This window comes from Glycine soja, chromosome 3, assembly GCF_004193775.1.
Source record: "Glycine soja cultivar W05 chromosome 3, ASM419377v2, whole genome shotgun sequence".
NCBI lineage: Eukaryota > Viridiplantae > Streptophyta > Magnoliopsida > Fabales > Fabaceae > Glycine > Glycine soja.
Genome location: NC_041004.1, coordinates 43,705,742 through 43,845,163, shown reverse-complemented (window position 1 = coordinate 43,845,163; position 139,422 = coordinate 43,705,742). Strand labels below are relative to the sequence as shown.

The 139,422-nt window shown below is 32.5% G+C and overlaps 20 protein-coding genes and 3 pseudogenes across 26 annotated transcripts in view; 12 read left to right on the top strand and 11 right to left on the bottom strand.

The window, feature by feature from the left end:
* Window positions 1-6,345, bottom strand: part of LOC114407387 (histone-lysine N-methyltransferase ATX3-like) — an 8,302-nt gene extending 1,957 nt beyond the window's left edge. The window contains exons 1-16 of one of the 2 annotated variants that reach the window (XM_028370467.1): window positions 5,360-6,345; window positions 4,986-5,041; window positions 4,743-4,911; window positions 3,513-3,620; window positions 3,349-3,417; window positions 3,184-3,252; window positions 2,971-3,062; window positions 2,775-2,867; window positions 2,437-2,572; window positions 2,093-2,165; window positions 1,846-1,945; window positions 1,587-1,711; window positions 1,035-1,180; window positions 478-582; window positions 234-298; window positions 1-147 (exon numbers count right to left, since the gene is read on the bottom strand). The exon at window positions 1-147 is cut by the window's left edge and continues 67 nt beyond it. In XM_028370467.1, the coding sequence (XP_028226268.1) occupies window positions 1-147; window positions 234-298; window positions 478-582; window positions 1,035-1,180; window positions 1,587-1,711; window positions 1,846-1,945; window positions 2,093-2,165; window positions 2,437-2,572; window positions 2,775-2,867; window positions 2,971-3,062; window positions 3,184-3,252; window positions 3,349-3,417; window positions 3,513-3,620; window positions 4,743-4,911; window positions 4,986-5,041; window positions 5,360-6,118 (2,312 nt within the window). In that variant the 5' untranslated portion in view covers window positions 6,119-6,345. The remainder of the gene's footprint in view (window positions 148-233; window positions 299-477; window positions 583-1,034; window positions 1,181-1,586; window positions 1,712-1,845; window positions 1,946-2,092; window positions 2,166-2,436; window positions 2,573-2,774; window positions 2,868-2,970; window positions 3,063-3,183; window positions 3,253-3,348; window positions 3,418-3,512; window positions 3,621-4,742; window positions 4,912-4,985; window positions 5,042-5,359) is intronic. The other variant, XM_028370466.1, reaches the window with a different exon arrangement.
* Window positions 6,346-7,486: 1,141 nt separating this feature from the next.
* On the bottom strand, window positions 7,487-8,591 carry LOC114407386 (RING-H2 finger protein ATL5-like). Its single transcript, XM_028370465.1, has one exon. It carries the CDS (start codon window positions 8,467-8,469, stop codon window positions 7,837-7,839), a length of 633 nt encoding a protein of 210 aa, XP_028226266.1. The 5' UTR covers window positions 8,470-8,591; the 3' UTR covers window positions 7,487-7,836.
* Window positions 8,592-13,033: 4,442 nt separating this feature from the next.
* On the top strand, window positions 13,034-15,388 carry LOC114407384 (annotated as a pseudogene).
* A 752-nt stretch (window positions 15,389-16,140) lies between these two features.
* On the bottom strand, window positions 16,141-18,041 carry LOC114407385 (60S ribosomal protein L18-like). The gene is made up of 5 exons (XM_028370464.1): window positions 17,887-18,041; window positions 17,717-17,806; window positions 17,507-17,635; window positions 17,222-17,404; window positions 16,141-16,513 (listed from the first exon to the last, which is right to left on the bottom strand). Exons 1-5 carry the CDS (start codon window positions 17,887-17,889, stop codon window positions 16,355-16,357), a joined length of 564 nt encoding a protein of 187 aa, XP_028226265.1. The 5' UTR covers window positions 17,890-18,041; the 3' UTR covers window positions 16,141-16,354.
* A 2,501-nt stretch (window positions 18,042-20,542) lies between these two features.
* Window positions 20,543-23,310, top strand: LOC114407383 (exocyst complex component SEC15B-like). The gene has a single exon (XM_028370463.1). The coding sequence runs from the start codon at window positions 20,672-20,674 to the stop codon at window positions 23,066-23,068; it is 2,397 nt and encodes a 798-aa protein (XP_028226264.1). The 5' UTR covers window positions 20,543-20,671; the 3' UTR covers window positions 23,069-23,310.
* Window positions 23,311-28,061: 4,751 nt separating this feature from the next.
* Window positions 28,062-28,978, top strand: LOC114407382 (uncharacterized protein At5g01610-like). Its single transcript, XM_028370462.1, has one exon. It carries the CDS (start codon window positions 28,292-28,294, stop codon window positions 28,775-28,777), a length of 486 nt encoding a protein of 161 aa, XP_028226263.1. The 5' UTR covers window positions 28,062-28,291; the 3' UTR covers window positions 28,778-28,978.
* A 5,248-nt stretch (window positions 28,979-34,226) lies between these two features.
* On the bottom strand, window positions 34,227-35,145 carry LOC114407381 (indole-3-acetic acid-induced protein ARG2-like). Its single transcript, XM_028370461.1, has 3 exons — window positions 34,951-35,145; window positions 34,476-34,711; window positions 34,227-34,440 (listed from the first exon to the last, which is right to left on the bottom strand). Exons 1-2 carry the CDS (start codon window positions 35,022-35,024, stop codon window positions 34,489-34,491), a joined length of 297 nt encoding a protein of 98 aa, XP_028226262.1. The 5' UTR covers window positions 35,025-35,145; the 3' UTR covers window positions 34,227-34,440; window positions 34,476-34,488.
* A 2,902-nt stretch (window positions 35,146-38,047) lies between these two features.
* On the top strand, window positions 38,048-43,960 carry LOC114407379 (uncharacterized protein C57A7.06-like). Of its 2 annotated transcripts, none has more exons than XM_028370460.1 (11): window positions 38,048-38,522; window positions 38,731-38,890; window positions 39,547-40,034; window positions 40,449-40,670; window positions 40,811-41,137; window positions 41,378-41,728; window positions 41,820-41,900; window positions 42,021-42,095; window positions 42,175-42,558; window positions 43,045-43,176; window positions 43,409-43,960. In XM_028370460.1, the coding sequence occupies exons 1-11, from the start codon at window positions 38,241-38,243 to the stop codon at window positions 43,568-43,570; spliced, it is 2,664 nt and encodes an 887-aa protein (XP_028226261.1). In that variant the 5' UTR covers window positions 38,048-38,240; the 3' UTR covers window positions 43,571-43,960. The 2 variants fall into 2 exon arrangements, with proteins under 2 accessions (XP_028226261.1, XP_028226260.1); XM_028370459.1 differs by having other exon boundaries at window positions 42,018-42,095.
* Window positions 43,961-53,841: 9,881 nt separating this feature from the next.
* LOC114407378 (caffeoylshikimate esterase-like) lies at window positions 53,842-58,400 on the top strand. 2 transcript variants are annotated; one of them, XM_028370457.1, is made up of 8 exons: window positions 53,843-54,079; window positions 54,210-54,300; window positions 54,413-54,445; window positions 56,684-56,830; window positions 56,924-57,054; window positions 57,232-57,369; window positions 57,482-57,580; window positions 57,695-58,400. In XM_028370457.1, exons 1-8 carry the CDS (start codon window positions 54,053-54,055, stop codon window positions 58,067-58,069), a joined length of 1,041 nt encoding a protein of 346 aa, XP_028226258.1. In that variant the 5' UTR covers window positions 53,843-54,052; the 3' UTR covers window positions 58,070-58,400. The 2 variants fall into 2 exon arrangements, with proteins under 2 accessions (XP_028226259.1, XP_028226258.1); XM_028370458.1 differs by lacking the exon at window positions 57,232-57,369 and having other exon boundaries at window positions 53,842-54,079.
* Window positions 58,401-58,498: 98 nt separating this feature from the next.
* LOC114407377 (UDP-glucuronic acid decarboxylase 2-like) lies at window positions 58,499-62,677 on the bottom strand. The gene is made up of 7 exons (XM_028370456.1): window positions 61,952-62,677; window positions 61,704-61,851; window positions 60,534-60,613; window positions 60,328-60,411; window positions 60,166-60,240; window positions 59,444-59,536; window positions 58,499-59,015 (listed from the first exon to the last, which is right to left on the bottom strand). Exons 1-7 carry the CDS (start codon window positions 62,543-62,545, stop codon window positions 58,803-58,805), a joined length of 1,287 nt encoding a protein of 428 aa, XP_028226257.1. The 5' UTR covers window positions 62,546-62,677; the 3' UTR covers window positions 58,499-58,802.
* A 3,921-nt stretch (window positions 62,678-66,598) lies between these two features.
* Window positions 66,599-67,721, bottom strand: LOC114407376 (pectinesterase inhibitor 6-like). The gene has a single exon (XM_028370455.1). The coding sequence runs from the start codon at window positions 67,476-67,478 to the stop codon at window positions 66,885-66,887; it is 594 nt and encodes a 197-aa protein (XP_028226256.1). The 5' UTR covers window positions 67,479-67,721; the 3' UTR covers window positions 66,599-66,884.
* A 5,492-nt stretch (window positions 67,722-73,213) lies between these two features.
* LOC114407375 (NADH dehydrogenase [ubiquinone] iron-sulfur protein 5-B) lies at window positions 73,214-76,343 on the top strand. The gene is made up of 2 exons (XM_028370454.1): window positions 73,214-73,438; window positions 76,022-76,343. Exons 1-2 carry the CDS (start codon window positions 73,289-73,291, stop codon window positions 76,118-76,120), a joined length of 249 nt encoding a protein of 82 aa, XP_028226255.1. The 5' UTR covers window positions 73,214-73,288; the 3' UTR covers window positions 76,121-76,343.
* Window positions 76,344-78,944: 2,601 nt separating this feature from the next.
* LOC114407374 (serine/arginine-rich-splicing factor SR34-like) lies at window positions 78,945-84,724 on the top strand. 2 transcript variants are annotated; one of them, XR_003665645.1, is made up of 15 exons: window positions 78,945-79,104; window positions 79,347-79,441; window positions 80,280-80,345; window positions 80,424-80,498; window positions 81,429-81,537; window positions 81,620-81,666; window positions 81,769-81,826; window positions 82,064-82,113; window positions 82,230-82,286; window positions 82,356-82,483; window positions 82,588-82,683; window positions 83,351-83,438; window positions 83,529-83,998; window positions 84,189-84,265; window positions 84,399-84,709. XR_003665645.1 is itself a non-coding variant. In XM_028370453.1 (14 exons), exons 2-14 carry the CDS (start codon window positions 79,355-79,357, stop codon window positions 84,400-84,402), a joined length of 888 nt encoding a protein of 295 aa, XP_028226254.1. In that variant the 5' UTR covers window positions 78,947-79,104; window positions 79,347-79,354; the 3' UTR covers window positions 84,403-84,724. The 2 variants fall into 2 exon arrangements, 1 of the variants encoding a protein (XP_028226254.1); XM_028370453.1 differs by lacking the exon at window positions 83,351-83,438 and having other exon boundaries at window positions 78,947-79,104; window positions 83,965-83,998; window positions 84,399-84,724.
* Window positions 84,725-87,983: 3,259 nt separating this feature from the next.
* On the top strand, window positions 87,984-89,311 carry LOC114407373 (phytochrome A-associated F-box protein). The gene has a single exon (XM_028370451.1). It carries the CDS (start codon window positions 88,076-88,078, stop codon window positions 89,057-89,059), a length of 984 nt encoding a protein of 327 aa, XP_028226252.1. The 5' UTR covers window positions 87,984-88,075; the 3' UTR covers window positions 89,060-89,311.
* Window positions 89,312-91,946: 2,635 nt separating this feature from the next.
* LOC114407372 lies at window positions 91,947-101,750 on the bottom strand (annotated as a pseudogene).
* Window positions 94,622-98,277, bottom strand: LOC114407371 (V-type proton ATPase subunit a3-like). The gene is made up of 5 exons (XM_028370450.1): window positions 97,443-98,277; window positions 97,216-97,325; window positions 96,948-97,121; window positions 96,128-96,257; window positions 94,622-95,746 (listed from the first exon to the last, which is right to left on the bottom strand). Exons 1-4 carry the CDS (start codon window positions 97,447-97,449, stop codon window positions 96,156-96,158), a joined length of 393 nt encoding a protein of 130 aa, XP_028226251.1. The 5' UTR covers window positions 97,450-98,277; the 3' UTR covers window positions 94,622-95,746; window positions 96,128-96,155.
* Window positions 101,751-107,547: 5,797 nt separating the features above from the next.
* On the top strand, window positions 107,548-111,563 carry LOC114407370 (E3 ubiquitin-protein ligase BAH1-like). Of its 2 annotated transcripts, XM_028370449.1 has the most exons (7): window positions 107,548-107,992; window positions 108,303-108,547; window positions 108,858-109,112; window positions 109,542-109,679; window positions 110,237-110,295; window positions 110,437-110,584; window positions 110,841-111,563. In XM_028370449.1, exons 1-6 carry the CDS (start codon window positions 107,821-107,823, stop codon window positions 110,540-110,542), a joined length of 975 nt encoding a protein of 324 aa, XP_028226250.1. In that variant the 5' UTR covers window positions 107,548-107,820; the 3' UTR covers window positions 110,543-110,584; window positions 110,841-111,563. The 2 variants fall into 2 exon arrangements, with proteins under 2 accessions (XP_028226250.1, XP_028226249.1); XM_028370448.1 differs by lacking the exon at window positions 110,841-111,563 and having other exon boundaries at window positions 107,549-107,992; window positions 110,437-110,774.
* Window positions 111,266-112,182, bottom strand: LOC114405314 (ABC transporter C family member 4-like). Its single transcript, XM_028367904.1, has 5 exons — window positions 112,060-112,182; window positions 111,808-111,876; window positions 111,569-111,646; window positions 111,422-111,485; window positions 111,266-111,339 (listed from the first exon to the last, which is right to left on the bottom strand). The coding sequence occupies exons 1-5, from the start codon at window positions 112,180-112,182 to the stop codon at window positions 111,266-111,268; spliced, it is 408 nt and encodes a 135-aa protein (XP_028223705.1).
* A 5,023-nt stretch (window positions 112,183-117,205) lies between these two features.
* Window positions 117,206-120,567, top strand: LOC114407364 (uncharacterized protein OsI_027940-like). Of its 2 annotated transcripts, XM_028370441.1 has the most exons (7): window positions 117,206-117,363; window positions 118,056-118,242; window positions 118,462-118,624; window positions 118,721-118,752; window positions 118,837-118,911; window positions 118,988-119,042; window positions 120,194-120,561. In XM_028370441.1, the coding sequence occupies exons 1-7, from the start codon at window positions 117,359-117,361 to the stop codon at window positions 120,271-120,273; spliced, it is 597 nt and encodes a 198-aa protein (XP_028226242.1). In that variant the 5' UTR covers window positions 117,206-117,358; the 3' UTR covers window positions 120,274-120,561. The 2 variants fall into 2 exon arrangements, with proteins under 2 accessions (XP_028226242.1, XP_028226243.1); XM_028370442.1 differs by lacking the exon at window positions 118,837-118,911 and having other exon boundaries at window positions 120,194-120,567.
* A 1,997-nt stretch (window positions 120,568-122,564) lies between these two features.
* Window positions 122,565-126,492, top strand: LOC114407358 (WD repeat-containing protein GTS1-like). The gene is made up of 8 exons (XM_028370430.1): window positions 122,565-122,795; window positions 122,925-123,132; window positions 123,327-123,422; window positions 123,510-123,584; window positions 124,341-124,451; window positions 124,847-124,938; window positions 125,283-125,367; window positions 125,913-126,492. Exons 1-8 carry the CDS (start codon window positions 122,608-122,610, stop codon window positions 126,282-126,284), a joined length of 1,227 nt encoding a protein of 408 aa, XP_028226231.1. The 5' UTR covers window positions 122,565-122,607; the 3' UTR covers window positions 126,285-126,492.
* Window positions 126,493-126,859: 367 nt separating this feature from the next.
* Window positions 126,860-129,562, bottom strand: LOC114407367 (sm-like protein LSM4). The gene is made up of 7 exons (XM_028370444.1): window positions 129,394-129,562; window positions 129,161-129,202; window positions 128,977-129,075; window positions 128,807-128,884; window positions 128,275-128,314; window positions 127,596-127,763; window positions 126,860-127,232 (listed from the first exon to the last, which is right to left on the bottom strand). The coding sequence occupies exons 1-7, from the start codon at window positions 129,394-129,396 to the stop codon at window positions 127,216-127,218; spliced, it is 447 nt and encodes a 148-aa protein (XP_028226245.1). The 5' UTR covers window positions 129,397-129,562; the 3' UTR covers window positions 126,860-127,215.
* Window positions 129,563-130,289: 727 nt separating this feature from the next.
* LOC114407361 (thiamine pyrophosphokinase 2-like) lies at window positions 130,290-133,704 on the bottom strand. The gene is made up of 6 exons (XM_028370434.1): window positions 133,490-133,704; window positions 133,306-133,402; window positions 132,164-132,236; window positions 131,857-131,958; window positions 131,345-131,594; window positions 130,290-130,960 (listed from the first exon to the last, which is right to left on the bottom strand). The coding sequence occupies exons 1-6, from the start codon at window positions 133,626-133,628 to the stop codon at window positions 130,824-130,826; spliced, it is 798 nt and encodes a 265-aa protein (XP_028226235.1). The 5' UTR covers window positions 133,629-133,704; the 3' UTR covers window positions 130,290-130,823.
* A 3,553-nt stretch (window positions 133,705-137,257) lies between these two features.
* LOC114407353 lies at window positions 137,258-139,209 on the top strand (annotated as a pseudogene).
* The last annotated feature ends 213 nt before the right edge of the window (window positions 139,210-139,422 follow it).

The window sequence follows — 139,422 nt, the reverse complement described above, 5'->3', positions numbered from 1 at the left end:
GAGTTTACAGTTTTGGGAAGTTCCATAATCTCTGATGAAACCAGCCTTGATCCCCTGATGCTCCCTAGGTGATTTCGAAGTGAAGTTGTCGGTGAGAATACCTCCTGGGGTGTATGTACAACCAGTCCTGATTCTGGGTTTGGGACCCTAAAATGATATTAACTTAGATCTAAAAATTCTAAAAAATTCACATGGAAAATAAGTTATTGTAATTTAGTGACCAGAGCTCAAACCTGTGACGTGCACAATATATTAGCTTCTCCGTTATTAGAGTCCCATTCTTTTCTGTCGAATGCAACTGTAAATTTAAACAATATCAACATATTTCCCCAGCAGTAGAAATCATCATACAATTAAATGCCAACTTTCTTACAAAACAATTTATTATGGAAAGGTTAACGAAGCAAGTTAAGAAGAAAAAAGAAAGCAGTTTTAGAACATTGATTTGTTCATATTCAAGAGGACCATTAAACTTACTTCCATGCTATATCCCTTTCTTGACGCGCACATTACATGAAAATATGTAGCACACTTGCAACAACTTGTACAGGAACCGTGGCTTTGTTTACAGATCACGCAAGTCTGCCGTCAAAATAAACTAAACATTAAATAATTTCAAGCCAACAAGAAAAGGGAGAGCCAAGAAAATTAAATAACAAGCTAATCACTATCTTACCGATCAATGTGAATAAAATCATGGGACGGAGTGTTGAATTCAAGGTAGAAGATTATATCATGCATGTTCAGGCTATTAGTGTGTTGTTATTATATAATTTCTGTTGCGTAAAAATTGTTTTGGAAAAGTAATTTTTTAAAGAATGAGTTCTTTGTTGGGATAAGAAATTATCAAAATAAAACATTACATTGTATGATTGTAATTTTTTTTAATAACACTGAATGCATGTATTCAGCATGGTTATCAAAACAAGCACGTAAGTTCTTAGGGTACTTTTAGGAAGAATATTGTGTAGGCTTGCAGCTGAAATCATCTGACAGTAAGTTTCATGTATAGACCTTTTAGCCCTATGCTATACCTTTGAAAAGGAATTAGGAGGAATCTTGAATATTCCAGAGGCTGGTTCCATTGCCTTGTCATTTTGGAAAAGAACTTCAGGCTGAAACCAAGCGCACGTGACATGAACCCACAACATCTCAACATCAGTTGGCTTCAGAGCCCCACCTGCAAAGCATTTTCCCATATTGTAAAAGTATATTAGCAATGGATGACAGAATTGACCATGGCCGGCATTGAGGGAAAAAAGTCATTCAAATGATAAGTGGATTCCCCAATTTTAAAACTTATAAGAGGATTCTCCTCATCATTCCAATTTTACTGGATTTCCCCAAAGAGAATTCTCCTTGACTGTAAAAATCGGCTAACTTAATTGCATGCATAAATTGGTGTAGAGATTGATGATCCAACAAATTCAAGCCAATCTTGATATGCATGAAAACTAGTCCATTTCTTGGTGAAGAATTAGAGTATTGGCTCCATCACTTACTACTGTCATAAAAAATTTAACATAACAGCTTATGATACAACAAAAATGGTCGGACTGCAAAAATACTATATGTAAATGACATGCCTTTTACTGGGCAGAGGCAACACTCTCTCTCAACATCAGGAGTTTCACAGGCTCTACAAACCCAGGAAGTAAAGTCCTGAACATTCTTTGCCCCGTAGCATTCTTGGTGGACAGCAATTTGGCACCTGTCCAATAAACAAGTGCACATAACGTAATTGACAGTTAATCATTTGAAGCCCTGTAAGTTAGAAATGAAACTTGACATATCCATCATAACTATACAGCTTGAGCCAAAGATCATGAATAATGATGAGAGCACCTGTTACAGATGATAATTTTGTTATCTTCCCAATCTTCAACCCATCTGCAAATGGCACATCTTTCTGTTGTCCAGTTTGCATAAACTGGCTCATATTTCTCTGAAAAAAGGTAAAAGGAAAATAAGTTACTCCCTTTCGAAGATATATTCAACAGAAAACATGTGACTTCAACGTGCCATAAGACTTAATCGCATAAGAGATATTGAGGCTTCAATATGAAAAAGTTTATATGAAATACGCATTCACCTTGCAAAAAGGAGAGTATTTGTTGCTGATCTAACTGCAGGGAAGTTCCAGCTCCGGAATTGTGTTCATCGATCTGAAGAAATTTTTATTGTTAGTTAAAAATATAAGAAACGCGTTATATGGAAAAATAAAGGCACAATATACACACATTACGGCATTGTAAATGCATAGTTGAAAATTGGGAGATGTTTGAAATACAAGAGATACAGACACTAGACAACACTGAAGTAATCCAAGTGAGTAAAATTCTTCACAACTGTTAATACAAAAAATAAAAAATAAAACACATATAATTCACCAGAAAGATTTGTCATGCATCTAATATAACAAGGACTGGTACAAACCCATTCTTTGAGCGGTTGCATTGTGCTTTCTACTTTCACACTATATCTCCATTTTCTGGCTTTGGAACCTGCATGTCTTTCCCAGTCAGTAAGTGTATGCGTCCTTGAACCACACAAGCAACACTTGCACATAATCCTGCAAGAAAATTTAATAAAAGAAGCTATATGAAATTTCTCTAGAATGACATAATAGGTTTAATCACCAAAAGTTATTCACTAGTTCCCATATCAAACATTGTTTTGCTTGTGAACCTATCCAGGTAGGTTAACAAATCTAGAATCTACATTGAGGGTAGTTTCATCCCCATAATATAAAAAAAAATGTTGTGAAGGCTTACATATGATCATTTGGAATATAGATTCCTTTCATGCCATTGCATACCACCCCTAGATTCTCAGGTAATGCAGGTTTTGGGCCAGTCTCCAATGATCTATCTCAAAAAATATCACATTATAAGATTCAAAGAATAAAGTCAAAATGCTCAATGCCCTTAAAAGAATAAGAAAAAGAAGCAATAGATAATTTCTACACACATATTTTTTGACTTGTATGTTTGTGATGTTGATGATTCACAGTTGAATTTTCCCTTGCAATCGGGGCAATAGTAATCCGTATTTTCCAGATCCTGCATTAAGAAACTAATCAGTCATCTTAACATTACTTTTATCAAAGGAAATCAAAAAAGAATGAGATGAAGAGAATAATGAAAAGTGGAATGGATCACCATGCTAACCATAATATGATACCTTGAAATGTTTGCTGGAAATTTTATCACACTCAGCATGCACCCAAACATTACAACCATCACAGCATACCTGTCAGGGTTTAGCCCCACAACCAAAAATTATTTTTTTTGTTGAAATAAAATAAATTAAAACAAACAGATACCTTGAGAAAGTAGACAATCTCACCCAATTCCCACCATCTGAATGGTGCCAAATCTTTTTGCAAATGCCACAGTATTGTTTCGATTTTATTAACTGTTATAACAGAACCCCAAAAAAGTAATTAGATGTCGGCCATGAATATATCCAGTCAAGAAATTGAAGACATCTGGAGTGAGTCAAGGCAGAACCTTTGCACAAGGCTTGCAATAGTGCTGAGGATCACAACTTGAATCCTTAATCTTCTTCATGGTTTTGCATGGCAACATCAAACCACAGCCAGCACAAGATAGTGTATCCTACATAATTTATTCACCGGATAAAAATCTAGAATTAACCAGACTCTATAAGATTTAAAAGATAAATTCACTAGAAACTACCCTTATCTTTAATACAGATATATTGAAAGAGATGAAAGACTTGAAAGGGTTTTCACCAAAACAAGGAGTGAAAAAAGGTTTACCCAAACCGGCCAACTGATCCCAAGTTGACACAAAAATATTGAACAATCTGGTTCAGTTTCCAAAACCATGATAATCTATATGATTTTAGTATAGGGCAATTATTAAGGAAACAACAAATAAAAGGTTTTTATTGAAAATCACGATAGGAATGTATTAATAACCTTAAATGCTACACTTTGTGATGAAAACTTTCCATTTTTTATTTATTAACAGTTGCCTTAATGTATGTACTAAACTTTGAATAAGAATTATGCTTTGAAACAGTGACATAATGCTATAACAGTATGCGTATGTCACTATATCAAAGGCAGGCCTCTGAAGTCTATATGAGAAACTTGAACAGATTAAAAACTATATATATGATACTATGTTACTAAGATATCAGCCAAGCAAACTATCCTATGGAACACGACAAGAAAATATTTTAAAGCAAACTGCGTGATCAGTTTCACTTCACATGCTGCTGATACCATTTGAAAAATCATAATACTATTAGTCCCTCTTATTTTGCATTTTTGGCTATTAAAAAAAGTACTCACTGATAGTATAACATACATAATTTGAATTCTTGAAGTAGGCAATAACTACAAAAGAGGCTAGAACGTATATATCATTAGGCACTCCTTAGTCCTTAGCCCTTCCTACTAAGATTAATATCAGCTAATGCAGTACAGCCTCTGTCATCTATATTACAAGTGCACAACATAACTAGGCCTCTTTCTTAAGCTAAATTGCTTCAACTCAAAAATCAATTTGGGACCGAAAATCAATTCTAAAATCTTTTCTGACGTGAAACCAAACATATTAAAATTTATCTAAAATCAATTCTGAGCTTGAAATCAATTCTCTACAATGAAACCAAACACACACTAAATGAAGCTTAAAGATGCTCTTGTTATCAGTATCAGCCATGATTATAAGCAACATAAAGTGAAAGGCTGAAAGCTATAAAATTACCTGGTCTTGATCGGCATATTCCTGGTCAACACAGGAACCTTCACCTTCCATATCTTGCTCAGCTCCCAATTGTACGTCCAAAATGCCATTTTCCACCAAGTATGCCTCATCCAATGCACCGTTAAAGTCACTTGCTTTACATTTGTGCAATTGGGACTGCCCGGGGAATCTGAACAAAGACATTTAATAAGTAAATATCAAACAATAAACATTCTAGCAGAAACAACTGCAGCCAATACACACCTGTCCATGAATTCCAAGAACGGGAATATCATCCCCTGCTTTACCCACGCATAGTCCTGCCCATTATCATTGGTTTAGAAATATTTAAGCACTAAAAAACTCAAGCCTACGAACACACACAGGTAAGAAATTTAGAACATGTTTGACACCCTTGTCATTTTTCAGTTTTTAAAACTGTTTTCTAAATCTATTCTACATTACTCAACCAAAAATTATTAGGTTTTGAAAATTATTTTCAAAATATGAGTTTTAAAAAACCAAAAAGTAGAAACAGCCCGAACATATTTCCTTGAATTTGTCTAAGCAACCTTGTTTAGTTGTGTTTTAAAAACTAATAGACAGTTTTTAAAAATAGAAATCAATCAAACTCTTACCCTTTGTTTTCCATTTTTGGAATAGCCAAAAAACATAACGCAAAGTGCACCAGGAACACAACAGCTCAAGACGGATTTGGGAGCTTGCAAGAGGGGATCAATGACTATAGCAGGCCAAGCAGGATGCTTCTTCCCACATTTTGCCCAAACTATATCACCCAAAATAAAATCATCTAATTTGAAAATGTCTTTCTTTTTACCATTTCCTTCCACACCCACAGCATTTGAACTAGGTCCAGCCGCATCATTACTCTTTTCTTTAACCAACAACTTACGACCCCCGTTCACCGTCATCTTAACGGTCTTAACCAAGTACTTGAAATCACCGGACTCAGCAGAATTTGAAGAACAAGGAGAATCTCTTTCATTTCCATTGGCAGCAACGTCTTGCAAAGTATTCTTATCCTCGCCATCGAGCCCGAAGCGTTCGTAAACAAAAGAATCACTGAACCTGCTGGGAAGCTTCTTAGCCCGACCTCTGGAAGGACGAGGTTGAATAATCCTTTCTTCTGATTGTGGGGCCAAGTCTTGAATTGTGCCATTCGAGTCCACGGAATTTGAATTGGACTGCACCTCACAGGATCCAGAGGCTCCTCCTTCAGCAGAAGAAACCTCGTTTACTCTCTGCTTCTTCTGAACCGCGGATTTATCGCGGTTCTCTGGCTTCCGCTTCTTCTGAATCGCGGAATTATCGCAGTTCTCTGGCTTACACTGTTTCCACTTCTGTATTCCAGTTTTCAAACTCCGCTTAATTATCATCTTTGAAACCCTAACTCCACCCAACCAAATCTGGCAATGTACGCCTTTGAATTAGAGAGAGGAAGCTCTGTCTGTGACTGTGGGTCTGAAAAATAGATCTGTCTAAAAAAAGAAACCTGAGAAAGGAGCAAAGTCAATTCATGTATTGCTATAAACAAATGTTCTTATTCCAATTTGATTTGAATATTTGAACATATAGATGTTTTTATTGTGGTTGTCTTGTGTGACATTTGAAGAAAGTAAGGAGGGCGACGCCGAAATTCGCAAATTTGAGGAAAGCGCGAATTCTCAAATTTCTTTTTTTTGGCGCCATGGCGCCAACATTTGGGGGTTACCATTTACGACTCAGAGCACAGTACTGCTTTAGTTTTTTCAGTTAGACAACTTACTCCTCCGTTTTTTTTAGTTAAAATATTTTGTAACTAATAATCAGATATAAGTTATCTTCTTCCTCTTTTTAAAAAGAAAAATAAAACCTAAACAAGATCTCGTGAAAAGAAAAAACTAAACAAGATTATTCAATTGTATTTACTGAAAAATAATCATTATAAAATTTAATAAAAAAATATGTTTATTCTAATAATATAACACCACAGATATATAATTTCAAGACTTGGTATTCTATTAAAAAAAAAAAGGGTATAACTAGAAAGTGTATACTTCCTCCCACCGGATCCGCTTGTGTTTTTTGGATAAATAATATGTTCATTGTCATTTTATATCTAAGTTGAAAATTGAACGAACAAAAATCTTTGTAGCAACGCATCAAATATTAATAGTATAATCAAGATAAAGTTGCAATATGCCACATGCAATCCATGGAAGAAACAAGTTAACATTCAATGACTTATTTAGGGTGTGTTTGATTTTACTTTAACGAATTAATTCTGACTTAACATATAAATTATATTTAATGGTTATAAAAAATTAAAATTTACTTATTCATATAGTCCACATATAGAAATTATTCATTTTAATCCTATGTGTATGTCTTTTAATCTATTTTATTTTTCCTACATATATTTATTAAGAATGACATTCTCTCTTAAATATTTTATGATTTGTTAAAATTTATTAAAAATCATTAATATAAATCAAGAGAAAAAAATATTAATTAAGAAATTAAATTTATCAAAATTAATGATTTTCAATAAATTATAATCATAGAAAGAAAATAAAAAAAAAAGAGTGTTGTTAGCATTCTTTACTTATTAATCCATTTTAGTGCCTACAATTTTATTCCATTGTAGAACTAAAATGAGTTTTAGATATAAGAATTAAAATGTAAAAAAATTGTGTAAATATAAGATCAAATGAGTAATAAAATTAAAATGAAAAAGTGAAAAATTACCATTGTAACACCTGAACTTGCGTCCAAACATACACAGATTAAAACTAAATACACCAATCCAATGGTTAAGGTGAAACACAATTGAGATTGAGATTTGAGATTTGAGATTTGAGATTCTATAGATAGAGTAACACCGTACCAAAAGTGATAACTCTTGCAAGCAATAGATGTTCTGTTTATCATACAATCCTATGGTTTGGGGAGTTATAAGTTTAGTTGGGTAAGAAGAAGATAGGGAGAAAAAAGTTACAAGTTTGATTTCCTTCCTTAATAAAAAACTAATAACATTTGCCTGTAAAACGAAAATGTCGTCCATTCATGAGTTGCTATGCCTTGTTTGTGATTCGTTGCAAAAGCACTCACTCACTTAAACGTTGCAAAACCTCTTCAATGACCATCTGAACCCTTGATCTCCGGTTACAGAATCAGACCCTCTTTCCACCTCTGGAATCTCTATGATTATATTTATATCCAATGGCTTTCTCGGACACCCAATCGGCGGAGGCAAAGACGATGAGGAGCAACCCTCACCCGCTTCGGAAACCGAACCCGGTTCAGTGTCAGCTGAACCCGTGGCCGGTAGGACCGGGGTTCGGCAGAGAGGACACTTGGAGTGAGACCCGAACCACGTGTCGATGCAATGGGCGTGGAAAGCGTGCTTACAATTCGGGAGCACGCGGCCCTCGTCGCCGTCGGCGAACTCCGACAGGCAAACGGCGCAGTCCTGGAGAGAGCGGTGGGTGGCGGCGGAGAAAGTAAAAGTGGGAAGGGACTTGATGACGGAAGGGTCGAGGCAGGGGTCGTCGAGAGAGGCGGCGGCGGAGGAATTGGTCGGAAGCGAACGAGAGAAGGGGCGACGGCGGCGACGGCGGCAGAAGCGGACGAAGGTGTGGAAGAAAATAATGATTATTATAAGAATGAAGAGGAGAATGGCGGTGCCCACCATGACCTTGCCGTTGTGGGCATACTTGGATTCAACGTCTGGCTCCATAGTAGTCATGATGATGGAGAAAGAGTGAAGAGAGTAACGTCAATTTCACAATTTGTAATTTTAGTGGGAGCACTGCTGAAGGTGTGGATGGAGGAATTGCCGAATTCCAAGGGTTTTTATTTCGATCAGATCCATGTATATATATATATATATAATACGTAGAATCACTGATTGCTCACTACTACCTTTTATCTTTACATTCTTATCACTTTATTCGGTAAGTGGGTAACGTGTTAAATTAAATTTGAATTATTTGAGTATTATTTAAGTTTAATTTTTTTTATTAAATTTTGTTTTTTTTTTCAAAATTTGAATTAATTAGATTTATTTTTCTAATGAATACCAGGATTATGAAAAAATAATTTAAATTTCAATGTTTATTTGGCTTGCTTTAGTATCGTTTAGACAAGAATAAAGATTCTAAAAAGAAAAAAAAAATGATAAACTTGATAAATAATGTGATAAAAAGAAAAGTGTGTGTGGAAAATAGAAAATGTAAAATATAAAAAACAAAAAGAAATACTTCTTTTTAGTTTTTCCACGTGATCATACACTAATTGGTTGACTGTTTCTCTCGGCATATCTGGATAGAGAAATCGAAAGAGACATGGTTACATATTAGGATTCTCGTGATGGTGCATGTCTTAAGTCCCACTAACAATCCTTGCCAAAGATAATTAATTAAATGTACCGTGTTCCACTAAAATATGCTAACTCTTTCTAAAAATTGAGGTGTCGCCCGTGACTTAGCATTAGCGATTAAAAATTTGGACTGTTCATTTAAATAATTTTTGTTTCTTGTAAATCAAAACCCTTTTTTTCAATAGGCAAATCAAAACCCTTAATTACTGCTATAAACATGTTTTAATTTATGCATATTTTGGGATACTTATTATTATTATTCATTTCTCTGTTTTTTCTGGATAGTGGATATCAAATTTTCTCAACTAGTGATCTATAACAGGCATTAGCAATTGTTCTGAAAAAGTTAAACAGGTCACCCAAAAATATGGTCACAAAATTTAATCATTACTTATCTATGACACGCAATTGTAAGCATGGTCTCAACTCAAATCTGAATATTGGTAGAAAGGGATGCAATAAGTCAGTTTCATTGGTACGTATTTCGATGGTTGAATTTACCCTACGTGTTCCCTTCCTAGTGGCTGCAAAACCATGCTCTTTGTTTTCCTCTTTCTGGCTTCTGCAACATAAATACACAGAAAAAATGTAAAATCAAAATCATAACTCGGGAGTCTCAGATCAGCTTCGTTGGACTTATAGTTGTCAAATGTTTTTATCTTTAAAACATTAAAGTTAAATAAAATTCATTATTTATATGTTTATAGATAATCTTAAATCCATTCAAGATGTTTCTGTGGCCTCCTGGATGTAAGGCATTCGCTATCTCTTTCATTAGTTGCTTTCACTTTCTAATTTTAATTTTAAAAGTTATATGCTGCAAAGATAAGGAACCATTTTTATTGTCACTAAGCATGTTGAGATTGATCATTGATTAAATGGCATCTCACATAAATCACAATCTATGCATCCCACGCATGCTAACTAAAAATAAAAATAGACGTTCCTACTTGTCTTATTAGGGGAAAAAGATCTGCAAAACTATATGGAGTGTGCTTATTTGGCTGATATACCACTGATCCACTTGAAAGTTGAAAGTTAAAACAGTGTACTAATCCACTTGGAGCTTTAATCCAAAAAGTACCATATTGACATTTTTCATTTTCTCGCCCTCTCTCTAGTCATGTTTGATTGGATCTTTTCCGGCAAAAAAAAACACATGCCATAGGATTGCAATTGCTGCAAGAGAGCCTAATTAAACAGGTGTGAAAACTGAGAAAGGTTTACATTATTTAATGTTTATCTGTTATATTGTTATCATTCGGATAGAATTTTGGACCTTTCTCCATGCACTTTAGTCATAAAAAGAGAAGAAAATAGAAAAACAAATCAAGGCTTTGGGAAAAGAGTAAAAAAGCAGAAAAAGAAAGGAGCTCAACTTGTTGGAATGTTGGATGGCGTATTTGCTAGGAAACCGCAAATGAGTGGGCAGTTTCCAAAAGTCTTCCAACAACTTGATTGTTTTCAAACAACATGTAGTTAACTATGGATAACGAAGCATGAGAGTAGTGTTAATCCAACTGTTCATTCCAAACCCAGCAATAATGCTGCACCACAAGTCTATTTTCAAAATATCGATGTGCGTGTGCTAATCCTTGTCAAATATACTGTGTGACGCAGTGAAGTTAAGTAGTGGTGTGAGATAAGGCACTTCTCCCTATTCAATTCAAGTGGGTTTGATTGAAAATGAATTACCTACAATCCCTGTACATTTTGCAACGAAATAGGTTACACATTGTCCAATATTAATTAACTGTGTTACATGTGGATTTAGCTTTAATAAAACTCCTGTCCTTTTTTTTTTCATACATATTTTCTTTCCAAAAGGCGATTATGTTAGACTCTCACGATGAGATCTATGGTAAAATAACAAATGTAGATATTTCTAAGTGGAGATTCAAACCTTAATTTACCATGTTCTAGAAGAATAGTTCATTTTACTAGACCAAATCGTCTTAGTACTCTCACCCTTTTTAATATACGAGAATAGTTCATTTCATGAGAATTATAAAGTTTTTGGTTGGGCTTCAACAAGAAACTTCTCTACTTTCCGCCGTATAGAGTTTCTTTAGTGGAAATTTTTAAAACCCCACTCAGTACAAAAATGGGATTTGGTGCAGGTAAAATTCAGTGCAATCAGTGAATGAATGCTTGTAAATGAAGACAGATAACTCGAGAATTTGAAACAAGATAGTGGTTCCAAATTATAAAGCCAAATTCTAGAAAATTATCTGCCAGTTGTAAATACTCCTCGACTTAGCAACAATAAAATATAGACAACAGGATCATCCAATCCAATGGGATCAGATCGGAATCTTTGGAAATATAACAGTGGAGTACATTTTCACTATATACAAACATAAAAATACATCGTTGCCACTCAAGTTGGCCTGGCTACATTTTTCTTTATGATTCAGTGCACCGTTTGGTTGAAAAGTCCTAATTTACGGCAAAAAAAACTTTCAAGTCATTATAATTTATAATTTTGAGATTCCAGACAGGAACCAAACTTATATAATCAGTTTCGTTTAACAAAAATAAACATGCATTAAAATTTGAATGAGAAAGTGCAAAAAAGCACAATGTAAAGTAAAAAAAAGCAACGGAGCAAATGTCAAGTGAGACTGTGAGACGCTTTATGGATTCTGATTCTCCAAAATAATTTAATTTAAGATGCTGCACTTATCGGAATCGTGGTCTCCACGAATGTGTTTGTAACACGACTCATTATTAATGCAGAGAGATCCTCCACCCCACCTGATTGCTTGTGTTTAGGTGGCTTATTCGGAATAGAAACATCTTCTAACTGAAAAAAAAGCCATTTCAATTATTCCATTTCCACTATAGTTTTAGTATATATGAACTATTATAAAGCTCGGAATTAGAACGTACTGTATTAGATAATACTTGTAGAAAGTACTTGCAATATTGCACGTCTTATTAGAGGGATCAGGGAACTGATAATCTTATCCCACTAATTCAGCTTAATCCGAATTTATTGTGTTTAAACACTCACCCAATCATAATTTATTGTTGATATAATTTATAAGATAGTTATCATAAAAAAAAAACTATCATATATAATACATAACTTTTACATTCTCAATACATAATTATTATTATTATTTAAAAAAAAAAGACATTTTACATTATAAAACCAGTCTAAGACTATTTTATATTTTCGATACGTTATTTAAAAAAATTAACAATCACTAATAAAGTAATAATATGATTATGAGATTGAAAGAATATTTTATATAGATACGCCTCTTTTACTAGGCTGCATTGTCATTGGGCCTGTTAATTCGGGCCTCCATATCCAAAATGCTATCGAACTTGTCAATGGGATCTTACCCGAAACACTATCGAACATGTCAATGGGCTACACAAGTAATTATTCGAATCTTAAGAAATACTCTCCCGATATCCCAAAAAAAAAAATAATAATACTCTCCCTGGTGGCGTGGTCTCATATATAAGAGAGAAAAATACATTTTTTTGTCTCAAATATAATTCTTAAAACTTACTTTATTTTATTAATGTTTTTATTTAATGTTATTATCTATAAAATATCATTTATTTAATTAAGATTTTAACTTTAGTGACTCTTTTTATATAAAATTTTAATAAAGAATAGATTCAAGAATTATTTTTTTAATTGAGATTATGATTAATTAGCATAAATTATTTTTTCTTCTTATATTTGAAACTTAAATAATAGACTTCTATACAATATGTGGTTTCACTTTCAGGCCGGCCTAAAAAAAAAAGGTGTAAAGACAATTTTTGAATCAGATTTTTTTTTTAAAAAAAAGAATCGGATCATCTAAGATTAAATCATTTAAAAAATGAAGAAGAAAAAATCTCTCCCCACTAAATCAATTCGTTTGGCAATTCATTTCCTCACTTGCCTAAATTCCTTGTAACAGCAGATTCTACTTATGAATAAAACGACACAGGAAAGGTGAAGCGGAACCACGTTGTTTAAAGGTCCAGTAGGGATATTCGCGTCATCAAAGCTGAGAGTGAAAGAAAGTAAAGAAAAGAAAAAAGAAAAAAAGATGGAGAAAATAGAGCACAAAACGGTGAGTACGAATGGAATAAACATGCACGTGGCATCCATTGGGTCAGGCCCAGTGGTACTGTTCCTCCACGGCTTCCCGGAGCTCTGGTACACGTGGCGCCACCAGCTTCTGTCCCTCTCCGCTGCGGGCTACCGGGCCATCGCCCCTGACCTCCGCGGCTACGGCGACACCGACGCCCCGCCCGACGCTTCCTCACACTCCATCCTCCACATCGTCGCCGACCTCGTCGGGCTTCTCGACGCTTTGGGAATCGAGTAAGTTTTTTTGGTGGGTCATGACTGGGGAGCCTCCATAGCCTGGCATTTCTGCTTGCTGAGGCCCGATCGTGTGAAGGCCCTCGTCAATTTGAGCGTCGTGTTCCGTCCCAGAAACCCTAAGCGAAAGCCCATTCAGAGCCTCAGGGCCATCATGGGCGACAATTACTTATATGTGCAGGTTTCAGGTAAATAATAATTCAACTCCTCTATCGATATTAATGGTTAATTCGTTAGTTTTTGTTAGCAGGATCGAATTCACTACATTTTTTCTTTTTTCTTAACCACCAAACCAATCTTATATCTCTGACTACTCTTATATCTCTGACTACTCTTTTGATATGGGTCAAGTTAATAACTAATACTTTGTTATTTGGATGTCTTGTAGAAACCTGGGGAGGTTGAAGAGGAGTTTGCACGTGCTGGTGCTGCAAGAATTATAAAGACATTTCTTGCATCCCGCGATCCACAACCACCTCTTGTGCCTAAGGAGATAGGATTTGGAGGTTCACCTAACCTTGTATTGATCTACCGTCGTGGCTGACTGAAGAACATGTCAATTATTATGAGAAAGGCTTCACTGGCGGCCTAAACTACTATCGTGACATGGACCTGTAAGTTCCTTCTACTTCCTTCTAGGAAACATTCCTATAAGCAAGTCTGATTTTGTACAGGTGACTTTAAAATTTTTAGTATGAATTGAGTTTTTCTTTGAAGTAAAACATGACCTTGAATCAATCCTTTTAACATGTAGTTTTACTCTGGCTCTTAAATTCCTTTTGCATGAACTGCTCATTAATAAATTGCTCCCAGTGATTAATAGGTTTTGTGAGGTTAAGTTAAACTTTAGGTCTAAATTCTAAGATGGTACAAGAGTCTTCTACATTGGGCACCCATATTTGTCGATGCTCTAGAGTCTAGATGTTTATTCCTAGGTGTGAGAGGTTGTTACTGTGCCACCCGCATTTTTCCACACTCCTAATATCCAATCCTAGGCCTGGGAGATGTTAAGATCCCACATCTACTAGATGGTATAAGGCTTAGACAGTCTTTACCTTATCAGTTGATTTTTTTAGGGTTGAGTTACACCCTAAATCTAAATTCTAAAAGTGAGGAAGTAACGGATGTCATATGTGATGCGAATTTGCGATGGAAAATAAAGAGAGATAAGAAGAAAATGAGGTAATATAGAAGAACAAGTTATTTTTGTAATGTTCAACAGCAATTTATAAGTTATTTTTGTAATGCTCAACAGCAATTTAGCTTGAAATAAATGGGGCATGTTTTGGAATAGCTTTCATAAAGTTAATTTTGATGCAGTAACTGAACCTGACTTGTAGTACCCTATGTATGTACCAAGAAAATAAGTTCAGAATATAATTGTTTTTTTTTTCAAATAGATTATATTTGCTATTAAGTTTTTGCTTATTTACTTTGTTGAAGGATGTGAAAGTATTCAGGTAAGTTCTGTTTTTTATTTTTTTCTGCAGAACCTGGGAGCTCACAGCAGCATGGACTGGAGTACAGATCAAGGTACCGGTCAAGTTTATTGTGGGAGACCTTGACATTACATATAACACTTCAGGTGTTAAGGAGTATATACATAATGGTGGCTTTAAGAGAGACGTACGGTTCTTGCAAGAATTGATTGTGATGGAAGGAGTAGCTCACTTCATAAATCAGGAAAGGCCAGAAGAGATCAGCGCGCATATATACGATTTCATCAAGAAATTTTAACCTACATTATCCTTCAGAACTCAGAAGTATACCGTGCACAAGTCATTAATAATTCCTGTAACCCAGATTTGGATGCACTGTTTCACAAGCTTGTATCAATGTCAAATCTGCACAATTTCTGGCGTAACGCGAAGGTTTCTTTTCTTAATCTGGCTTGTATAAAAATAATATTATTTAATGCATTTAACTAAGTATTAAAACTTACCCCCACACCCCCCTCCTTCCATGATGCCACGGATGAATCAATTCCAACTCCCTGGTGGTAGATTTCTTCCTGTCTCTCTATCGTCGTCAGTATTCGTTAATGTGTAGCGATTCGCAGTAATAATTTGGTAAGATGAATGAGCTTAAAATGACAACAATGCAGAAGAAAACGATAGGAATTAGTTGGGGTTGATAATCTCATAATTTCAATTTGACGAACAGAAACAAACCAAACGAAAACTGACTTGATTGACTATGCTATGTTTTGTAGACATAACAAGCAGGTAAATAAATAAACTTGCCACCTTAATGGGAAAAAAATGAATATTTTTTTATTTATTTTTGGAAGGCAAATATGTATTACATACATAAAAAGTTAGACATGAACTTGTGCAAGTTGTACAGTTACTATGTACATGCAACCCCAAAAAACCTTCCAAAGCCATCACTATACCAACGCTTTTCCACCCTCATAGCCCACTAAATACTACTTAAAGATACCCAAAAAGTGTACTCTTATAAAATTTTACCTTATTCTTATTTCTTATTTCATTTCTACAAATATCGTTCTTAAGCAGCAACCATGCTTAACTGAATCAGACAATAAATTTTTAAATATCAATAGGTTTTAGGTTCCTTTATTCCATCCATTAACATTTAATGAGAATATAATGTACCAGTTTGAGGTTTGTAATGGAAAGCCATAGCAAAACAGACCAATATCTAGGCATTAAAAATGAAAAAAAATAGAAGAAAACTTGTCAAAATCACGACTTAAGTAGAGCAATAGCTACTCATTAATCCTCTGAAAAGTGTGCAAGAACAAAATTGTTCGGGGACAGCGTTTCAATTTTTTCCCTTAGATAAGGAAAAATAAAAACCAAAATTAACAAATTGTTCCAAAACACAAGAAAACAATACATAATGATCATGAGGTAAAACGAAAACTCCTTCATGTTTGAGCTCCAGAACTCAAACTCTAAAGCCTCTGCTATTCCTTTTTCCTCTAGCCCGCTCAAATTTCCTTCCCTTTGCACGGACATAGGGCTTGGTGTGGCTATGGGGCACACCAGGAGCTGGTCCAAAGTGCTTGACAGCCTCACGGGCATTCTTGGGACCTCTAAGAAGAACCTGAAGCATCATTCCAAAACAAAGGTCATGCTTTAGAGACACATCATTTTTTAACACTTCCCCTACAGCAGGTAAAAAGCAGACCATGCATTATTATTTTTTTCTTCCTCCCACAACAATAGAGAATAGCAAGACAACTAGACCCACAAACAACAATTAAGTAAGTTGATCTACACTTACAACACTAGATTGGCATGGAAGTGGATGAACCAAATTGCAAGTTTGAAACAGAAGATAGAACAGTTTTGGCATGAAAATATACAAGAGCATTCACTGGCACGAAATTATGCATCATCCTTGTCCTCCACACGAACAAGATGAAAACAAATAAATTCTAGATTCCATATGATTTTCACTTTCACAAAGATAATTGGCCATTAAGTCAGCGCAATCAACTTGATTATCCAGAAAGTATGAACAAAGTAACTCATCACAAGGGTGAAAGTGCACACTGGGTTATACCGAGGAAGAATAACTTGTTGGAGACAATAAAACGCACAATTTGCTACTTGATCAGACAAAAAAACAACCAAAGCTAAAGGCCAATAACCTTTACAGCAAGATTATAACATATAGTAACATAAAGTTCGATAATCAGAACCACTGTTATGTTTTATTCACAAGAGCAGAGTATCCCAACTACAAAAAGCAGCGCAATTTTTGACAAAACAATAATAACTCATAAGTTAAGCAGCATTAAAAACATACCGTATTCTGGCCGAGTGGAGCTCTAAGAGCCAGTTGATCAAAGGTGAGGCATTCGCCACCAGCCTTCTCAATTCTAGCTCTGGCAGTTTCAGTGAACCTCAGGGCAGTTACCTTCAGAGCAGGGACTTCATACACCCTAATGTCATCGGTCACGGCCCCGACTACCACAGCTATCTTATCCTCCTAATGAATTAAATCCAAAGCAAACACATCAATGATTATTTTCATTATCATTTCAAAAGCCAAAAATTAATGATATTGAAGTAAAGAGATGGGGGTAGGTACCTTTCCCTTGGTGTAACGAATCAATCTAGAGAGGGATAGCGGGGGCTTGTTGACCTTGCTCATGAAAAGGCGTTTGAGGATGACGGCATTGAAGTTACTACCAGTCCTCCGAACAAGAAAACGGTACAGCTGAAAATAAAACGAATATGTCAAATACAAATCCCTCAATCATTCATTGACAGTGATGCGCGAGAGTAGAAGAAAAGGCACCTTGACGAGGAGCTTGAGGTAAATATCATTGGATTTGGGGGCTGTACGTTTGGTCTTCTTGGACTTACCTCCTGCCTTCAAATCGATTCCCTGCAATTCAGTTCAAAACACAGTCAGATCAACATAAACAACTCTTGAAGGATGAGTGACGCCGTTGAATCGAAACATACCATTGCGGATGGAGTTGCTTGCCGCTGCTGCTGAAGCTGCAACCAAGCGAGAATAAAGTATGCTAAGGTTTTGTTTAGGGTTAGATCAATTTATTTGACAATCTTTCCCACAATTAAAAACCGGACTCGGGTCACATCCACGGCCCGTTTAGTGAAACGAACCCAACAGTGCTTATGAAGAGTATTTTTTGTTTTTTTTTGGTACAGTTATGAAAGGCATTTTTTTGAGAAATGCCATTTATACAATTAAATTCAATTTTATACTATTGTTTATACATTTATGTTTTATCGTCTTTTTTATCATATTAGTTATTACTTATTTCATTTTACACTTTTCTATTCTTTAAATTGTTAAAAAAATTATGAAAAATCAATTATCAAATATTTAATTATCAATAATATATGTGTGTATATAATACAATTTTGTCATATGTAGACAGATTTTGTGGCAACACTTCATCTTTCTTATCGAATATAAATGTTTTATAAATATTTTTTTTTTCCTTCAAGCATATAATTAAACCTAAACCTAATAGGTACTCATAAAAAAATAGTCGTGATGACAAGCAGAATCATCCACTAAATACATTTTAGTATAATTATTAATTCATTTGTATTTATTTGAAAATTTGTATAAAATAGGAGTTAGTGACTTAGTGTGGTTAATCACCGACCAACAGGTGTCGTATCCTTACTTGTTTAATATATTATTAAATAAACAATATTAAACTTATATATCTATAACTTTAAAATAAAATAAAATAAAAAAACACAAATTCTTTATTGTTGATGGCTTGATGCCTAAGATTTTTATTTCCATGGCTATGGTCTCCTTTGTGGATTGTAAGAGAGAGATGAGAAGATGGAATCACAGATTTGATGAGTTCAAGTGCCACCTTCGAATCAGATTCACAGATGACATTATGCAATCCTTTGTGCCACGCCAGGTTGATCCCATGGTAAATAGCCATCGTCTCTGCAAAAAGCCAGGTTCTGCGCATTCCGGGCTTTCCACAAAATCCAGCAAGTGACCGCGAACTATTTCATTGAGGAAGAGAAAATAGGATACAAGAGGTTATTCATCTCTTCTAAAAAGCAACCTTCGGAGAAATTTTCATCTTCCATAGCCTGGCAAACCCCTCATTCTGTTGGGACCCCCACTTATACTCATGTTGCGAATTTACAGAGAAGATATCTTTATAATCTCACCTTCAAACCAAAGTATTCTTAAACTCTATGAACTATTATGCTTACCAACTTATTCTCAAAATCTTCAACCATAGATTGATAGATCTTTCTCACTCAAACCATTTTCTTCTCCATTAAAAGTCCCAATGCCACACATCTCTTTCCCACATTCCATATTTACTAACACTCCTTATTGTTGCTTATAATTTTAAAATAACAAAGGGTATGAAGTAACTAAGTTTGCCTCCTCCAACCACCCATCAATCTAAAATCCAAAATTCTCCCACTCCCTTCCTTTCACTCTACCATTTTGTGTTGTTCAAATCCTCACATACTAATCAAGCATTTCTCCACCATGTTGAGACATTAGCCTGCAGTTGCTCACCAATAATTCCACCTCACACCTCCAAATTTATTTTCAAAGAATTCACTTTTAGTTCAAAGGAAAGTTTAAAGTATCTAAGAATGCTCTTCATGACCACAATATTACTCAATACTCACCAATGAAAACTGGGTCATCAACATATCATAATAGATTGACATCCACCTTGTAACAATACCTGGAACATCCACCAGTGCATCTAGCATTTTTTTTAATCAAAATGAGTATAAAAACAATACTAATTTTTTTTCAAAGCAAATATTTGTTACCCAAACTCCCACAGATTTCTTTTCATTGCATCGGAAGGGTAAGGGCGTTGATCAAATACGTTGTTAGCTCACTAAGCTGGCTCATGAACCATCATCACTCATGAGTCATGACACGCTGTATTCAATCATCTGTCATTGATACATTTGATTATTACTTTGAGAAACGTCACGTGCGTATCAACTCAACAATGATGTGATTGGTGTGATTTGAAAATGAGAAATAAGGAGAGTAAAAATATAATAATAAATACCACGAAAGAAGAAAAAAAACAACAAACAAACTGTATATTCATAATTGTTATTCTTTAATTTCATAATAAGACTATTTTTTATACTATAATAAGACTATTAATAAAATGGTTTATTAATTAATTTTAACAAATAAATTTAACTATGCACAGCATTCAGACAAGACGTTCATTGGATTCTAAACATTATCTTATTCCGGAAAGTAATTTTTTTTGTCTGAGATCTTAAATGGAAAAAATCGAAGCTATGTTTATCTTTCGTTGGTCCAGCTTTTATGACTGGGTCAATCATTTGTCAAGTTATTCAACATAATTATCACATACAAAGAATACCAAAACAGAGGCAAGTTAGTTTCCTCCCAACACCAAAAAAAAAGATAGGCAAGTTAGAATTATATATTTAAGTTGTTATAGTTGATGCACCCACCACAGGTAGTTCTACAACGTGTAACAATGTGTAAAGCGACTTTTTATTATTCAATAATCATTCGTATACTCTGTCAAAAAAAAAAAAACATTCATATATGATGTCTGTTATCAAGATTTTTCGTTTTTATATTAAATTACCAAAATACCCCGAGAAGATTATGCAATACCCAAAACCAAAACTATAGACTTCCGACGACTCTGATGGCGTGTTTGAATATTTTCTGAATCCCTACATTTCCTCCTCCAGCCACGGGCGCGTATCGACGACGATGCTCTCATCCAAACCTCCGCGCCGGAAAGTTGTTCCGGCGAACGGCGATGACTCCGCCGACAAACTCGACCAGCTCCTCCTCTCCTCTGCCATCTCCAACAACGAGGACCTAGGCCCGTTCATCCGCAAGGCCTTCACCTCCGGCAAGCCGGAAACGCTCCACCACCACCTCCGCCACTTCGCGCGGTCGAAGGAGTCAGAGATCGAAGAGGTGTGCAAGGCTCACTACCAGGACTTCATCCTCGCCGTCGACGACCTCCGATCCCTCCTCTCCGACGTCGATTCACTCAAGTCCTCCCTCTCCGACTCCAACTCGCGCCTCCAGCACGTCGCGCGCCCTCTCCTCTCCTCGCTCGATGCCTTCGTCGAGACGCGCAACGTCTCCAAGAACGTCAACCTCGCCATCGACTCCGTCCGCACGTGCGTCAAGCTCATGGAGGTCTGCACACGCGCCAACCGCCACCTTGCCGACGACAACTTCTACATGGCGCTCAAGTGCGTCGACGCGATCGAGCGCGAGTACTTGGACCAAACGGCGTCGTCCACGCTGAGGCGGATGCTGGAAAAGAAGATTCCGGAGATTCGGTCCTACATCGAGAGGAAGGTGAACAAGGAGTTCGGTGACTGGTTGGTGGAGATCCGTGTCGTGAGTCGCAATTTAGGTCAATTAGCGATAGGTCAAGCCTCGGCGGCGAGGCAGAGAGAAGAAGACCTAAGAATTAAGCAGCGCCAAGCGGAGGAACAGAGTAGGCTCAGCGTGAGGGACTGTATTTATGCATTGGAGGAAGAGGATGAAGACGGAATCATCGCCGGCGGGATCGGAGAAGACGGCGGTGGAGCCGCCGGGTTTGATTTGACTTCTCTGTGTAGAGCGTATCATATTCACCAGACTTTAGGGTTAGAGGATCGGTTTAAGCAGTATTATTTTGAGAACAGGAAGCTTCAGTTGACTTCGGATTTTCAGGTTTCGTCGATGACTCCTTTTCTGGAGTCTCATCAAACGTTCTTTGCGCAGATTGCAGGGTTCTTCGTGGTGGAGGATCGTGTTTTGAGGGCCGGGGGTGGGTTGATTTCGAAAATGGAAGTTGAGAACCTTTGGGATATTGCTGTTAGTAAAATGTGTTCTGTGTTGGAGGATCAGTTCTCTAGAATGCAAACTGCCAATCATTTATTGCTTATTAAGGATTATGTGAGTCTGTTAGGAGTGACGCTGCGGAGATATGGGTATCCCATTGATGCGTTGCTTGATGTTTTGAGCAAACATAGGGATAAGTACCATGAGTTGCTTTTGTCTGACTGTAGGAAGCTGATTGCGGAGGCAGTTGCGGCTGATAAATTTGAGCAGATGTTGATGAAGAAGGAGTATGAGTATTCCATGAATGTGCTTTCTTTCCAGATACAGACTTCGGATATCATACCTGCTTTTCCCTATGTGGCGCCATTTTCGTCCACTGTGCCAGATTGTTGTAGGATTGTGCGGTCCTTCATTGAGGATTCTGTGAGTTTCATGTCATATGGAGGGCAGCTTGAGTTCTATGAAGTTGTTAAGAAGTATTTAGACAGGCTTTTGAGTGAGGTTTTGGATGAAGCTTTAGTGAAGCTTATCAATACATCAATTAATGGGGTTTCCCAGGCAATGCAGATGGCAGCGAATATGGCTGTCTTGGAGCGTGCTTGTGATTTCTTCTTTCGCCATGCTGCACAGCTTTCAGGTGTTCCCTTGAGAATGGTGGAGAGAAGCAGAAGGAACTTCCCTCTAAGAAAAGCTCGTGATGCTGCTGAAGAGATGCTCTCTGGGCTACTCAAAGCCAAAGTTGATGGATTTATGACATTGATCGAGAATGTAAATTGGATGGGTGACGAGGCACCTCAGAGTGGAAATGAATATGTAAACGAGGTCATAATTTATTTGGAAATTTTGGTTTCAACTGCTCAACAGATATTGCCTTCTCAAGTCCTTAAGAGAGTATTACAGGAAGTTTTTGCTCACATATCGGAGAAGATAGTTGGGACTTTAGTTAGTGATTCTGTTAAGAGGTTTAATGTAAATGCTATTACTGGAATTGAAGTTGACATCCGGCTCTTAGAATCATTTGCTGATAATCAGGCCTCCCTTTTCTCTGATGGGGATGTTGATGTTCTGAGAGCATCACTTGCCAGCTCAAAGCAACTGATTAATTTGCTGTTAAGCAATCATCCAGAGAACTTCTTGAATCCAGTGATCAGGGAGAGGAGTTACAATACTTTGGACCACAAGAAAGTGGTGATTGTTTCAGAAAAGTTGAGGGATCCTTCCGATCGGCTCTTTGGAACCTTTGGTAGTCGTGGGGCGAGGCAGAATCCCAAAAGGAAATCATTGGATACATTGATAAAAAGACTTAGGGATGTTAGCTGATTAAGCTTATAGCTGTATGTAAGGTATTTTCTCTTGTTTTATTTTCTTGTTTTGTCTCTAGTTCCATTTTGATGATGAATTATTTAATAGTGAGTTGTCGATAAAATTATTTGCTTTAGGCCAGGCTGTCACTGTGTTCCAAATGCATTTTAAGATTTTCCAAGATATTTGTTTGAAATGTATAATTCTTATGCTCTTGTTTTTTGGATTTGATTTAAATACTTTCATATCATTTTATTGTATCTGTTTTGAACTGAATCCCTCCTGTTTGCTAAAATGTCTTTAATGTGTAACATGATGCTTGCTTTTCCTGAGTAGCTGCTGGTATTCATTCAATTTTCATGGTGGTCCAGAAGGCTAGAACTCCTGTTTAATTACCTCAGATTTATCGAAATATCATAATCATTTCCTTGACATTTGTGTCTTAGATAATCAGCCTTAGCCGTGTATTGTACCCCATTGTTTACTGGTAAACCTTTTTTATCAGAAAAATGAAAAATTTATCATGTTCTAACCTATTGCTACTTCAAATTTGACCAATGATAGATGAGGGTTGAGATTATTAAAGAGACATTGATCCACACTCAGAGCTTTATAAAAACATGATTGATAGCCTTAGTCCTTAAGTTGTGAAAAGAAAACAATAAACACAACGCATAATATAAATATTATATAGAAATCCTTGGAATTAGAGAAGCTCGTGAGCTGTTGAACAAAATCAATCCCAAGCCAAATTGAAACCCAATTTGCGATTGAGGTTGTAATGCGATGCAAACAGAAATTGCTTGCATAGTATCTATTAATTAAACCATTGCATATAGTATTAAATATTATCTGCACGAGACACGATTGAATATACAGGACAGCAATTGCTAGCCGAGCCATATTGAAGCATGCAGCTCACCATATTTCACCGAGCCCTTAAACATCCAATAAACCATAAAATTTCTCATAAAGATGGCAGCACCTTGACGTTACTCCTCTAGTCAAAATTGAAGCATACACTAATTGCACACTAGGGGGGCAACTGTTTCCACATTTTCTCTGTTATCTTGTCTTTGTTGTTGAGTTAGTTGCACTCCCGTGTCCTTGCTGTGTTCAAGGCCATTTTTAAGCAAAGTGGCACCTCTAATGATTTTGATTTACCATCTGTCTTTTCATTATGTGTTCAACTGCCATCTTGTTGTGCTGCTGCGTAATTTATAAAGAGATTAAAAATGATGGATTTGATATAAATGTCTACAGTTAAGCTTAAATTAGATATATAAAATCTAATGATACAATAAATTATTTTAAATTGGCTAAAACTATAAATTGTGTCAAAAGTAGACCCTATCGAATAAATGTTAAAACTTGAGTTGATATAGCCAAGTACAGGTTGCTCATACCATACTTCTCGATGGTTGGCTTTTTAAATGATACAATAAACCACCAATTTTATCATTTAAGTATTGCTCTCTCCTAAATAATCTCTAAAGTATTTTTTTTATACTATAAGTAATTCTTTAAGTATTAGAAACTATGCTACATAGTTTCTTGATTATCGAGAAATCCTTAAAACTAGTCTCTCAATATTACTAAAATTATCAATTTAGAGATTAAATTGATGGATATTTCATACTTTAAAGATCACTTTTTTAATTATTACTTCAAGGACTATTTAGGAAAAAAGATAATACTCTCGGCACCAAATTGATGATTTATTCAAAATTATTATCAAACGGCTGTGAGGGCATTTCCCTATTGAAGGAAACAATTTCACTGTCTTCATGCTATAATTCACCATAAGTATCTTAATTTCTCCTAGAGACTAAGTTGAACGGGAAAGTTTATTTTTAGTAGCAATTCTTCGTCTAGAACCGTTCTATCTATAACCATTTTTTCCCTTTTAAACGAAAAAATTAAATTGGTTGTTCAATGTTTGTTTTGCTAGTAAAATTTGGAGAGTATGCTTCCTAGAGGTATTTTTCATATCTTCTGATGTAATTTGCTTGATGAATTCAGTTTCAATTTGCACGATTGATGGCCATTTCTTCATAGGTTGCACTTTGTTACGGATTTCCTTTCGGCACCTCATCTCAAACAGAAACAGATTATATAAAGAAAAATAAATAATTCCCGTCTTGAAAATTTTCTAACAAAATACGATATTTTTATTCAAAACCTCTTCTGCCATCGAAATAGCATTTCATATCTAAACTTTTAATTTCAAACAAACTTTTGGTTAAACCTTTTTCCAGTCTACTTCAAATCTTCAATTGAATGCTGTATACACTTCAGGAAATCAAGCCTCGAAACTTTCACTCGGTAGTCGGTACAGTGCTTAACAAGCTAAGCCTATGGTTGAAAAAGATAAGGCCGTTGCATTCAAGCACTCAATTGCTTCTTGCACCCTTTTTTTTGGCTTTCGGACTAGCCTAATACATTCTGGATTAGCTACACCTTTCAACTTCCCAAATGGTCAATCCGAAAGATAAAATTAAACATGGGTAAATAGTCATTTTTGTTCCTAAATATGTAATTCATTGAAAAATGCGTCCCTGAAAGATAAAAATACAAAATTTAGTCCCCAAAAGTGTAAAAAGTGCGACAAATATATTCGATCGTTAACTTTTGTTCGTCACCGTTAATAAAATAACCTACGTGACATAGAGGGACAAATTTGTCACTGAAATAATTGTCAACATGACCATCTCTAATTGTCAGCATAAGGACATATTTGTCATATAATATTTTTTTGAATTTTTGCTTTCCTATCCGTTGATAAATGCGTCCCTGAAAGATGAAAATATAAAATTTAGTCCCCAAAAGTATAAAAAATTTGACAAATATATCCGAACGTTAATAATAGACTGTGACTAATTATTATAAAAAACTTCGTACCCCATTGCCCAGAGGCTCTTCGCTATGCGAAGGTATGGGGGAGGGATGACTAATTATTATAATTTTGAAAAATTTATAATGATTGCGACAAAATTTTGGGAGTTATATTACACCGGTAAGTGTTTGTTTTCATTATATAATTTTTAAACTTTATCAACGGTTGAGACATGCATGAAATATTACTAATGGAAGTGAATTTTTATTGTTTTGGTGAATTCTTCTTACTTTTCTTTAACTACAAAAAAAATCAATCATTTGATTGTTAACTCTTGAACAAATGCTATCAACACAGAAAAAAAAGAAAAAAAATCATTGTAAAACGATAAGAAAGTCATTGTTTCTGTTTAATCAAACATTATTTATTTAATTATTTTTTTAATAATTTTTTTCTAATAAAATATGAATGTCTATTAGTATATGCAATAACATCAAATTACAAATTAATTTTTATTTTTTTTAAAATCATACATAATTATTTTTTATTGACTAATCATTTAAAAAATTATAACTTTAAAAAAATCATTCCAAGGAAAGTGGGTGTTTTTTTACAAATTAAAAATGTCATTGTAATTGCAATTTTTTCTAAAAATTATTCATGAATCTAATTTAACTATAATTCTTTATAATAAGCATTTTTTTTACTTGAACCTTTCATCAAGCATGAGAATGTAAAAAATTTATTTATAATTTATAAAACGAGTATTCTTTCTTCTTTTAAACTCAATTTAATTTACATGTAAAAAAATTATCGCAATCATTATAAATTTTTTTAAATTATAATAATTAGTCACAATCTACTATTTTGATATATTTATTGTACTTTTTACACTTTTGAGGACTAAATTCTGTATTTTTATCTTTCAAAGACGCATTTGTCAGTTGAGTCAGAAGACAAAAAGTTAAAAAATATTATTTAATAAATATATCCCTATGCTGGCAACACGTAGACTATTTTATTAATGGTGACGAACGGAAGTTAACGGTCGAATATATTTTCCGCACTTTTTATACTTTCGAGAACTAAATTTTATATTTTCATATTTCAAATATACATTTATCAGCGAATTATATATTCAAGAATAAAAGTGATTATTTACCCATTAAACATTTTGAAAAGATAGAGGAAGCAACAGCCAAAAAATAAGCACCGGAGCTTATCTTAATAAGAGCGTTATTTGTAAAGGTTGCCGAAGGAGATAGACGAATGTCATCTCAAATGGGAAGACTTGTCTTGTGTATGTGCTCAATAATACTTTGTCATTGGAGCTTGTGCTTATGAAACACTCCCCTTAAGTATCGTATCAAGTACTTAAATAAGCACGGGTTCTGATATCTTTTTTTTTTGGCTCCAACTATATTATAACAAAATTTATAGAAATTAATGTGCTTAAATGTAAAGAATGTGGGATTGTTGAAGGAATTTATTTAGTACATTTTTTTAAGTTGTTGGATTGGAGAGAAGAGATGTTTAAGTTGTAAAAATCAATGATATATAATGGTGGAATCTACAAAGTAAAGACGTATAAAAAGTAAATAAAAAAAAAAGATTTCAAGTTAGAGATGCTCTAAATAGAAGTTTTTGAGAAGAAAAGAATCACCTCATCTAAAGAGGGGTCATGTACCAAGTAAAAGAGACCTAAATTCAAAAATATGTGATGGCCTTTTGTGAGTGGTAACATTTATAATTCTTTGTAACTTTTAAATAAGAGATTGTGGTCTGTAGGATGATAAACTATTTGAGGAGGATTTTTTAAATTTGTCTGGAAAAAATGTAATTTTATTGAGATAGTGAATTATTTGTTAAGATGTTGTTGTGAATGTAAAAGGAGGTCTTGAAACACTTGTCTATTCTTATTTCTATTGTGACATTGTTTGTTTGTGTTCTATTCTTTTATCCATATTTTTATGTGTTTTTTTTCTTCTAACAATGCCCCGCACAATTATAATTCTTAACATTATATTTAACAAAATATAAGGTATAAAAAATATAGGATCAAAATATCTTCTTTGGCTACATGTGAGCTCAATACTCGCATATTCCAATCCATTTTAGTTTTAGCAAAAACATGGACTTTAAAAAGGTCTGCAAGTGCTACGCGAGTTGCACGCATTATTAGAATATTAACATTATTATGTAGGGACAAAAAGTTTCAAATGGAAATAGTCAAGCACTCAAGCAAATACTTCCTAGTTGCTATTGAAGTTAAGAGTTATATCATTTCACTTTCTTTATTGGTTTACGAGTTTCGTTTAATATTTGTTCCCCACAGATCTTAACACTTCAAAGTTCAATCTCCCCATTTTCATTTTTCCATAGCATAAGCTAACAAAATAAGAAAAATGAAGTTGAGGTCTTCAATCGCATTTATTTGCATTCTGGCGAGTGTGAGTGTGACAATTTCAGAATCATTAAGCCAACAAGAGCAATTGTCAGCATATGAAGTTCTTGAGAAATACGATCTCCCAGTGGGGCTTCTTCCAAAAGGTGCCACAGGGTATGAGCTAAACGAAAAAAACGGGCACTTCACAGCGTATTTGAATGGAACATGCTACTTCAGCATAGAGTCGTATGAGCTAAAGTACAAGTCCACAATCAAGGGCGTGATCTCCAAGGGCAAGTTGTCGAAGCTGAAGGGTATTAGTGTGAAGATTGAAGTGTTGTGGCTCAAAATCGTGGAGGTCACTCGCGACGGCGATGACCTCCAATTCTCGGTGGGTGTTGCCTCTGCTGGCTTCAGCGTCGACAGCTTCTCAGAGAGCCCCCAGTGTGGGTGTGGATTCGATTGCAACTATTTCAATCAAAACGGTGATGTTTCTTCTCTTTAGATTTAATTTGGATCAGAATGAAGAATTCGGATCTATCTGTTACTAGGTTTTTTTTTCGTCCATGATTAATTATTGATCACCATCATGTTGTTTTCCTTTGCGTAAATTATGACTATGGTGGTGTTTTGCGGTAGACACTAAACAAAAGCAGCATTGGCTGCATCCCCACTTTGGCTTGTCGTCAAGTCTTACTTTTTTCAACCAACGCTGTCGTCCCTGGGTTTTAGAATCTTGATAACAAAGTTGATAACATTAATATGGATATCCTCCAATCTTTCTAAATTCTCATATTAATCTCTTGTTTTGTATTTCCAAAACATTAAATATATTTATTTTCCACTTAAATATTTTTTTAGTCTATCTAATTTAGTATTTTTTTTTTGTTTTTATCCGTATAAAAAATATTTTTAATCTTTATAAATTATGTTTATTTTTTTCTTACAAAACAAAATAATTTTTTTTAGTACTTATAAATGTTATAAATTATTTTTGTTATGTTTTTTTACCTAAAGCATATTAAAAATTAAATAAACATAATTTTTAAGAATTAAAAGAAAAAGTACATAAAAGAAAAAAGAAAAAATATTAAATTTAATGACTAAAAAATATTTAAATCATTTGTTTTTATATAATATTTTTTATAAAATAGTAAGAATTTTTAAAAATAAAAAATATAACATAACTCGTATAATAATATTATAAATATCTATTTAACATTCTTTAATTTTTTTTATCATATATATATATATATATATTTGCTTCAAAAATATATTATCATTGAGAGAGCAAAATTTTTTCTTAAAGCACTTGAGGGTGAGAATAGTAAAACTCAGGTAAGAATAACAGTCCCTTAACACATGGGTCTGGGTTGGGTTCATGAAAGAAAAAGAAAAGTTACAAATACATAGGCTTAATAGAAAATTTGGGCTTAACAAATTATTAGATTAAGAATTAAAGTGCTCTTCCTAGAGACAAATGGGATCATAACTTCAAAGTTAAGAAAGAAAAAAAATACTCTAAATTCCTATAATTTAAATAGAAAACTTCAAATATTATGTAACATTTTTTAACACTATAATGTTATATGAAATTTAGTTTTTATCCAAAAAGAAATTATTTAAATTTACAATATTTTCTCAAATAAATCAATTATCTTTCCATTTTCTGTTAACTGCATTTAAAATCTAAATATTTGCAAGAGTGAGTAATAAGAGTTTAATAACTATATGCACGATTATCTTAAAAACTTTTACATTTAACTTAGACTTAATCAATTGTCTATTTATTAATTTTTTTTCTTATTGAAATTATCTTATTTTTTCATGTTATGAAAAAAAGCAAAAAAAACTAGATTTTCCTTACAAAAGTATAAAAGTATATAAATAAAGAGCATGAGTAACATGTTTAGTTTTTCTTTAAATTCATTGTGATTGACGAGCAGAATAATACTTAGGATACTGTTTTATGAATGTGTCAACTATAAATTGTAGAGATTAATAATTCGTTCATAAGTTAAAGAAATCTTGGTCAGTGCTTGATGGGCGTAGATGCAGCTTGTCTGGTTTTAAAGTTCAGTATGGACGATAACTACGAATATGGTATCGTGCTCTTGCTTTTAGTAATTTTGGGTTTCATAAGAGGGAATTGCATACTGCATACATGATGAGTCGTCTCAATGTGAAAAGGTAAAAAACAAGCTTAGCTCTGTTTTTGCAAAGCATCTTGCAGGCCTTTTTGCTGTCTTTTTTATTTGTCCGCAAATGTGAAATTCATTTGATATTTCTCTAGGGCTTTTTGGCTCTTTCTCTCTCTCTCTCTCTCTCTCTCTCTCTATTCATGCGGACTTTCCTTTTGTTTTGACTTTATCTGATAGAATGAACAAATATCCAAGTTTTGTGCTTTATACCCGGTTGTATATAACCATATCCTAATGCGTTCACACTTCGCATCATATTAAACTAATGAGGTGCATATTTAGATTAAAGTTGGAAGAATTTAAAAATATTCTTATCCTATAAATAATAATGTTTTCTTCTTTATTTTGTGAATTAAAATTCACAACTTTTTAAATTTTAATCCATACATAGCCAAAGTTAATTACTTCCATAGCAATTAAGTGGGCCATTGAAATGTACCTTTGTGCGGTGATTGGTGTAATGCTTGATCCCTGCTCCCGGAATCAACCTGGTAGAATTTCTCTTCAAGACAAAAAACAAGTTGGGAAATAATAAAAGGTAGTATATTTTTTTCCATGTTTGTCTTTCTTTTTAAATAATTATATTTGAGACATGATGTAGGATTAAATAGAACACATATTTCTGAAGGATTCAAACATTAATTCAATGTTGTGAAAAACTAATCTATTTCACTAAATTCAACCCCCCGTTGATTTCACGGCTGCAAATTTATCCTCAGTAATTTGTACCAATAACACACGTTACATTTATATTGGAAAATAATTTTTAACTTCTGCATCCTCTCCAATGGTTACCCCTTATTTCTTCTGTTAAGTTTGGTTTTATCTGTTTTCGTATGAATAAATAGTATACTTTTCTTTTTTAAAAAAAAAATCCAAAATAGAGGTCTGAGTTACGTATCGATGTATAAAATGCCTAGAGCGTCTGAAATATCATTGTTCCTTGGCATCAAAGCCGTCAATGTTGAATGTTTTACTTTCACTTCTTTTTTGCTTCTTCGTACTTTTCCTTTCCTAGAAGATTTCATTTAGTATCACTCGCATGATTTCCTTGTGGTCTTTGTGTGTTTGTTTCACAATCTTTTCAAACTTACGGGGTTGACAATTATGATTATTACATAAGAGTGAATCTCACTCTATTCACACATGACATCCCTGTCCACCATGGCCCCTAAGTTTGTTCAAATAAAAACTCTTTTTAGATAGGTTCCCAACTTTTAGGTATGGTGGGGGTGAGGTGACTACTGAGTTACTTTACTAAATTCTATTTCTATTGAATGGTGCCTACTGCCTCTTAATTTGTCCCTCAATTGATTTCCATTTCTCGCGAGTACAGGTGCACTTGTCATACCATACCCTATAGTCCACTTCTTCCCCATACTACGAGGGAAAGGGAAAATGAAAAAATTACCATTCAATCAGCCCAAGCAAGACTTACTATCCATGTAAATTTTGTCTACTATCTCTAAAAATACGAGGGAATTTTTTAATTATTATTCAAAAAAATTTCTTCTATTATTTTCTTTTGTATTATTCCCTAAAAATACTATAATAATAGTGAAATTACTGTTAGAGAGTAAAAAAAAGAGATTCAGGGCTAACACCACTTACAAAAAAACAAGAGTCCATACCCCATTGGAAAATTTGCTAAAACTAATATAGTCGAAACTCGAAAGTATTGTTTGGCCATTTAATTAAACATAGATACGTAACCAAAATTAGATTGCATCGAATATTTTAGGCATAAGCATATAACAAAGTTCAAAGGTTTACGGACCAGGCACAAGCATATAACGGTTGAATCAAGAGTTGAAGTTGTGAAAACCTAAAAAAAAAACTTTTATTTTAGAAGTAACAATTTTTTTCTTCTTCGTTTGGTTTATTAGAATTTGTTATTATATATTGAAATTAATAAAAAATACTAGTCAAATTTAAATCTAAACATAACATAGATTTTAAACAGAATTGCTTCTGAAAGGATCTAAGATTACTTGTGAAGAAAATAGAAGATAATCAACAAATTAAATAGAAAATATATTCTCAATTCATGCATCGAATGCGAACATAAAAGCAAGACTATCGATCTTAGCAATTAATTTCTGGCACGTGAGAAAACATCCTATGAAAAACTCCCAATTTATGGTGGCAGATTGATTTCAAGTTGAACCAAGAATCGGCATAGCAGATTTTCTCATCTTCTTGTTTCTTTTTATTCTCCATTTGGAGTTAAAAAAAACAAAGTAGTACTAGTTGATTTTTTGGACAACAAGTGCAGCTTTATCACATGCATGAGTTAGAAAATGGAATCCCATTAAACTATTGTAGCCGGGTTTGTTTCTTGCTTGGGCGGCTTCAAGTAAAGATAACTACATCTCCTCCTCATGTCCCCTGCACTGCAATTTTTGGCTGCTGTCACTGCCCTATATTATTATGATGACTGTCAAATTCTTTTTTTTATTGAGTAGTATTTGTTCTATTGGTTTGTATCTTCCGAGCCAGAATCTAAAAACGACTGAATGTCTCAACAGTTCACTTCATCTTCAACTTTCTTGCCACGCACGCTTCGTCTACTATTTCATTTATTTAATATGATTTAATTACTGATTTGGTCATAAAAAATATTAATGTTATTGCCCATTTGCCTTTTAATTCTTTTCTTCTTCAGTTTTAGTGTTATTTGTTTAAACATGTAAAAGTTGATAAATCACATGATATACCGTGATTTTTTATCAAACCAAGATCGATTTTACCGTGCGAAACCAAACGTTTTTCGCACACGAAGTTATTTTGTATCCGTAAGATTATTTCAACTTTAAGTCTATGGCTTAGAATTTTCTTCTTTTAGAGGTGAGTTAGGGTTCAGAAAAGGGGCACAAATTTGTATTTAAACTTTGGCACGATAGAATCCGTCGTCAAACCAATTGCCTCAATCATAAATCGTTGGAGAGCTCAAGGCCTTATAAATCTCAGCTCATACTTTCAATTAGTATTGTGGGTCTCAAGTTCCAGTTTGGAGCTAACATTGCAATCTCGGCGTCACCATTCGCACCGTAAGTTATTGTAAGTTTTTTTTTTGGTTCCAACACAGTGCCTGACACCAAAAGTGAAATATATCTTTTGACTACATCCACAAAATATCTCGTTATTTTAAATCATATTACAATTTTTTCTAGATAAATTAAACTTAAGAAAACTCTTCTAATCACAAGTTTTTTTTTTGACAAAAATTGAGAAGAAGAAAAAAAAACACTTCCTTCACATTAACCGCTTCACTTGGAATAATGATTCTCTTTACAAATTTGGTAGTTGTTTTTATCTCAAAAGCTTTTCTTTATAATCTAAAAGAAAAAACAAACATCTATAATCTATAATTAAGACAATATCATCTTTAGATTTCAACAAGAATTTTTCTCACTAATTAAAATTATGAATAAACATTTTAAAATTACTACGATCATGCTATTATTTAATAAAATTTGAATTTGCACGCTCTGAATTAACAACACGTACCGTTGTTTTGGAGTATTGTACCTAATTACGGGCAATTTAAAATTAACTTCATTATAGCTATACCTTCTCATACTTTTTTTTTTTTATTTGGCCGAGAAAGACGTATTTTATCTCTTGGAGTAAATAATCTATCCGTATCCCAGCCATAAAAACGGATCTTGGCAAAAACAAATAAATAATCTATCCTTAACGAGTTTATGATAATCCGCAAGACTGCAAACTGGAATCCCATCACACTGAAAATAATTTGAAAAATATGAAACTTGATATAATCAATATTCAATAACATTAGAATTAGAAGACATTACAATCGATCAGCTGCTAATGGTGGTCATTCTACTGACTTCTAAAACTAACTAAAGCAAATAAATGGACAAGGAAAACCCCCCCAAACGCGAATCAAGGTCTTCTCTTCATGAAGTAGAAAACAGAGCATATCAGAATCAATATTCCGTGGCCATTAATCCCATATATTTTGAACTAACTAAATGGAATCAATATTTCATTAGTTGTTGAATTTTTTGCCGAGAAGCATAGCGCGCAATTCCGCAGGGTCAATCTCATTGATGTTTTCGGGTTTGTAATAACCAGTGACTGGATCTGGCACCCACGAAACCTTGTACGTAGACACCCCTTTGTTATCTTCCCCTGACTTTGGTGCCATCTTGCCGCTCATTGAGGCCACTCCTCCCTTTGTTGCACTCTGTGATGCAACAGCGTACCCGCGTCTGTTTAAAAACCATATATTAAATCATGTTAATTCAAATGAAACTGAATTCTTATTCTAAAGTCTCATATTTGAGTCTTATATATGAAAAAATAAAAACCTCATGATCAAGTTTTTTACACAAATACAAATTAGTAATCAACAAAAACGACGAGTAATATGGTGACCTAAAAAAGAATCATAATTCATGACATAAGAACAAAAAAATAATTCAAAGTGTGGAGGAAACAATTAGGGTACCTGGTGAGAGCGTTGGAGAATCCGTCTGCGACGAGAGAAGAGAAGATTTTGACGTAAGTGAAAGAAGGAGCCATTGGTGATTGATTGAAAAAGAGTGGAAAGCTTATTTCTTTGAAGGGAATTTATATTGACACGTAAAAGATCAGAAAAAGAAGCTTCCCACAGTCGAAGATATCGCTCTCTCTTGAATTTGAGTTGTGGGGAGAATGGTAGGAAGGGGTCTTTATTTATAAGGCAGAGAGTGGAGGCGAGAATATTAGCCGCGTCAAATTATGAAAAATATTCATCTGGAAGGTTTGCCGCCACCTGTCAAATTTGCTGAAACTATTTCAAATTAATCCGGTTGTTAAGGAAAGCTAGCTACGGTTTTCAAAAAGATATGGCAAATGGGAGAATCAATTCTAAATTGTTATAATTCTTTGTTTTTAAAATTAAAACTTTTTTGTTTGTGATAGTATACTTTTATTTTAATTATTTAATACTTATTTTAAATAAGTGTTCGTAATCTCAATCTCAGTCAGTCCCATTCAATCAAGATACTTGCCAAACAGATTCATCATCTCTAATGATAATAAAGCATAAATAAAAAACTAATCTCTATATATATATATATAACAAACTTGTCTATAATAAGATCTAAACGATTATCTTATTCTCTAACAATATATCAAATCTAATTTATTTATAATGAAGAGATTACATATATCATAAATTAGCCAATATAAAACATATAATTTCAACCTAAAAAAATTGACACAATGATATAAAAGAACAGGAGAATTCGTATTCTATTTTTATTATATATTATTATAAACTTATAGTTGCCAGCGAGATTAGTTAAATATACTTCTTCCATTATTATTAAAGTTTTGGAAAAAAAAACATTTGTTTTTGCCAAGTTACAAATAAAATGAACATAGTACACATTAAATGGAGAGTATTGTTTCTTTTTTCAAAATTATAACGGGTGTTTGTTTTACGATACAATTCTGCATTAATGAGAATCACATTTATGGGAATGTTATGCCCATAAATGTCATTTCCATAAATTTGATTGAAATTTAGTAATTATATTAAAATATAAAATTTATTTAATTATATTTTTTTATAAGAAAACAAATAAAACACAGTAAAATGCTGTGAGAATAAGCAACTATCGTAGAAAATAACTTTCACTCTCTTGGAAATATCATATACCCATCCCTCCTCATTAGAATAGAGTTTTCTTGCAACAGAAGATCCTAACTAATATTCTAATAATACTAAATAAAAAGTCAAAGGTCGTTTTTTTCTTTAAAGGGTGCACTCTCATGTGAATTTCTATAACCCTAAATAAATGAATATACTTAAAAAATAAAGAAAATATAAGGTTAATTTAGTAGTTGAAAAGATGATGAAAAGTTTAAAAAAATAAGAAAAAAATAAGTTATGAATTCAAATTCACTAATATTTTAAGAAAAATTAATAAATAATATTGATTGATAAAAAAACTTAAAACCTATTAAAAATGTGATATGCTTAGAATAGAACATATTTGGAGAAAAAAAATCATAAAGCAAAAGTAATTTTTTGAGGGTGCAAGTGCAACAAAAGGATGATGGGACAATGAAAATGTGGAGATGGAATCAGAATGTTGGTGGTTAGGCTAAGGATTACGTGAGTATGATGACGGAATCTATAGGGAAAGTTAAGACGCAAGTCATGAATTATTTACAAGTCATTGAGTCAAAATGGCGGTGGATGAATTAGTGAGCTGAACCTGGGCGTGGTTCTGGACTCAACTCTCACTCGTACCTACTATCTACTATACAACATTACAACTTGTTGTTATAGCTCCCACTTTGTAAGCAAGACATGAATTACTTGTGCACAATTAGTGGTCAATAGGCGTCTAAGTTGAAAATTTAGGAGAATCTTCCAAACTCCCTCACTCCAATTGGATTTTTGAACCAATGGGAGATGAACTTCAATCTGTCGAAAATATGTTTTAATATTTCTTTCTATGCACTCTTGCAACTTTTTTTTAAAGCAAGATATTTTTATACATAAAAGTCATAAGATTAATCTTAGAGATGAAATATTTATTAAAGTGAATTTTATCTCTTTCAACAAAATCTTCACTACATAATTAATTTTTTGTCATTATATATAAGAAACTCAATAATCTATTAAGTATAAATTTTTTTTTTTGGAGGGATCAACTATGATGGTTTGATTACTGGACATTTGCTCCGTATTCAGTGCTTTATGAACAATGAGAATGGGCAGGACCAGATACTTGGCTTTCCTCTTCCTGGTATTCTCGGTGTATATATTTATATGTGCCAACGAAATCCAAGTTCCAATGTGAATGGAAGAAATTAAATAGAATCCAAGTTCCTGATACTTGACTTTTATTTGTTTTATTTTTTAAACATACAAAATATATAATATAATATATTTAAACACATTTAATTTACTTTTAATATATCACAATTTACAAAAGAAAGGAGTGTGAGAGACAGAGGGGAAGAAGATATTTATAAAAAGTAAAATGCATTATAATATGTCACTGATATCCCTTATAAGAAAAAATGCTACAAAGTATAAACATTTAAAAACATTAATAAGATTCAATGGATGTAGCTAAGTTAAAAGCATACACTTAATTTGTGGGAATGACCTAGGTTTAATTCTCACAAAATACATTATTAGGAATGAATGGTAAATTTTAACCGTGACTAAACCTTGACTAAGAATTAATCTAATTACTATTTATAAAGAGAAGACAATGCAAGCATAAAATAATAAAATGACAATAATAGCATGAAAAAAATCAACAAGTCTTGTTGATAAAAAATATGGTTAGAAGGGGAGACTAATTAACAATGGTCAGCCAGGTTTTGACAGAAATTAGTCTCAGACAAAATCCGAATATTTTATACCAATAACATGATAATAAAAAGTTAAAAAACTAAAGAAAGGGTGGTGCGAAGAGGAAAAAAGCGTGTCAATAGTTGGGCCAGAGAATTATTCGACCTTAGAGATTATTAGGCCCACACAACAAGAGGCCAATGGTTTTTGAAGTCATGCACCGTTTGGAGAGTAGTACTAGGGTTTTACTTTACCTCCGTCTCGGGAAACCTCACACACATCACAACCTTCAAAACAATACTATCCCCACAAACAATCTTAACGAAAGATCTAAAGACTAAAACTAACATAATTATTATAAAAGTCGTAGGTCATTGACAGTGAGTGCAGGGAAAGTGTGATTGCTCCGAAACCAAAACCACGAAGCAGTCGCAAACATGACCGAAAAGAAGCGGAAGGAGAGGGACGAAGGTAACCGCCGAAAACTGAAGCCGAATAAGAAGTCAAACACTCAATGGAAGAAGACTGGCCCTCGTTTGCCCTCATCTCTGCAAAAACATATTGACCGTTTAAACCCTACCACTTCCTTCGACAGCGTCGATTCCGATGACGACAATGACGTTTACGAGTACGAGGAAGAACGGGCCGAAGAGGAGTCCAAGAAAAACAAGCGTTACGACTCTGCTTCCGTCGACGATGACCTTGCTCAAGAAATTGAGGTTTTTAATTTTTTTTTCCAGCAATACAAACTCTTCATTTGAACTTAAATTAGTGTTCTGTTTTGTTTCAGTATTTGAAGCATCTAGATGTAAGCTCATTATTTACCACTTGATTGTTAAATTTATATATTTCAATTTTCAACTTATCCATTCTATCTATGACTATGTACTGGACAATTCTGATTCATGTGTTCGTTTGTACTTTTAGGATGAGAATGTGCAATCTGATGATGAAAGTGAGGATGATGATTACATTGGGACAAAGAGGAATGAAAATGCTGCAAGTGACGATTCTGGAGAGGAAGACGATGGAAGGCATGCAAGAATGCTACAAGCAATTACTGGCATGCCGAGTGAAGCTTTTGAAGGTATGAAAATTGCTGTTAAACTTTTGTGTTGTCCATTATTTTTGTTAGAACTTAGACTTGCAAGCATGCTGCTATTTTTCTTCGGTATAGATTGGAAATCATAATTAGTGATTAGAGATGCATATGAAGTAGTTTTTAATATCGCATTATAGTTTTTGACTTGTCACATTTTAATTTAACAGCTTTATACAAATGTTAAGTTCTATCAATGCAACTATTGAATTATATGAAATTTTCTTGAATTTTAACTAACATTTCAAATGTAATGAAATGTCAATTTTGAAATTATATGAAATTACAAACTTAGATCTTTTTCATGAGAACTTTCTATGCAACAGTTGGATTGATAAAAACTTATAGAAGGTGTCATTTTTGTCAAATGTCAAGTTTGACACTTGGTGTCAATTAGTCCTTACGCACACACATTTTTGCTTTAATTTTCAAGAATGCTGAAGCAATTTTTGTACATGAATGATTCCCACAGCAGTGTGTGTATGTGTGTGTATATATATATATATTACTGCTCTAATTTTGGTGATATGTAGGAAGAATGCCCAAACAGTATTTGTGCACGAATGATTCCCAGAGAGAATCTCTTTCTATTTTGTTTTCAAAACTGTGATATGATACATTTGAAAATTTTAATCACGATGCAGAGAATAAGAAAAAGAAGGTGATGAAGGACACTGTTATACCAGAGCTGTATCCAGAGTCTGAATATAATCCTAGTCGTGATGTTGTGGATGGTGATGGACGCATTAGCATAGAGGACCTACTGAATCCTCTTCGTGAAAAGTCTGGTTATGGAAAACTTAGGAAGAGATATCAACAAATTGAGAAGAATGCTAGAACTATTCATGTGCCACTTTCAAAGGCAGTTCAAGCAAAGGTAGAGAGGAAGGCAGCATATGAAGTATCAAAGAAAGATGTCACTAAGTGGCAGCATATTATTCAGAGAAATAGAGAGGCCCCAACTATTTTCTTTGATGAAAATGTAGATCTAGGGTTTTCAACTGTAGGAGCAATAGCTTCTGAATTTGAACCCAGAACTGAATTTGAGAAGAAAATGGCTGCTCTAGTTTATGATGATGAAGTTATGGAAGCTCATAAAAAGGATGGTTCTAAGCTTCTTGAAATGAACAAGGTATGAGTATTAGTTGATAATATGCCTGAATAGAATATTAATTCATTTAAGGAAGATCCCAAAACTTGCATTACTTCTACCTAAAAGTAATAATGGGTTCCCGCCAAACACACTACATAAGCTGAAATAGCACTTTTATGATTCTAGCAATATATATGGAGGTAGACAAACCATATGTGTCCCAACTAGAGTGATGCCTTCAATTTACCCCAGTTTAATTTTAACTTTTAAGTGCCATACAATGTTTCCTTGTGTGCCTGTTGGAGTCTAAGAATAAAATTTGCATTGATTACATCTTTAAAGGTCTGTGTACTGATTCTTCTTCTCAACCCATGTTTTTTATGCAATATGGCATGGAATTATTTTTGTATTGGTGTTTTTCAATTGTTTTATGTAATTTCTTATGTCTGACAGGTCTCTATTGAAGATGAGAAGGATAGGCAAAATCGGATTGCTAAAATGCGGAGCCTTCTTTTTCGTCATGAAATGAAGGCAAAGCATATTAAAAAGATCAAGTCTAGAACATTTCATCGTTTGTTGAAGAAAGATAAATTAAAGGCAGAAGCTTCTCAGATACAAATGGACCCTGAAGCTGCTAAAGAATATGCCATGAAACAAGAGCGTCAAAGGGCTGAGGTATATCATCATCCCTGAGAAACTAGAGCTCAAGAAATTTTTCTTAACAAATGCTGGTTACTGATATATCCTGTATCTTCATGATTAAAATGGAAAAATTATTTCCATTAATCCTTCTCTCACTTCTCAACTTGGTACAGGAACGCATGACTCTGAAACACAAAAACCATAATCCGTGGGCTGCACGTATTATCCAGCGTGGTTTACATAACCAAGATGAAGGAACTCGTGCTGCTATACATGAACAACTTCAAAGGCATGCTGAATTGACTAGAAAAATGAAGTCTATGAAGGGTAGCAGCAGTAGCGGGGAAGATAGCAGTGAAGAGGAAGAGGATGACAACTCTGCTGGTTCTGATCAGGACATGGATTACAAGATTTTGGGAAAAGCTAAAGAAAAAACAATGAAAGTGTTGGAGGAAGAGGAAGAAGTTCCCAAATCAGGATTGCTTTCTTTGCCTTTTATGGTAATATCCATTCCTGCTCTCTTCTTCCTTTTCCCTTTTTCCTTGAAGGAAATTTTAGTGTAACCTAGCCTGAGAAGACTGTGATAAATACTACTATTATTTTTACATGAACTATTATCTTTGGCTTTTGTTACTTTTGTTTTTATATATTCTTTAGTATCCAATTTAGAGATTGAAATTTGTCACTGGGGAAGTTTTTCTTATTGGTTTGTGGTCTTCCCTTGATTTGTTCTGATGTAGAGGCGTGGATTGGAGAAAAGAAAAGAGGCAGCTGTTGAAGAAGCTAACCTTGCTTTCCAAGAATACGAAGATTCCTTGAAGAAGCTGGAGAATTCTGGTGGCTCAGAAGATCCAAAAGCTGCTTCTACCAGTGGCAGAAGAGTATTTGGAACGGCTAAAGCCCAGATAGATGCCAGTAATAAGGTAAAATCAGATAACTGCTATGATGGCAGTGATAGTGAGGATGACTTGGGGACCAGCAAAAGTGGCAACATAGAGAATGAGGGAAGCGACCTTTTGCATAAGGATGTAAACAAGGATTTGGTGGTAATTCAAGATGACACTGATACTCACCAGGAATCAGTTTTTAAGGTGATGAAATTCTTAATTGTTGGACTTTTATCTCAAGTTAATGTCTTCCTTGATAGATGTGTGACACAGTTAATGCATTTTTTGTTCACAGAACATTGATGAGATTATTAAAAAGCCTGGGCCAAAAACTACATATGAAGTTTCCATATTTGTGTCAGATACATGGAAAAAGGTTCAAATGCTTTTAATATATTGTTTTGTTTTAAAATTTAATCTTTTCTTTTAGTAAAGAAGAATATCTTCCATTTTTGAAGGTTGCGTTCTGTTGGACTGATGTATTTGTGATTAGCAGGCAAAAAACAAAAATGAAGAAATAACGATGAAGAAGTCTCCAAAGCTTCCAGGGCTAGTTAGGCAAGCTATAAAAGTATGGACTCTTTCTATTTGTTAACAGTATAAAGTGCATTGTTGGTGTAGCCTTATACTTTTATCCTTTTATGTCTTAGGATACTGAAAATGAATTTAGAGAGGATAGTGACACAGATAGTGAAGGACAGATGGTGGATGGAATTCTGTCTTCTGTTTCTAAAGTACCTTATGAACTTCCTTCTCAAGAGGAGCTCATTCGGCAAGCTTTTGCAGGCGATGATGTAGAAGATGATTTTGAAAAGGATAAGCAGGAGATCCTCAACGAAGAAAATCCTGAGCCAGAGAAGCCTCTATTACTTCCTGGCTGGGGCCAGTGGACACATGTACAGCAAAAGAAAGGTCTACCATCTTGGATGCTGAAAAAACATGAAGATGCCCAGAAAAAAAGGGCAGAAGCCCTCAAAAAGAGGAAGGATGCTCAGCTAAATAATGTGATTATATCTGAGAAAATAGACAAGAAGGTTAGTGCCATTAAATACAAGGTTTTGAACCTTTCATATTATTTTCAGATTATAGATATCAACTTGATTCAATGCACACAACTATATTGGCATATTTTTAAACATTGGTGTTTGCACTTCAGAATGGCAGTTAACCACATTATGATTTGTAATAATAGTAATATTATTAATCGATATTCTCATTATTATTAGTAGTAGTAAATTGCTCACTCCTCTACTTCATTATTCAAAAGAATCAAAACTCCTGTATTTATTTTTTGGTGTTTTCTTCTTGCTTCAATTTTTTTTCCGGTAGATCTTGATGCTCTAATTCCAGTATTATAATTTTGTGGCTCAAATAATGTTACCAACTGCCACTTGCTCCTAAGTATCTATCTGCTGGCTAGTTCTGTACTCCTTATTTTGTCTGCACGTTATTTTTCTTTTCTTTTTCTGTCAAGTAAATTGAGCTGATTTTAATTTTATACTAACTTCTGGATATGGCAGGCTGAGAAACTACATACTAAATCATTGCCATACCCTTTTACTTCCAAAGAGGTCTTTGAACAGAGCATGCGTGTGCCCATCGGACCTGAATATAATCCAGCAACTGCAATTGGTCCTCTTAACCGGCCGGAAGTAAGTGCTTTGTAACACTTGTGTTAAAAAGTATCATGCTATAGCTTTTATTTATAGTAATTGAAAATAATATTTAGAGTCTTGCTCTTTCGGGGGAGGGAAGACCTTAGTTTATTGGATACTGTTAGTGGGTTCCTTGTCTTTTTACCAAATGATACTATTAGGAAAAATACTATAAGATGCATGTATGTTTTTTTCTAACTGTCTTGTAAATGTAATATTCCATGTGCAGGTGGTGAAGAGACCAGGGGTTATTATAAAACCAATAGAGTTCAAAGAAGTGAATCCTCATGAAAAAACAGAGCAACGGAATGGAGATAAGCGTAAGTTTAAGAAAAATAAAGGCAATGCTGGCAATATCATGAAAAAGGCGAAGGTGGGAGGAAAAAGTTAATTGACATGAGTTTTGGTTCTGTTCCAGTTCTAGAAATATTCTCAGTTTTCTGTCTTTTGGAGAGACAATAAACTGTCAGGTTAGAGGAAAAAGCTGAAGAAAAAAATGAAACGGCGGCAAATTAGTAGGCCCGGAGGCTTATGGCATGCAAGAAATGGAAGAAAACAGAATTTAAGACCAAGAGTCTTGTTTTTTTTTTTTTTTTTGGGGTGTCTCCCCTTTTGTATTATCATTGTCAGGTTGAATTATTTATTAATTTTGTCATTTTTTAAGGAAAATGTCATTTTTTAAATTTGGTCCCAATTGATATAAAATATCCTAAGGAAGTGGAAAAGAATGTTATTTATCTGCCAGTTTTCTTCTCTTTGTAGATGCTGTCAGATTTCATTATTTCGATTGTTAGATTATCCCTCTTCTCAGTTCTCAGGCTTTTCTAAAGATGTACTTTAACATGGCTTTTAAGTTTTAACTTCTAAGCCAGTTATGCTTTGATTTTTAAATTTTGTTATCCATTACTTAAGTTTATAATTATCCAAATTGAAATGTCATAATATTTTTTTTTTCTTCTTATAAGTCAATTTATGAGACTTATAAAGTTATATAGGATTCTTTGGTATGTTGGTCTTATCCCTCAATGGGTTTCATATGAAATTGGCTTAATTATTATTGTTAGTGTCTGAATTTTGAGGGTGTTTTTTAATCCTTCAAATTATTTTTTTTTTATTCTTGAATTTTGATAAATTATTTTTGTAGTTCTAGACATGATAAATTGATATTTGTAGTGATTTTTAGTAGTTATAAATTAATTTTTTATTTTGTAGTTTTTTGAATTTGCATTAAAAATTACTATCAAGTATTAAAATATTCTGTGAGTGTTAAAAATTGTCATATTTCAGGTTCTAAAAATATATATTTTTAAATTTAGGGATTAAAATAATAATTAAACCTATGAAATATATATCAAATAATATTGTATTAAAAAATGTATTACTAATTTGTTTAAAAAATGTATTGTTAAAATTTATTGAAATACTCTTGGTCTCTCAGCGTATTCTAATAAAATGAGTATACCTTCTAGATTTTTAAAAAAATATGTACTTTAATAGATATTCAATATAAATTTCCTCTGTAGCCATATTATTGTATTCAATAATATGTTGTCTTAACTTTTTTAACCCGTTTTATTTGTAGGACGAGTTTTTGTTGTTCACACCAAGTTATTATCTGTTGATCATGCCTGTGCTTCTTAAGTGGTTTGTGGATCGCTTTTATTGTCTTTCCGAGCAGTGACCCACTGTGTGTAGTGCATATTGATTTCAACCTTAACATGGTTTTTCCTACATGGTTCAATCATTTATGAGAGTTGAGACACTGAGAGATCCCTTTGTTACGTTTTGTTGCTCTATTCAGGAGTTGGGGCTGGGGAGCACATTTTATAGGTTAAGGTGCATAATTCACATTGGTGTAAACAATTTTGGCCTGGCACAAGGACTCATCTATGGACAACTAACTTTACAATCAGTTGTGGATCATGATTCATGATGAAGCTTACTGATGTGTAAATACAACCAGCTACTATATTTCATTATTAATAATTTGAATCTGCTAAGCTAAATTATATTGCACTTGAAATCATATCTGAACATTTCTTCAAGATAGACAAGCATTAAGCATACCATCATCACCCTTAATATAGTTTGTACTTTGAACCACTCTGCATAAAGATATAGTTTTGTACTTTGAAGCATGAAAACTCAACCACACTGATGTATTCATCATCACCCTTAATATGCTCGATGAAATGTCTAAAAGAGACAACATTTCCTAAAATGGGTGTGATGGAATGAGAGGGAGAGATGGATTAATTTGCCTGGTCGAAGAGTTTCCTGGTAACGAAGAGAAGCAGAAGCAGTGGCAGCAAGGAGCAATGGGTCATTGTGGCCGTTGAGTTTCGCAGTAGAAACACAGAGTTTCCTCTGAGAGGTGCATATGAGTGAGGGATGCATATTAATATAATAAGTTACGGGGAAAGCTCGTGCAAAACCCATGAATGAAGCGTTACAAAGGAGAAGGACTTCGTTGAGTTTAAACTTAAAAACGTGTCTTCATCGGCATTGACCTATGACCTATCCCTACCCATTGCTTTCTGCATGGAGCCCTGCATACGCAATACACATGTGACACTCTTAACTCCTATATACACTGCATGTGTGTAACTCCAAGCACCAAATAGATATCATGGAAAGAAATAAAGGAAAAATAGTGTTGTAAAAATGTCTCAAAAAAGGTTTTAGTCTTTAACATATACTACAGTGTAAAAATATTCATAATATATATTCTATTTTTTTTCTCTTTTATTTAAGAGTTAAAAAAATTTGGTTAATGTATTGGTATACTTTATAAATATTTTAAAATAAAAAATATTCATAATGTATATTCTTTTTCTCTTTTATTTAACTGTTAAAGAAAAATATTTGTTGAAATTCTCAAATCGAATGTGATGTTGTAAAACTCACAAAAAATGAGTTAAACATGTCATGAGTTGGTTCTTTTTTTCATATATAGTTTCAGTAGCTAGTTAACAACTATTCCATACTATGGTATTTCCACTGCACATTTATCTATTTTGAACCAATTTTTTAAGGATATTTTAGATTATTCAAACCAATAAATGTATCTAGATGTGACCGTGGATATGTGATTGCCTTTTTATGTCTAAATGATGCAAAGTCAAACAACACAAAATTGTCCATTTTATTTCTTCTAGAAAGGGGTACGAATACAGTAATGGATTAATTAGTATTGTACTCCTGATGGTTGGGATAGATTCACACTGCAAAAACAAAATCATGTCACGCGGTAAAGTGACCGAGTGAGAACTATGGCAATTGGCAAGCCTTAGGCACGATCAAGTAACAAGTAATTTTTCATATTAGATAATAAATAAGTAAAATAGATAATGACTGTGAGTTTTGGGAAAATAAGGGGTGTTTGATTTGATTGTTTTTTATTTTCATTTTTACCGGAAATAGAAAATGATGATGAAATTATGTTTGGTTAGATTTTTTAAAACATTTTCAATGAAAATATTTTCTCAAACGAATCAAAAACTGAAAACAATAAAATTTCTTTTTAAGTTGAAACCAAGAATATCATTTTAGCTAAAATGAAAATACAATGACAAAAAATATAATTTTAAGCAAATTTAAAAATACATTTTTTTTTTGAAAATGTATTTCCAGTGTTTTTATTTCTTGAAAGTAAAAAATAAGAAGTTAAATCAAACATATTTTCAGAATTTTAATATTTTAAAATTTCAAAAAAAAATAAAAACAGAAAATAAAAATCCAAATCAAACACATGATGAATTAAGAGCGTGTTTGGATGAGAGAATTTAAAATTTTGAAAAATTTTAAATTCTAAAAATTTTAAATACTTCAATTAAAAAAAAATTATTTTCAAAATTTATATTTGGATAAAAAAAATTAAAATTACGAGATGAAAAAAATGAATAAAAAAAAGAAAAAATATAATAAATTAGTTTCCTCAATTAAAATTCTCCATCCAAATGTTAAAGAGAAATTGAGATTTCCTATTCGTATGTTTGCCTTTCATACCCACTGAAACGAGAATAATTATTCCACGGTCCGTAATAAAGTGATCTCAATCAATTCTTCTATATGTTATAATATTTTTAAAGATTAAAAAGTATTTAGTTATTATGTAAATTTTTTATTGAATTAGTTATTATGTAAAAGTTGATATTATAAATTAGTGGGAACAATAAAATAATCTACAATATTTTCAAACAAAAAATATTATAAATTTTATGAAATAGATATTACAATTTGCTTAATGTTAGAAGAGTGATAAAAAAAACATAAAATAAAGAGTAGTAAAAATAGAAGAGTAAAATTATAAAATTGATATCAAATTATTTTCTCTTTTATTTTTTATATTTTTTATATTAATTTAAAAAACACGTCTTATAAAAGCAACACTTATTTTTTATGAAGAAAAAAAATAAATTATTAATATATTAAGCAAAATAGAGATATCTTATAGAGAGAATTGCCCATACTGTCAATGGCTTAACAATTAAAAGGCAGCGCTTGTCATTTTGGTTTCGTACATAGAAGATTTCAGTGAAAACTATGACGTGCTACACATTTATAGGGACTGCAAAATTAAATAATCATAATGATTTTTATCGGTGTTTAATTTTTGCAAACAAATATGTAGTATTGGAGTGTGAGAATATGAGATATTTAATCACAATCCATTTTATTACGATAAATTTATTAATTTTTATGATAGTTATTTTAAAAAAATTATAATTATAAATAATAACATGTGATTGAATAATAATTTGAAAATATTTTTTATTTATGCCTAATCATTAAAATCTAAAACTATTTAATAAAATTTATTAAATTTTAAATTTGAAATTACTTTAAAAACAAGGTTTAAATGATATTTGTAAATTTTTATATTAAATATTTTAATAAAATATCAATTTTATATTACAGTTGATTTTAACTATCTAAAGTGATAGTTTTTCATTAAAATTTAATATAAAAAAATCTAAAAATATAATAAAATAAATTTCAATAAAAATTATCACTTTTAGATACTTAGCATGTCTGGAGAATATTATTTTTCTCAATTTCATCTGTTTCGATAGAAGAAAAAAACTTTACATGATTATCTTTTAAATCTCTTTAAATTTCGGTAAATTTACGCAAAACAAAAATTGAATCTAATTATAGTTTATTATTGAAATAATATAATTTTCTCAACTATCCCAAACACACCCTTCGTCTCAGAAAGAAGATAAAAAATACATTCTTATGTTTTCATACTAAAAAAGGGGTAGATAAGTTTATTGTCTTGAGAATAACATTATATATGTAATGCTTTTCATTCATTATTTTAACTTCCTCTACGTCTCACTTTCACGCGTTTTAAAACCAAATTTAGATGTTAACCAAACAATATTTTTAAAATAACCAAAGACGTCATATCATCGTCATTATATTCCTGGGAATACTGATGTTATTCTCAATCAAAGATGCAGCGGTGATAATTGTCAAAAATACTTAATTTAGACATCTCAATTTAGGTAATTATTTCATCTTTTCTTTTATTTATAATTTTGTTTATATCTTTTTTATGTAAATTGTTAAGTTATAATTTGTCCTCTTTAATTTGATATTTTGTTAGATTTCAGAAGATTATTGATAGATTATTTTGTAGGATTTTTGAATTTGATCAAATAGTAATTTTTGAATCAAAATTCAATGAAAGTTTGAAGTGAAGATTTCAGCTCAAATGTGTTTAAGTTGGGATTAAAGGATTAAATTAGAGTTCTTTTTTGAAGAAGATGAAAAAGAAAGTTACAAAGGAAAATTGATTTCAACAAAACAGCCTTGACTTAAGTTGAATTTGCACAGAGTTAGAGAACTGTAATATTTATTTAAGTCCGAAGTTGCATATACTCACTTAAGTGCAATTTTTTGGGGTCTTTATAAATAAATTTCCCCATCCATTCTAGGGCACACATTCTCATTTTGTAAAAATAACTCATTTACTAAAGATCTTATTTTCCAACTCTTTTCCTCCATTATTCCTCCACTTTCTTTGCTTTTGGATGTTATTCATGGAGATGGGTAGCTAAGTCCTCTGATGTTGAGGTATTGTATTTGAACATTATGCTTTCATGTATTTCTTTTAAAATAGAATTATATATTCATCTTGTTCTTCAATTTTAGTTTTTTACTTCTATGCTTCATGCTTGTTATGATTTGATCACTCATAACTTAATTTTTGGATGAGATTGTTATTGGAAAATACTTTCTTCATCTTGAACTATGGTAAAATATCCATGAAACTTCAAAGTTAAGAATAGGATGATGGATAATGGTTATCTTTGGATCATTGAACTTAAAGCAAGTTCATTCGTTAAACGTTCAAGGATTGACATTTAATGGATGAGCTTAGGTCTTTTTACCTAAGGAATTGGGGATTAAAATACCATTTTTGAACTGTGATTGATTTTAGCGTTGGATTACTAGTTGAATATCATGTTTTAACGTAAAGAGAGTTTGGTTCGAAGAAATCTAATATTGACAACCTTTGTCATCTGAATTTTCTATTGTTTTATTGCGTGTTTTTAAAAAATTCCAAAAATATTGTAACTTGTAGTTTTGCTTTGCTTTTTCTTTGTTGTTGAATATTATGTTCAAATCATCTTTGTTCATTCGTTAGTTCATATAATAGAAACTTGTGATATTTGCTAAAATATTGCATAAGTCTTCATGGGATGATAATTTTTATTTATTGAATACTATTTGACAACTTAGTATGTCTGTCAATGTTTCAACAATTGGTCGAGTGGAAGCATTTCCCAGATTATGTATTAATGCATGTTATGCAAAAATTATTCGAGAGAAGTTTGTTTCATGGATTATTTAGTTATTTTTTAGAATATAAAAATGGGAAAAATTGTCCTACATTTATTATGAGGTCATAAAAAATTAGTCATGTATATATTTTATTTTTGAGAAAGACATAATCTCACGTTCTATCAATATTAAGTCATGACAAAGAAGGCCAGAAACAATATTCTCATGAGACAAGACTACCTTTTCATGTGTAAAATTTCATATATATCTTTTTACTAATCACTATCTATTATTATCGCATTGTTCCTTCATGATACATGTTTAAATTTTTTCCAATCTTGCAAATTTCATTTTTCTCCAATTAATATTTTCACATTTTGATTTACTATCAGTTTGATGCCTACATTGAAAGATAACTTTTCATTTTCCTCCAAAGCTCATTTTTAATGGATTTTTTTTTTCAATTATCGTAATCATCAAACTTATGTGGAAGAAACAAGGGGTGTAACTCAGAGTTTTTTGTAAAAAGGATATTTGAGTAATTATAATGTATATTCCCAGCAAAAAATAATTCAACTAAACATATGTTTTAGTCATTCTTGAAAATATAAAAATAATCTCAATCAATTTTAATAGTTAACAAAATACATTTTTTAATAATATTGAGAAATCACATTCGTCCTATATTATATTTTCAGAAAAAAATATTTTCAGAATTAAAAAAATTATCCTTAAAACAAACTTCACTTAAGAGTTATATTTTTTTTATACACTATAATAGTTTTTTTTTATAACCATGCTAGACACTATAATAGTGCAAACCCCTTTTGATATACCTCATTCTTTCTCTTACGTGTTACGTGTTCACAGATTATTTTTTTATTATATAAAGTTCTACTATAGGACTTTGAAAAGCTCAATAATGATTTTTTTTTATATAAATAAACTTTCGTCACGTAAAAATAAATAGTGACTCATGTGGTTATAAATTGATAATCTCGGTTAATCAAACAAACAAGCCACAACCACCGCTCAAAGAAGATTAGTAGGTGGATGTTTGGTGATCTGCAACTTCGAACGGGGTTAATGCTATCCACAACTTTTGTTTGGATTTGGAATATAAAATGTCATATAATTCTTCAGCTTTTGCTAAAAGAATTTTTGTAATTGGTTCAACAAAATACAGATAATAACTCCAAATGACCTTTTAAAGACAAGCCTGGGGCCGATTGAATTTGAAGCAGCAGATATTCGTGCAGACATCTAACTGTAATATTACATTAATAAATGACTAAATCGCCAATTTAATTCTTGAAAATTGTTTTGTTCTTCCATTAATCTTTAGATTGCATGAAATAATTAAAAAAAGGCGTCTCTAAAACAGTAAATCATTTAATTCAAGTTTTTTTTACTGCATTAATTTTAACTTTTTAAATTTAATTATTTATTATATTTTTAGTCTCTAAATATATTAATATTATAACCTAAATCATGTAACTTTGCAATAAATAATTAACACACTACAACTTGAAGATTCTATTTAATTTTGTTAATTCTAGGAATTATATAAAGTGACAGTGTATCATATTTCAGGAATTAAATTGAGGTTTTACCCTTATAATTTTTTTTAAAGACTTATGTCGATATTAACATTTTTTATATTTTTTAAATTAAAAAATAAATGTAAGTAAAAATTAGAGTTTGATAAAAAAAATTGAGGATTTTGTGAAAATAAAGGATGAAATATTTCTATTTTAAAATTAAAACTGCAGTTTAAACAAAATAAAAAATTCAAAGTTGCATTTAAACTTTTTCAACGAAATATGTTATTTCCATTACTTTTTGCTTTCTTTTGATCATATATGGAACGTCACTGTGGTCATGTAATAACATTTTTTAAATAACGAAGTAAAAATTAAAAAAATTAGTTGACACCGACATTTTTTAAATAAAAGTGTTAATAATACACTTTCTAATATTTTTTTTCTAGTTCTCTTTATAATTAATTAAAATTTACAAAAATTACTAATTTTAGTTAAGAAAAAGTCTCAAAGAAAGTCTTACTAATGTTTCTCTTCTTTTTATGTGTGCCGATAAAAAAATTAAAATAAACATTAAAAATAACATTTGCCCTGTCTCCGTCCAAATGTGACGAAAAATATATTTTTTCTACTAATTTTTTTTCCTATAATTTAATATTTTTTCTTTGTAATTATTTTTTGTTTTATTTCTAGTAAAATATATTTACTTTTTATTTTTAAAATGTTTTAGATGATATTTTTTATTATTTAAAATATTTTTTTAAAAATAAAACAAACAAATTTTACAAATAAAAAAATAAAAAATAAAACTAATTTACAACAACCCAAAATATATTTAAGAAAAAAAAAGTATGGGTAAGTGCATGCAAAGATATCTACGCCCATCCTTCTTCTGTACCCATTATACACTTTCTCACGTGGAATCCATTAATATTAGCCAACTATATGATATCATTTAAATTAAACAATTTAACAATATCATCATTTCTCCTTGGGCACACGAATCAATACAAGAGCATCGTCATCTACTTGGTCTTGATATATTTTCTTCAGATCACGGATAAACTTTACTAGTTCCGAGTACATTATATGGAGTACATATTATAAAATGGAACTGGATATTGGTTACACGCGAACTTATACTAGTATTGTTTTTTTTCCAGCAAGTTATATATATATTAGCAATGGAGAAATGTCTTTGCTAAAAATGATTAATTTTGTAATAAAAAGTGTATTAAGAAAACGTGTTAATAGAAAATATTATTATGACTCATCCGAATAAAGTACTTTTGATGGGCTTAGTATGCAATACGTAGATGTATAATTGTATTACGTATTTATTTACGTATGAACATTCATGGACATTCGACAAGGAGCCTCCCCAAATTTATTACAAGGGATAGAAATTTGAAAAATTCTCTCCGCAGATACGGAATTAGCTCTTTTAGTTCAACGCTCACCTGACCTCATTACTTCTTTCGATCTTTTTAGTGAAAAAAGAGCCTCCACTGCTCTTCTACACATAATTTCTTAACTTTAACTATAGCATTTAATTATTATTAATAAAAATAAATGACACAAGTAAAACTTTGAACAAATTAAATGTTCTTACCAAATAAAGCATACTATTAATGAATGTTGACTTTAATATTGTTGAATGTGTTATTCTGTATTTAGTTTATGCCCAATGTTAACATTTTAGCCTAAAGTTTATGTCAACAAAATCATTAATTTATTTATATAAGAGACTTAAAAGAAGAAAAAATAGACTATGCATTAACTGTCATATAATATGATGAACAAATAATCTTATTTCTTAATTATGTGGTGAATGATTAATTTCAACCATAAATTTGTATGTATAAAAAATTTATTAGAACAGATTAATCCTTTAAATGAATGCTTGTAATTGAAGTATTAATTCTTAATTCTGGATAGAAGAAAAAAAGTATAAATAATTATACATTATCATTAAATCACAAACAAAATAAAAAAATTATGTATATTAAATTGGTTTATTTTTATTATAATTAAATTAAAAATTATCATATTTTATTATTTTGACGATGCAAATTTTTGTATAAAAGTATAGAATAGTGAAACTCTTTAAAAATATATAAAAGTTACTATTTATTTCATTAAAAAAATTAATTTAATTTAAAAACGTGTTGGGTTAGTATATGTAAATTATTGACTACGTACGTTCACAGTTCATTATACTAATAGAAAACTAAAAACACATTAATTGAGGCAAAAAGTACCGGAAATTATTGAGTGAAGAAAAAAAACAATCAAATTTGTATATATAAGAAACACCTTCACCGTCTCTTTCCAAAAGAACAGGACTCTACCTTCTTTTTCTATATATCCGACCGTTCTCCGTTATTCTCTTTCTCCCCTATCTATTCAATTCCTGTGCAGTAACTTCTTGTTGCTTTTCACTTATAGTTAACAACTTTCATCACTACCATTACGTGCATTACAGATCCATCATTCATCCCAAGTTGGTGGAAGGCGTTGGCTTCGATTTTTTTGATATGGATTTAGAGTTTGAATATCAAGAAGTAATTAACTCCTCCCTTTTCTTTCAACAATACACTCCTCTCTCTCTCTCTCTCTCTCTCTCTATATATATATATATATATATATATTCTTCTGGTTATGGTAACATATATATGGAGATTGCAACATCAGGAATACAGGAGGAACTCAAGGGGAGTGCAACTCTTCACTTGCAAATGGTTGCCTCTCTCTTCTCCGAAGGGCCTGGTTTTCCTTTGCCATGGTGAATTCATCACTCCTCTAATTTTTTCTCCCTAGCTAGCTCTCTCTCTCTCTCTCTCTCTCTCCTAGTAGGTGTGATTAATTACTTCGGCTTCATTAATTATTTCTTGCAGGTTATGGTATGGAATGCAGTGGCTTCATGAGAGGTAATTAATGATCAATTTTATTCCATCACTTTGTTTTAATTTCCTTCCAAATATCTCGTGTGGTTAAGTCGACAGATTAAATTTTGCATTTTGAGACATGAGTAGATCAATTTACTTGTGATATAGCAAGGACTTAAGACTTATATAATAAGCGCGCGAATATTAATCTTATACTAAGTTATACGTCTAATTAAGAATAAAAGAAAAAACATTATATTTTTTTAAAAAATGTAGAATTTCTCCAAACACTTTAAAATAACACCGACTTAGCATATTTGTCGTAGGTGGTTGAACCTCCTTCCAATCTTCCATGAAGACAAGAATATATATATATATACACACACTTGTATGAAGTCATGAATATTTATTCCTTAGCGGTTGAACCTCCGATATATTATATAATTCTTTAAAATAAAGTTACAGATATTTTTATTCTGACTCTAGATGCCAATTTTGCACCCACCTTCATTTGATTAATTTTATTTCAAGCAAAACATTTGTTCACCAAAAATTTCGAGTGTCAAGATCAGCGTAGGTTTGATTTTACTGTCTCGGTCAATCTTTCAATTCCAAAATATGAAACCTGTGAAACTTGGTTGGTGTGCCTTCCCATTTTCCATGTATAATAATAACACCATTGAGCCACGTAAGGGTACAGTTGGACCGAAAAGGATTATTTATGGTATTGGTTCATGCCGCATAGATCTATAGTATTGGATGGTGGGATCGAACTAAAATTTACAGTACTACGAAAAAAGAATCGGTAGTTATATGGTATATGTTTTATTTATTATTTTAAATAAAAAATTTATCAATAAAAGTTTGACATGTAGCAGATAATATATTTTTAATACTTTATTTATGCATATCACTAAATATTTAATATTTTACACTCACATTTTATATATTTAATCACATACATATAAAATTCAACCAATAAAAAATCAAGTAAAAGAAGATTTTAAAATTTTTTATAGTAATATTTTTCTCCAACACAGAGTGATGTACGTGCTGAAAATATTTTTTGCATTTTCATCTTAGTGGGTCGTGCTCGTCATTTTGTGGGCAGACATGTACACAACATGCCAATGGTAGATGATTGGTAGTGATCTGGGGTATTATTCTATTAAGAATTTGTTTTATTTTTTCCTTGCCGTGGACTCAACAATTAGAGGGAAACTTGGGTGCGTTCGTTTGAAAAATAAGAAGATAAAAAAGAAAATAAATAAATAGTAAAATAATATGTGACTCACGCTTTAACATTATATTTTAATTTAATTTTTTATCTAATTCATTTTTTTATTATTTTCCTTTCTGCCGACGGACCTTTAATACTATTTTTTTTTAAATTACTGTATTATTATTATTATTATTATTATTATTATTATTATTATTATTATTATATTAAAACAAGATCAGGCGAAAAAGAAAGATGAGGCAGCACGAGTAAAACCCACAGCAGAGTTGGTCGTAATAATTACACATGGTGTGGGGAGGCACGGAGGCAAAGAAGGGATGGGATGGTGAATCTCGCTAGTCACATCATTTTATCACTAACAACTATATTTGTATAATGTACGAAATTTTTTGGCTATATATTAATAATTTTAACATATTTTTTATTAATTAGTAATGTAAAAAAAATTGCATTAATAGTACATGAAAAATTAGCACTTATATTAAAAATTATAACTGGATTTTTTTTATATTTAATTTATGATTTATATGTGTCGAATATTGCAAAGACGTTTTAAGCATTTTTTTTATAAAATAAAAAAGAAAAAAGTTAGAGTTTAACATTATATTTCCTTGAAGAGATTTGAAAAATAATGAGAAATATAACTAATGATTTGTCACTGTGAAATTGCAGTGAGTAGTTTACAGTGCAAACATTGACAATAATACATATGGAAGACTTTAAGCGAAGATGGGGAATAATAAAGCTTCTTGCTATTATTTATTTTCACAAGTATGCGTTGTTCAATAAGTATCAAATGACCATTATTTGTTCAGCAATCTAGAACAATGCTCTTGCATGACTAAAACGCAACATTGGACCAAATTAAATTGTCTGTCCCAAACTTAATGCTGGGTAGGCAAGCATAACTAATTTAGCCAAGCATTTGACTTGATGTGCATTTGTGCGGAGAAAAACATATCGTTATGATTGTATATGTTAGAATGAAAATTTGTAATACAGTTAATTAATTTGTTTGTTTGTTTGCATGATGGGTGTAGAATGTGGTGTACGGCTAGCGTGTGCCAAATATGCTGTGTTCGGTATGGATTATGAAGGGCATGGACGTTCTGAAGGTGCTCGTTGTTACATAAAAAAATTTGATAACATCGTTAACGATTGTTATGACTTTTTCAAGTCAGTCAGCGGTATGGATCCAAATAATTTAAATTCTCAACTCTATTGAAACCTGAGATATTTTGGCAAAACTTTATGGCTCATAATTCATTTGCATATTTCAGAGCTGCAAGAGTATAAGGCAAAGGCTAGATTCTTGTATGGAGAGTCCATGGGAGGAGCAGTGAGCCTTCTTTTACATAAAAAGGACCCTTCATTCTGGGACGGTGCAGTTCTCGTCGCACCCATGTGTAAGGTATGAACTAAAAATAATAATAAAATTTTTAAACAATATTTTTAGTCTAGGAAAATAAATCATACTAATGGAATAAAAATAATTTGAGTAACTCTATTAATTCCATTAATTGAATAGTTACTTTTTCCTACGTAAAAATTAAACATGGCTTATTCAAATGTTGAAACAATAAGCCAGATATCAGAGAAGGTGAAGCCACACCCGGTGGTGGTCAACATATTAACTAAAGTTGAAGATATAATCCCAAAGTGGAAGATAGTTCCCACAAAGGATGTCATCGATTCAGCCTTTAAAGACCCTGCTAAACGAGAGAGGGTGAGGTTTATATTGTAAATTGTAATTGAGATGCTTGCTTAAATGACTTAAAGTCTTGTTGATTTAGTGCTAGGGTTAACTAATGTGCCTCTTCCTATGAGGGTCATTGCAGATAAGGAAAAACAAGTTGATATACCAGGACAAGCCAAGGCTAAAAACAGCATTAGAAATGTTGAGAATCAGCATGAGCCTTGAAGACAGCTTATATAAGGTTATAAACTCGTTTGATTTTATATTGGATCTAGTTCACAATAAAAAATTACCACTTCTTATATATACTTATTATACCTGATTTTGTTTGGTTCATTGACTGAGTTTTGAGCAGGTGACCCTGCCGTTTTTTGTATTGCATGGAGAAGCTGATACAGTGACAGATCCAGAAGTAAGCAGGGCATTATATGAGCGAGCCAGTAGCAAAGATAAGACCATAAAATTGTACCCTGGAATGTGGCATGGCTTAACATCGGGGGAGACTGATGAGAACATCGAAAAAGTCTTTGCAGACATTATAATGTGGCTAGACAAGCACACCAGCAATGCCACTCATGCTTCATCACAACAAATTGAGACTTGTAACTATGGGATTGAGAGATTTACAACAGTTGCATCATCACCAAAGATTGTAAAGCAAGCAAACGGGCGAAGAAGCTATCTTTGTGGGTTGAAAGGAAACCGCATGCTATACCACTCAGCAATTTAAAATTTTAAATTGTTGTGCTACTATGGTAGGGAGTTAGGGACTGTGATCATGTGGCATGTACCTATATACCGTTTTATTATGTGGCCATTTCCCCGTGCTCGCCTAATTGGTAGGAGTCCACTTACAAAAAGTAAAGCGAAATGTGGCAAAGCTCCAAATAGCTTCGTTTCACAAAATTTCCATTGGGTTAACATCAATAACAAAATTGGATGATACTATAATTGGGCTAATAAGCTTATAAAGTTATAGTAATACCAGCAAAACCAATCTATACAAGTCCCCTTAAAAGTTAATAACAAAGATGCAGAGGAAAGAGAATTAGAAAAGACAATCCTGTGTCTGTTTTATTCGAATAATTTGATATGCGGCACATCTCCATTAGGTTCAATGTTTTTGCAACTCATGTCCAAAGGTAAATTCTCAGACATATTTCCGTTTCATAATTAATCATTAGACGTTTATAAACTTTCTTGTATACTTTAGTACCGAATATCATGGCTAAGGGGGAATAAGGGTCGGAATTTTAGAAATATAATCATCAATATGGACATCAACGGTACATTACATACTATAAAAATTCATAAAGGACAAACTACAAAAGGGAAATTTATGTATATAGCTCTGACTAATGTGAAGAGATGGGAAATCCCACTAACTGTTTTCTGGCTAATGCTATGAAAATGCAAACTACAATCCCCTTTTGCAACTTCAATTTCCATTTTCCTAGCAAGAATTAGGCAGAGGTTGTTCCTTCCTTTTGGTCCCCAAAAATGCGTTGTCGGAAGTCAGAAACCATTAGAGGGAGTCCCTTCCGTAGGTCCACCTTGGGTTCCCAGCCCAGTTGCTCCTTGGCCCTACTAATATCAGGCTTTCTCTTGTGTGGGTCATCCTCTGTGTTGGGCCTGTACTCTATCTTTGCCTCTGGATCTATTGTTTCTTGTACCACCTGCATCACCATCACCAAATATACAATATTATCGTTCGTTAACCATAGAACATCTTATCACAAAACCAATTCTTTTCTTCCCAATTGGCATTCCTCATTTATATTTATGTGGCTGGGTTAGTAGAGCCATTTGTTTGGCACAACAATTCATTTCTAAGAATGATGCCTAAATGCTTCCCTTTAAGTAAGCATCATTTCATATAACATAGAGGTATGATTCTGACTTTTGGTTTTGTCCACGTAATGTGCATGATCATGAGTACTTTTATATTCCTTCATAGCCCTTAGACATTTTTGTGGCCAATTTCTATTGGTAATGTTACAAGCATAGTGAAAAATAAGAGTTTTGTTCACCAAAAAAAAAAAGAGGTAAGCATCGACGTTTTCCTCTATTCAGGATTATATGAGAGCAAGAATCTCTACTTTACCTTGGCAAGTTCAAGCATGGTGAATTCACCCGGATTTCCAAGATTGAAAGGTCCAACATGTTCACCTTCCATAAGGCGCATCAGCCCCTCCACCTGTGCCAACATGAAATTTAGAAGTCTATTTTTTATAAAAAATAAAAATAAAAATTAAAACGGCAATTTCAAAATTCAATTCTGTAGAATTGTAATTGTAATATAACTAAAATTGACCATTCTCAATTCCTAATGCCTTCCATTCAAATTAGAATTTTTAAATTACTACGCATTACACAACTACTCTTTGTCCTCATCACCATTGGCCCCCACTACTATTGATGTCATGTCACAGTCAGTATTATCATCAACTATTGTTATCACTTTTACCGTTATTATATTGTCACCACTCTTGCGCTCACCATCACTACTCTTGAATTAGAATTGAAATTATGATTCTCAACCATAATTCTACTTTCACACGTGAATGGATGCCGGAAGAAAAGAGTGATTACATGAAGCCAAGAATTGTTTGTTGTGTATATATGCAGTATGCACCGGGGAAATTAAGTTCACGTGTTTCTGGCTTGAAAGTCAAGCTACTTCCAATTGAAGCATCGGAAACAATATATATATATATGTGAAACTAAAATTTATATTTGATTAGACAAAACATATTAGACAAGACTTACTTTTATCAGCATACTAATTATTAATAGACGAGAGAGAAAAAGAAGTATATGACTTACCAAATCAGAAACATATTGAAAACTCCTAGTCTGCTTCCCATCCCCATAAACGGTCAAAGGCTCCTTCCTTAGTGCCTGTATTAACGCCACCAATTAGCGACACTTGACTAAGAAAGCCACCATATGCATTCCAAACTTGAAAACAAATTTGAGTTTAATTACCTGAGCGACGAAGTTACTAACGACGCGACCATCATCTAAGCACATTCGTGGCCCGTAGGTGTTGAAAATCCTAGCTATTCTCACCTGAAAAAAATGATATACAAACAAAAATTTGAAATTATTTTTGTTTGCTTGAAAAATGAAATTAATTAGCAAAGAAAATAGAACAATTAAGAGGTAGATATGTTAGGCAGATTGAAAATTACCTCGACTCCAGCTCCTCTGTGGTAATCCATGGTCAACGTCTCAGCAGTACGCTTTCCCTCGTCATAGCAGCTTCGAACACCTATCAATATTTGGTATGCCGTTTTAATACTAAAGAAAATGAATGAGAGGATGAATTACTTTTTAACAAAGGAAAAAAAAAATAATCTGGAGTCAAATTTTTGGCAAGCCTTCCATTTCTAATCCTTCTACTTTGGAAACTAAAGATGAAATGGCAAGTATTTTCATGATATATTTTACATATACTTTTTATTAAGTAATATCAAATAAAAAAACTTAATACTACCAAAAAAAAGTAAAAACTTAATTAATCTCATGAAAGTAAATCGTGATTCTAATCATTCTATACACGATTATCGATGATTGTCGGGTACTATATTATTCCTTTTGTTTTTGTTTAACCACACCAAACATTGTATAGTTTGTACTTGTGGGTTAGTCGTTATCGTACTGAAAACGCCAAGTATCAACCCTTTTCAGTTCAATGGAATCTAATTCATTTAATTAAACATGAGATTAAGTTTTTATAATTTTTTTTTGAAACTTTCTTCGATTCTTTTGAAACTTTCTTCGATTCATGCGGATAGAATAAATCAGCCCTTTTAAGTTTTCACCTTTTACGATGATGATTTTTATAGTGCAATATAGTGTGAGTGTGATCATTGCAATTTCACATTATGATTCTAGAGAGAACAACAAACAAAGATCTGAACACTCCGTTGGTGGACCCTGGAACGAGGTATTTCCTCGTGGGCCATGATAATTTTGACAGGGTATGGGAAACGTGGTCCTGTTATGATGTCCCACGTGTCTCACAAGCCAAAAACCACGGTTGGTTTGACTCTCCTTTTTCCGGATTTTTTACCAAATGAATGTAAATTTTAAGTTTTTCTCATTATAGGTCTGATTTTAAAATATTTTGTTACTAATATTTTATATAAAAAATTTGAAGAAAGAAAAGTGCTCTTGTTTGAAAAGGAAAACACACAGAAACAAACAGTGGTGTGCTCTCGCAACACCATGGTTCTCACTTCTCAGGTGAGTCTTGTAAATCTAAACTAACTTGCATCTCTGGCGCAGAGCATGCGAATCTCACACCATAGGGTATTGCTAACAGAAAGAAGATAAGAGAGAGAGAGATGGGAACTGACCAATGGGATTAACGTTGCCCCAATAGGTTTCCTTCTGAGGGTGTTCCAGAGGATCACCATAAATCTCACTGGTACTGGTTAACAAGAACCTAGCACCCACTCTTTTAGCAAGTCCCAGCATGTTCAGCGTTCCGACCACGTTGGTCTTGTGAATTAAAACTAGCTCAATTAAGGATAATTCCAATTCCAAAACACACACCACAATAATAATAATAAATAGAATAGAATAGAATGTAAGAAAAGGATATGATAGTCTTGACTGGATTAAACTTGTAATGGACAGGGGATGCGGGGCAAGCGAGATGGTAGATCTGGTCGACCTCTAACAGGAGAGGCTCAACGACGTCGTGTCGGATGAGCTCGAAGTTGGGGTTCCCAAAATGGTGCATCACGTTTTCTTTCATTCCGGTGAAAAAATTGTCGACGACGATGACGCTGTCTCCTCGGGCAATCAACCGATCCACCAAGTGAGACCCGACGAAGCCGGCCCCACCGGTGACGACGATCCGGAGCCCCTTCCGCTTAATCCCGAGAGGGATTTTTCCCACGGAATGCACGGAGACGACGTCGTAGCTTCGGGAGTTGGTGGGCCAGCGGGTGGGCTCCAAGTAAGGGGTGGGGAATGGGTCGTGGGCTCCAAGGGGTTGGGAAGGGGACGATGATGGGAGGAGGAAGAAGAAGAGGGTTGCGAGGACAAAGCCGAGGAGGAGGAAGTGGAGACGCTGTTCGCGGAGGAGGTAGCCGAAGGAGAGCCATGGCTTCTGCGGCTTCGGGTAATAGGCGTCGTCCATGGGATGGGCCTCGTGCCCTCGGAAAATCAAGCCCGAAGAAGACGAAGACATTCTCGCCAATCAGATCCAAGAGTGGGGTGCTTGCGTTTCGCTGTTAAATTATAAACTCGCCCAGGTTTTATGCTCTAACGTACCCAAAGTCCCCCATGTTTTCTTCTTCAATTTTGAATTCTAATTAATCTTTAAAGGGAAAAACATATTTACAAACCTAAAATGCTATTTCATACCCAAAGAGAGAATGAAAAAAAAAAGATATATATATATATATATATATATATATATATATATATATATATAATAAATAATATGATTTTATAAAAAAGAAGATAGAGAAATACGAAGTGACCGTCGGATGTTTATAATACAGGGGTGTTTAAATATCATCATTCATTTATAGAATACTTGCTAATTAAGAACAACGATAAATAAAACACTTATTTCATCTTTTTTAAATTCACGCTAGGCCAAATGGATAAAAATAAGAATAATTCTAGAATATAAAAGATTTCTAAATGGCTGTCAATCCACTATACCAAATGGAATAATAATTTTTACCTCATTTTGACAATAAGAACAACATTAAATCTATAATCAAGTTGTACTTGTGTATAATAACTAAACATAATAAAATGGATCGAGTCGGATTAAACTAAAAAAATTATCCAGACAGAATTGGATCAATATGAATTGACCCGATAATAACTAAAGATAATAATATGATGTTTTTTTTAGTTTAGAATTTATATAAATTTAGATTTTAAAAAATAAAATAAATCAATATGGATTGACTTGATATGTCATTGATTCTGGACAAAAAAATAAGATCCATATATAATTTAGGTTAGTTCCATTTGTCACGTTTGACCCAACGGGTCGTACAATTCATTTTACCATTGTTAGTAATAATTATTTGTTTATTGAAGTATATGTGAAGAAGACATGAAAAGGCCATGATTTAGAAGTTTAATAGTTTTTTATAAACATGGTTTATATAACAAAACATTACAGTGTCATTTGATTCATATGACTAACCCTCGCCTAATAAATTAGAATTTGGTCATTGTTATTATATATTTTAAAAATGAATTATGCATATTTGTATAATATTACAGATTTTCTTTTTAACTGTAGGCTTTTTTTGTGTATTAAAAATTGCCTATATGTAATTATGTGTGAAATAGTAGTCTGCACTATGCTTTCAAACAAATCAATGACATAACCGGGTTGAATTGTAAAATAAGAGGGTGCGGGATTCATGATTGATCACAGCTTTTGGTGGGGGGGGGGGGACTACTAACTTCCGAAAAAACTGATTTGGTGTAATACGATCCTTTGCTTGATGGGAAGGGAAGGGAAAGGAGGGAAGGTCCAAAATGAATTAGGAAGCTATTAATTGTTAAACACCTAATGTCCACACTATTAGACAGAGGCTTTGTTATGAGAAGCTGTTGCTAGTGACAGTGTTTGTTGGCTCCAAATTTGGACTTGGTTTTACTTAATTTCCCATTCTAGGTTACTACTAATTACTAGGCTTAATGTAATCAAAGTTTGACATCATGAGGCCCATAAAAGGTGCCTCCATTAGCCAGCTTTCAACTATGCTTAACATTCTTAATTAACTTATTAAGAGATAGAGTTTATCTTCTCGAGCACAGGACAGGTTATGAGAGACGCGTCTCTCTCTTTGGTCCAAATTAAGTATATATATGCTAGAAAGATGGAATCCCTAGCTCTCTCCAGAGTAGAGTAGAGGTGGGAGGGAGTACTGTTAAGTACATACCTTCAACATGAGGAAACAATTTCATATTTTGATCAATACTATAAGTTTATCTTATGTATGAAGGAACTAGCTAGGTTGTTACCTAAATATATAATTGCTTTTATGTCAGATAAAAAAAAATATTTTTCTTTTTCCCCTCTTTTGTTTGAAAATTTTAATTTTAATTATATTAAAAAAATCATATTGTCTTTAGTCTTCACCTTTGAGGTTTGATATTTGAGAGTTGTAGAGTGTTCTAACCACGCCACCCGCTTGATTCACGAGGAATCCCTCTTCAACTTACAGTGTTATATCTTTGGAAGGAGTCACATTTTATTAACAATATAATATAGTGTAACGTAATCCTCGTTAAGAACGATCTCTTGTAATTCTCTTCATTAGTTAACGGAAACCTTAGACAGGAGATACATTCATTCCAGACAGATAGAGGAGTTTTTTGCTCTGAGCTCTTTGATTTGATTCATATCTGTTTATTAACAGGCAAATAAATATACAATTCCATTTGGGAATCGGTTTACTGATGGGCGTAACATCGAAGGTAACCTCTAGTTTGAATTTTCTTGATTATATAGGATTATTTTAGGATATTTACTTTTATTTTTTATTTTCATTGTTAATGTAAATAAGAGAGAATAAACACACCGGTGGTTGAATTGTCTTTCTAAATTATTGCACGTCCTTACTTAAAACAGGTTTTAAATGGTAGATGAATGCTTCATCTTAACTTAAAACAATTTTCACAAAGGTGCTTTAGTTAATTATTAAAAAAAAAACATCTTTCCTGAAACTGTAATTAAGTGTTGTTCTGGCCTATTCAAATTACAAGAAATTGTCTGCCCCAAGTTCAGGAAAGAGAGGCCATCTGCTGGTTGCGCGAGTTAGATATTGTGAGAAATGCGATGTTAAGAGGGGTCTCTGGTGGACAAAGGAAATGTGTTACAACAAGTAAAAACAAGCTTGGTCTTAACCTTGAAATGCATCATTAAGTTTATAACTGCAACTAATTGGTCTATGTGAGAATTTACTCATGAAGCGCATTTCATTTTACTACATCTTCAAACTTTGCTAAGTACGTATATTTGAATTTGAACATGAGTTTTTCAAATTATCTTAGTTTCATGATAAGTTACTTACTCAAGTGTTTCTATTATGTTTAAGGTTGCTGTGGTGGCGATTCTTACCATGACTGTTTTCCTGGGGAGTGAAATGCACCGAGATTTGGTAGCTGATGGAGGCGTTTTTTCTGGTGGACGTTATTCGTTAGTTCTTGTTTTACCCAATGCATGGTTTGCTTATGGAAACAACATTGGTCTTACTGGCGCAATCCGCTATACAATGCCATAAGGTTTCTCTTCACTACTGTTGTCGTTGTGTTGCTTGTGAGTAATGCCATGGTGCAGCAAGTAAAATATGGAGGCTCAAAAGGCCCAGGACTAGGGTGAGCTGGAACAGCCTAAGTGAATGAATGAGTGTAAGCCCAGTCATGCTCTAGGCCGCGGTCCAACTAGCATATTTATTTTTATTGTGGAAATATTTTTATACTATTTTGATTTTGTATATATCCACTAATTGATTTTTTTAAAAAAAATATGTGATTCAATTAATTTAATTATATATTTTTTTTTTTACCATAAAAATGGTTAATATTTGTTGGGACAATATTTTCCTTTTAACATAATTTATTTCATACTATAAATTCAAATCCTGAACAATTTTATTATGAAACACAAGCATCTATTACTTCTATCAACCATTTTTAAATAAAATAAATTGTATGATAAGTGTTGTCAATTTTTCAATTATAATATATACATATATCTTAAAAAAGACATTCATTCATTTAACAAATTATTGACATTATTAATATAATTAAAGATTTGAAACTCTTAATTTCTTTTCATATTTCATGCTTCAATAGTAGTGAAATTAATAATTTTTAATTTTTAAACAATATAACTTTTTTTCTAATTCAAAACTTATAGTTTTAGGTAACATAACATGTTAACTTATATATAATATCTGAAATTTGGGTAAAGTAGATTGTAATCGATTATGTAAAGTATATTATAAAATGTAATAATTTTTAGTTAATTTTTTCCAACATTTTTCAAAATACTTTTAATCTATGATTTTTTTTAAAAAAAAATATTTATATATATTAAGATAATTATTTAACCCTCCCTAAAAAAATTATCCGTCCATATTGATCAGGTACATGTACTAGTGGATATCAATTTGACTGGTACTAATTAAAGACGTGACCAACTAATCGAAGAACAGCATTAAAAAGACTACTGATAAAATCTGTAAGAAGAGGGCACAACTAAATAATAACTTCAACGAGAGAACAGCTTTTACTATTGCGTTTCATATTTACAAAGAGCAAGCAGCATCATAGTTCTAGTAAAACCACATATCGAAACGTTAACATATCTCACATGTGGTCACATTTCCCGGATCATTAAAAAACAAGTATACAATCTTTAATTTAGACACATAAAACCACTGTTATATAGTATCTATAGACACTTGTTCACAGCTTATTTATATATGATACAATCCTTAATTTAGAGAATTACAAATATACTTTTTTTACCAATTTCAGAACTTCTATGGATCATTGATGCTTCCCAGACCTTCAGTGGCAAGTTTGTTGATGAGAGCAAGAGCGTTACTTGTGATGTAAGACGCATTCTGAACCCGGTTTTGCAGCAATTTAACATTGGTCCCCTTGCTGCCTTCAAACCCATCGAGGCAAGTCACCTCATCAGTGAGTGCTGCACTGATCCACGTGTTGAGGTCACCCATTTGGGTGCTGAACTTGCTTTTGCTTAGGCTCCTTAGCACGCCAAGTGATTTGTGAAGCTCGTCAATGGCATAGCCAAAAGTTTCAACACAATCTGAAAGGGCAACACTGTTTCTTCCCTTCAATTGTCCTTGACGTTTCACTTGTGCTAGATATGCTTCAACATTCTTGACCTCGCCTATTGACACGGATACTCCCGCGCGTGCCCACTTGCTGGGGCTTGTTCCTGCAGTGCGGGAAAAATGCCCTAGCGTCTGAACACAAAGGCTTTGGAACCTTGTCACACTGCAAGCATCTCTAACATTATTGTCATCTTGTGCAAATACCATTTGGCCTGTATTTGTTACGAGTAAAAGAAACAATGCAAGAAGAAACATAAGGCGTGCTATAATAATCATTTTAGAAGAATGCCAATGAATTGAACAAGTTAAAGGAGAAAAGAAAGTAATTCTGATTCTAGTTGGGGATATAAGTGGATTAAGAACCCAACGGAGTCAAGAATTAGAGAACTCGGAACTGTGAGATTTAGGTTTGAAGGTAAGGTTTTTAAAATAGCAGCATGTTATGTTTCACTTTATGGACTTTTTTTTCTACGGGGAACTGTTGCATAGGCATGAGGCTAGTGAGTGCAATTAAGAAAAGGGATACGGGTGGTGAACTGAAATATATGGGAAAAAAGTTGGTAACATAACATGTGAACCGAAAGTGAGATTCGCACGTGTCATGATAAGAATAACTGAATAGTAATAAGATATACACTCCGGTTTTTCTTTTTTGTGAAGGCTTATTGTTTCTATGCTGATCAATCTTACAATGAGATATCTAACACTGAGGATCAAACATAATCAACATTCGTATTTCATAAAACATGTGATTCACATACAATAATTTATAATTTGTTTAGTCTATTTCTCTCCGTTATATCTTATGATGTATATAGTAAATTATATAGAGGAGATAGATACAGATATTCTATTGTACAAACTTTTGTATATATGACAAATAACATATCCTATTTCATAACTATCATTCATGAAATAAAGGGCCGAAATTAAAAGGCAGTAAAAAAAAACTTAACTGACTTAGAAACATTTATTAATTATTTCAGTTATTTGTACTCGCAGAACTTTATTCCCATAAGTCCTTGCCATAACAAAAAGGGAAATGTGTCGTGTTGTCATTAGTTTGAACTTAATGTCTAATGTCTAATTACTACTTCAAGACAATGGCCAAAGACGTTAAAGAAAATGAGACGGTTACGCGAGAAAAGAGGGGTGGGTGAGCCGAATGGGACCTCAATTTGCTTGGCACTAATGCCTCATGTTGGGTTTGATTACATGAGGTCTCTGTCGTTCTTGCCTATTTTAACAAATTAGAGAAAAATGAGAAGATATTGATTAAGCCATACGGGCATTATACAAACCTTAGGGGGCACTAATTTCTCTAACAATGATGGTACACATTTTGATAAAAAAAAAAGATATTATCCAGATTAATTTAGATATACATCCAATTAATTACAATATTCAATAATGCAAAGTTATTTAACTAGAAAAATTATAAAATTAATTTCAACAATAAATCATTGGTTCAAGTGAAATTAGATTTAGTCATTTTAATAAAAATCTTAAAGTTTATAAGGTTGATTTTGTGATTAAAGAAAAAAAGTGTGAGTTCAAATTTCTCATACCGACAAAAATTATGAAACTAATAATTAACATTGATTGAATAATTTGGTAATAATCATGATAAATTATTTCAATCTACTTCTATAATATAAATTTTTTTTTTAGTACTATTCATTTTGTAAAGTGGGATCTCTACTTTATTCATCCCCTCAAATTATTCATTTTTTAAAAGATTATCTCTCTTTTCTCATTATATAACTTAGTGATCTCTGTACATAATTTATGAAAGCGAGATTGTTTTTTTTAAGATTTTATTTTAAAAAAATATTGTTACTATTATAAGAAATTAATGAATGAGGCATAACCGAAAATGCCTTATATGGCTGATAATGCATAATTTATTTTATTATATATAAATAAATTACAGAAATAAGAATTTTAGAACAAATGAAGAATTTGTAAAATTAAAATGTTTGAATTTAGATATGGCTTTTATGTTTATTAATTTAATATAATGTGTTAAAATTTAAAATTTATAGACTTAAATTTAAACATTATATATAAAAGTAGTAAAAAAATAAAAATTAAAGTATGATATATGTTGTATCAATATTATTGAAATTTTAGAAATTAATTTAAGTTGTAACTAATTAAATTCAAGTTTATCTAAAAAGACAAAGTTCATCAACATGTTTAAACACGTGTCATTTATGCATGTTTCTTGAACGAAATGAATTATGGCAAACTCACAGATCCAATGCAAAAGGCCAGAAGCTACTAACAGTAACTTGTGTTATGTGGTGTGTACCATGACTCAAAAGCAGAACCAAACACGTAAAATGTCTTGTCTTGTCTTGGAGAGTTATGCAAGGTGTATTGGTAAACAACATATTAGTAGGGGAAATATAAAAACAACAATTAGCGACCAAGAAAAAGAGAGACTATCTAACACATTGGATGCCTAGCTCAACTGCTAAAAGACAGAACTGAATAGCTTGCGGGAGGATTAGGCCAAATGAAGCAGCAAGAAACCGATTCCACACCAAATGAAGCTAACAGTGTACAGAAAAACGACTCTTACCCATAAATTTTAAACCATCGTGTTCTTTCCGTTGTTAATTGCCAGAATTGCACAGGCAACAGAAGTATTAAAAAGTGAGAAAACAAATTCTACCCTACGAAAGAACGAAAATTTTCAAGCAATTCCTTTATGTATTACTTGTAAATTAAAATTGTTGTCCACCCTAATAAATGCACCAAATCAATTATGCAGAAGGTGGCAAAAATGTCAGAACACGTTGCAAAATCTTAATTAAACTTTCTTAATCAAAATTAATGATTAATTTGCATATTTTTTATAACAAATACTATCGTAAAAAAATGTTTGGAGTTAAGTTTAGGGGAAAAAAAGAGAGAGTAAATTTTCACTTTTCGTTAATTTAATATTTTTTTAAAAAGAAATAAAATAATAGATTCATGTAACTTAATGTTATAGTATTTTATTTATTTTTATAAATATTACATAAGTTTAATGTTAATGTTATAATAAAATATTTGTTATTGTATACTCATTTGTTTTTTTAGTAATAATTATAATTTTTTAACATATTAAAAAAATCAAGTGTACATTAACAAATTAAATTCTAAAGCACAAGTTTTAATTAGAAAACAATAGCCTAAAAATCATTAAAAAAATACTAGCATAATAATATTTACAACATAATCATCATGTCTTTAGTTTTATTTTCGCAAGATAATTTGTATTAAACATTTTCATAATGAAATTTAATGCAGAGAGACGTTAATTTTAAGCTATAGAATTGGTAATTTTTGGAAAAATAGGCTGAGAACGGGAAAAGGTTTGAAAATAGGTTATGAATTGAAAAATGTTTGTGCTATTCAATTTGCTTCACAGTATTTTGAATTGAAGAAGACTATGGTGAACTACCTCAATAGGTGGTTGATGGTGTATCATAATTTTTAATGATTAGATCAATTTAATCTTTGTCTTATAACTTAGCTTACACCTTCCACATTATATTATCCTGCTTGTCGTCAACCATATCTTTTGTTTATCGATCGTCAATGATCGCTTCGCTGCTATATGAGGTGATTTCTAACAGTAACATTTCAATCTTTTATCGCAACCTCAACCTCATCGGCAACGACTTCTCCAGTGCCACCTCGATCTCATTGTCAACAACTTCTCTTCCACCATCTCCCTCAACTTTAAAATCACACATTTAAGACATATCTATGCCCTTTTTTTCTCTTCATTTCTTTGACTTCCAATTTCATCGCTGACAAACAACTTGCATTCCCAAGACAAAATGATCTTGTTTGAGGATTTGAATGATATTGAATTCCATTCACTCGCATTTCGACTCTGAATATTCCACGACATTTGTGATCTATGGTGATGTTAAACGTGTGTGGTAGTAGAGCAATTTCGTCATAAGAGCGTGAGAAGAAATGGCTAGCAGTGTCGTTGGAGGTTTCGTGACTCAAGCATTCGTTTTTATGCTTAAGGATTGTTATGGCAATAAGTTTTTCGAACTTGAAAAAGCTATTCGGGATTACACATGTGCACCTTAGATCCCTATTTCCATTGCTTTCATTGTTCGATTGGTAACATTGATTCATTAGTTCACCTAGTTATGATGCTATTGGTAAATGACAATGTAATTGAATCTAGTTATATTTTATGTGTATTCTATGATCATCACATATGTAACAAAATAGGTTAACCAATAAAAGCAGAATGAGGTCAATGAAGATGCACGATAAAGAAGAGGGAGAAAAGAGCAGAGAAATTGTTGCCACTGAGGTCGAGGTGGCATTAGGCATGGCACCCGCGCGGGGTACTTCCCAGCTCCCCGTCCCGAACCTTATCCTGCTTTTCGTCCCCACTTTTCATGGTGGGGATATTTTTTGCCCCATTCCCATTTCTCGATTTGCAGCTACGACATGGGAAATCCCATTTTATATTAAAAAATATCAAAAATTATAAAAAAAAATATATTTTTTGTTTTATCTCAATTTTTTTGTCAACAATGTGGTCAATGCTTCATAACTGATCTTGTATTACCACCAAGTTTCTTTTCACAATATTTACATATAGCTTTTCATTTTTTCTCTATTTTCTTTCAACATCTTTTATTTGGACTTCTTTGAACATCTTCAACTTCTTCTATATTTAGAAAATTTTGTGCTTCTTCCACCGAATTGTTTTGTGCGTCATTAGCAACTTGTTGTGTTTTTAATGGAACAATACTATTAATGGATGGATCAATAGGCTTACCCATTTTCTGTACAACAAACAAGTAACAAAATTTACAAATATCAGTTATGTAAAATTGTAAATGCACAAATCTGACTCTTATTGCTAGATTACAAATTTTAAACTCAATGAATCAGTCAAACCAAAACATCACAATAAGCTAGCAACAGAACAAAGAATTAAAAATACAACAGAAATAGATAAATAAATAAAACAGAGGAAGAACATTTCGAAGTTGTGAAATCCAGAAATGCACGGTGCGACTCGAAGAATAAAAATGTGCAACAAAGGCTTTCACGAGTTTACGGCTGAAACGAATCGTGAAGAAAGAACGGTGAAGAAGAATCGAAGGTGAAGACGTGAAGTGACTTGTGAGATATTACTTATATATATGATAATTTTATTTTGTATTTTTTTTACTAGTAAAATACTATATTAACCCTTATACTTATGTTATACATATTATAAGTTATGAGGATATATAAGTAAAATTCTATATACGCGGAAATACGGGGATCCTGCGAAGCAGAGAGCATAGTCCCCGTCCTCGAATTAGCAGTGTGGGTTTTTCGTCTCCATCTCTATCTCTGCGGAAATTTTTTTCCGATTGTAAGACCTCAAATGAAACGATCTCCGTGGGGATCTGAGTTGCAGGAAGAATTGTCATGTCTAGGTGGCATTGAAGAAGTTGCACTAAATTGGAATGCCATCTGTGAGAATTGCCTTGGGGTGGCAAGGAGATAGTTGGGGAGCGATAGTATGGTGTGGAAGATACGTAGGAGTGTAGGATTAAAAATTATGGCCCTAGGGAGGTATAAGTACAATTTTGATTTTAAATTAATAGTAAAACCAAAGGGAGGTATAATTACTGGTATAGGTTACGGGAATACACCAAAATAAAAAATCAGAGAAAGCTTTTATAAAAATTTATTTGATTAAAAAGGTTAAACAAAAAGATCTATTCAAATAAATGTAAATAATATAGTATTAATATTATAATTTTTTTATAATGTATTAAAATCATAAAATAAGCTGCAGGGATATGATCATGAATGGGGAAAAAGGGTTTGACAAATAGGAAGAAAATGATTTTACAGACTTATTATTATTCTTATAAAACATATTTTCATTATTAAAGTTTATATTCAAATATATATATTTTTTTTAAAAAAGGTGAAAAAAGGTGGTAATTTGGTAATTTAGCGGCGGCAGAGGCTGAAAGGGGTTTGAAGTTGGAAGAAGGAGTGAGATCAGAGGAAGGGAGGAGGCATTAGGTGTAGAAAGAGCGAAAGAGAGAGAGATGGCGTCGGGGTGGGGAATCACAGGAAACAAAGGTCGCTGCTACGATTTCTGGATGGATTTCAGCGAGTGCATGTCTCGCTGCCGAGAGCCCAAGGACTGTGCTCTTCTCCGCGAAGACTACCTCGAGTGCCTCCACCATTCCAAGGAGGTCTTTTCCTCAACCCCTTCTTAATCACATCCACGCCCTTTCATTTTTTTTAAACGCTATTTTCTACTTATTTGCATTCCCCTCGTTTACGAACCCTATCGATTTCCCTTACACGACTTTCACATTTTATCTCTCTTTCATTTTACTTAGATCGACTTTTGTGGTTTGGGATCTTGAATTGTTGATGATTCAATTAACTATATTGAAAGGAAGAGACAGATGTGGAAGTGTTTAGGCTAGAATTGATTTTTCAACTCCCCGTTTCCGCTCTTGTCCACAACAGAAAATGAAGATGAATTTTGCGTTTAAGAACTGTAACTAACACGATTAAGAAGGAAGTGGACTTGCAACTCATTTATTTATACTCTATTGTGAAAATAGTCTTCCTAATTACAATTAAATAAACCCCTGTTGCTGTAAAAACCTTTCACTAACTGCTGTAGGTGTTGTTGTGGAATATCATTTTACTACGACAGCATTAAGAACAAAGAAAAAAATCTTTTATCTCTGCTGGTCAAATCTTTCTTTTTTCCCTTTATAATTCGTTGCTCACAAGTAAAGGAATTTGGTTGTTTGAGAAAACATATCCGTTCAATAAGTTTGAGATTAGAGATTTTGTGGAGCCTTATTGTTATCTAATAGCACTTTAATAAATCAACAAGGTGAGTAAACTGAAATGGAGAGGTTACCGTGAAAGGACTTGCAATCTATTGTGATGCATTGCTAATTTTGCTTCATCCATTCTCTCCATGTGTCTAATGTTTGCCTCTCCCAAATGAAGCCATCAGGACATAGCGAGTCAAGTGTGGATAGTGATATGTCTGTATTCTATGCCTCCTTTCTGCTCCAATTCAAACTTTGTATATTGCATAGTTAACTTTTTCATGTTTCATTTTGACCTGATTTTAAATAAAACTTTATAGGTGATTTTGAATATTTCAACATGCTGTTTCCTTTATATCTTGAAATGTTATATGCCTTTTCCCTGCGGCAATCATATTTCAATCTACGTTCTATTTCAGTCTGAGTTCCCTATGAAAACAACATTGGTTTGTGCTGATTACTTTGGACTCTCTGGTTTCGTTTGTGTTTCTTTTTTATGACAGCTATGTTCTTGTTGCTAGTGTAGTGACCAACAGTATTTGTTGCTTAACAGAATTTGGTCATGGATTGTGAACTTTGAATTACAACTGGACTTTAAATATTTGATTTGACTGGAAGCCTTTTAAGTTTCTAAACTTAATTTCCTCTCTTGCTTTCGCAACTTTATTTTATCTATCTTTTGTAGCTCAAACGATGGTTATACTCAATTATCAATGGATAATGGGATATCAGTTGTTTGTTAGCTATTTGGCTGAACTGGTTAGCTTAAATTTTTTGATATAGTCAAGACACAACTCTGAGAATGTATAATCCTAAGTTGACAATAATATGGTGGTTAGTTTCAGAAATTTGATGCTGTTATCATATAATGCTGTTTAATCACAAGGTTAGAAACTTTTCTGTTCATGAACTCCTAATAACTAGTCTAGTGCATGAATTTCAAACTTCTGGTGACAAATTACTAAGATTACTCATCATTCTGAGTCATTAGATTCACAAAACAAACATAGTGGTATATCATTAATGAAAATATTAAATTAAATTGACAAGAGTGATAAAGTTGTCCCCTTTTTTTTGTTGCTATTATCTGGTTGAAGCCTTTTGTCTAATGTAGCCAAGTTTATCATTTGTATGGTTTGATCTAGTGATCAGGTACTGTGAATTGTGTATACTCTTGGGATGCAATTGATTTGCTAAAAGATAAAGAATTGGACAACACAGCAATTCTTATTCCATGTTTGGTTTCTAACATAGCCATGGGACACGACAAAACAAAAGATGCATCACAGCAATTCTTAGCCATGGGATAACCTCTTGTCACACACAATACCATTCAAAAGTAAAAAAATACCCAACACTTTCTTCCTCAAGACCCTTTCTGTTAGACAATCTTTTTCCTCCGACCTTTCATCCTCAATTCTCCCTCGAAATTGTTTATGCAATGCATTACCCACCAAATAGAAAATAGAACAAAAGGTCAAATAGTTGTATTGTAACTCAACTATTTTGTGGTTTGTATTGTCCCTCGGTGCATGAAAAGCACACCCATAGAGTGCTTATTTTATTTTATTTTTATTTAAATGAAAACTCTTATAATGTTTACTTTGGGAGCAGTGAAGACATTGCTTTTGGTAAGAATCAAAATATGGGGTGTAAGTTGTATAATTTGTTTAGGATACTAAAGGTAATATGCGAGAATTGAAAATTACTGGTGTTTAACTTCAAGTTTTAAAGAATTCCTGATTACATAACTATCCTACTTATAATGTTTTCTCAATGAAGCTTACTTTGGTGACAGAAGTATATCCTGGTATTTGAGAATGCCATATTATTAAAAATTGTCAATTTTACTTTGCCATTGAAAATTAACTTCCTTCTTCAGATACAAGGCTTGTTTCACACTTGGTGATAAACCTTATTACACGTGTTGCTTTGATAGGGTACTAAATTACTGATGTTGATTTTGTTTGTTTAATGCAGTTTCAACGACGAAACCGAATTTACAAGGAGGAGCAGCGCAAACTAAGGGCTGCTTCCAGGAAAGGCCAGGAGGATGGGGTTAATGAACATCATCATTAGCACCTGGAGTTAATTTTCAATTTAAGCTTCTGAACAATTATTTTTGATAAAACGTTTGTGATTTGCTTGGATCGGTATTCCTGCATGTTCTGTGAGCCCATATTTTATACTTTGATGTTGCGGGCTTGTTTTCCCTGTGCAATAAATTCAGAAATCAACCTGGGGCTGCAAATTACACTATAAGTTTGCTGAGTGAATTTGGTAAATGTCTTTGAGATGCAAACATGGGTTAAAAGGATTGGAATTCTCAAAATGAAAAAGATCAACAGATTCAAATCTTGATTGTGAGGAAGAGTGAGGGACTACATTTCTATTTCTAAAAAAAAATACATCAAAATCAATTTGATCTTTTTCTTCTTTTAGGAACAACGGATTAAGGCTAAATCTTCCTATGCTCTTCGTGATTATTATCAAGGATTATGCTTTATATCTCTAATTGAACAGCAATGGGTTTATTGTTTTTGGTCTTAGTACTTTGCCAAATATTTTTTTCTTCCTCAACAAGTAATGTGTTAGATTAAAGTTTGCAAATTTAAAATTGGATCAAATTTAAGTTTGCAACCTGAGGTTATAAAAATATATCAACTGTTGCTTTTTTAAAATTGAGTTTTCAGACGAAATTTTAGTCTCAAACATGTTTTTGATGAGTAACTAAACATGATTTTGAACAAATTTTATTCTCAAATATACTTTTTGACTATTCTATTGACAATTTAAAAACACCTTAAATCTTGGATGACCAAAATTCTAATATTTATATGGTACTCAAATAAATAATTGGCATAATAGGACATTCTATAGGGTCTCTTAACCAATGTATGGGGTTCAATCCCAAGCTCAGGTTAGAAGTATCACAATATAAAATGGGTCAATTTGACGAGAGAGAAATTAGTTGAATATCAAATAAGAAGTCTAATACTTTTTGGTTGCACCAAAAATAAAAGAGAGAGAGAACTACTTTCTAAAAAAGTAATTACTAATGATTGATAAATATTAATATTAATTCTCTAACAAAGAAAACTTTTGAAGTATATTGTATTGTCATTTTTTTTAGAATTTTATTTTTTGGGTACATTCATTTTGATTCATGAAAGTATTAGAGAATAACATATTGACTCCTGAACAATGAAAAATTCAAATTTAGCCGTCAAATTTGTAAAAAATTAGACAAATTGATAATGCGGATAATTCAATGATAAATTGGTTCATAAACTTTACAATTTAATATAAAATTAATCTCCAAAAATACAACTTATTATCAAATTAATTATTGAACATTACAACCTAATAATAAAATAATCTCATAAATTCGATGGCATAATCAATCTGTTATATTTTTTTTTACACATTTAAGGATTAAATTTAAATTTTTCATCTTTTAAGGATTAATTTACATTGTCTAATACTTTCAATGATCAAATTAGGTATTTATATTTTTTTTTCTGAAAAAGAGTTGAACTTTACTAAACAATTGATGACAATTGATGACCTTGTGTTATGCACACTATGGAATCAACTAAGATTTTTCGTTTTGTTTTTGAGGATTTTAATTATGACATTATCAAAATATTTTTAACATCATCATCTTATTTTATATTGATATTTAAAATAGTTAATCTAAATAATATTTATGTTTTCCAGTTAATTAATCTATCTTTTTCGTTAAAATAAACAAAATAACATTCAATCAAAACATGAAAAAAGTATATTTAAAAAATTTGTTTTAATATACCATGTTATGTTTTAGGAATCACATTTCAAGAAATATCATGACTAACCTATAACAATATATCTTTTCATTTAATATTTTTAAAAAATTAATATTAAGGACAAACTCATTTGCTTTAAAAAAGATGTTGATATGATTTATTATCTTAAACCTGATTGGTTTAACCAATTGATATATTAAAAGAATAATTAAGATAACTGATATATTGAAGTGGATAATTAAGGTAATTAATATCATGATTTAAATATTCAATTGTTCATTTTTAAAATATTGAACGTACATTATAAATAATTTTAGGATAAAATAAATCAATTTTTATTCTACTTATTTATTAATTGAGTATGAATAGGTAACAACTTAAATTTACATGTACATGTAATATGAAATTACTTAAATAACTTTAATTATATATAAGTTAAATTATTCTAATATAATTTTAGTAAAAATATAAAATTCAAATTTATTTATATTTAATATAAATGTATGCTTTAAAAGTATTTGTTTTAGAATAATAATATGTTTCAAATTTATTTGTTTTTAATTTATTTTTTATTTTAATTTTTTAATGAATACTTATAAATATACTAACAAGTATATGCTGATACGCACACTCACGCATACATATATATATTTAAAATAAAAGATATTATAAATATATTAAAAATTATAATAATACAATAATTTATAAATTATAAATTTAAGATCCTTGAAAACACGAATTATTACACTTGTTATATTATAAATTTAATTTCTCTCATTTTTAATATGAGAAAAGTTAATTTTTTTAATGTATGATTTCATCCATATGTTTTATTTGTTTTTACGTTATATTATTTTTGTTCAAAATTTTCTTTTGCATTAATTTTTTTTAATCTTAAAATTTTATTTTATTTTTATTTTTTATTAGTCTTATATTTATATTTCCAAAATAATTTTTACTGATAATTATTTTCTATTAATTTTAGAATAATTTTTTAATATTTAGTTTTCAAAATTTTATTATTATCATCTTATAATTAACAAAAAAATTTACTAGTTAAAAACTTAAAATCCCAAGTGAGAATCAGGTGTGACTCACTCAATGCAAGAGCGTGCGGGGCTGGCCATTGTGTTTGGAAGACATGGTAGTATAAAATCACACATTTTTTCCCCCAATTTCCCTTTCTTGTGTTTTCATTCTGTTCTAAAATCAAAAACCCTAACCAAGAAAGTTTTCACCGCATCTCCACCTATTCTCAATCTCCACAAATCGAAGGTGAGTCTCTTTTTCCCCAATTACACACTTTTTCGCTTCTTTCTATTCCACCACGAATTTCGATTTCTTTGATCCCTTCCCCTTCTGCTACGAAATTTTTGTTCTATTTCAGAATTTTAATTTTCTCTCTGAATTTGCTCAACTGTGGCTTTCACCTTCACACGGGTCTTGGAAAATAATATATATTTTTTTAATTGTATCGTGCTGTTGCTTATGTTTTAATTTTTTTTCATGTGTCGCAGAAAAGAGAATGAGTAGACGCTCGAGCAGAACTGTCTACGTTGGGAATCTACCTGGTGATATCCGTGAAAGAGAAGTTGAAGATTTGTTTCTGAAGGTGCTTTGATGTTCTTTTCTTTGTCTGCATTTTGATTTGAAATGTGAGACTTGCTGTAAGCTAAGGGATGTGGCTTACACGTCACAAGATGGGTTTCGTTTGGGATTAATGTTACATGTATTTGGGATTGAAAGTCATTAGCTTGCTATGATCTATACCTACATTTCCATTCTTCTGTTATTTGAGGATTTTGTTTGGTTTGTATTTGTTAAGGTGGGGAGTGAACTCCATTTTTAGTCCCTAAGATTGTAAGCTATGATATGACTTTGCAAGTCATTACTTTGGACCTTGACTTTGTGTGTGTCTGGTTGAGCATCTATAACTCACGTATTGGCAAGTTTTAACGTCCAATTCACATAATTGACGTAAAAGCTTATGCAATTTGCTTCAGTTGGATCCACGTCCATCTTTTCTGATGCACAACTAAACTGGCTTGTTTGTAAAATGTCATTCACTTTTGTCTTTAATGTCAATGAAAATGTAGTGAAAACAACTAAAGTGAATGATGTTTTGCCAAGTCAGGAGGCACTGCAGTGAGGGTATTGTGAAGTTAAGGGACTAAAGTGATAGTGGACTAAAGTGATCAATGCTTATGGTTAAGGTGGGTCAAAATTAAGGTATAAAAATGGATGCTAATTGCAGTAAGATACAATTTTTCATGGTTCACTTTGGGACATTTTTTGGTTGGATGTGCTCCTAACATGTATGTATGACTGTTAATGATTTTTGTTGTAAGTCGTATATGATTAATGACTAATGTTTAGTGCAAATGTTGGTTATTACACTCTTTCATAATTATGAAGTTGCTTGTTGTTTATGCATAAATTTCACTTTGTAGTATGGACACATAACACACATTGACCTAAAGGTTCCCCCAAGACCACCTGGTTATGCATTTGTAGAGGTGAGTTTGGAGCCACCCAGTTTGTCATAAATTTCCATTTTTTCACCCTTTATCCTGATTGATGACTGATTATTGCAGTTTGAAGATGCTCAAGATGCTGAGGATGCAATTCGTGGTCGTGATGGCTATGATTTTGATGGGCACCGGTTACGGGTTGGTTATATCTTACAACTACATGATTTAATCTATAAGTTAAGTAGTTAATAGTGCCATGTTAGCAGTGAAATGCGAAAAGCGTTAGGGGTTTTGAAGCTTGTGCAACGTGATTCTGTGGCGCAACACAGGTTCACGATAACAATGGTTGCAGTCGCATATTTTGGAAGATTGCGTTGGCTTTGCACAGAACTGGGCGCAATTGCCATTTCTGGATAAAAATCAATTTTTTGCTTTTTCAATTGCACTTGAATCGGGCAATTACCATTTCTGATTTCCTTTTCGAATTTTGTATCTTTTTTCTTATTTTTTTATTTAATCTATTTTTTATCATTTAAAGTATAAACCTGTTTGGTTGTGCATACACACCCTCTCTCCCCTGCCTCCTTCATCAATTGTTGTCTTTTTAAAAGGAAAAGGATTTGTTTTTCGTATGCAATTATGGTCTTGTAAAACTTTGTTATTTTTTTAAACCCACCTCTTTACTCTGTCAATGACTCAACTATCAATTCAGTTTTATGCACTAACACTCCCTATCAATTACTGTCTTTTAAAATAATTGTATCTTTTTTTACCCCTCCCCTCTTTATCAATTATTGTCTTTTAAAACTCCATCCCTATTTTGATTTAAACCTTTTTAATTATGATCAATTATTGTATCTTTTTATCTTTCAAACCTTTTCACCTGCTCTTTAATTTTGTGAATTTTTCTATTTTTCAGGATTTATGTGTATGATATAAAATTATAAATAATGTATGTTGTTTTCTGGACTTCACAATAGCAGCTATCCCACTGTAGTGTATTTGGGGTGGCTGATTGGTACAACTATCTGGGTTGATTACTTAAGCTTTAATGATCTGATATATGTTACAAATTTATAAGATGACTGAAAATAACTTACCAAGACTGTTTAACTTGAATCTTTACAGGTGGAGCCTGCCCATGGTGGACGTGGTCATTCATCCTCAAGAGATCGATACAATAGTCACAGCAATGGCCGAGGTGGACGTGGGGTGTCTAGGCGCTCTGAATATCGTGGTGTGTAGATATTCGGAATAATTATTAATTTTACCAAGACTCTTTGGGTATGCTTCTAAATTTTTCATATATCCTTTTGCAGTTCTAGTCTCTGGATTGCCCTCTTCGGCATCCTGGCAGGATCTTAAGGTGAGTTGTTAAACAGAGTTGCGTTCATTTCAGTTCTTTTAGATTATTTTTAGGGAGTTTATGGATAAATTGTCTCAAAACAATGATTTTCTTTAAATGCAGGATCACATGCGTAAGGCAGGGGATGTTTGTTTTTCTCAAGTTTTTCATGATGGAAGGGGTACGGAACATTTGGATGAAGTTTCTGGTTCTTAATTGTACCCTATTGTCTGGATGTGTTAGTAGTTTAGCAGTTTTTAAATTGTTATATTTTTCTGCCCCTTTAGTCCTTTCTCGTCTCGATTCTATTTACGAGAGATGGCATTTGAGTATTTACAAAGAGTCTGAGATTTTTTTTTGTTACTTTTTAGTTTTTATTGTCTGCCAGATTCTTTGATGCATAATTATTGGCTTGCAGGTACTACCGGTATTGTGGATTACACAAATTATGATGATATGAAATATGCTGTGAGTTAGTTATTTACATCTATGGACTATTTATTTATTTTAAAGGAAGCTTTGCACTGTGTCATCTCTAATAAATACCTAAATAACTTCAATTTTGGTATTTTGCTTTGCTGCAGATCAAGAAGCTTGATGACTCTGAGTTCCGGAATGCATTTTCCAAGGGATATGTTCGGGTATGTAATGAATTTGATATGTTCGGATATGTTACTCATACTGATGTTTTTCTCTTTATCTTCATTTAGGTGAGAGAATATGATTCAAGGCGGGATTCCTCTAGAAGTCCTAGTCGTGGCCCATCTCATTCTAGAGGAAGGAGCTATAGCCGCAGTCGTAGCCGTAGCCGTAGTTACAGTCGGGACCGGAGCCAAAGGTCTATGCAATATGTATTTTTTAAATTAAAAATCATTCCTTATATTAAGATTCATTGTTAACCTGTTGATCTTTTTCTCAATCAATTTCTTGTTCTTTACGCAGCAAATCTCCAAAGGGTAAGTCTTCACAGCGTTCACCTGCTAAATCTCCATCAAGATCTCCCTCTCGTTCAAGATCAAGGTCCCGATCGTTATCAGGGTATGAAATGTTTTGAATGCGTTTAGTTTTTTTGTCTAGTACTATTTGTCTGGTTCCTTATCTTTCAAAGTATTTTTTTATTGGTAAAATTATTTTGTATGGTTGACCTACTTGATCACTTTACTGATCTATTTAGAGTTTCTTAGCCTCTTCAGAATGTGCAGGGATGAAAAGGGCCCACTTGAAGAGGCATTTTAATAGATTACACATGGCTAACATAGGGAATTAATAGGAGTAAATAAGAGATTCAATCATGAATTTATCAAATTCAACATATCCTATAGCAAACTTTTAGCATGAACAAACTTAATTTCTTTTGATTTGTCTGGGTGAGGTCATTTGTTTTACATACAGTCTGTTGTTTGTGTTGAAAGGCATCAAAGGCTGGAACTTGTTTCATTTACACCCTTCTTTCATTGAAATTGAAAGTCATAGAGATTAGAGAACCTTGCCTGTAAACAAATTATATTTATCATTTTTCTCTATGAACTTCAGATTCAATCAGTTTTTCCTGACACAAAACTGTTGCTCTCTTACCATTCCCTCCCTGTCAAAAAATTTTCCCGCCTTTGTTCGTGTGGAACTTGGTGAAACTTGCCTTGGTGTCAGAGTGTTCTCTCAGTTTCCTTTTTGTTTTTGTGAAGATTCCCTTGTTTTTTTTTCTTAGATATGGAAACTTGCAGCGTACTGGAAATTGGAAATTAGGATCTTGGTGGGATTTGGTTCAATTGTCTGCAACTCATTTTGTTGTGGAGGTATGATATTTTTTAGAATGGGCGACTTTGGATACCTTCACAGTACATCTGTTCTAATACTTTTAGCATGTAAATGTCCATGGGTGCTAGATTGGGAACCAAGGAGGTCATGGATTGCCATTTTAGAGCTGGATTGTGTATAAAGGCAATTGGATTTGAAAATCACCACCAATGAGCAATAGGACAATTTCATTACAATTGTGGGCTTCAAGATTTGCCAAGCCAATAGGATGCACTATCTGGATTCTCTGGATTTTGTGGTGCAGTAGGGAAGATTTCTTTTCTCCGAATAATTGGTGCCTTAATATGTCACACTGAGATGGGCTATTTTTATTCTGTTTTTCATAAATGTATTATTTTTCCTTTTTTTGTCTTCTCTTTGTTAGTCTGTTTTATATTTTATGATGCTTGTTTTTACCTCCTTGGATATGTTAACTGTGACATCGGAGAGGCATGAAGGCTGTCGGATCAATTTGATAAGGGAACTTGTGGATTTTAAATTCTGTTGTTTGTGGAACTTTTGCAGATCACGGTCCAGGTCCAGGTCCCCATTGCCTCCGGTGAGTGAATTTTCTCAACTTCGATTGAACATTATTATATTGCATGCCTTTGTCGTGACTGAGTCAGATGATGTGTTGCTTGGTTTTTTACTCTTTTAAGCATGTATAATGGCAAAACATGTGGGCGTTTTAACATAGTGAGTTCTTATTGCATATTTTGAAGTTTTTATGTAATTGTATTCTTTGCCAGCGTAATAAAAGCCCCAAAAAGCGCAGTGCTAGCAGGAGTCCGAGTAGGAGTAGGAGCAAGAGCAAGAGTTTGTCCCGGTCTCTATCTTAAACTCTGATATTTTCTGGATGATTTTGCCTTTGCGTTCTTTGACTTGGTCAATTTAAATTTTGTTTGGTGTTGGTTTTATACTCAAACTTGTTTGGATCTAATTGGGCCTTGGTCTGGCAGGTAACCTCTGATTGTTACAATTGATGAAGTTGTGGATGATGGTGAGGGAGGGCTACCAAGTTTTTTCTAGTACAATTGACATTAGCCAAAAAAAACATTTGGGTTTTATGTTTGATCTCCTTTTATTGAACTTGAGACTTTCGACTTAATTTTAATATTGAGGATTTGACGGACCGTAGATTTCTGTAATAGACTATTGAATGTCAAAAACATGCGCTATTTGGGTAATTGTGCCGGTTTATTTGATTACCAATTAGTTTTACTCTTTAAATTTGGATCTTGTGTATTATTGAATGGTTTGAATTTACAAACGTGTGATGGATGTATGATTTAAATTTTATATATATAGTATCAAGTTAGAGGAGTATTTTTATGAGGGTTAAAATTAAATTACGAAGTTAGTTATTTTTTTAAGTAGTCATGAAATCGTTATTAAGATTTATTTCTCATAATCATTTCTCTCACTTGTTGAGTACCCCTCTATATTGTGTATGTATAATTTCACACTTTATTTAAGGGCCCGAAAACTTTGCTAGTTGGGATTTTATTTAAATAACATTAAGAGTCAAGTTTTTTTTTTTACAATTAAATTTGGCTTAATAAACACGTTCAAACTTACGCGAAATCCTACATTTAATTGACTCTGTCTCTGCCTGCCATGGTCCTTGTCTGAACAAATTTTGTATCACTTTTTTCTCTCCCATAAATGCTTTATAATCCATTTACGTTTTGATCAATCGAGTTTCGCGGTGTTATGTTCCATATCTATCTATATAACAACCTGTGAAATTAGGCAGGCGTCGAGTTATAATGACATTTTTATTTTTCAGCTTTGCATTTTCTGAGGCGATGCTACTGTAATTTTTTTAAGCATTTCATTTGATTGGATTGTAGGCTTCTTTCCTGTGCTGTTACAAATACTCTATTATGTGGCAATTGTATGGACTATTTGTTAATATCTTAAATCGAAATTAGAGTTTAAAGTTAAAACGAGTGAAAATGTATGGACTGAAATTAGTACCTTGAGTGTAATGACTAAAATTCAAATGTGTGAAAAATATAATGATTGAAACAAAACAGAAATCACTCAATTCTCACTTGAGATGGTTGTGTATTCTCCTTCAGCCAATGATTTTTTTTTATGGGGGTGAAAGTAGTTGAGTTTTGATATCAAAGGCGTTTGTGTGTTTTGTTGGTCAGTTGGATAAGAGATTGCATGTTTTATGGAGATTGTGGAGATAAGGAAATGAAGTGCTAAAGCCTAAAGGGGGTTGGCATATAGGGACAAGTTGATTGTCAAGTCGAATTAAAAGTAGGGAACGGTGACTGACCAGTGATCTTAAACATGACGAAGCATCACTGGTGGTTGTTGGCCTGTCCTCCTTGTGTGGTTCTGCTTTATCTTTATTTCATGTCATGTGCTGTTCCTCTTCACTCTCCTCCTTTGCTCCTTCATCACTCATGGACCCCATTCATTCTTTTTTCCTTCCCATTATTTCTGTTACTCATTTCACCTGTGTCTTTGACTGCCTTCTTTCTCTGTTGCCACACTATTTCACTGTGAATAAAGATAAAAGATAAATTATAAATTATAAACTGGTGTTTCACAAGACACGTGTGGTGCCCCTTGTAATTTTTGTGTTTTCTTTCTATCTGCCACTTTCTTCATTCCTTTTATTCAAACATTTTGGTCAATTTTTTATAATTATTGCCAAAAATCTTTGCTACTTCTTTTTAATATAATTCTCAAGTTTCTCGTGAAAAAAATTGAGTAGACTCATAAGAAAAACGAACAGATAGGATTACGGTGAAATGAAGGAAAGAAATGAAATTTAAGCATCTAGTCAGGTTTCGATCTTAAGTCAATTGTTGGAAGACATCAACCTCTTACATGATCTTAGAGGACGTTTATTTTATGGAATATTTTGCATTCACTAAAATAGGAAGGTGAGAATGTTTATTCTCATATTTATTAGGTGATTATCATAAAATATCTTGGGTATCTTTATTTTCAAGAAAGTTTCATTCTCATTTCTACAAAAGTTATATTTTGTTAAGTATTTTTAGCTTCAAAGTAATTATTAAATATTTTTTGTGTACTTAACTAATTATGTATTCCATAAATTTTATTTTAACTTAGTTAGCATTTATCATATGCATGATGCAAAAATTAATTTAAAAATTAAATAACATCTTTTAAAGTGAAAAGGGAAACCAATAATGTTATTCTTGTTCTAGATTCTTTTAATGGTAAGTTAATATTATTGATGAAAAGGTATTAAAAGAATCAGTATAAAAATGTTATTCTGATGTTCCTTGTAGGACACAGGTAACAGGCTTATGCATATAAGAATACATGAATAATTAGTAAAAACAAAAGGATATATAAATAATATATTCTGATGTAACTTAAAAAAATACTAACTTAGATACGTTACCTTAAACTTTTTTAGTATTGTCTGCTAATTAAAATTTGAGTATAAGTTTATTAACTTGCACAATAAAAAAATATTAAAACTATTTAATAAAATAAAATTTTAATTTTAATTCAAGAATAAGATATCACATTAAGTTTAGTTTTATTCTTATTTTGGTTTTTATATATTATAAAAAATATTAATATACTCAAATTTTTAATTGTGTAAATTGTTATTTCGAAATCTATAAATATTCAAGAATAATTGTTTAAAAATATTAGCAAAAAAAAAAAATACCAATCCAACTTCTACCTAATTTCTAACGAGTTTAACTATTATGCATCAACGTAGTGTACAATAATATTATACTATCATTTAATTATATCTTATTTTTAATATGATTTTTAAAATAATTATTATAAAATGTAATAATTTCTTATTTATCATACATGATGAATGGTGGATTGTACATATAATTTTTTTTCTCATTTTTAATACATTGTTACCAATAAGTTGCTTCAAATAATATGGAGTTCAAATTTTAATAATGTGTTTATGTTAAATATTTTGAAGAAAAAAATTGTTACTAATAATTATCCTATCTTATTTGACTTAAATAAAATTATTTTCAATAAAAACATGTTTATGATCTCTACCCAAAAATAATTCAAGTGCCTAGGAGAATTCATGTTGGTTTTTTTTTAAAAAATTATTCCATCAACAACAATTACAAATTATATTATAAATAAAATTAATCTCTAATCCCATAAATTATATGCAGAAACACATGTAATCTCTAATTAAAAAAAATACACATTAGGTTGATTTATTGTTCAACAATCACAACAACGACTATCCTAAAAACTTCCTTGACTACCTTCTGTTTTTATTTTTTAGTTAAAAACGCAATTAATTACACAACTTTTTTTGTTTTACACAATTACTTACACAGCTAGTAAATCCAACTGTAAAATATAAAAAAAAGCCCGCTTTTCCAGTTTCCACCATTCTTAATAAAAAAATAAAAAAAAATCTTTATCGAGTTATTCCACTTGGACAGATATTTTTATCATTATTCATAATAAAAGGTGACGTAAATGAGAAAAGCACTGAAAAAATCTGTGGAAGTAAATAAAAAGCATTATTTTAATAGCTCTTTTTTCTGGACCTGATTCGTGTGGTGTGTGTTGCTTTGTCAGTAGTGCTGTGTCCGATAAATAAATAATAATGGAGTTGTGAGAGAAAGAGAAAGAGAAGAAGATGGATAGTGAAATTGAAAAGAAGAAGAACCTGTTTTCGGAACTAACCGACGACATCGTTCTGAACATCTTCTACAAACTCGAAGACGATCCTCGCCACTGGGCTCGCTTAGCCTGTGTCTGCACCAAATTCTCTTCCCTCGTTAGGGATTTCTGTTGGAAGACCAAATGCTCCCTCACCATCCCCCAAGACCTCCTCTCCGCCGCCGCCTCCGACCCCCCTCTCTCCCTCCACAAACTCTCCTTCTGCTGCCCCGGCCTCCGCCACGCCGGCCTCCTGTTCGACACCTCCGATTTCGGCCTCGAACGCGACCTCGGCCCCGGCAACTTCAACGTCATCACCGATGATTCTCCTTCGAACACCACTCCACCACCACCACCACCACCACCACAACAACAACAACAACAACCTCCTCAATCCGATGATTGTTCTTCCTCTTGTTGGTCCCTTTACGATGACCTCTACTACGACACGCTCTACGTCCCAACCGAGTCCGAGTCGCCGCGATTAACGGAATCCGTTAGCGTAAGAGCGGGCGTGGATGTGGCTTCGATCAGCGCGTGCAGCAAGAAGCGCAAGCTCTCCCGCGCGTGGAGCTCACACCTGGCTTCGGGAAGCTGGACACTAAGCCGTGAACAAGGAAGCAAGCTCCTGGCGCGTAAGTTCCGGTACGATTGCTTGTACGTGTGCGAGTGGCCAGGGTGCGTGCACAAGGAGGAGAAGCGCAAGTACTGCCTCTTCAGAGGGGTTTTCAAGAACTTCAGGCGGACTATGGTTTGGAGGACTATTCAGGATGGGAAGAAGAGGAAGATGGATCTGCCTTGCGCCTTCTGCGCGTGTGAGTTCACGTGGGATCTGCACTCTTCCTTTTGCTTGAGGCCTGGCTTCGGCTTCCATGACGATGGGGAGCCTATGGTTAGGGCTTATGTTTGTGAGAATGGACATGTCTCTGGTGCCTGGACCGATCTTCCCATCTACACTTGAACTCTCTACTGCATTTTATGCCTAATTTATGTCATTTTCATTTTCGCAATCTTAGTTTCTCCTTTAAATAACTCCTGAGAAGGCCGCTATACGCTGTTTTCACATTCCATTCCATTATTTCAACTATTACTTAAGATTGGAAATCTGCTTTGTGAAATTCCGATCGCAGTGTGATTGCAGTGGAAAAGCCTTTTTAGGTTTTTCTTTTATGAGATTCAAAACCCACTCGCGTTTAGCATTTTTTGTTGTTAAGATACATTTTTTTTAGAGAAAAAAAAAATTGTTGTGTTGTTCTGAAATTACAATTAGAGTTTTAATTCAGTAATTTACATAATGATGATTTATTTTAAAGGCAATTTTTTTTACGCTTTCAACCACTTAAAAATCATCTTTAGTAAATAAGTATTATAAAGATTAATAAATTTATTATATACTTAGGGAGATGTTAGTAGTGCACTATTTATTATTAATTAAAATTTATTGAAATATTATATTATAAAAATTTGTAGATTTCCTATTTTATTTACAATCTTGTAATTGCAATTAAGAGTAAAGTTTCTGTTGAAGAATATGATAAAAAATATATATTAGTAGCACTCATCTCATACACAAAATTATTAGATGATACTGCAGTATAAAAGATATTTACACTAAGAGCACATAATTTCAAATGGGCGCTTTCAAAAAATAATTCAGAGTAACAAATGTATTGGGATTTCATCTGAACTTTATATACTGCAAATGATAATAAAAGCAAGCATATTCAGTTAATTTATAGAATTGCTTCTGTTGTATGCAATCTCTGATTTTTTCAAGGAATATGGAATGCTGTGTGTCTTCATTTTTTTTCTTTCAAAAATAGGATCTACTTGATAAGTTGTGAGTGGATTCAACAAAAAGTGTGGTCTAAATAAAAAAAAATGATATGTAAGATCTTATATGTAATATGTGTGACATTTTTTACTTTAAAAAATAAATAACAAATGTTAATAGACCTAAATCTAAAAATTTAATTACTTTAATCTATTTAATTGCTTTTTTCATATTGTTTTCGTTATTTTTGTCATTATATAATTTCTATTCACAAATTATCGATGAATAATTATTTTAGTTTCATGGTAAAAAATTACTCTAGTAGTACATGATTAAAAATTGTTCTCACTCTTTTCTTTTCACGTTTTTAGAATATTAAAGTGTTCTAACTTTTTATATTTGTTATTATAACTTATTAAATGTTTACAACTATACAATGAAAAAAAACTAAAAAAGGGTTAATTGTTAAAGAAAAGGTAGTTCATGTCAAAATACCAGAATTTGTGATATTGTTGTCTGATAATCTTCCCCCAGATTTATTATAACTGTGATTCATGTATTGATTTCTCTCAGCTATTTTTACTTGAACATGACAAATTTAAGTCCTAATCGTGCTTTTCTTTGGAGTTATTTAATTTCTTAATTTATGATTTTTACATGGATTTCATTAAGCCACGTCGCTTTTTTCTTTCTTTTATAATTTAAGTAAGGCAAATTCTTGGCCAAAACCTTGTGCGCGAGGTGTATTGGAGTGTGCGTGTTTAACGCTTTTTTTATTTGATAAATTCATAATGCTTTTCTTTGTTCTTAAATGATTTTGGAAATTATTGTTGGTTTAAATGCTATTCTAAAAGAACATAAAAAATGCTATACTAAAAATGTAATTAAATTTACGATACCTTGATTTTTCAAACATTGATTTCTTGAGAATAAATAGGATGTCTAATCAAGAAATGAGTACCTCTGTTATATTTATGTTAATTATTGATTGAATTTTTATGATAAGAACTGAAAAATTATGAGAATTATTTGTGAACAATTAAAATTAAAAATATTTAAATCATTTACAAGGAAAAATATGTAAACTAAAAATACAATTAAGATAATTTAATTAATTTTTAAAATACTTGTGAAAACTTAAGAGAGAGTCTCTAACTTTTATTGATATGTGCTGCATTAAAATATATTAAAAAATTCTTATTAATTAATTCGTAAATTAAATTAGCTCACAAGGTATATAAAAGTTTTCTATTAATTAGATTCTAATATCTTAAATTCACTCCTAAAAAATTCTTACAAATTTAATCGACAGTAGTAAATGTTATCAAAGCTAATAAACAATAAACTATTCAAGTAGCTCATCATTTCTTACCCCCATGAGTATCTTTGGAGTTCTTTGTTCAACAATAAACAAGATTCATGATGATTTTGAACATATCTCTTATGCGATTACAATTAAGTGAAGTTTTCTTATTTTGTTTATTATTTCAAGTGTGGTTGATTCGTCACTATTTGATTAGATTTTCCATGTTGTTAGTTTCAAATTTGTATAAATTTGGAATGCTATCAAATGTTTTTTGGAATACTAGATAAATATTAGTTTTATTTTTAAAAAATAATCTTAACATAATAATTTAATAATAAAAAATATAAGGAACAAAAGAGTAATTAAATATTTATAATATAAAAAAGATTAAATTCTTCAACATGATAAAACCTCATAATAAAAAACTATAATATGTAAATGTTCACCGTAGCAAAATAATTATAACAACTCATGCACCAATAGAATCTAAAGCTTTGAGGATAGGCTATAATCAGAAATTCAGAATTAGAGGAAATTAGTCGCCGCATTACACTTCATGATAAATTAAGTCATTAGGATTGAATTAGGAATGAGGGTTTGAATATTTTGTATAACTTCAAAATCTCATTACCACCATAGTACAATAAAAAATTACGTGACCAATTGGCAATTGTCCATTGACCCTCGCTCTGTTCATAAACTTTATATACGAGAATGAACAAGCCAATTTAATGCGATAAAATGAGTCATACACACGCAATAGTAACATTTATATAAACAAATTGCTTTTGAACAAAATAAGCCAGGTGGCCGTGAATGGAAAAAGTATTGTGCTTACATAAAATATTTGTCGGTTCGAAATTTAAAAATAAAAAAGTAAAATGAACCTTAAATCATAGAGTCAGCTAGGCATGGAGAAAATGACAACATTATGAATTTTTAAGAACATTTATTTTTCCTTTTGCTGAAAAGATCTATGTTCATTGCTATTAAATCGCAGCCAACGATCGAGATCAGTGTTTGGCCTTTGGCTTCTTCACGATCATGACAGTGTAGTGAGCATGATGAGCTCAATAGTCACTTACACTACCTAAAACCGCCCTGCAAATAAAGGTGGTGTAAAAAACAAAGCTGAATTAAGATATTTTGAAGTGAAAGACCTGGCTTACATAAAACAACCAACAAAATAGCTATCATGGGAAAAAGTTGCCATGGATTGAAGTGACAATGACTGTAGATAACTGTTAAAGATGAGCCCAAAAACTACATGTGCTAACTACGGAAGAACTAACATAGAGAGTTAGAGACCATATCAAAAACAAAATTGTCAAGCTGGCTTATGCAGCAAAAAAACAAACAAAAAAAACAAAGGAGCAGATGGAGATACCAATAATTCCCATGGATTTAAGGTGTGCTAACACTAATATCTTACTCATGTTCTTGGCAATTTTAGTTAGCATGATGTTGGTTTATTTGAGAATGCTAGAACACAATTTAATATATCTTACCCCCGTTCACAAATTTTAGAAAAAAAATTTGTCATACTCTCCTATATGACCTATATCATTAGAAAGCAACAGAAAAATAATTACTAGAATCAAAATGAGCCTGTACCTTTTTAAAGCCCCGTAACTATGACTACCCACAACCAACATTGAAGCATGATGCTTTTCCACGGCATCACAAAGAACATTTCTAGGATCACCTTCTAGCACTTCCACTGCTACGTCATTTTCCTGTTTAAATTATCCATCAGATAATAATTGCACAGGTATAAACCACGCATACTATATAACGTTTCAACATAAAAAAATGTAAAATAATACAGCATCGTATCTTATCTGTATTTTTCTTTTCCTTAAACTGGGAAATTAAAAAGGCAAATCAGATTTTCTTAGAAGGATGGGTGCACTATTCGGTACCTTTTTAAATATATCCCCAAAAGGACAAGCTTACATGGAATCTATAACGTATATTAATGAACCTCCCGTGGTGGCTTATTAGGCAATTGAAGCCATTAATTAAAATTAATCAACCATAAGATGCAAATTGGCCATGGCTTATGAACTGGGATGTGACGGATCCTGATAATGATATTAGCTTCTTTCTTTAAACGAAGACAAAAGCTATTAGAGGTACTACTCTGCAGCTCTGAGAAATGAGAATGATGCATCATTAAGTTGAGGTCACGTTCAAATTATTAAAATTGGAACAGCATAGTACTGAACTACTGATACATCTTGTTGACACCATAGAGTAAGATCCAAACATGTCCCACGTGGAGCACAACGAAGATTGTTAGCGTGGGTCCAGAACCAGAGGATATGGTATGCCGTCTCACAAGTCACACGTCACAGAATTAATAAACGCAGAACAAACCAGACAGGCATTATGCAATCGACAAAAAAAATACCCTTCCCTTTCCTTTTCTATAAGAAATTTCATACTTTTTCCCCCTTAATTCTTTCCAAATTCCAATTCCATGGGAAGCATTCCACAGAAGGAGTCCGGTAAGAAAAGGGTTAATTACTTTCAAATTCTTAATTAAACAATATTTTTTATTTTTTAATTGAGGAACAAAGGAAAAATTATTAGATGGTTCATGGACAATCACATCATTCATGATTTCAAATAATAATTATTAAATTATTTATGTGTCACATGATTTGATTATTGATTGAGACGGTAAATTATGTGATGGTTGATAATATCAAACAAATGATTTATCTTTTATTGTCTCTTTTCATATTGTCTTTGTGTTGTCCCATCAAGATAACCCTGTATAAGAACTGTGTTAATATTTAATGGTAATATTTAATTTTAAAAATCATGAAAGTTATATAATTTTAAAGGGGCAACACATTAACAACAACAGAGAAGTCAAATACATCAAATAACAATGAGATAACAAATCAAAAGAGGTGATTCCAATTATCTTTGCTAAAAAAAATATTGTTGATCTACCATATTATAGTCTTGTATTTTTTTCCTAGCCTTTTTTAAAAATAAATTAGCACAAACATATCAAAACTATACGATTGAATATGATAACTACCAAGCGAGCAGGCAGTATAAGAGTATCCACTACTACAAAAACACTTTCAAATATGATTATTTGACATTTTCCTTGATGATTTTCAATTATTTTTTAATTTATCATCGTAAAAAATTAACATTTTTAATGGTGATTTTTAAATTGTCTTAGAATGTTAATTTCTATATTGTTTTTTTATAAATCGTCTTAGACTTTTTGTTTAAATAATGTTAAAAAAACGTCAAAATATGATTTTTTTAAAAATTATCTTAAAAGATAGACATTTTAATATGGTTTTTAGAAAACTGTCAAAGAATGTGTACATTCTAAAAAAAAATTCTAAAAATTATCTTAAAAAGTAAATACTTTTAAAAACATTTTTTTTAGAAATCGATGCTATTTTTTTTTACTGTTTATTTTGTTTTATAGTTAAAACTCACATTTTTTCTTTCCATGCAAATTTCAAATCTTATCCATGTGATCTCCCTATTTGATGTTTAACCTTGCAATGTGTTAGAAATCATTGAATTTTAACCTTTATATTTGAATTGTTTAAATGATATGGACTTTAGAATTCACATTTCTTAATAATAAATCAATGAATTTCCATTCAGGTTTCAAATATTGTCCATGTGATCTCCCTATTTGAAGTTTTACCTTGTGGTTGCTAATCTAATTATTTCAATTTGCCTCTGACATATTGAACTCAACCGAGTATTTATTGCTATAAAAAGCTGGACAAATACCAAGTGGAATACACCTTCAACGCTGTCTAAATGTAATGTAAAATTGATAGTTATATTGAAGACATGAATTATCCATTAATATTTCAATTTAAACAAGTTCATTTATAAGGTAAATTTTTCTGAGAACTATAAAACAAAGTCTAATGAACCACAAATTGGAGATGGTATACTAATATATATCTGCAAAACAAAAAATAACTTGAAGTGAGCCAACATTGGTAGAGCTAGTGTAAGGTTCCACTTCTTGTAAGAGAACAACAAATGACTGATCTAGTTATATGACATAAACAATATTATTTTGGTACATCCGAATTCTAATGATATATTGCACATTAAACTTACAGAGCAAACTTGTTGCAAACACATGATCATGCAAACAAGATGAATGTTGCACTTATTCTGCACATATTATCAATAACTAAACCTCATCTTTCCAATAGAAAAATAAATTAGTCTACAAGTAAATCGTACACTTGAGAATGAAAATTTATAATTAATCAAATTAAAAGCATGATAAAGTAGGCAAACAGGCATATAAATTCATGTTCATCACATGCATAATATAGAACATTGTTAGTTTTTATTTTTGACATACCAAAACATCTCGTTGCTCAAATTGAGCCCCAATAGTATTTAGCAAGTTATCCCGGTGCAGTAGTCCAACATCTATAGTGGTCTTCGATTCTAAAGGTCTTCCAGAAAATCATTATGCTATAAAGATGAAGGTCTTCCCCAATAGTATTTAGCAAGTTATCCCGATGCAGTAGCTCAAATTGAATTTTTTAAAACTGTTTAGAGAATCAGAGATAAGTCCAAAAAATTGTAACTTCACACAAACATATAAAGATGAAGGTTCTTCTAAATAAAACATCCACAAAAAATAACTTAGCTAGATAAATGTTGTTGTTTCACATGAAAAGGAAAGATTATGCTATCCACTAGCAACTATAACAATTCATTTTATTATTCAATAATATCTTTCACCATTAAGAAAATCATTTAAGAGCACAAAGAGTGGTCCAACTACAAAGGAAGAATGTATAAGTTACACCATCAATCAATCTTAAACAGCTTTGACTAATCTGTGCTTTCAAATAGCATGCACTTAGTACTCACAGTAAGCGAGTATGGTTAAGGAAGACATATTTGAGGAAATATTTCTTAATTACCTCTTTGGCTATTGTTCATGCACTCACTCTATGCCTTATGGTTACAGGAGACATCTAAGAATCTTGGCTTTTTCTTTTTCACCAGCATAGAAGACCACAAAAACTTTTTTCTCAGTCTGCAGGTGAACATCTGTAAATCATCATAGAATAGAATATAAAACAGAAAAATTTGTCAACAAGCAGAAATTTATTTCAACCAAAAATGAAGAATCTCATTTATTATATGTTCACTAGCAACCATGGATTTATAGGTACAGCAGAGACCAATATTAGAAGCATAATACAAAGCAAGTAACCAATCTTGTTATAAAAATAGAAGACTACAAAGCTTATCACTCAATAATCACCTCCATTTTTTTAATTTGCTAATCCCACCAAGACCAACACACAGGTGCAATATTATGTATTAACATAACAGTCAAATAAAGTTAGAAAACCCAAGATACAATACAATTAAAGAGATTGATCTCTTATTCACGTTTCAAATGAAAAATCACTATTAATGAGACGAATCTGTCAATACATCTTTTTTTGTGGGCATGGCTAGCTGTGATATGTGAGTGGACAATAATATAACATTGACAAGAATCAATAGCCAACAAACTCCCTTTTATGTAATGATGCACAATAGCACCCATTACTCGTACAAACACTAAAAAGTCAAAATGAATGCGTCTAGACTTGCATGCATCGACCCAAGACTATCAACTATAATGAAAGCAACAATATAAGAACTTTAACAATCACCCGCTGCTTACAACAGTATAACTCATTGTTTTATATCATACATTCTCTGTAGATTGGGGGAGGGAGCATTCACCTTTTCTCTAGAAACAGGGTCTGTGACGGGATCCTCAACAGTCGCCTGCCTCAAAAATACATTTCCTCTAGTAGCACAAAATAAAATTCTATCAAATACCATGGACTTTTCCCTGGGAACAAGACCTGCTAAAAACCCCAACTTAACTTGCTTTGATGAATCAACAGACAATTCCTTCACAACAAAACAAACAGCAGGGACCAATTCATTTAAAGGTTATTGTCAACAGTATAAAATAATATTAGCTATGAGCAGGTAAGAAGCTTACTTGGTCCTGTAATAAAGGTGTTTCTATAGATTCCCCACTCAGGTGGCATGATTCATGTTCTCTCCGCTGCTCTAAGGCTCGGCTTTGAGCTGAGTGGAAAAACTCACCAGCTTGAAAAACGACAATAATTATTTAGTCATTGGCCAATAATATCTTTTGATTTATACATCTAAAATTTCAATCCTACAAAATAACAAGAATACATCATAGATAAAAAACAAATATACCTCTCATTTACTGATTTAGCTAAATTGCATTATACAAATCGTAGCCTGTATCTCTCTTTAACTTGTAGAAATACATGTCTTGGCACATTTTTGTGTTATATCAAGCACAACCTATTTTCAGACAACCACATGTTAGGATAGGAGATGGGGGAATAGTAGTTAGGTCGTTAGAGAGGATATCAATTAGATTGGTAGGGAGAAATATGGATGAAGGGATCAATTAGGAGAAATAGTATGTGTGAAAAAGGGCACCGTTTGTGAAATGGGGACCCATGGAGGAAAATTCTTTCTTTTATTCTCAGTTGTTCAATAAAACTGTTAATTCTATCCTTTCCTCATTTTTCTTTCCTTAAACACCATGCAATTATTACTTATTCTAAATTTATCCTTAATGCATCCATTGAACAAGGGAGTGGAATAATATAAGTCAAGAAGCCCGCAACGCAAGCATATGAAAATAAATTGAGTTTGACTTAGGATTGCACATATTTGATTTTACTTAAGTTCCACAAAATAGCTTATACCTAAGTCTTGTAAGGAGTATTTTAATCATATTCCTAACCAATTTGGGATATTTTATTGTTAACACACACCCTTCACACCCATAGATTCTAATACTATACTAGAAATGGACTGGACCAAAGTCAACTCCAAAAGTTAGTTTGAGGAGAAAAGATTGTTTAATTCTTATAAGAGTATTTTGGTCATATTCCTAACTAATGTGGGATATCTTAACAAATAAATATTTTCTCTTTTTATTTTTCCAATATAATTTAGGAAAAGTCATTAATTTACCCTTTTCTAGTTATTTTCATAATTATACACCATGAAAGGGCATAGTAATCCTTATAGCCACTGTACCTTCTACAAAACAAGCTTATACTACACAAGCTCGTTGTATGACCGTTGCAACTTTTCACCATTTGCATTCATCTCAGTTAACTCTAACTCAATTTCTGTAAGTTTTACCTATTACAAGACATACCAGATGTCAAATTATAAAATAAAATAAAGTAGAAAGGCGAAACCAACTTTGTCCACAAGCATGCTCACTTACCTCAAGTTCATCAATGTTCACATCAATTGGTGTTGTGGAATATTTTGGTGAAACACCAGCTTTCAACATTTGCTCCTTGAAAAAACGCAATCTACGAGCCATCTCTCCACATCTTATTATCTTCACAAGGACTAATATGAATCCCCAAACAAATTTAAAAACATAATATCAATACTTTTGTTTATGATAAAAACAAAAAAAAATATTGAAACAAAAAAGAAAATACAATGAGTTTGGAGGACAACAAATCCCTCTTGATGTAAGAGCAAAATCACAAAACCAGAGAGAAAAAGAAAACAACAATTGAGAAGAACTGTCCAATCCATTTGTAAATCTGTGGGGGAAACCTCCTTAAAAAGACCCTCGTACTTATATCCCAAAAGCTAAATTCCAAAGATAAAGTAATGTGCAAGAAATAACAACTCCAAAGGAGAACTCTAAAAATGATCCACTATCCAAGAACTCTCCACTCCCCCCCACCCACCCACCCACCCACCCTTCTCTGCTAACTTGGCCAATGATCAAGTGCTTGCCTCACAAACTTCTTCCTTTCATGACATAGTTGTTGTGCCTTATCATCCTCCATTTTGAAGCTTGAGGCCCCCATTGTCCCAAATCTAGCTCAAATTGACTTCCAAACATCAAATACCATATAAAAAATTTCCATCAGCTCAAAACATCATACAAATTTTTCTCTACACTAACACACACCCACACTAACATTGTATCTTATAACATAGGTTAATTTGGAATTAAGGTAGTTGGAGAAAACCAGCTCCCAGGTGAATGAGGTAAAAAGGAAAAAAACAAAGTAACAGAAGCATAAAGCAAATAATATAGCATCACCTTGCCCTCCTAGTCTCATTCCAAGGTCATAGTTTAAGAACATCCGAAACTCATTTCCAAGTTTGCTGGAGTGTTGGGGACTAAAACCACAAGGATGCAAGCCCAAGATCTCTGCTGCTTTTTCTTTCTGCACTTCACCTACAAGTAATTGTAATACAACGATTAGAACACCCAATCTCAGTAATTGTAATACAGTTTTATTTCTTGGAAATTCTTTAAACTGATTATCTCGTCATAAACAATTAGAAGACACTGATTTAAAGAGTAAAATCTCAGCAATTAATTCTCACCAAGTAAGGAGGATCAGCAACTACAACTTTGTAGGAATGCTTCAATTCTGATGGAATATCCTTAAGGTGATTGTAGTCATAAAATGTGTACTCACTTCCATATTGCCCAAAACGTTTGTCATACTCTAGAAGTTGCGCAAACACATTAGGATCCCTTTTCTGAATATTGAAGAAAGGAAAAAGAGAATGTTACTAATACTGTAATACAACAAAAACAAATAGAAAGGATTTTAATATTCACACATTGTCACAATAAAGATTTTTACATTGTCAACTAATTAGAAATTAGAAATCACCCTAAATAATATAATTAATCATTGTTGCCTTAGCCACACACAACGCAGTCAAAGGGGCCATGGATTCAACTATAGTACCCACATGGAAGGAAAAGAAACACTTCACAGAGAGCTTTGACGGAGAGAGTTGAGAGAGGAACTGTGACGGTGTAGCTTCGCAAAAGTTCATGAGACAGAGGGCACAGTGAAAGCTTGAGTGAGAGAGGGCGCAGAGGTTCGAGGGTCTCGACAACGACGAATGGAAGGAGAGAAGAAGGCGCGAGTGAAAGGAGAGGGTTAGTGTGGGAGAGAGCTGCATGAGAAATGAGAGAACAATGAGCCACGAGAATGATAATAGATGGTTTTGTAAAATCGTTTTTTTACTCATCATTTAACTAGGACGATTTTCAAAAATCCATCATTGTTCTCACTCTTCAACAATTTTTGAATGATCATTCTTAAACTTATGATTCCAAGATAATTCAAAAATCATTTTCGTTGTCAAATCCCCTTAATTCGTATTGTTTTTAACGATAATTTCTGACAATTATCGTTGTTGGCACATGTAAAAAACACTTTTTTAATAGTGATCGAAAGTAATTTTCTTTATGTATACGTAATAGGTTAAGGATTAAAATTAGTATTAATATTTTTATTAATCATCTTTTTTTGTTTTTATTTTTTGATATATTAAATGTTATACTACTTTTTCTTTTTATAATTATTTAACACATCCGAAGAACACATACTAACAAAATACATTAATTAAATAATGGATTATTATTTTCTGTCTACTCTCCGATGTTAACCTTTTCTATGATATCCAAGCAAGTGGCATGCTGCAATACATTATTCATACAAATATTTATGTGCATGAATAAGGTTGAAAAACATGCAAACTTTGGAAATAGAAACCGATAGCATGAAATTAAATAGCACATACGGATTTCTTCTTGCATAGTTCTTTAGCATATTAAGTGACTTTTGCAGCTGTTCTTTTCAAATTGGCCTCGACAACAGGCAACACCTCAGCGGCTCCTGCATGCAAAACATCATCGTATTTAATTACGAAATATATCAACACCATGAACATTCAACAAGAAAAATGGAAAAAAACGGACAATGAAGAGTTAGTTACCAGGGCCAACAAAACCGACAGTAGAGGTAACAGAAGGCCTTGCATAAACAAGAAAAAGCTTGAAGTTAGGAATATTTGCAGGGGCTAGCAAGTGATCCAGAGTCCATTGGAGAGCGTAAGTGCTGAAATCACTGTCGTCGATTTCAACCACCAACACTTGCTTTGCCTTTGGCAAACTCGTTGCCATGGATTTCCAGTTGCAACGTACCTCTAAGATTCTTTGCCTGTGTCCTCGATCACTGTTTGTGTTAATTAATGAGGCGAGTTACTTGGGTGCTACGCTAACTAACTTTACTACCATGTGGCGTTTTGCGCTGGCTACTAGGTGTTGGAGTTTATTCGCATTCGAAGGAAGCGTCGGATAGAAGCTACAACTACTGCAGGAGCATTTGCATCGGGTTCGTGGATCAAACAGCATCGTACTATTCGGGATTCTGTTCTAGACTTTACTAGGTGGAAACTGGACCGCTTATAACTGTCACCAACCACGTAAGTTATTTTCTTCTTTTTTTGTGCCGAATGGGTCATAAACCTATTATTAACCATGATTTATGCGAAGCTCTGGTTGTTTCCAGTTGACATAGCTCTCTTTTTTTGTCGAAGAAAGAAGAAAGATGCATCTTGGGGAGGAAAGAAAAAAAAAAAAAAGAGGGTAAATTGTAGAGAAAGTCTGTTATATCTGTTGATATGAACCTACATACACTTGGTATATCCGTATATGCCTTAGTTTCTTCCGGGCTTAGAGGCTATTTGTGATCAAATTTAATATTATAAAATAAAAATAAAGAAAGGAATCGTCTGGACTTTCAGGTTCCTGACATATCAATGAAATAAACAGATTTATCAATAGTACCATAAGGTGAATTCCTCTTGAATGTTTATGTAAAATATTTTATTTTAACTAATATAAAATTAAACTCTTTTTAATATAGGAGAATATTCGTTAGGTAAAAATCATTGTTTCTTTGTTTCTTGTTCAATTATAAAAGAAATGATACCATCTAAAGATATGGTATGCTTCTATCTAGTGAAATAACAAAAATGACAAGAAAAAACAAAGCTTGTACAAGTTTTTGTTTTTATTTTTTATGTGTGTGTTGCATAATAGTAGCAACAGAGTTTGAACCTATAATTTCATGTAAATTTCACAATTCCTTCATTAGCCACCTCTAATGGGTAACTGTTCAAGTTTAAACCAATGGCAATGGAAAAAAAAACGTTTTGCAGGTTAAATAAATTCGGCTTGGTTTAGGCTCTTATTAACAGTTTAATTCCCCCACACTTTCATATTTAGTGATCATACAGTAGCCCAAGCAAGGCGATCAATTGGACCAAGGACGTGTCTTTTAAAACAAATCACTCCACCTCTGAAAAAAAACGCCAAAGCCCATCTTTTATTATATTCAAATTTGGGTTGTTGATTCTTGCACTTCGAATGCATTATTTTCTTAAAAAGACATCTAGAATTCTAGATAAAGAAAAATGAATAGTGCTGTATTTTTCTACAAATCTTCCAATTATACCTACAAATAAAATATTAAACGAAAAACTAAATATTATTTATTATAAATATAAAATGCATTTAATATTTACTATACAAAATTATTCAAAATAAAAAACACTTACATTCAAAGTACATGTCATTTTCTTTTAAGTTTCAGCATATCTCTCAATCTTAAGTTTTTTTATTTATTTTTTTATTTTTCAATTCTATCTATATTACATTGTCTATTTGGTCACCTGAATCACTATGGACGTTGTATTCGATCTTCTTATGTGGTTCTAACTAATGGCATTAAAATAACATTATTTTCTCACATTGGAATTTAACTATTTCTCTGATATAAATTATTAGACGTGTAGAAGCACGAAGAAACGACAAACGCAATTAATTAATGCTAAGGGACGATTTAAATACAAAACCGAGCAAACGAATGACTTATATTTGACTGATAAAAGATTGTCACTTTCCCAAAGTGGGTTGTTGTTGACATGTAATTATATAATATGAAATCAACGTGGATTTGATATAAGTAATAATAATAATAATTTATATTTTTAATCAAGTAATTTAGATTTAAATATTCTAGTTTTAGATATAAAATACGTGTTTATCATTTTGTGTATATCTATAATTTTTAATAAAAAATAATTACTGTTTTCCGTTAACATTATTATTTCGTATTAATATGATGATAAAAAAAATAACATAAGAAGGATAACATCAACTGTTTCTGTGATGGTCATGGTCTGTATTCTTTAGTGTTACCTATGTCAAGAGTCACATTCTTACTCTGGTTCTACCTTAGCTTTAGTCCATTACTAATGGCGAGAAAATTACACTCTATCCGGCACACTATTAGTGCATCTAAGCTTGTTTATAGGCTGATTTAATATATGATATGGATAATGGAATAATGCTCGACAATTATTAGTGATCCTTCCACTTGCTGTCCCTAATCGTCAAAAAGAATGATTTATTGTCCATTTTGGCTTCTGAGTAAAGTACCACGGCCATCCGTTTAAAGGATCATAAGAATATGAGTTTACTGGATGTAAAGTGTGAGGCTGAGGCGTATAATATATAATATAGATAGATCAGTGTCGGTAATAAAGTCGTAAAGATACAAAATTTGGTAAAAGAAACCTAATATGCCATTTTCATCATCAATAGATTATAGATATGATCTAGATAAGTTCAATTTAAAACCACTGTCAAGATTTTTCTGTGTGCGGTGTACACGAGCGTAAAGTGAATTTGAGTGCGAACACACACTTTGGTAGTAATTAACAAAGCACTGACAACTTGATTATATTATATTGATCGACTTCCTTTCCCTGTAATTCATGGTGGTTAATATCCCTTTAGCATTTCCTAAAGTACAACAGAGAAAAAAAAAAGTACAACAAAGAAAAGAGGTAAAAAAAATTATAAAAAAACAAAGATGTTGGTTATGGAAACAAAACTTTCAAGTTGTATATTTAAATTTAGCTAGAGATTTCAGAGGGAAGATCATTTCAATCCTTGATCACATGGACCACATGTGATTTATTTCTGTATAAACTCTACATGATTTTAGAGAAAGTCCTCTTCATTTATTAGGGACAATAAATGATACTCTCAATAAGTATATTATCTTCATTTCATTTTTAAACTAAAAGTGATAGAAAGAAAAGGAATCCTTATATTATCATACAAGACATCAGTAACATACTGACCTTATCATGCAGAAATCTATCTAAAGGATTAACGTATTGGTCTAAACTACAAATAATTTCACGGTTCTACCTCGTTGTACGTAACTAATCACCTGGCTCTAGAGTATTAAGAGATTTCTCTGGGAAGAATTTCCCATCAAGTGAGGAAAGTGACATTAAGGTATTTAAATTCATTCCCAAGAGAAAGGAAAAAGTTTGTATTGGATCTTTAATCATTTATGTCTTCTCATATTAGCTTATAGTGATGGAAAAATTTAAGAAAATCTTTCTCCTATGATTTCATGATAGTCATTCATTTATTTTCCAAAAAATACATTAACGAAAGAAATAGATAAAATATTTTTCTACTGACATAATATAAATAGTTAATAAAAACATATGATCAACGATTTCATCTCTGAACTTTTGCATGTGAAAAAACATATATTTAAACAAATTAACTCTTTAAATACATCTCAATAAATTTTGATTTTAGATAAAGATATACTTTTTTTTTTATAAAAAAAAGAAAGAGAAAATCTTTCTCCCATAGTTTCAAGGTAGATACTAAGTCTATATTTGATAAGATATTTTAGTTAATTTTTAAATTTTTTTACTAGTTAAAAACTTAGTTGATTGTTTAGTAAATAATATCTTTTAATAATTTTTAGCATATTTTGAAATACTATTTAAGTAACATTTTTTAAACGTTAATTTCTTCTTTTTAATTTTTTATATTGTTTTTCACTTTTATCTTTGATATATTTAATCATTTTTCATGTTATCTTTTTTAAATAAATCATAATTTTATTATTTTTCTGTTATTTTAAACTTTTTAATTACTTCAATAATTAATTTTATATTTTATCAAATATTTTTAATTTATTTAATGAGCTAATTTTTCAATTTTCATGTAGCCACTAACTTTTCAACTTCCAATTAATTTTCTAATTTTTAGTTAGTTTGTAAAACAGTATAAATTGTAAACGGAGCTAGCTGTTAATGCTGTGATAGAAATAAAGTTTGTAGCATGCTTTTTTGCTTGTGAAGTGTGAAAATGCAACCGTTAAAACGGATAGTATATGAATATATATGACATTCATGGCAAAGTTGACAACTATCACAAAAGATTAACAGGAGATGAGGGGGAAGGGGACCACTTTGTTTCGTGGACGCAACGTAAACCTGTTCACTTCACTGTCACACCAAAAGTGTAACGTACCAGAGCCTTTGAACATGGCGGCACTGCGTATATTTGGGGGTGGAGCGTTGCTTGTGGAAAGAGTACATTTTATTTTAAGATTTCTCATAAACATTTTATTGCAGTTTTTAATCTCTACTTAATAATCTTGAAAGATATATAAAAAAGAATAGAGGGAGTAATACATCAAAATGTATGGTTAGTTTTTAATGTTTTCGAAATTAATTTTGATACATTGATTTTTTATTTCACTTTTGTATCAAGAATAAATAATTTTTCTCATTAAAGTTTTTAGAATATACTTTATTTTAAAATGATTAAATTTTATTATTTAAATAAAATTAACTTACCTAATGTTACTTTTAAAATATTTTTAACAAAAATTAAATTTAAATATTAATTTTCTTAAAATCAATCCTTTTACCATTAATTTAAAAATATCATGTTAAATTATAAAAAATTATACTGTATGTTTTTTGGATAAACATTCTATTATGCTTTTGTAAATTTGCTTTTGCAAATGAGTGTGACTATATGTAGGCCCATAATCACCTACACATCAAGAACATATTTCTATTCATGTGGCATCGCCGCTGCTTTCTTTACACGTCGCAAAATACTTGATTTATCGTTTCCGAATTCCAAAATCTCGTTCAAACGTACTTATAAGTTTGGCACTTTTTTTTTCGATAACTTATAACACTAAACAACATCAAGGTATTCACAAAAAAAATTTAAAAATCAAGGCATTACACAAATATAGCCGGTTAATAAATAAGTTATGAAGAAGATTCTTTTTCAAATTCTGAACCTATGACTTTTAGGATTATTCAGTGATCATAACACTAAATAAGAAATTGTTTGATAGTTTAGACAAGATAAGTAGTATAATTAATTATAAGCGAAAATATTCACTTATAAGTAACTCAAATAAAATATAATAAAAACATAGCAAGTTCTTATTTTATATAGTGTTCAATGCGAATTAGATAAACCCCTTAGATAATATTTTATGTTTTGAGTTCATCAAATTAGAGATATTTAATTGAATTAATTTAGTTCAGCTTTTTAAAGTTTTTCATCCAATCCGAGTTAAACAATTTGATTAAAAATTTAAAATTGAATTGATTGTTTTTTTTAGGTGTCTTTCTTTTCGGAAACAATTATATTCGAAGTACGATCCAACATTAAACATAAACTGATAGAGATTCAAGTCTTCATTTATCATGTACTGAGAGATTAGTGTCCTTCACTAGACCCAAATCTGCTGGTGAAAAATATGGTTCAAAGCATGAATTAGGTAAAAAAAAAACAATTTTTATATTCACTTACGGTCTAATTCATATGTATTATTAGTTTTCATTAATTTATTTAGCCAAATTATCTAATTATTTTTGGGGAATTTGATAGTTTTAAAGAAAAATGGAATGGAATATATAAGGCAATTAGACATTACTTTAAGCTATTATTCCATAATAATATAGCGCCATGAGGGAAGTAAATTATGATCATACCTTTTCTGGGGCCTCTGCCCCTCCTTTGACACCAAAAATGTTTTGTTGGGAATAAATCATTGGTACTGTGAACTTCTTATATTACTTTTGTTCTCATTAATTTTTATTAACAACAAAAGTTATGAGTTTAGATATCATGTTAAGTTCAGTTATTTGTTCTCATATTGAGTTTGTAACTTTTGTAGCTTCTTGGTCAAGTAAGCGTTAATTGATGGGTATAATAACAATAACTTAAATAATATAGATCGTCTTATATTATCACGTTGATTATTTGAATTATTATAAATAAATGATTATATGATTTTTAAAATAATTTTATAAAATCAACATATTTATCTATATAATAATTTATAAAAAAAATTATAATTAAATAGTAATATAAAATTATTTTACATGATCAATCAATTTCTCATAAAACATATTTAAGTATTTTTTAAAAATAAATATAAATATAAATTTTTGAAGCTAAACTGTTTTTAAGATAATTATACATCAGTTAAAAAAAAAAAGAAGATAATTACAACTCGTATACATTTGCAAGGGCCAAGGATATCATCCAGGCCTTTATTTATGCATGAACTTGATGAGGAGAGCAAGATCCGATATTTTGACTAATTCGCCGAGATAGAGTCGGAAGGTGTCATTTTCTAAAGATTATTATTGGCACACGTTGAAGTGTTAAACTGTTGGTGTTGGCATACGGAAACGGAGGAATGCAAGTATTCAGAATCGGATATAAGGAAAAAGTTTCGATCCTACACCTTAAACCGAAATCACATTTTTTATTCTTTCTTTCTCAGACTCCTTCACTCTCTGTGTTGTCGTTTCTGTTTCTTGGGCAATTCATCCTAGGGAAAACATGAAGTTCTGCAAAAAATACCAGGAGTACATGCAAGGCCAGGAGAAGAAGCTTCCGGGCGTAGGATTCAAGAAGCTCAAAAAGATATTGAAGAAGTGCAGGAGAAACTCTTCATCCCAGAAACCCCTTCATGCATCCCTTGCCGCCAAAACCTGCCCCGACCATTGCCCAGGTAATCAAAATCTTTTTTTTTTCTCTCTTTTTTTCTTTTCAAAGTTTTAATTTTGACCCTTTACAGAGTGCAATCAATCAACATGAGATAGAATAGAATGATGGAGGGAGAAAAAGCCTCTTCTCTCTATTTGCCTGCTATGATGGCAGGCATGATATGTTATATATATATATATATATATATATATATATATATATATATACCAATTCCAAAGCATTTTTTTTATGTGCAAGGAGACTTTTTTCTTATTGTTATTCAGAGAAGTGTTTCAACTTTTATCATTTGATGCATGTGTGTTGTAATTATTCAGTGTGCGATGGGACCTTCTTCCCTTCCCTTCTCAATGAAATGTCAGATATAGTGGGGTGCTTTAATCAGCGTGCTCAGAAATTGTTGGAGCTACATCTCGCTTCTGGGGTCAGAAAGTACTTCTTGTGGATCAAAGGAAAATTACAAGGGAACCATACGGCTCTGATTCAAGAAGGCAAAGATCTTGTTACTTATGCACTCATAAATGCCATTGCAATTCGAAAAATACTGAAAAAATACGATAAGGTATGATTATCTTTTATGCTTCTCAGATGAATTTTACAAAGGACAAAACTTATACATGGTTTGTTAGATATGCTTTTGGTATTCTGGTGTTGTTCTCCTATCAGAATTGGAGATTTATGCCATATAAAAAGGAAATAAAGGTTCAAAGGAAAACTCTAATACCTAAAATCATGTAATCTAAGTTTTGTGTTTTTAAAAATCCTTCTTTAATTTGGTAGGTGTGCTAATAGTAATTAGTAATTAGTCAATTTTGGTGAAATTCACGAGGAGTATTTTTTGTATGTTCTTATTTCTACTACTGTCACTGCAGATTCATTATTCCAAGCAAGGGCAATTGTTCAAGTCGCAGATCCAGAGTATGCACAAGGAGATTCTTCAAAGTCCCTGGCTTTGTGAGCTTATGGCCTTCCATATCAATTTAAGGGAAACTAAGGTCAAGTCAAGGAAGGCACATGCTTTGTTCGATGGATGTTCTCTCACATTCAAGGATGGGAAACCGGCACTTACTTGTGAGCTCTTTGATTCTATCAAAGTTGACATTGACTTGACTTGTTCTATATGCTTGGTAAGTTTCTCAATATCAGTAATTGGAATGGATGAATTTGCCTCAATTTTAGTGTGTTATTCATTGTCTATTTGAATATTATTATATTACTGTTGTACGAATGCAAGCAGGGTCTAGTCTACTTAAAGATTATACACATGAATTTTAAATTGAAGTCAACTTCTGTTCTTACCAAAACAATGAATGCTTATTCATAATAAACTGTTTTATTTGTATATGGTTTCATTTATCTCATAAATATCAGTGATTTTCACTTTTCGAAAACAAAGCATTCAACTTAAATAAAAAAGATGGAGTAAATCGACAATATCACCTTAGATTTCGAAAAGTAAAACAATATGTTTCCTATGGGATTTGGAAAAGCATTTTCCTAGATTGTCCTTCACTTTGTTATCCATTGATATTGTTCATCTGGCTTCTCCGTGACAGGACACCGTGTTTGATCCAGTTTCTCTGACTTGCGGCCATATATTCTGCTATATTTGTGCATGCTCAGCTGCATCAGTATCTATTGTTAACGGACTTAAGTCTGCAGATCCTAAAATGAAGTGTCCTCTATGTCGTGAGGTAAGCTTCCAGAATCCTGATACATGACATTTTTATTGCACGCTCCCCTACAAGTTTATTATTGTAACAGGGTTTAAAACTTGGGGAAATTTCATGTTAATAAAAGGTGTGTATAAATCATATTAATAACTCACAATTCACCCTCTACTGGTCATTAGAGCTTCCCAATGGATGGTCACCAACCTGATATTAATATCTTGTACTCATAAGATCAGGATCACACTAAGCTTTATTTGCAGTTAGCTTTCGGATTATATTTTATGTGAAATTTGTTAGAGCTCAAGCATTAAAGCCGGTTTTACCATCTAATTTTTAGATCTTCCAAATAGACTATGCTCAAGTTTGTGCATTCCCTATTCCATTCTGGACCTTGGTTATTTAAATCCTGTGATGAGTGATAAATAGCTGTTTGTTAGGAAGCTATGTACACTTATTTTAGGCACATTAGTTATGAACAACTATAGACTGTTAAGAATTGACTACAATATAATTTTCTTTTCTTTTCGTGTTCTGGTTTTGAAGCAATTTTAAAATAATTCTACTATTGTTTATTGCAGGGAGCAGTTTATGAAGGTGCTGTGCACTTGGAAGAATTAAATATTCTGTTAAGCCGAAGGTATGATCCTATTTGTTTCATTATTACAGGGGCTTAAAACCAAGGGTGGTAAAAGAAGAGATAGATGTAATTAGAAAACTGTTTCATATGATCTTTTTTCACCTATATCCTTTGATATTAATAATTTCAATCGTTTTACAGCTGTCAGGAATACTGGGAGCAGAGGATTCAGACAGAAAGGGTGGAGAGGGTTAAGCAAATAAAGGAACACTGGGATTCACAGTGTAGGGCATTCGTGGGCGTCTAAGTACAGCATGCAATTTTCTTAGTTTCTTTTGTAGAGTTTAAGGTTTGTAGTTTTGGCTGAAATGTGAATATGCATCTGTTTAATAGTTTTTGTGTATATAATATTCTGAATAAGGCAAAGCCGCTTTTAAACTATTTGTAAGTTTTTTTGTGGGAATGTCGTTACTTCTTGCCTTACTTATAAAGTAAGGGATTCTAATTCTATTTCAGAAATGAGTATTATGGAGAGATCAGGCTAAACGGCTTAATCTGTAGTTGAAAATGGGTTTAGAAAGTTGATTCATCTTATTTTATGACAGATTGGTGGGCTGTCTCGGTTGAAAGTAATGTCCTTGGCTAAGAAATTGTCCATCTGACAGTTAGCTATGGTATGGCCTGCCTCCCCACACAGATCACAAATAGGGGGTGATGGAGCAGGCTACATGAGCTGTGTCTGAGCCTTCATCAGAGTCTCTATCTATTTGGCCATGACATCAAGCTTGCCGGGGCAGTGATGGCTGACTAGAGGCCCCGGTCTCCATTTGGTTCACTCCAACTAGAGCAGGGTATACGTTTAAGTCCGCACTCCAACTAAAACTTTGTCACAGTCCATGACTGTGGGAGTTCTGAGAGCAATGCTGATGATGGTGCAGGCTGCAAAGTCCTGTCTAATGATCTTTTGAATTACACCATTGGTTTGAGAATCAACAGAAGCAGTTGCCTCATCCATAAACTAGAGCCGGCTTCACTTGAGTATAACCCTCCTAGACAAAGCAACTGTCTCTGCCCCCACACTCCAGTTCTCTCCATTATCTGCCACTGAAAAGTTCAAACAACATTCTCATTAGTAAAATTATGAAACTAAAGTAGCAGCTCAAAGAAATATGCTAAAACTCTCTACCTAAAGAGTCAAGTTTTTCAGGCTTGGCAGCAACAACCTCTTTTAATTGACACCGTTCCAAGCTCTATAGTAATGAAATGTTATTAGACTAATGGTTAAAAATATTCACCAGGCAAGTAAATAGATTTCAATTGGCACATTACTTACCTTCCTTATTTCTTCATCTATGTACTGTTCAATTGGATCAATGTTGCTTCTGACAGTTCCTTCAAAAAGGACGGGCTCCTGAGGAATGATACCGAATCGTGATCTAAGATCATGAAGCCCCAAAGCGGATATGACAATACCATCAATTATTATTTTTCCTCCTAAAGGTTCCACCAGCCTGAAGAAAACTTGAATTAAAGTTAACTTTGGACTCCCCCAGTTCGACCAACAACACCAACCTTTTCTCCTCCGCTAATGCTTAAAGTAATGCCTTTAAGAACCAGAGGAGTGTTTGGACGATATCTGACCTGTTCACCAGAAGCACAAATCACCATAACAGTATTTTTCAATGCAAACTAATAATGGAAAATTCAGCATTGGGAAATAATGCTAAGGATGGTAGTTTAAACCAATAGAAATCAATGAATTATTTTGCAAATGTTAGGTGGCTTTCGAATGTAAAATAATCAATTTGTTCATACTCGAGTTACCTGCAAGTCTTTGATATCTACATTGTCTTCAACTGGCCAATTTGAAGGAGGAAGATGATCCTTCATATTCCATGCTGGTTCAAATGAGATATTTGTGAACTGTTTTATCCTTTCAACTGACATCATTTTGTTTTCGATGAAACAACTCATGTAGACAGCCCAGAATAAGAGACCATTTAAGGACAACCCATAAGAAAGAGATAAACCAACATTTTCTACATCAAGCAGAAGAACATCCCAATCAGTTTATTATAAAATTTTGGTAATGACATAAATATCACTTGTTAACAAAATAAGTTACTCAACATTATCCAAGATAAAATATATACAACGCAAGACTGCATGCAACGTACTATGGTTTTTAACTAATTTCTATACAGACAATAAACACAATTGTAAGAACTGAGTAACTTTACGAAGCATTATTATAATGAGAAAGTGTTACTAATTTATAAACAGACAATATAAACCAAGTTTAAAATTCCTTTAAGAATGTGTTTAAATAGAGAATTTCAACAGAGGAAAGTAATTTATTAGATAATTTAAATTTTTTTAATCTAAAATTCATTGGATGTTTTTTTTATGAAGAATTTAAAATTTTAAAACAGAATTTTAAACAATTAAAAATCTAGAATTTCAATTTCCTTCTAAAAAGTGAGAAATTAAAATTCTCTTCTTGATAGAAGAACCTTTCTCTCTTCATCCTTTATAACCTTCATGCTCTCTTCCACCTAAAAGTTATCGAAATCCCGTTTTCGAACTCGCGACTTTTTCCTCATGTTGATGATTCTCTTTTTCAAGAAACACGGTCTGAGCTCGCTAAGCATCAATCGGGTGTGGGCGTAGGAGAACACATAGAACTGTACCCGCTAGTCAAGGGAACAGTAGTCACTACCCATGTCGCTACCCATCACACGGCGGAGGTGCTCGTAGGCGCGGAGGGCTTAGGTCATGTCTTGTGCCATTGACTGAATGGTTGGGTGTGGTAGTGTAAGCTACCATGTTCGGATTCTTCTGTGACCCTCTGCCGCATTAATATTCTTCTCTTTGAAAACACATCAATCATATCTTTTCTTTTCTTTGTATTTATTTTCTTTCACCCTCATAATTTTAATTTTTTTATCCAAACACAAAATTTTAAAAATAAAAGAATTTTAATTAAAGTATTTAAAATTTTTATAATTTAAAATTTTTCTAAATTTAAAATTTCCTCATCTAAACACACTTTTAGTGTCAGACTTTTTGAACCCATGTACCCTCATATGTCATTACCATATTTGATAATATCCTAATAATCATCATTAAGTATTCTTATGACAATGCTTTCACAAGATAATTATATCTTATAACCTTAAACATGTTTTATTATCTTTAACGTATTTGGACATTCGATCTCGTCAAATAAACGTTTAATGATCATGAAAGATATTCAAGTATTCGGTTAGGACGAGTACTTAATACTTATAATAATAAAGTGTTGTATTTAGAGTATTCGATTTAAACATGTTATGCTTCAAATTGTTAAAGGGCTTTAGGGTATATTCATGTATTTGGCTAAACCGACTACCCATATAGTATAATTAACAAGGTTAGAACTCATATGAGAGTAGGAAGAAAAAAAAAATTGAAGTCTGAAGAAGGAAAAAGAGTGAATGCGATATTAGGTAGCGAAATGCTGTATCCTGTATCAGAATATCCCTTTCCCTTTTGATGCAACACGTGATGGCCAAGTATTATATAATTAATTCGTAGTTCCCGTTCCCGGCCTTCTTCGCGGTGTTAAACATTCACGTTAAAATTGGTTCGGATAGCTGTAAGAAAATGCGAAAGAAAGGGGAAAAAAGGAAAGAGAATAAATAAATAAATAAAATATAATAAGCAATATGACCAAAAAAGAATAAAAAAATGAAAAGAAAGTAAATATATAAATATAACTTGTATTTTGGTCTGTATATTCATAAGAATTTATTAATTTATACTTACTTATTTTTTTTAGTTGAATTACATTAACAATAAAAAAATACTAAGTGACCAAATTATCATTTCCTGCTTGATAGAACTATGAGAGCGTAATATATAACCATAAAAAAAATATCCACAAGACCTAAACAAATAAATATAAATAATTGATAAAAAGGGCAGCATATTATTAACGTGGAGAATCCCTTCAACGTCTGAAGAATCCCTTTAACTTGGAGAAAAATCTCCAGCATAAAAATTAAAAACACAACAAAGACTCTACAATTAACAATAATATCATAAACCGCTCTTACTCGTCACCAAGAAAAAATAGAAATCACGAAGAACAACAAATAACAATAAATACTTGCAATGAATATGACACAAGCAACCTCAAAATATATAAATAGAAATAGGATTTATTATGCTTTTGGTCTCTTATCTTTGGTAGATTTTTATTTGCAGTCCCTCAATTTTTTGTCTGTTTTTAATCACACACACAAAAAAAAATCATTTCGCTTTTGGTTCTTGATGTAGAATTCTTTAGGAACTAAATGGGAGGAAAAAAAATCAGGATCTAAAAATGGAAAGAAAAAAAAATTAAGGAAAGACCAGTAAAAAAATTTAGAGACTTTAAACGGAAATCTATAAAAGATGAGAACCAAAAGTTAATAAACCCACACACATACAAATAGGTCCGTTCAGATAAAAAGCTTAAAAGTTAGGGACATCAGCTTTGAATTTTTACTCAAAACAATACACAATCCAACAGCCAAAAATATTTAAAAACGAAATTTATATGAAATTTTGGAGTGAAATTTTGTCTAAAATGCTTAAATTTATATGAAATTGTAAGACCTACAAACAAAATTACGATAAGCAATCCATATAAGTTAGCATGCATCGTATATGTTCTAAATGTGGTTGTACCTTTGACATTTTCTTTTTGAGTTTTTTTTAATGTGGGTTTTATAACTTACATCAACTTATTTTAAAAAAATGAATTAACAAATTATAACTTCCAATTTCTATTTTTCTTAAAGGAGTCTAAATCAGTTGGTTGAACATGTATGAATATTGTAAATCTTCTAACACGATGTTCAATTCTTACTGATAAAAAAACTACTTTAAATTTCTTTAAACTAATATGTAGATCATGCATGAGAAATTAACATTTTATTATTATTTTAATTGGTATGTAATATTATTTTTTAAAGATAAATATATCTTTTATTGCTATGTAAATTTTTAAATTAATTTATTTTAACACTTATTATATAAAAAGATTATAAGTTTTGATGATATTAGCGAAATTAAGTACAGTGATGTTTTTTTTAAATGATCATATTTATTTCCAAAGATGATATTTTTTTCATAAAATGTTAATAAAATGATGATGTTTTTCAAACAGTTAATTTTTCTTTACAATTAAACAAGAGAAAAATGTTAATTATTTTTGCACTTCCTCCTATCCTCAATTCCACCTTAAATGAAATTCTTATTCATTTGTTCAAACTTATCTACAAATATGAAATACCTTTTTGACAGAGGCACAAAATGAATAGTGTAGGTAGGAAGGGCTGTTACGATTTATACAGATTGAGCAAGAGTTATTCAGATTCCCCTCCCAAAAGAGAGGAATTTAGCTCTCCAACCACCGAGTCGGGCTTGAGTTTTTTTCAAGAAGATATTGGTAGGACTTGTTGTTACACTCACTACTGTGGATGATAAGGACCTCCTAAGTCATTTGTAAGGCAAAAGCTAGTTTGTATACTAAGCTCCATGGTTTTAGTAGGAAAAATATTTTGAACAAGAGTAGTAGAAAAAATATTTATCAATATTTTTATTTTACATTATGTCAACTATATATATTATGTTGTAATTTTAAAAATATATGCCCTAAATCTAAATGCTTTGTTATGTTCGTTGTCACTTGCACAAGAGGAAAAGGTGATTTAGGCCCGGGTTTCGAAGGTGTTTTAATATGGGCCACGCCTCGTATCAAGGCTTTGCTATTTCCACTCTGTTTTATGCTATTTTACCCCATATTGTGCTTTTGATTTTTCATTCTGAAATATCCTTGATGAAACACATTTACATCATGCAATAGACACAATGGAACCATATTTTCATTGTGTTAGGGGGTGTTGTGGCTATTTTGTAATGGAAACCTAATTCTATTGTGTCTATTGCACAACAAAATTTTTTTGTAGTGCAATAGACACAATGAAAAGGTGTTTGTATTGTACCATTCCCACAATGATTTTTTTTTATTGTTTTACAAGCATAGTTTTGAAAAATGGATCAAATTGAACGGTTCAACCAATTGGACCGAAAATTGGTCTATCGTCTGATCCATGAGCCTTAAAATTGGATACTGAAAAAAGGTAAAAAAAAAACTTGAACTAATGTAAAATTAAGAAAATCGAACATAATTGGTGGTTCAATGGTTTTGACTAATTAAGAATTTTTCTTGCAAAGGCGAGCCTTGGCCTTCTTTGATCCAATTTGGGTGCTTTTCCTTTGTTGAACTCTTACATTCTCTACTATAATTTAGTACCAACACTAACTTGACGTTCTTTGTTTTAGTCCTAAACTCCCAACAAAACTTCACTCCATATTGTTTGCTCCTTCTGTGTGTAGTTGATTTGTTGTTAACAAAGAGATGAAACATATCTTTTGACCTCGTATAAAAAGAGATACTTGCAAAAACAATTATAATACCATAAGGGAAAACTAATTACACTTGTATCACAACGTTACTTAAGGCAACAAAATTCAAAGAGAGTTCAGTTATTAGAGACAACTACTTTGTTGGGATCTTTGGACTTTAGGGAGATAAAGAACCAGCGATGTAATGAGGCAAATAACTAGCAACGACAAAGACAAAAGAAGCTCACGCAAAGGAAGCCAAGAGGAGTGGGAGAATTGAGAGAATGTGTGTGGAGTGAGTGGGAGGGTAAGGATAAGGGGTGGAGTGAGGGGGAGGGTAAAAATGACTTTCACTCTTTTAAAAAAGGTTTGGGGTGAAAACAGTAAAAAAGTGGATGGGAAATGCAAAGCCCTTGTACAGTTTGTAAAATTGGGTTGGGCCAATATAGTCACGTCTGAGTATATTCTAGAAAATGATTCAACGCAGGGAAGGTACTAGAAGTCCAGAAGTGACGTTCAAGCAACGTATTTTATGCCATATAAATACTTTGTTCAAAAGCGGTAGTTGAAAGAGGGTTACTTTGGGGTTTCTCTCGCTAACCAAGAAGGAACTAGGGTTTTACAGAATACAAGCTCTCTCTCTCTCTCTCGTCGGTTTTTGTCAATCAAATCCAATCCAATATCAAATATGAGGTACAAATTATAAACCCTGCATCTTCCTTTGATGGTTATCCGTTCGGAATCTCTGTGCTTATTATCGTTTTTTTTTTCTTTTTTCTTTATCAACATATCATGGAATGTTTTCTTCGACTTGACATTATTCTTTATTAAGTAGGGTTTGTAATCGATCGAATTGTTTGTTTCTCTTGTTTGTTGTGTTGAGTTGAGTTGTTACCGACTTGTGATCCCGAAGAATGATGAGTTCTTCTTACTGTTTAGCTACATCGAGAACTTCTTTTATTTTGACAAATGTGATAGTAAATCCGAAATATTTGGGGGGAATTTTCAAACTCTAGTGCCAATTGAAACACACCCTCTAAAGATGATTAAGATAGGTGCAGAAGGCAGATTTTGTTGCCAAAAATTTATTTGGAGATTTAGGTATCCGATGTTTGATTATTAGGGTTCGTTTTCTCTTGGTTTAATATGACTAATTTGCATCTTGACTAACACTTTTCTTTCATTTCATTTCTTATTCTTCTTCATGTATCCTTCTATTTTGTTCTCATTGAAAGATGGGTTGTGATTTGTGATTGTTCAATATTTTGAAATGTCAGTGATAAGAATTTTCAGCAGTTTGGCTGCTTTCCGGTTTAATATTCCTTGACTTATAATGCATTTCTGAACCCTCTCTAATTGTTTCACATTATTTCTGTGCAATGCAGTCGTCATCCCGAGGTTAAGTGGGCTCAGAGGCTTGACAAGGTCTATATCACGGTGCAATTGGCTGATTCAAAAAATGCAAAAGTGGATCTTACGCCAGATGGTATTTTTACCTTCTCCGGTAGTGCTGGTGCTGAAGACCATCAGTATGAGCTAAAACTGGAGCTCTTTGACAAGGTTAACGTTGAGGTGAGAAGATGTTCCCAATCTGTACTATAACAGTGATATCATTAAGAATGCTTATTTTCACTTTTTCCTGTGAATTGTACTGTGATATGTCTTGATTGCTTTGATGCTTTGTAGCACTTTTGTATAAGTTGTGTATGTGTTTATGTCATGCTTCACTTGCAAACTATAGTTATGTTTGATATAATTTTTAATGCATTTCTTTCATCATTCTCTTTTCAGGAGAGCAAAATTAATGTAGGAGAGCGAAGCATATTCATTGTAGTGCAGAAGGCAGAGGATGGATGGTGGAAAAGGTTACTGCGTGGAGAAGGCAAGACTCCACATTATGTGAAAGTAGATTGGGATAAATGGGTGGATGAGGATGAAGATGAGGGTAATACTGGTATGCATGACTTCTACTTGAAAAAATAATGTGTTATAGAATGCAGTATAATTTTATGCATAGTCTAATTAAATCGGTTCATTGCTGGTTGATTAGGTGAAGTGGACTTGGGAGGGATGGATTTCTCGGTATGCAATGTGTTCTCTTGATCCTCTGTTTCAAACTCTTATCCAAATCTTATTATTTTATCCTTACTATTAATGTTTGTGCAGAAATTTGGGGGGATGGGTGCTGATGCAATGGGAGGGATGGATGCAATGGGAGGCATGGGTGGGATGGATTTCTCTGTAAGTAATGTGTTAAGTTGATTTACTGTTCTTTTATTGATGTTAGTATGTGTTTGATTACTTATGGATGCTGCAGAAATTTGGTGGGATGGGTGATGCAATGGATGACATTGATGAGAGTGACGATGAAGGTATGTGTCTGCAAATTTGTGGTTCTCATTTTCTCTGCATGGTACTTGACTATAATAAAGCATGTTCAGTTTCCTGACTTAGTGATGGCAGTTTAAGCAAACTGTGCTGATTTTACTGGTTTTTCCATGTTTAATTATGTTAATGTGCATATTCCGAGGTTAACTATTATAGGAAATAGTAACACTTGGAAAACTGAGTAACAGTTTTTGCAGCTTATGACTTTAAAGGTAGCTCCAGGGCGTGTTAAAATATTTAATGATTCTTTTTAGTGTTAAGGATTTTTGTTTCCATGAATTATATGGGTTTTGATGGGTATGGTGGTAGAGTTTGGAGGAGAGTGCTGATTTAGTAGGCCAGAAGGTTAGACCTAAGACGAAGAATTGAAGTTGACTCTGAGGTGTCAGTGCTTTGTGATTGAAATGTGCAGTTTTCTAGTTTAAGGGCATCTTTGCATTTGTTCTTTGGTAGCTTATAAATGATGGAACTAATGGTTAAAGCAGATTAATTAGCTCTCTTTGTATGGCTGGAACCTGGCATGTGTGGAATTAGTAGCTTATAACCTGGTTGGTGGCACTTCTGACAGTGAAGTCTTATCAGAATATGAAATTTCCAATCTGTAAACAAAATTATTTTGAATTGAAAAAAGTGTAAATGTAAAGATGAAGATAATTTTATATCCTCCTACATCTTATCAATCCTAACTTCATTAAGTATTTAATACTTTTTTCTTTTCAAGATATTATTTTTGTAAGTATTAGGTGGCTTAGGAAGATGTTTGAGAATAATATATCATTTACTCAATTTAAATAGATCTTTTAATCTTTGATTGTTGTCATGTACTCCTAATAGTCTTTCAAAAATTGACATTTTTTCTCATAGCAGTTTTTGTTTGTTTTTGTTTTTTTTATTTTATCTTCTTTATTGTTGTATTATCATCCATCAAGTGCATTGCAATTTGAAAGGGGAACACGATTATTTATCTTGAAAAGAGGAATTCAATTATCCGATTCGTTCTAATGAAAAAATGCGTATGAAGTTTTGATATACGAGGAATTAGAAAGATATGCGATAGATTGCTGGACCATTATTGTTTTATTTGAGGGTTCATCTACTCTGCTAACTATAATTTATTTGTTTGCCAACTCTATAGAGCAAGAAGTGTCAAAGCCTGTTGAACAAGATGCAGGCGAGGGGTCGACCGAGAAAAAAGAGGCTGCTCCAAGCACATAATGTTGTTGCAATCAAGACGCTACCCTAGAATATGTGCATGAAAATTCTCGAGTGAAATTTTCTCTATCCTTACCATTAATTGGTAGTTTTTTAAGTAGAGACGTTCATGTGTCTCTCCCGTGTTGGCTAGACTTTTAGCACTTATTATTTTACCACCAAAAAAAATCTCCTTTAGAATATTGTATAATTGAGATATTTTCATGCTTGAATGGCGGTATCCGGATTTCTACATTTTTATGTGTTATGTATGTTTTGAACTTGTTTGGATGGATTAATTTGGTATCCAAATTGCCATGTACTGTAGACTTCCGACTTGAGTGTGTGTGTGCAATGGTTAGGAAAAGTATCAAACTAGTGTTTGTTCAAAAGGTAAATTACAACGACCCTCTCGAGGTTTGGATTAACCCCTCGTCTCAAATGGTGTCTGGTTCTTTTTAGGTTTTGAAAAAAATATAAAGTAACCCCTTGTCGTTTTTCTCTCCTAAAGCACCCCACTGCTCCAGTGCCTTTCTCCTCTTGCTTGTCCAAATTACTTTAATCCATCATTCATTGTAAAATGATGTAGTACTCGTCATCCCTTTCGTCAAAGTATTTGTTGTTAACTTCTATTTCTCAATCTCCTCACGCCTATCTCTCCTCCTTTAGACACGACCATGAGGACCTCCCTCGCCTATTTGTACCAGTAACTCAGATTTGGAAGTTTTTTCACTTGTCGTCCTCATCATCATCAATGTTGGGCCAACGATGAATCAGACATGAGATCTAAGAACACAGTTCGCAAGTGGGAACCATATGAATTAATTTACTTCCAAATTTTGTAGTCACCTCGCTAAAGCGCCTCTCTTTGATATGGCATGAAATCCTTTGCCCCCTCCTTCGCCTGCTTGCATGCTTTCCTCCTTTGGAACATCTCTTTCCTCGTAGTGGTCTCCGATGGTGGGACCTGGAAACACTGGGCCTTCAACGTCTAGATTGTCCTCACTTCTACAACGTTGCCAATGATATGGTCCTCTACGTGTACTGCAAAGCCGTTCACGATGAACTTGCGTTGGAGATCGTCGAGGAGTTTACAAAGTTGTGGTGGTTTTTATTGTTTTTTTTCCTTCTTTCAGCTAAATCGATGGCGGTTATAGGTTACGAAATTTGTGTGCATGCTCTATTTTGAGATGGATGTTGGATTATTGGATTTTTCTTCTTCTTTTCGTTAGTAAAGGACAAGTGGCTAAGATCTAATTTATTTAAGCAAGATAATAAAGTTTAATGTTTGGCTTGATTATTGAATTATTTGGATGTCAGGAAATGCCTTTGCCTTTTTATAACAATCAACCAACTAAGCGATTTTTTTTAAGTATTTAATGTAATTAGATGCTTAAAATTTAAATTCAATATTATTGGTTAAGGAGGAACATTATTATTGTAATATTACCATTTTATTAGAATTGCGTAACATTTTCTAAAAATAATTTTAGTTTGTTATATATTATCTTTTTAAATTGAAAATAAAATATTAATGACAGAATTTTTTGGGTGATCATGTTATTTGTGTTTTATTCAATAGCTATTTCAACTATTAATCTTTAATTAGAGAACTTAATTAATCACCATTAATAAATTTGTTTTTGTTGTTATAATCATAATATTTCGTTCACATAGCTCAAATCTAATTTCTTAAGGATTCAAATTTAATTTTACTTGAATCCATTACCCAAGGTTTCATGAAATTAAATAAATTCTTCCTCGTTTTTTACATTTACAACCCCTTATGAATAATGATTCAATCTTTTTAAAATAATTAAGGGATTAATGTAATTTATAAAGTTGTCAACATAATATCTTTCAAATAATTAAGTTAATACAAAAGTAGAAAAAGTAAGAGATTTATGTAATTAAACGGAATAACTAATCGGTCTAATTTACTTTAACATTAAAGATTAAGGTTTTTTTAATAAAGATTAAGAAATTAGTGAAGGGATAAATAAAACAAGAAGTTCCACAAAACTTCAGATGATAACAAATTTATACCATAAAAAAACTTCTAAAAAATTTTAATTTATAATATATCAAAAAGAAAAATATAAAGAAATACATGCATATATGATAAAAAAAATTAAAAAATAACATTATAACATGCATTAAATATTAATACACTATTTATTACAATATGATGTTGATATTTTTTTAGTATTATTCTTACAAATTCTTAAAAAAATATTGTTTGATTTTTAAAATTTTAGTTTATAATATATTTAATATTAATATAGTGAGTAAATTAAGTGGACCCATCCCAGGAGATTGAAGCCCTAAAACCCTGGGAGTTATGAAAAGACGCGATGGATGGTCTTCTTCTCTTCCTCCGCAACTCTAACCTACAGAAACCCAACTTCTGTTCATATGGAAACCAGTGCGGCCATGGATGTCGAGGACCAACCTTCACCCAACTCCAACAACGTTAAACGCTTCGGCCTTAAAAACTCTATCCAAACCAATTTCGGTGATGACTATGTTTTCCAAATCGTCCCAAAGTACGCACGTTCTTTTAATTCCCCGATTAAGCTGAGAATTTATGCTCAAACTCGAATGGGAAAAGTAAAGTTCCATTTTTTTAGTTCCTAAATGTGACTTGGGTTCGAATTGTTTTTGTGAATTAAAAGGGAAGATTGGAGTGCAATGGCGGTGTCACTGTCAACGAACACAGTGAAACTCTATTCACCTGTGGCGGGTCAGTATTTAGGAGAGTTCAAGGGTCACTCTGAAACCGTCAATCAGATTTCGTTTTCGGGTCCTTCAAATCCCCATATTTTGTGTTCGTGTTCTTCTGATGGCACCATTAGAGCTTGGGACGCTCGGACATTTCAGCAGGTAGATTTTACCTTTTGTTTAATTTTAAATATTTTTCATTTTTTTATCGGCAAATGTTAATAGTTTTTGTTAACAAGGGGGAATCCCTTCCCTTCTTTCTTAACCACCCGATCAACCTTACATCTCCTTAATAATTTTTCATGTGTATGAGTAATTTGATGCTTGAGTGTGTTGGATTGAATGTCAAATTGTAGGTTTCTTCTATCAATGCTGGTCCTTCTCAGGAGGTTTTCAGCTTCTGTATGGGAGGGACTAGTGGAAATTTAGTTGCCGCCGGGTGTAAATCGCAGGTTTTCTTTTAGTTGTGGATATTTCCGTGTTACATGATTTAAACTAGTGTTATGTAAGCTATGTACTCAAGTATATTTTTTGCTCAGGTACTGTTCTGGGATTGGAGAAATATGAAGCAAGTTGCATGCCTGGTGGACTCTCATGTGGATGATGTCACTCAGGTTTGTGCTGTTCAAATTGCTTGAACTACATGTGCCAACAATTTATATTTTGATTGAAAAATTGATCTAAGGGAATTAGCTAAAAACAATAATCTGGTGGGAAAAAGGATGTTTTGCTTGGTGATTCCCTCCCAGAATATTTTTGTTGTTGTGAGAAACGTGACAATTAATTCAATTATTTCAATCTTATAAAAACTGTAGAATATTAACACTGGCAACGAATGGACTTTAAATATTCCCCGAAGAAAAAACTGTCAATATCTTACTAGATTAAAAGAATTAATGAAGGTTGTTCCTTGCAGATTTATGGAACAGTATACTGGATTCCTCATTTTCTGGGTTGGACATTGTTAGTCTGACTGGTTGGAATTTGTTTTCAGGCAGTAGCTATTTTCATTACTTGACCAATTCAACACAAACTTGCTGTTGACATGTTTTATGGCTTGATGACTTCTGATAGTTTCAACTTGTTTCTTCACCACTTACCCCCTTCCTCCTAGACCCTACTTCACCATAATTAATGCATTTATATATCTGGTTTAAGGTAACCTGTCATAGAATGGGGCAAGGAAAATATTTGTTACATAGTTTGTTGTGTACATAAGATGAATCAATCCTTTTCATTGTAAAAAATAAAGCTTTTGCAAATACTATACTAACTTTTAGTCTTTTGGTAAATAAAATGAAATTATTTAATGATCCAATATGAGGCATGGATTTATATCTGATTTGTTGAAAATGTGCAATTTATGCTAGGTTCATTTTGTCCCTAATGAACGAGGCAAGCTGATTTCTGCTTCCGTAGATGGTTTGATCTGCACATTTGATACTACTGGAGATATCAATGATGATGATCATCTAGAATCAGTAAGTCCAGGACTGCAGTTCAGTTTCCATCAGATGATAATTCTTGCAACTTGCAACCATCTAATTGTCCGATGAATTGAATTAAGATATTGAAGACAGCTAAGCACTCTGGGATTGGATTGTATTTTATTTTAGGCCAACTTTTTTTATTTTCTTTTCATGCAACTTTTATTTCTGTTCTGCAGGATTTCTTATCCTCCCTCCCTTTAACTGTGCTTTTCCTTATCTCTCTATGTATCCAGATAGATAGATATCTGTTTGTCTCTCTATCTGTCTGATGGATCTATTTATTACCTATCAATCATGAAGAAAGTTATGTCTGTGTCCTTTGTATGTTTGACCTACCGCATGTTTCTCATACAAAATTATAATTTTTTTTGTTTACTAAACCGTAGGTGATTAATATGGGGACTTCAATTGCAAAGGTGGGGATTTTTGGAGAGACTTTCCAGAAGCTTTGGTGTTTAACACATATTGAAACCCTGGGGTACATTTAATCTCCATTAGTTTGTTTTTTTTAAAAAAAAAAATCATAACTGTTATACATGGCTTATTCATACTCTTATTTCTGCCTGATATAGTTGTTTGCAGCAGATTTAATGTTTTTACTGTTGCTTTCATATACAGAATAAACAACTGTAATAATTTCATAACTGTCTTGATCACAGAGTAGTGTGCAGATAGTACTTCTACCATACTGTTTATGCTAACAATTACATTTTCTTATGCTTCTAATGTGGGTTATATGAATTTGCATATGTATACTAAGTTCTAACTCTTTCCTCGTTTTCAAAGTTTGACCCTAATATTTCATTCTACTCTGCTTCCTAGTATCTGGAACTGGAAAGATGGTAGCAATGAAGGAAACTTCTTAGATGCTCGTACTTTAGCTTCTGAAAGTTGGAATTTGGATCATGTGAGTTCCTCTCAATTAGTATGGAATATGCTTGCTTTGTTGAATTGGAAAAGCATTGCGCTTTCAGAGGAACATGCATGAAAACTGTAGTTTTTATTGTATAATAAAAAATGTGATGTGATGTGTAGGCATCGTATGCAGATGAAAAATCATTGCTTAGATAGAAAGGAAGAAAAAGGAAGGGGGCAGTAACTTGGTATATATTGAAAGAATTATAGCTTTCATAAAAAAGTTAATCCTCTGGAGTTTTCCTTGCAAGAGGCTTTGCTTCTTGTACTTTTGAGCCATGTCGAGTCTTTTTAATTGGAATGGTAGCCCAGCTTTTAGGAAAATTCCAGGAGATGCAAAAACTTGTATTTATTAATATCTTTAAATTTCATGCTGTGGATAAAGATGCATGACCTTGGGTAAGCAGGCTGAATAGATGATCTTCCAAGTTTGGTGGCAACTGCTCCCGAAGCAAAACTTTTAGACTGCTCCAGTGTAGAAATATTGTATTATGTCTCATAATGCTTAGCCCACAAATTGATACTTTCCTTTGGCAGGTTGACTACTTCATTGATTGCCACTACTCCAGAGAAGCTGAAAAACTATGGGTGATTGGAGGCACTAATGCTGGTACTATGGGCTACTTTCCTGTAAATTACAAAGGAGTGGCAACGATTGGAGCTGCAGAAGCAATTCTTGAAGGTGGCCACACAAGTGTTATTAGGAGTGTTTTACCCATGTCAACAATTCCTAGTGGACCTACTAATAGTCCTAGCCAAGGCATTTTCGGTTGGACGGGTGGGGAAGATGGTCGGCTATGTTGTTGGCTCTCTGATGATTCCTCTGAATCAAATCAATCCTGGATTTCAAGCACATTGACTATGAAGGCAGAAAGAACTCACAAGAAAAACCGTCATCACCCCTACTAACAAAGAGCACACTGAGTCGATAACTTAGATGGCTCAATGCCGGAGGAGCATTTTTTGTTTAGTTAGTTTTATTTTTCACCACGGCATGGGTTGAGATGTGTTGGATTTAGATGGCTCATAACCCTTTTTGTTTATCCAAAATACACAACACTTGATTCATTTGTATGGAGTATCAATATTATGTGATGATTTTCTAGGTAATCAGTACAACTTTCTAGATTGCTTTGATAATTTATGTAATCACTTTAGGAAAATCAAGTTTTGTACTGCTTTAACCAATCATCTCAAGTTTGAGCTTTAAAGCTTTAAGTATATAACAATGCTGAATATTCAAAAGGAGACTTTTGTAAAAGATTTTTGAGTTCAAGTCTTTGGATATATAACTACATTAAATAATCAGAGCAAATTGTTTATCTATAATGATTCTATCTAACTCTAACAAAATTATCTAAAAAAAATACACTTAGTCTTTAAGAAACAAATTAATGACATTTTGGACATTGGCATGCAATCCCTTTAGTGGTGGAATTAACTATAATTTCTTTTTCCAAATCCAATTGCAATTGACCAAAAGGGAGAAAAGAAAAAATAACAGATAGTGGTGTATGCTTGGTGCCAAATATACAATTGTCAAATTAACATCTCTAAATATATCAAGGTTGAGTTAAGTATTTCACGCATTGCGCCATCATTACTTTTCATTGGAAGGAAAGAAAGGGAAAAGGCAAGTTTGCTGTTGGGAATATTAAAAGGGAGACGGGGGCAGTCTGGCAGAGAAACTTTCCTCGAGTAATATAATAGCACTAACATTTTTGTGCTCATAACACAAGAAAAACACTGGAAGCTAAAAGCCAAGGCAAGGATGCACAGGTAACACGGGCAGTGAAGTTGCTACCGATACACATTAAGTAGTTCCTGTCACTTGTTAGAATCAACCTCTACCACGCCCTGTACACACCAAAACAAGTAAATAAATACATTGGACAATTTTCGTACACAGAATTTAACTTTAAGCTACCTTTTTTTTTATAAAAAAAAGAAGGCATATACAATTTTTTATGTAAGGCATTTCCAACCATAAATTTTACATTAAAGCTAACCAAATTAAAGAACCAGTAATGTGTTCATCAAATAATAGTATACTTGTTCATTGAAGATATTTCTTGCTCGCTAGGAGCTCATCCAATCAAGGTGAAAATGAAGCAAACGTAGAAAGGAACTCTTCAAACTGTGAATAGTGAATTAGAGGGATAGAAGGCTAGAAATGATTATGAACGGGTAATACATGCAATGAGTGGATTTATGATTTACCTCTGTTTCCACCAGGCTTTCCACTGGGACCACCCCTGCCTCGGCTTCCTCCAGCTCCCCTAGCACCACCATCATCAAGACCACGCCCAATTCCTTTTGTTGGGCGCCCACCAGGACCTTCCTCTCTGCCTCTTCCCCTTCCACGCCCAACACCAGGTGGTTTGCGATCTGAAAAAGGTGATATTAATCAGAGAATGTCTAGTTTTTTCAGCAACTGGAAGGAAGCATGAATAGCAGTTCATAATATACGGCTAAATTAGCATTTTCAAATAAGCAGTATTAAGTTATTATTTACTGATTTATAAAAAAAAATGATACAAATCTTTATTTATGATACACCTTGCAATCTTCCTTTGTCCCTCCTTATAAGATCACCTAGTTAATTTACATGAAACTAAACAACCAACTATCAGATTCACCAGGGGAAGTTTGTTGGGCTCATTAGCTAGAGTACAAAACAGCAAGAAGATCTGTTCCAATGGACCTTCTAATGATTGAGGAACCTAAATCCTCATGGCCTGAAACCACATATCAACTGATACTCTTAAGGAATTAGACTCATGGGTTTTATAGGGTCCTCATCATGTCCATTCTAATACAGTGTAGGACTTTCAAATTCACATCCACATACTTACACTTAAACTCATACCAACCAACTAGATGCCAAAACAAAGCTTACCTGCACGGCTCTTGGTTTCTTCTTGAACTTTATCAATAACCTAAAAATAATAGCAAAAGAGCAAGATTAGTAGAATAAATGTATGTGCAGCTCAGACATTAGTCAACAAAAATACTCAATTCTATTCACTAAAAGGATCCAGTCCAATGCACAAGGCTCCCATCATTGCAGGGATGGGGGGGTTGATCAAAGTTCAACAATTCTAATCAAATTTTCACACATTCACACATTTAACAATTTGGAACCCGATCAAGACCAGATGGTTCATATTTTACTTCAATGAATCAGAGATAAAACATGCATTCATCTTCATTGAATGGTTATAAATGCGTTATGTGTGCAAATTAGACTGCACTGAATCTGGTTCCCTTAAACGCCCAAGGATGAGGCCTTTTCTTCTGTGGCCACCAGATCACAATGAAACAACTCTACTACTGTGGCAAGGCTCCCTTTCTTCTCAACAAATTTACCAGTTTTAAAATTAACAAATAAAAAAAGAAAATGTCACCAGCACACCACACACAATACACACCTCATCAGGTACTCGAAGGTACTTGATTGTATTGCCTCGTATGTAGCATTCAGGCATCCTCCAAAATCTATCTCCGTCCTACATTACCAAAATTTAAATCAAGCCTTTTCCATCATAACCAAATTACAAGACAACAAAAAACAAGCAAGGGATCGTAAAAGCAACATTACTTTAGATGTACAAATGACTTCTCGCAGATGGATGTTCATCCATGTGTCGCAATTAACCAAATGCCCGTTATATGTCTCCCCATTTTTCAGTTCCACCAACTGTTACATCATCATCAACATCACCATCACCATCATAATAATAATAAGTTAGAAATAAAAGAGAAGAGAATGAAAAGTGAGTTGCCATAGGGTGGCCTTGGGCAGTCTTGAGAAGGGAAAGAGGAAGCTGCAAGGAGTAAACGGAGAATGGGGTTAAAAAGGTAAAATTAATATACAATGTTAGGTTAATTTAACAGTAACGGTAACCCTAGAGCTTCGGATTCTATGATCACTCGGGGAAAGTGGAATCCCACTCCGCTTAAAAATTGAACGTTAGCGTTTGAAGAGAATGAGGTTTGGAGAAGAAGAGGTACTTACCATGTCGTTGATGGGTGGTGTGGTCGGTGATTGAAGCTGTGCGTTTCAAAGAAAACGATGGCGGAAGAGAAGAAAGAGGGACTATGATTGCGCTCTATATAACATTGATTAGCCTCAACTCAACTGTTCTCTGTTCATACAATGTTGTTCAAGGGTTTTCGGACGGGCTCATTCACTATTTGAAATTGCTACTCGGGTGACAAAATTACGGAAAATTTATGAGTTTTTTTAGTGTATAAAATATGCATAATTTTTTTTAAAAATTATTATTATAAGTTTTACAATTACATACAAATTATTGTTTGATAACAAACTTATTAGTATTATATTTAACAATAATTTGTTGAATAGGTACTTAATTTATTATTTAAATATAATTTTAAAGTGACATAAGATGAAAAACAATTATGTGTAAATCAATAATGATCAAAAGATATAATTTTTTTTTCTTGAGGTTAATTTTTTTAACTATTAAAAAGGTATTAAAATATACTTTTTTTATTTAAAAAATCACAATCAAGAGTTTAATTTTAATACATCACCACTTTAAATAACTTTTATATAATCAATCAATTAAAATTTTCTTTAAATATAAACTTTTAAATAACTATTATAAATTAATAATTTTAAATTTGATGATTATCCCTAATTGAACAACAATATAAAAAACCTTTATACAAATTATATTTTTCTTTTTTTACTTTGAGTATATAAGAACTATTTTTTATTTTAATTTGTTTATTGGGAATTAAAATCAATTAAGTAGCTTACACTTCCCTTAAAAAAAAACTTACACTTAAACTGACCGAGAAATATCCAAGTTAATCAATCTATGTCATAATCAAATACACGGCATTCAAACTCCTGCATAATCAAATTTTATTAACTCGTTCTTGTAAATTGAAAAACCCGTCTCACATATAATAATTACTCCCGTTACAATGTATAATCAAATTTCAACTCATTCTTCTAATTCAAAAATCCATATCACTAATCACATACTAGATATTAACCAGAATTATTGACCCGTCATGGTCCTGCAGTGTAGAGTGGCAACTAACAATCCATTAACCATTTCAATTGACAGTAACTGTTCTGTATGCATAAGCAATAGTACATGACATGGTTTTCTCCTTCTTTTTCTTGCTCATCTTATTCCTGCTATTTCATTTACGGATAACAATAACATACAATACAACTGAGCCAAGGAATGTAAGTAGCCTTTTGAAAACTGACTTTCAAGGCACAGTTACTAGGAATAGAACTTCCTAATTTAAAGAATAATTTCCTAATTCCCTTCCACCCTCCCATAATTCAGAGTAAATTGAAAGAATGAAACGTAAAGTTATAAAGGTCAGCAGAAGCTCTGGCTTTTAACTGGAATATAGGGCCCATATAAATTGGTATTGAAGATCTGAAAAATCACCGCACTATGCACCATGTAAAACCTCGAGCTTCTTAATAGAAATAGTCCAAAGAAGATCTGAATCAGACTGTACTGTAACTATTTCCCCTTTTACAATATTGGATGTGCTTACTAAACCTCCAAAACTCATCGCTGTGTCATCTGAAATAGTCAAAATAAAATGTTAATCATCATACAACATTTAAAAAAGAAGTTCAGAACTGGGTGATTGAAAAAGGCAATGGAAGTTAACGACTTTATCTGAACCATTTATCCTCCATCATACCACAGCCTCATATTTATTCTGCCATGTGATGTTCTGATAGATTGCTAATTAACATGTTTAAATAATTATTTATTAGTTAGTACATGATAAGTGAATCCATCCCATATACTAAATAATAATGACCACACAAGAGTCAAAATTTTCTGATATCAGTGATAATTACCATCCTACTCATGTGGAGACTTGGGAAACACAATTTCATTTACATATTTAAAGTAATCACCTAATGTTATTGTTAAACAACGGAATACAATACTTACTGAGATCCCATTTGAGTCCTGTGGATGTAGAGCTTCCAGAAGGCATCCCAATGGGAATGAGTCCACAATGCGGACCCTCAACAGAAGATTCAATAAAGATTTGATGACAATGGTTCTTTGGAAGAAGATGAATGAGGCAATCATCAGATAGAAGGATAATTCGTGTGTTGGAAAATCGGCACAGCACATTAATATTTCCAATCTCATGGTCGAATCTCCCACCAAGTGCTCCAGCAACAAGAATGCATAGCTGCCATTGCATTAGGGAGAAAGGGGAGAGGGGTGATGCCAAGCTGGGATTAATTCCAATGGTATAACTAAATACACATAGCATGATAACATTCTTTACTGTCAAAAAGGGATTAAAGCAGGTATGGCACCAGACTTAATTCATTTCAATTATTCCAAAATTATTTGAGTCCACAGTTAAAATTGACATCAGTTCACTCCGCTATCTCCACTCTCCAAAAGAAAATCAGAAAATAAATACTATAACCAAGTATTCAACTCACTTCTGATCCATCAACATTTGGGGTGAGGTCACGTATGTATGCCACACATTTGTGTAAATCTGTGGTGTCCTGATCATGAGACTCATCAATTATCTTAGTTCCCTGCAGGAAGAAAACTAGCATAAGAGCCTTGACCTGATTTATACAAGATTCAAGTTTGTATATATAGAAGTAACGGAGGAATAAAAAATGGTACTTTGGTGTGAACCCGAAAGTTGAGTTTTGAATTCATTTTCTCCATTACATGCATACTTGCAAGCCAAGTCACACAAAAAAACCATAAACATATATAGATAGAGAGAAATACCAGCTTTGCATAGAAGTCAAGTACTTCTGTCCTGATTGAATCCATGTCTCCTTTAATTACATCAGGCTTGTACCTGATAAAAACCTAGCAAGTTAGATAAAAGGATATCTGCAACGGTAAACTGGAGATGGCAAACCATTCTCCCAGCAACTAACAACAGCAAAACACTAACAGTAGTACAGAAAAATCATAAATGTGACAGAGTTTTCAGTCTAACCAAGTCCTCCAACAATTAAACTACATAGACTAGAAATGAAAATAAACATCATTTGGAGGCTTGTGCCTTTGGCATCAATTCAAACAGCGAAAATGTATAAAGAAGCTGTTATAAGAAAAGGTAGACCAGTTAATTGAAAGATATCGTTGACTACCACTCAATGAAGGATGTGACTTTCCACATATATCCCATGAAAAACTAATAATTCCACCCAGATACATACAAGTGAAAACATAAATAAGGAAATATAACACGGTTGAATATCTTTAATATAATAATATAAAATCAAATGCGGCACATAGAAATTCCACGACAAGCATAAACAAACAAGGCACTACTACGCACTACCTGTCACCAAGGACCAGAGGTAAGAGTGAAATATCACTGTATCTATCGAGCAGATTTATCATGATTAATCATAATGATAATAAAACATGGACTGATTTCTTCAGTACAACAATGGAAAAAAAGGATTCACAGAATCTAATTGATGTAACCTACACGAACTTACAAATCCAATTTGGCTATTTCCTTTTCTGTTTCACTCAAAGCCACCAAGAATTTTAAGAAGCCCAACCCCACCACAAATAAGTAACAAAAAAAGCAGAAAATCGCAGCAGCTTTGAAACTTTCAACAAAGACATCGAGCTCAGCAATCAATAACTTTCATCATGAAAAAAAAGCATTATTTTTATCACAAAAACTGGCCTTTTGTGAACTTATCCTGGACCACCGAATGACAGGTATCAAAAGTGATGATGGGAAAGTCAGAACTCAAAATTTTTCATTCAGTACCCCAATTGCGAGAAACAACCCAACCACAAAGTCACGGAAACGGAACTAAGCTAAAGGGAGAAACAAAGTCTTTGAACAAAATTAAAAAATTTCTACAAAAGGGAAAACCCTTAAAGAGACAAGTAGGAACCTGGTGCGAACATGGGAAGGTTGTTGATGAGGGAAGAAAAGAGGCATTTCATCATACACCCTATTGGCACCTCCATCAGCGCAAACTCGTACTTGAGCTGTAGCAACCACATAGACATACATCAATGCATGAATCAATATAGTAAAGAGGAAGAAGGGGGTGCGGTGGGTGCAGGGTGAGATACCGTGGTCCCAGAGCAGAGGAGCAAATCTCGGTAGGCTTTGGTTGAGAACAACGAGAGCGTACTTTAGAGAAAGCGAACACGTCGTGTTAGGATTCTCCGGCGGAAGAAGAAAGCTCGAACAATGGCACATCAATTCCATTGTTTTTAAGAGACGATACACGAGATGCTTCTTTTGAGATTGAGATGTTTCTTTATGCTCACAAACTTCTTTGTGACGCTGGTTCACGTTCATATAATACTATTTTTTTTTGTTGGTTTTGGTCAACGGCTACTGTATTTTCTAACACGTCCAAGAAAATCTTAGTCATCATAAAAATTAAACACAATTCTTTTATTAAATAAATTATTTTTTTCTCATATAAATATAACATATTTTATATCACTATATGAATGATGTAGGTCTATCATTTATTATTCTACTCCTAATAGACTAGTACTAGTATTTTATTTTATTAATAATTTTATATATGAAAAGTGTTTTTATTTTAAGAGATATGAGAAATGCTAATAAAACATTTTTAATATAATTCTCCTTATATATTTTATTAGTTAAAATTTATTAAAAACTGTAAAATTAGAAAAAAGTTATGAATAAGATTTAAAAAAATTGTAATTTTTAATAAATTTTAATTAATTATAGAAAATATATTCAAAAGAGCATCTTAATCTCTTAGAAAATTACATGAATTTAATGCACGTGGTTCTTGCTTTATTCATTCGCGGCTTTCCTTTTTCATTCAATGCCCACATTTTGATATGATGAAATTTCAACTGCCGACGACAGAGACTCTGAGAGCGTCTTTACTAAATAATTTATTTTAGATTCTGTGATTTTGTCTAACATATCATTTTTCTTTAATGATAAAATTTTAATTTAGATTCTTAAATTCTTTTTATATAAAAAAATCTCACTTTCTTTCAAATATCATTAAAAAATAAATTTTTTTGATAGAAAAAAATTGAGAATTGTTTCGGAATCAAATCTTTAACATAAAAATTCTTAGAATAAAAATAATAATAAATGTGATGATGATAAATTTTGAGTCTTAAAAATACAGATGAAGAACTTTTATGATACTCAGCCAAAATGTGAAATTACAATTACATCCCCAGGCTTCCTGCAGTGGGACTACCATACGCGCAAGGTCCAGTTTAGTGCCACATGCCAACTATTCGGCCCGTGTTTGGTTCCACGTTTCCTCAGTCAAACGTGCGGGTTTTTTACTTGAGAGTGAATCATTGTTCGACCTGAAACTAAAATTAGCTATCAGTTAGTCTGTTGATTTTTGGTAAATTGGCCTGTCAAATTATTTATTTACTTTAGGTTTAAATATAAGGAAAAAATATTATTTAATTAAAAAACTCAATTAAATTTATGTTATTTAATATTATTATTTTTAAATATCTTTCATTTAATTAAGTGAGATTCTAATTTTAATGACTTTTATTATTTTGATATCAATTTTCAATGAATAGTAAGTTGAGAAGATAATATTTTTTAATTAAAATTGATACAATTAAATGTTATTAACTATTTTTTTTAGTTAGTATATTATAATTTTTTTCTTATATTTAAGACCAATAAAAATATATTCTATATAAATAACATTTAAAATTATTTCGTTTAATTAGTTTATATTAAAATGTTAAAATATTTTAGATTTAATTACCATTCTTTAACAACACTTTTAGTTTTATTTTGATCTTTGACGTTAAAAGTAATTTGATGTTGCTAAAAAACGCTAATGTAGCACTAGTGTAATGTTATAGTGATAATTACATGTCCTGTAATTTATGTTTTAGCCTTTATACTTATATTATATATATATATATATATATATATATATATAGGTCTTTATAATTATATAAAATTTTATATTTTAGTTTCTATAGTATTTTTATATATATATTTTTATCTTTATAATTATATAAACTTTTATATTTTAGTCTCTATACTAAGAATCGATTTTAACTTCTATACTAACATTTTCAATTATATTTTGCTCTATGATAAAAAAAAAACTTAAAATCGTCAACAATAAATGATGTGATACTAACATGACATTAATTTGAGTTACATTATAAAACAAATCATTTGAGTCTTATTAATATGTATCCCTTTTATTCTTTCTTTCTCCCTTATTTGATTTCTTCTTCTTCTCATCAACACCTCCCTCCTCCTTCTATTTTGCTGGTTATGTTTCTTTTATACCTACTTATATTAATTATTTCATTCACTAACTCTAAATTGAAGAGCCTTGAGATTGCAGAGGATAGACACACTTTTTTAGACAAGATGATGTGGCATGTGAGTAACAATTTGCAATAGCAGTACTCCTTGTAGTGGCGAGAACTTTCTGCATTATTTTAATCTTGTTGCATAGACGCTTGAAATCTCATTGCATTATTTTAAATGCTTAGGTATTTTTGTCATGTAACTCCATTAATTATAGGTTATATAACACTAGCACAAAATCAAATTTGACGTTGTAAAACCACCCAAAAAATTATAATTGTTGTTAAATTGTCAAAAGTTTGAACTTGAAAATGTTTCCACCGCACATTGTGTCTGGGGGTGATTTTTGGCTACGGTGCATGATCAAAGCATTATGTGATGTATAAAAGGAATTGAATGACAAGTTCCATGTTTCCAAGTATTTTATGCAACAAAATTAAAATGATGCAACAAGTCTATGACACTACAAGGAATATCAACACAAATAGTTAATCATAGGCCACTTCATCTTGTTCAAGAAGCGTGTTTAAATTTTGTAATCTCAAGACCCACCAATTTAGAGTCAATTAGAAGTAGTTGATGTAAGAGAATTTAAAAGAAACGAAACCCATATAATAGAAAAGACGAGAGAGGTGTTGATGAGTAAAATTAAAAGAAAATAGGGACTAAAACATAAGAAATGCTTATATAAGAATTTAAAACAAGTAATTTTACAATGCAACACACATGAATGTCATGTTAGTGTCATTTATTCATTTGTTAATGATGTTAAGTTTTTTAATAATAGTGAGCAAAACGAAGTTTAAGTGTTTGTATATGAATAAAATAAGTGCTTTAGTGCGAAGATCAAAGGTAAAGTTAGTTTAACTTATAGAAACCAAAATGTAAAAATTAGTATTAGCAAACATAGTCATTGTCACTATGTCAATTTAAAGGTCACGCCAACTTTGGTTAGTTAATGACATCAATTATTTTTAATGAAAAGGACCAAAGTTTAGGAAGTAGAGATTAAAAGATAAAATTTGTAGAACGGTATAAATGAAAAGATAATTAAACCTACTTTTATTATAAAAAAAACAATGACTATTTTTCCATATCACTTCATGATAATAATATTTTATTGCATATACATAGTTTTCTTTATCTTCTTCATATAATTTATACAATCTTAATAAAAATAATAATAAATAATAAACCTCATAAATATCAAAGTTGAATTTATTAATCTTATCATTAACATTAGTATTCTTCTCCATTTGAAGCACCACGAAGAAGGTTACCTGATTCAATTGTTAACCCATCCTGATCCTTCATGATTTCTAGCATGGGTGTTGAATAAGCGCATAATCACACACATTCACACCTGCAAATTTGTATGTACAATAAAAAATGTATAATTAATTAAATTAAGAATTCACCCACATTTTAAATCCAATGGAGATTACATAATTGATATTTTTTAAGATATCAATAATAATACATACTCCATCACTTATTCAATAAAATAAATAATCCGAAGCATCAATAGGAAAATAAAATTGAATTCGGGCAAGTTAATCCTAATCATATCACAACTATTTTCCAAAAAGAAAATCCGTTGTCTTTAATTTCCTTTTTTTTTTTTTCTCTTCTTCTTCTTGTGACCATCGAAGGATCGTGTTTCTGCATCAACAGGACAATTACGCTAATCCGGTCCCAAAATTGCTGCGTTTTCAAATTGTCTTCTCGGAGATTGAGTCGGTGGAGGTAAAAAAAAAAGAAAAAAGAAAAAAGAAAAAGAATGTTAGAAAAGTGTTTGGGAGTTCAAAGGGCGCGAAGATTCCACAGAGCTCTCAGGCATTGCAAGGTAACGATCCTCTGCCTCGTCCTCACCATCATTGTCCTGCGCGGCACCATCGGCGCCGGAAAATTCGGCACGCCGGAGCAGGACTTCGTCGACATTCGCAACCGCTTCTACTCCCTCAAGCTCCCCGAACCCCATCGCCTCCTCGCCGAGCTTCATTCCACCACGACGCCGTTTCAAAGTTCCACTTCCACCAACAATTACAACGCCTTCGACATCAACACCATATTGGTCGACGAAAAAGAAGACGAGAACCTTGAGAATTTCAACCCGCACCAGCCGTATCGTCTCGGCCCCAAAATCTCGAACTGGAACGAACAAAGATCTCGCTGGCTTCGCGAGAATCCCAATTTCTCGAATTTCCTTCGACCCAACAAGCCCCGCGTGCTTCTCGTAACTGGGTCGTCGCCGAAACCGTGCGAGAATCCCGTCGGGGATTATTACTTGCTAAAGGCTATTAAGAATAAAATCGATTATTGTCGTTTGCATGGGATTGAGGCGTTCTACAACATGGCTCTCCTCGACGCTGAAATCGCAGGGTTTTGGGCCAAGCTTCCTCTGATTCGGAAGCTTCTTTTGTCTCACCCCGAGGTGGAGTTTCTATGGTGGATGGATAGTGATGCCATGTTCACGGACATGAGTTCGAGTTGCCGTGGGAGAGGTATAAAGACTCCAATTTGGTGATGCATGGTTGGAATGAGATGGTTTATGATGACAAGAATTGGATTGGGTTGAACACTGGGAATTTCTTGTTAAGGAATTGTCAGTGGTCGTTGGATATTCTTGATGCTTGGGCTCCAATGGGGCCCAAAGGGAAAGTTAGAGATGAAGCTGGGAAAGTGCTCACGCGTGAGCTTAAGGATAGGCCTGTTTTTGAAGCTGATGATCAATCTGCAATGGTTTATTTGCTGGCTAAGGAGAGGGACAAGTGGGAGGGTAAGGTTTATCTTGAGAATGGTTATTACTTGCATGGCTATTGGGGGATTCTGGTTGATAGATATGAGGAGATGATTGAAAATTATCACCCTGGTTTTGGTGACCATAGGTGGCCATTGGTGACTCATTTTGTGGGGTGCAAGCCTTGTGGGAAGTTTGGGGATTATCCGGTGGAGAGGTGCTTGAAGCAGATGGATAGGGCTTTCAATTTTGGGGATAATCAGATACTGCAGATTTATGGCTTTACACACGAGTCGTTGGGTAGTAGGGGGGGAGTTAAGAGAATACGGAATGAGACTAGCAATCCTCTTGAGGTCTAAGATGAACTTGGGTTGCTTCATCCAGCGTTTAAAGCAGTTGAGGTATCATAATCTAAATGAGCTCATCTCTTCTTTAGGCGGTTAATTAGTCAGAAAACACGTCATGTCTGTGCATGTTGGTGGAATTTGTGGCATATTTAGTTACAGTCTTTACAGACATACAAATTTTGGCAATTTTGTTCCTCACGTTTAATTTGTGATAGATAGTATATTATGAGGATATATATACGTTTTTTTGGGTTAAATATTGTTAATTATTTTGTAGCCTCTCTCTCTTTCTCGGTCTTAAGCTTCTCAACTTATACCTGTAGGCTATTCTTATCCGTGAATTGTAACACAATTTTTGTATGAAGTAATGGAAAAAGTTGCATGGTGGTTTTGCACATATCACTATTTGTTGTCCATGGTCACTTGTACCTTTCATCTTGGTTTCTGCTTGTAGTCATGAAGTTAAAATATCCTTGGACCCGGTATATCTGTATCCTAGCATTTTGGAGTTTTGGATTTTAATCTCTGATATTTAAAAAAAAAATTGTCTTAAACTTTTTCTCATGACAACTGAGCTGCAATTTAATTTGGTCCATGTGAAGATGAGATG

Bases quoted from the DNA above. Each gene is read 5' to 3' on its own strand.
- LOC114407371 (XM_028370450.1), bottom strand. The intron at 97,122-97,215 runs GTAAGCTTCTTA...TTTGTTGTGAAG, and splicing joins CACCTTTATTACAGGACCAA to GAATTGTCTGTTGATTCATC. The intron at 96,258-96,947 runs GTGAATGCTCCC...GATGATTTACAG, and splicing joins ACCCTGTTTCTAGAGAAAAG to ATGTTCACCTGCAGACTGAG.
- LOC114407382 (XM_028370462.1), top strand. From the start codon at position 28,292: ATGAAGTTGAGGTCTTCAATCGCATTTATTTGCATTCTGGCGAGTGTG.
- LOC114407367 (XM_028370444.1), bottom strand. The intron at 129,076-129,160 runs GCAACTCACTTT...ATGATGTAACAG, and splicing joins CTGCCCAAGGCCACCCTATG to TTGGTGGAACTGAAAAATGG. The intron at 127,764-128,274 runs GTAAGCTTTGTT...CACCTTTTTCAG, and splicing joins AGAAACCAAGAGCCGTGCAG to ATCGCAAACCACCTGGTGTT.
- LOC114407386 (XM_028370465.1), bottom strand. From the start codon at position 8,469: ATGACTACTATGGAGCCAGACGTTGAATCCAAGTATGCCCACAACGGC.
- LOC114407385 (XM_028370464.1), bottom strand. The intron at 17,636-17,716 runs GTGCCTTTTCTT...TTTTATTTTCAG, and splicing joins ACCTCAAGCTCCTCGTCAAG to CTGTACCGTTTTCTTGTTCG. The intron at 16,514-17,221 runs GTATGTTTTTAA...ATGATGCTTCAG, and splicing joins CTCCACTCGGCCAGAATACG to GTTCTTCTTAGAGGTCCCAA.
- LOC114407381 (XM_028370461.1), bottom strand. From the start codon at position 35,024: ATGGCTCCTTCTTTCACTTACGTCAAAATCTTCTCTTCTCTCGTCGCA. The intron at 34,712-34,950 runs GTACCCTAATTG...GTTTTTAAACAG, and splicing joins TTCTCCAACGCTCTCACCAG to ACGCGGGTACGCTGTTGCAT.
- LOC114405314 (XM_028367904.1), bottom strand. From the start codon at position 112,182: ATGTCAGTTGAAAGGATAAAACAGTTCACAAATATCTCATTTGAACCA. The intron at 111,877-112,059 runs GTAACTCGAGTA...TCTGGTGAACAG, and splicing joins TAGATATCAAAGACTTGCAG to GTCAGATATCGTCCAAACAC. The intron at 111,340-111,421 runs GTAGAGAGTTTT...TGAACTTTTCAG, and splicing joins TGAAAAACTTGACTCTTTAG to TGGCAGATAATGGAGAGAAC.
- LOC114407383 (XM_028370463.1), top strand. From the start codon at position 20,672: ATGCTCTCATCCAAACCTCCGCGCCGGAAAGTTGTTCCGGCGAACGGC.
- LOC114407373 (XM_028370451.1), top strand. From the start codon at position 88,076: ATGGATAGTGAAATTGAAAAGAAGAAGAACCTGTTTTCGGAACTAACC.
- LOC114407378 (XM_028370457.1), top strand. From the start codon at position 54,053: ATGGATTTAGAGTTTGAATATCAAGAA. The intron at 54,301-54,412 runs GTGAATTCATCA...TATTTCTTGCAG, and splicing joins CCTGGTTTTCCTTTGCCATG to GTTATGGTATGGAATGCAGT. The intron at 56,831-56,923 runs GTATGGATCCAA...TGCATATTTCAG, and splicing joins CTTTTTCAAGTCAGTCAGCG to AGCTGCAAGAGTATAAGGCA.
- LOC114407370 (XM_028370449.1), top strand. From the start codon at position 107,821: ATGAAGTTCTGCAAAAAATACCAGGAGTACATGCAAGGCCAGGAGAAG. The intron at 107,993-108,302 runs GTAATCAAAATC...GTAATTATTCAG, and splicing joins CTGCCCCGACCATTGCCCAG to TGTGCGATGGGACCTTCTTC. The intron at 109,113-109,541 runs GTAAGTTTCTCA...TCTCCGTGACAG, and splicing joins TGACTTGTTCTATATGCTTG to GACACCGTGTTTGATCCAGT.
- LOC114407376 (XM_028370455.1), bottom strand. From the start codon at position 67,478: ATGATTATTATAGCACGCCTTATGTTTCTTCTTGCATTGTTTCTTTTA.
- LOC114407374 (XM_028370453.1), top strand. From the start codon at position 79,355: ATGAGTAGACGCTCGAGCAGAACTGTCTACGTTGGGAATCTACCTGGT. The intron at 81,827-82,063 runs GTACGGAACATT...ATTGGCTTGCAG, and splicing joins AGTTTTTCATGATGGAAGGG to GTACTACCGGTATTGTGGAT. The intron at 83,999-84,188 runs GTGAGTGAATTT...ATTCTTTGCCAG, and splicing joins CCAGGTCCCCATTGCCTCCG to CGTAATAAAAGCCCCAAAAA.
- LOC114407375 (XM_028370454.1), top strand. From the start codon at position 73,289: ATGGCGTCGGGGTGGGGAATCACAGGAAACAAAGGTCGCTGCTACGAT. The intron at 73,439-76,021 runs GTCTTTTCCTCA...TGTTTAATGCAG, and splicing joins GCCTCCACCATTCCAAGGAG to TTTCAACGACGAAACCGAAT.
- LOC114407358 (XM_028370430.1), top strand. From the start codon at position 122,608: ATGGTCTTCTTCTCTTCCTCCGCAACTCTAACCTACAGAAACCCAACT. The intron at 123,133-123,326 runs GTAGATTTTACC...GTCAAATTGTAG, and splicing joins ACGCTCGGACATTTCAGCAG to GTTTCTTCTATCAATGCTGG. The intron at 124,939-125,282 runs GTACATTTAATC...TCTGCTTCCTAG, and splicing joins ACACATATTGAAACCCTGGG to TATCTGGAACTGGAAAGATG.
- LOC114407379 (XM_028370459.1), top strand. From the start codon at position 38,241: ATGACCGAAAAGAAGCGGAAGGAGAGGGACGAAGGTAACCGCCGAAAA. The intron at 41,138-41,377 runs GTAATATCCATT...GTTCTGATGTAG, and splicing joins TGCTTTCTTTGCCTTTTATG to AGGCGTGGATTGGAGAAAAG. The intron at 43,177-43,408 runs GTAAGTGCTTTG...TTCCATGTGCAG, and splicing joins GTCCTCTTAACCGGCCGGAA to GTGGTGAAGAGACCAGGGGT.
- LOC114407361 (XM_028370434.1), bottom strand. From the start codon at position 133,628: ATGGAATTGATGTGCCATTGTTCGAGCTTTCTTCTTCCGCCGGAGAAT. The intron at 133,403-133,489 runs GTATCTCACCCT...TGGTTGCTACAG, and splicing joins TCCTCTGCTCTGGGACCACG to CTCAAGTACGAGTTTGCGCT. The intron at 130,961-131,344 runs GTAAGTATTGTA...TGACTATTTCAG, and splicing joins AGGACTCAAATGGGATCTCA to ATGACACAGCGATGAGTTTT.
- LOC114407377 (XM_028370456.1), bottom strand. From the start codon at position 62,545: ATGTCTTCGTCTTCTTCGGGCTTGATTTTCCGAGGGCACGAGGCCCAT. The intron at 61,852-61,951 runs ATATCCTTTTCT...GTTTTAATTCAC, and splicing joins TTAATCCAGTCAAGACTATC to AAGACCAACGTGGTCGGAAC. The intron at 60,614-61,703 runs GTCAGTTCCCAT...AAATATTGATAG, and splicing joins GGGCAACGTTAATCCCATTG to GTGTTCGAAGCTGCTATGAC.
- LOC114407364 (XM_028370441.1), top strand. The intron at 118,625-118,720 runs GTATGCATGACT...CTGGTTGATTAG, and splicing joins TGAAGATGAGGGTAATACTG to GTGAAGTGGACTTGGGAGGG. The intron at 118,912-118,987 runs GTAAGTAATGTG...TGGATGCTGCAG, and splicing joins TGGGTGGGATGGATTTCTCT to AAATTTGGTGGGATGGGTGA.